The sequence below is a fragment of the Magallana gigas genome, chromosome 1 (genome assembly GCF_963853765.1).
Source record: "Magallana gigas chromosome 1, xbMagGiga1.1, whole genome shotgun sequence".
Lineage (NCBI taxonomy): Eukaryota > Metazoa > Mollusca > Bivalvia > Ostreida > Ostreidae > Magallana > Magallana gigas.
Genome location: NC_088853.1, coordinates 34,206,813 through 34,350,991, shown reverse-complemented (window position 1 = coordinate 34,350,991; position 144,179 = coordinate 34,206,813). Strand labels below are relative to the sequence as shown.

Here is a 144,179-nt window from a genome sequence, read left to right as displayed (position 1 = left end):
AAAATGACTAAGTTCAACTTCCTATCTTGAGAACTGTAGGAGGAGTTATCCGTACAATGAGGATACCCTATATGCAATATTTTGCCAAAAATGACTAAGTTCAAAAGCTGGTATTTTTTTCATAAATTATCGAAAATCAAAATCCTAGCAATATGCACACCTCTGATATATGTACAATTGATCTGCAAAAGAACAACTTCCTATCTTGAGAACTGTAGGAGGAGTTATCCGTACAATGAGGGTACCCTATATGCAATATTTTGCCAAAAAATAACTAAGTTCAAAAGCAGGTATTTTTTTGATAATTTATCGGAAATCAAAATCCTAGCAATATGCACACCTCTGATATATGTACAATTGATCTGCAAAAGAACAACTTCCTATCTTGAGAACTGTAGGAGGAGTTATCCGTACAATGAGGGTTCCCTATATGCAATATTTTGCCAAAAAATGACTAAGTTCAAAAGCTGGTATTTTTTCGATAAATTATCGGATATCAAAATCCTAGCAATATGCACATTTCTGATAAACATGTATGTACAATTGATCTACAAAAGAACAACTTCCTATCTTGAAAACTGTAGGAGGATTTATCCGTACAATGAGGGTACCCTATATGCAATATTTTGCCAAAAAAATGACTAAGTTCAAGAGCAGGTATTTTTTCGATAAATTATCTGAAATCAAATTCCTAGCAATATGCACACCTCTGATATATGTACAATTGATCTGCAAAAGAACAACTTCCTATCTTGAGAACTGTAGGAGGAGTTATCCGTACAATGAGGATACCCATTTGGCAGCCGCCTGCGCGCAATTTTCACCATTTTAATAACCGGATTTTTCCGTTGGAAAACCCGGTTTATAATAGTATTTTCTTTGTTTATTAAATTATTTTTTCATTAAAATGTGAATGTAAACCTCTTTTGAACATATTGTATGAATTCTTCAAATCGATTTGCTTTTAGAATTAATGGGGTATTTTCATTATGAATGATATAAAAAATTTAGACTTCATATTTCAATCTTAATAAAATAACATTTTAGAATTTTTAGTGCTTATTCATTATACAAATCTAAACCAACATAGAAAGCTCAATTTTTAAAAATCTATGTAAAGAGGGTTTTTTTGGGGGGGGAGGGGGGGGGGGGGGAGGGGTGTGGAGGATTTAAGAGTAAAATCTTGACTTTGCGCCTTTAACCAATATAATTATTTTGTTTTTACTGATTTTTTGAAAAATGAAATTTGAATTAATTTTATCAAATACTTTAATTAAAATATTATCCGCAATAAACAAATTTTGATGGAACATTGCTTCAGTATTTGAATGAAATGTGTTTGGAGCTTGTAAATTTTCCAATTTAATTGGTCCTTATTAAAACTATTTCAATTACTATCCAAACATAAGGGTGGTCAAACATCATTAACTGCATTGTGGATTTATGAACTGAAAAGGCAAACACTATTAGTGACACTTAAACACACTTCTGTCTCTTTCAGACAGAAAATATAAACCCTCTCCCTCTCTCTTATGGTCAATCATTAACAAGTGTTAAAATCTGCAAGGAAGCGCAGAGCTCTAACTGATTAACAGATTATATGTTCATGTGAAGCAAAATAAACATTTTAAGTGAAAATGGAATGTCATAAACAAGAGGCCCATGGGCCATATTGCTCACCTAAGTAACAATAGGTATCATTAAATTAACTTAATAAAGTCATAATACAGACCATCTGGACAATGTAGTATAATACATGCATATCTTGTATAATTTCCTCTTGGATATTAGGTTAATTATCATTACTACCTTTTCCTACATCAAAATGTGAACCCGTTCAAAGGCCAAATAATAGTCCAGGCAGCAAACTCTATATATCTTATTAATAACTTGATTTTAAAACATTACTATGCATTTTGGACACATACAATGCGCATGAATTTCCATGAACTACTTTGCTGCGCGATAAAGAAACGGGGACTGAATATATAATGCTTGTTGCAAAATTCAAGGCAGCAACTCTTGAACTTGACGGGCATATTTTTTGTTTTTAGCCGCTTACAAAATGTGGTCGCTCTCTGATGCTTTGTCGACATTAAAAAGCGAGAGAGAGAGAGAAAGAGAGAGAGAGAGAGAGAGAGAGATTTTCAGTCTTTACTACAAAATATGCATAAACACACACCAAAAGAGCCCGACTTTCAGTACTTCAGTACTTTGATTGTAAAATTGGATCCCCAATATGGCCCCATTCTACTCTTCAAGATTTTGATTTGAACAAATTCAATTTCTTTATTTAAAAGTTACAAATTTTGTAGGCAAATTGAGTTTTAGATAAAGATTTTTCCCTAAACATTTGACACCCCCCCCCCCGGACATTGTTTCACCCTTCCAATCTATTGGGGATTATGATTTTAGAAATCTTGAATGAACATTACCTATGGATACTGCTCTCAGAGAAAAAGACTTCTAGAGATTTACTCTATATATATCTCTATGTAAGAGTTTGACCCCCCCCCCCATGTGTCCCCACCCTACCCCCTAGTGGTCATGATTTGAGGAAACTTGAATCTATATAGATACCAGTTTATTTATAGTTTACTACTATGTTGTAATACACGAGGTATCACATTAATATATTGTGGTATCTATTGTATTATGTGGTAGCTGGCAATACTCAGGCTTCCATTGAGTGACTCTCATACAATATATGCATCACAAAATATGTTTATTTTTGCTAACGTCCTGATGTATATTATCAGTAATGTAGTGAATTTTACTTACTTTTCACAATCGATTTATTAATTTCTTAAAACAAATATGTAAATATAAACAATAAATTGCTTTCTTTGATGATTCATGCTGGTTATTAAGTTAGTGATCATTTGCAGAAAAAAATTACATAATCCAGTATTGCAATGTCGCCAGATTCATATTCTGCATGAATCATCAAAGAAAACATTTTAGTGTTAAAATGATCACCCTATGTCTGATAGGTATCATTAACATTTTAATAAGAAATTTAAATAGTCAAAAATAATTGATTTATATACCCTAAATTCACCTTTAAAATTCATCGATAACATTTTTAAGTTATCATGCCTATTTCTGTTTAAGGGATTAACTTGGGCTTTGGATTTCAACTTTTTACAAACTTTTTGGCATTATTTAAGTGTAACGCTCGGAACGCTTGCCTTGTGTTGAGAACAAAACGATGTAAAGTTTATAATTTATTCAACCATAAATAACATGACACAAATACATGTAACAACGCCGTACAAAAAGAAAATCAGACAAGTCTCAACCCTTGGGACGATGGCAAAATCGGTACAATTACCGACACAATACTATATTCTATACGTAAAATCCCCCGACCAAAATAAAACTTAAAGGCTCTCGATAAAATACGAATTAATATCTCCGCTACTAGTGACAACTACTAGTATACAGCGAAAATATTCCCTAACTCTCTATAAATCGAAATAACTAGTACTGAACTAGTAAATATGAATTAAACTAGCACTATCACTAGTAATAATAATTAATTAAACCCTATTACTATAAATGTACTTCAGTCACTTAGATACTGAAATAGTACGCACCTTATAATATGCTGCAAAATTTGTGTGTCCTTCCTGACACACAACAAAAAGGAGAGAGCACCCGTTTTTCAGTGTTCCGGGTATTTATAGAGTGCTAAAAGCAGACGACAAATTACAACCAATAAGATAAGTTAATCCCATCCCGTTAAAAAGATTATCCAATCACAGTTAATCCCCATCCCGTAAGAGAATCTCGGTCTCGTATCAATTAACGTGAAAATATTACAGTACAGTAAATAAGTAAAACAATTTAAAGTTAATTATTAAACATAAAAATAATAACTTTAAGTATTTTATAATCGATATAAACAAGTAAATTAAATTTATCCGCCAAAAGGTACTTCGTTACAAAAATAGAAAACGGAACTATGGGTAATTCCGAGAAAGATGAATAAGAAAAATGGCGGCAACGTAAACAACCAAGGCATGTGTGAGAAAAACAAAGAACTACAGGACGTGCACTGCCGGTAGTTACCAACTACTTTAAGCTGGAAATGACTCCCGATGGGCAAAGGTACTAATAAGAAAGATTATTTATTTATATGAAAATATTTAGGCCCTAAATAACAAATGCAAAATACACAGGTCAAGTGCTACGTCACACTCGTCACCGGAATCATACCGATACACAGGCAAAACACTAAGACATCGAAAGCATTCACACAGAATTAAAATAAACGGAATCAGGGCACTATAATGTTACATTTTGCCCCTCTCTCAGAGTCCAAGTCCCTTTGGACTCAAAAATACACAAAGAAAAGAATAATAACATTGTAGACTGACAATCAACATGTCTACCATATTAAAAAACACAAGTACCTTTTTCACACACAGTAAAGAACTATATATACTGTACTTAAAATAATTATTCCAACTCATATACGGCATTGTTATAACAAAATACACTTGTCATTTATCAATCAGACAATGAAAAATATCATAGATAACCATCTACAATAATGCCAGCACAAAGAAAAGAAAAAGAAGACTTCCAGCAAAGATCAATTATTAAACAATTCAATACTCTTAATACATATTTCTTAACAATGGTTAATATTAATTATTCATACATCAATTAACAATTCTCAATCAAATATACAAGAATGCCACCAATTACACAATCATTCCCCAGCATTTACTTTTATAATGTATTAATAAGTAAAAGATTACAATATTTATCCAAGCTGTATAGTACATAAAAAAAATTCAAGAATGAAAAATACTGGCTCAAAATTAACATAAACAAATACCTACTTAACTTATCATTATATTCAATTACATATCTAATACCTAATGTCTCTTGCTAGATCTATGGAATGGATGGTCAGGCTGGAACAAGTCATCTAACGGGGATCTATGCCATGGCCGCTGCTGGGGCTTGGGGCGAATCGGTCTGGGCACCACGCGCACCACCGACTGAAGCTTCCGAGGAGACCTCCTGAGAGGAGCCGATGACCTCTGCGGACGCGGATTGTAGGGTTCACCCTCTCCTGGACCATCATGGAAGGACCTAGGCGCCTCATCCCTACCCCTCCTCAAGGCTGAAATGGTAGCCTGGTGCTCCTCAATAACTCGCCGCTGCCTCTCCACTTCTCTCTCCAGGCTCTCCGTCTTCTGATTCTTCTTCCTGGCCAGAACCAGAGGTGAGGCACACGGGGAGGTAGAATACTGTATAATGCCCCTCTCTCTAAGGTTGAGTATAGCATCTCTTTCTTCATCTGCTAAGGCTATTGGAACTTTGCGTGGTGGCTGTTTTATTGGCTTACTATCCCCAGTGTCTATTTCATGCTCCATTAAATCTGTTTGACCCAAATCCCAATCGTCCTTAGAGAAAGTCTCTTGATATTGTCTTAAAAATTTTGTGAAGGTTTCCTTTTCAGTCTCACTCAGTAACTGTGAGGAAGCCTCATAAAGCGACATCAAATGGTTTGGAACATCATCAGACCTGGAATCCCTATCACCAGGTAACTCACTGGAACACCTCCGTGTCTCCGTCAGATTGTCGACCTGCTCAACCCGACGCAACACACCAAAGAACTCATCCACAGTACCCACAACTGTATCTGGATGAAGTACCCTAGTCTCGTCAAATGGATTGAGGATGCGAAGGGGAACAGTCATCTTCCCTCTGACATTCACTATAGACGGTGCCATCAATAACGATGTTCTTTCCATTAAATCTTCACTAGGCTCAAACAGTAGGTCGTCACATATATCCTCCTCATGTGCCCTCTGTATAAAGATAGGTATGATTACTTCCGTGTTGCCTGGTATTTCAGACCTCTCCACACACCTGAGAGTAATACCTGCTTGCATACCTCGCTGTATGCACGGAATTTCATGACCTTGAAAGCGTATCACTCCTTTACTGAGTAATATATCAGCTTTTTCTTCGCCTAGGTTCTGTAAAATGTCAACACCAAGTAACATTTCATCCTGGATGTCAGCTACTACAAATTCTTTCTCCAAAGACAAAGTACCAAGCTGTAGACCAAACATTCCTTTCCCATGGACATGAATTGAGGATCCACCAGCTCCCTGCAAACTTGACTTTCCTTTAAGTTTAGGCCTGTTAGTCTCAGCCAGGTTTTTATAAACATTATAAGACAGGATGGTGTGAGATGCACCAGTATTAGCTGTTATGTGAACATCCAGCCCATTTATTTTTCCCTCAATATATACTCCATCAGCATGTGGTAAACGATTTGAAACAAAATAACATTCTTGATGATTTGTTGTTGGGTCTAAACTGTTCGTCTGTCGGTCAGTTTTCTGGATAACCGGCTCTTGACCCTCAGAGACGGCTAATTCCGGTTTAAAGGTTTAGTAGTGGATTTCTGCAGCTCCTGAATCCTAAGGGGACACTCCCTTATAAAGTGGTCTCCACCTTTACAGTAGTAACAACTTCGCTGCATAGGACCATTTGGTACGGTTTGATTGTGGGTCACACCAGTTGAAGGAGTAGAGCTACTTATAACACTTGGCACGGCCGGCTGATTGTTATAGTCCTTGTTTTTGACTAGGGCATCTAGACATTTCTGAATCTCCCCCATTTGTCGCTGTAAGGCCTGTATAGAGTCTTTGGATCGGTGAAAGTTATCTCCCTTGTGAAAAGTGGTATTTCTAACTTTAGGCTTTGCTTTTGATTTCTGAGTTGCCTGTTGGTCATCCGAGCCTGTATCAGTATCAGCTCTAGATTTTGTCTCTCTAGCACATCTCTTTGGGGATGGGTGTCGACCAGCCTCCTCATAATTTGTAACTTGTAACACAGCTTCGTAAATGTCACGAGGATCCTTGACGTACTCAACATGAAACTGAGCATCTCTATCTGCTAAACCATCTAAAAATTTTCTGAGGAGATCCTCATCTCGAGTCTTGGAGTCCCTCTCTGGATGTGCCTTTGTATACAGTCTTTTCAAGTCTGCAGCAAAATCCTCCACCCGCTCACCAGGCTTTTGAACTCGTTTGTTGAATTTAGCAAGGTAGGTTCGTCGTGTTTCAACAGCACGAAATCGATTGGTCAGTTCTTTAGTTAGTTTCTTGTAGCTGTTTCTTGTATCCTTGGAAAGCTGACCAAATACAAAGTCTGCTGCATCATCATGTAACCGAGGGAGCAGTTGATCGAGCTTCTCATCAGTGGACCATTTGTATCTATCTCCTACTTCTTCAAATCTGCAGAACCAGACAGTCCAGTCCTCTTTTCCGGTGTAAGGGGGTATTTTAACTTGGGTGCGATTGCTAGGACGCCTCCGTAGGAGCTCAGGTCTAGACGTGTCGCTGTCGCTACTAACGTTCAGGGGTAAGGGGGCGCTGTCAGAGCTTGCTTGACTCTTTGAGCTTTTGTCGTTTTCTGCCAGTCGCTCCACAGAAGTTTGTAATTGCCGTACTATATCTGTGAGTGCATTCAATGCAGGATGATCTGTCACTCCAACGGATCCGGAAGTAGTTTTAATTGGTACTGGTATTTGTCTCGTATAGTCCTGGCTTGCCATTACAGGTTCAGAACCTGCAAGGGGGATTGTAGGAAAACCAACATGGTCGGGACGTTGTGCAAACTCTGTCATTGAAGCACAAGCCAAATTACCCGCATAACCTGCACATGAACTCACAGGCACTGAACCTGCAAATGAGCCCACAGGTAAATGGTTATTTTGACATCTGATATGCGACCACGTTGTTGTAACAGCACTGCTGGTAACTGTACTTAGGCGAGAAGCAGAATTATAACTTATGGGGGCGAAGCTTTGGTCAGACCACAGGGGTTGGTTTGAGGAGGCAGGCACAAAAGCTGAATTCTGAGTTAGACCTGAAGTGTACGTATTGGTAGGTAACCTAAGCATAGGACCAGTTGTCTGCATCACGGAAGGAAGAGCAGGTGTCATATATGGAGATGAGTTTATTTCTGGGTATGATCCAGTCTGCATGACTCTCGTGTCTGTTAACATTATCTCAGGACGACCTGTACATGAACTCACTGTAAATGGAACAGTATCTGAACTCACAGGTAAAACTGTTGTGTGATGAGCTGGTCTACGTACGCTTATGTGATCACGCTCTGACATAATTGTGCAGGCTTCGGTATCTGGCTGATTAACTGTGCTCACAGCCACTGAGACTGTACTTGAGACGGCATTTGTACATGAAATTGACCCATCGCCCGTAGTATAGGCAGATTTACTCACAAGTACATTACTTGCGTTTGAGTTATCTGGTATACACGTAGGTGCTGACTTTCTTACGTTGAATGATGTTTCCAAATTGTATCCTTGGCTCTCTTGATCGATAGTTTTACATACAGTATCTATTTCTGTTGCAGAATCAACAGGTGAACGAGAAATTCGTGACGCAGATCTGGACTCCTGTAAAGCACGTCTGTTTCGTTTGCTCTTCCGACCAGCCATTTGGATGATTTTAGATTTCTTTGTTTTAACGAATTATTAAATTTATTGTTTCTCAAACACCAAGACAGAGCGTTGTTATGATTCGATCACAGGACCCGTAAACTTTAAACGGATCCCGCCGTGGATGCCAAAATTGTAACGCTCGGAACGCTTGCCTTGTGTTGAGAACAAAACGATGTAAAGTTTATAATTTATTCAACCATAAATAACATGACACAAATACATGTAACAACGCCGTACAAAAAGAAAATCAGACAAGTCTCAACCCTTGGGACGATGGCAAAATCGGTACAATTACCGACACAATACTATATTCTATACGTAAAATCCCCCGACCAAAATAAAACTTAAAGGCTCTCGATAAAATACGAATTAATATCTCCGCTACTAGTGACAACTACTAGTATACAGCGAAAATATTCCCTAACTCTCTATAAATCGAAATAACTAGTACTGAACTAGTAAATATGAATTAAACTAGCACTATCACTAGTAATAATAATTAATTAAACCCTATTACTATAAATGTACTTCAGTCACTTAGATACTGAAATAGTACGCACCTTATAATATGCTGCAAAATTTGTGTGTCCTTCCTGACACACAACAAAAAGGAGAGAGCACCCGTTTTTCAGTGTTCCGGGTATTTATAGAGTGCTAAAAGCAGACGACAAATTACAACCAATAAGATAAGTTAATCCCATCCCGTTAAAAAGATTATCCAATCACAGTTAATCCCCATCCCGTAAGAGAATCTCGGTCTCGTATCAATTAACGTGAAAATATTACAGTACAGTAAATAAGTAAAACAATTTAAAGTTAATTATTAAACATAAAAATAATAACTTTAAGTATTTTATAATCGATATAAACAAGTAAATTAAATTTATCCGCCAAAAGGTACTTCGTTACAAAAATAGAAAACGGAACTATGGGTAATTCCGAGAAAGATGAATAAGAAAAATGGCGGCAACGTAAACAACCAAGGCATGTGTGAGAAAAACAAAGAACTACAGGACGTGCACTGCCGGTAGTTACCAACTACTTTAAGCTGGAAATGACTCCCGATGGGCAAAGGTACTAATAAGAAAGATTATTTATTTATATGAAAATATTTAGGCCCTAAATAACAAATGCAAAATACACAGGTCAAGTGCTACGTCACACTCGTCACCGGAATCATACCGATACACAGGCAAAACACTAAGACATCGAAAGCATTCACACAGAATTAAAATAAACGGAATCAGGGCACTATAATGTTACATAAGTTTTTTTTAATTCTTGTCTTAAAGATTGTTATGTTGTTTTTTGTATTTTATTGGCAAAGTTTCAAAGGCAGTATCTTACAGCGAAAGAGATATTGAAACAATACTGCTTAAGTATTATAGCAATTCTTTATGGCACAAATATGTAAGCTTTATAAATGGAGATAATGTAATTTGTGGTTTTAATATGATAAATACTACAAATTAATGAAATATAAATTTTAAAGCAGATTTGATGGAATTTTAGAATTAAATTCATCCAGTCAAGTCATTAAAAAAATTAAGAGGTTCTATTGGTACAACAAGAGGCTCAGAGCCACATCACTCACCTGAGCAACAATAGCCTTATCAGTAATCAAATTAGCATTATAAAATCAAAATCAAATTATCTTGACAATCAAGTACAGTAGATCTTGCTAAAAAAATTAAAAATCCATGGATTTTTATGGTATATACCAAGCCCCTTTTGTTGTTGTACCCGTAAGAAGATTTTTCTCTATTCCTATATAACCCCCCCCCCCCCCCCCCCCACCTTTATCCCTGCTTTCACACAGGTTACTGGTTTTTGGACAGAAAACATTCCCAGAATATGTTTAAAGTTTTCTCTGTATATTCCTATGTAAAAGGTCATCCTCCCTTGTGGCCTCGCCCTTTCCCTGGTGACCATGATTTAAGCAACAAACTTGAATTTACATTATCTGAAGATGCTTCAACTTCAATTTGAGCTTTTCTGGCCTAATAATTTTTGAGAAGAAGATTTTCTCTATATATTCTTATGTAAAAATTCATCCCCATTGTAGCCCCACCCTACCTCGGGAACCATGAATTAAACAATCTTGAATCCACTCTATCTGTGGATCCTTCCACTCAAATTTGAGCTTTTCTGGCCTACTAGTTTTTGAAAAGAAGATTTTTAAACACTTTCTCTTTATATTCCTAAGTAAAAATTCATTCCCCATTGTGCCCCCCCCCCCTTCCCCTGGTGTCCCTGATTATAATAATAAATAATACTTTTATTCATTTCAATTCCTGTTTGAAACAAGATTACTTATGGTATAGTTGTTTACAAATAAATTCAATCCATGTGCGAACTAAAATGCTCGACCAAACCAACTGCATTATCATGTTTATTTATGGCAAAAAAGTCACTAGGTACCTTTATCACTTACATTTATTTTGGAAACTGTACCTGATAACAAATAAATTAACATATCAATTTTTTTTCTCCATCAATCATAGTCTGCAATTAAAATGTAAGCGATAAACTAAAATAATATTTTGTTCTTCTACATTACTTAAAGATATGGATTTCTAGCATGCGATCGACTTGAAAATGACTGAAACAATTCAAATTTTGGGGAAAAAATCTACCTTTTAACATTTTACCCCTGTTCATGAAAATAAAAGTCCCTGCAGTATTTGAACTCGGGACCTGCAGGTTGGTAGACCGATGCAATACCCACTGCGCCACAGATATATAAAACAGCTCACCTGAGCAACAATGGGTGTTTAAAAATACTGTGCCATATGGCCCTCGGTAAAATAACAAAAAAATAAATATTGTAAAGTATTCGAATTTTACACTTATTTTTGCATACACGTAATCTTTGACATTGTACCTTCATGAAATACAGTTTTTACACAGAATAAGAAAATCCTATGCAAGATATAGAACTAAATATTTGGTAGGGGTACACTGTTATATATAACTTCTAATTCCCTGTATTTTCGTTCTGCCCCCCTCCTCCACTTAATAAAGCGATCAAAATATATGAGAGCATAAAGGTACATTTTTTTCCTCAACTACTTACTAGTTATTGTATTTTTTTAAAAATATAATAGCTATTGTATTTTATTAAAAAAATCCTACATATGAAGAAGAAAATTGCACCTCAATGCACTCAATTTGTCAAATTAAAAATATTCAACTATTAATTTGTCTACTCCATTATAATTAAATGAATGTTGTTTACCTCGTGTAAACTCGTGACTTTTATAACTTTACTCACACTTGATTGATGAATACACTGGAATGAAAAATGTTGTCATGTGACATGTTAAAGAGCTATAAAAATCAATGTTACCGTATTGACAGGCACATCACTCAAATTTACTATGGCCCACCCATTATTTTCATCTTTATTCAAAAACTATGGAAACTGTTTTAACGATGTCGTTTTTATTTACTCACACTTCACATTATTCCCTGTATAAAGAGGGGGCTCCAGAGAGTAGTTACATGTATATACAGACGTACATCTTTAGCTATTTATTTATGTTGGTTGCACCAAACATGTACCGGTCAATATAAGAATTTTGAGTTGGGCATGTAAAAATTTGAATGGGCTGGGATAAAATGATGAGTTTACATGCCCGAAGGGCATGTGCTGAAAAAAAATTGTCATGAAGACTGGAATTGTGAGCAAATCTCTGTATCTTGCTTATAATTCGAAGCTTAACACTCAAATATGGTAAGTAAATAGAAATTGTAAACAATTAAACACAAGAAACATGCACTATAACAAATAAAAAACACAATTTATTTTTCAAAATGAATCATATACATGTATATACCTACATATTTCCGTCAGCGATATTAAACTCTATTTAAACTGAATAAACTCGAGAAAACGCTGAGCATCTCAACAAAACATATTGCATTATTCTACCATTACGCAAAAGATGATACCGAATTACCGATAGCCTGATTAAATTGCATTTTAGTTCTTTCTTAAAACATCAGATATTGCTTAATTTGCGCAGGTAAACAGTAAACTGTTTGATTTACCGAAGTCTCTGTTTGATTTGATACGTAAAAATCAGGAAATACAAGCGACAGTTCCCAGGTTAACGCAAAGCATAAATGAAAAGGAAACGAAAATCACAACAAGCTAACACCACGGTCATATGTGAAAACTGTCAACGCATTGAAATATTTAGCCTCAATTTACTTCATAAAATCGGCACCAATGTATTTTGCATGTTTCAAAGATTCCCTTCATACACGAACTGTTGCACAACAAACAAATTCATCATTGTCAGATCGACCCGTTTATCAGATAGTGTCATGGCTGCTTTAAACAAAGAACCTCGTTTTAGAATTATGGAATGCAAGGTGTCCAGGTAGCGTAGTGGACAATGCACTCACTTTTCACTGCTGCGACCCGAGTTCGATCCCCGTGATCGACAGAGGTAGTATGTGATAGGGTATGGCGGTCGCCAGCTTGGACACGTGGGTTCTCTCCGGGTACTCCGGCTTCTTCCCACACCAATGACCCCCCTCGCGCTAACATCCGTGCCAACAAGAGATATTAATATAAGTTGTAGAACTTGTTTATCAATCGTTGTAAAATAAATAAAGTTCAGTTTTTTTTTTAATTATGGAATACGAGTCTTGGTAAAATGGGTAAGCAAACCCGGGCCGGGGCAAAATAAAAGCCGGGGCAGATTGGCAATTGTCAATTCCAATTATGCATTATTTTGCAGCAATATTTACAGTGAGTACAAATATACTGGTCAGTAAATATTTTGAAATTTTAATGAGATTGGCAGATTAATAACTATCAATCTTTTGTTTTTCCCTGGCCTGGTCATGCCTACCCATTTTACCAAGACTCATGGATGCTATAAATTGCTTGAAACATGCCTTTTCTTTCTTATTATTTTCGTAATAACTCAGTTTTGAAACAGAATTAACCCATAATTTTTGCAATTTATATTTTCCTTCCCATAAGGATTATTCATGCTAAATCACATTGTATTTGCCTCAGTAGTTCTTGAGAAGAAGATTTTTTAAAATGCACCCCCCCCTTTTTTTTTACTACAGTTTTGAGGTTTTCTCCGCTTTCAATGAAAATTTTTCTTTCATTTCTGCAATTAATATTCATCTTTCCATAAGAATGCTTTGAGCCTAATTTGGTTGAATTTGGTTAACTGGTTTCAGAGAAGAATTTCAAAATGTGAAAAGTTTACAGACGGACAGACAGACAGACGGACGACAGACAAAATGTGATCAGAATAGCTCACTTGAGCTTTCAGCTCAGGTGTGCTAAAAATTAGCGATATAAACTTTTTCACAATGTGCTAAAATTGGTATGTTGATGTATTGTCATGAAAAGTAGAAGTTGGGGTGTCGAGTCATTTAAAAACAATTATAAAATGGCAATGTAACATCAATTTTAACTGTTTAGTTTTTCCCAAATCAGCTGCATTTGTATTTATCGTCTCCATTTAATCCACCATTACAGACGCTATTAATAGATGTAGCATGATTAAGACCTCCAAGTCAACATCACAAATTACTTATCATAATCAAAGTACTCTTAAAATAAGTTGAAATGTTATTTATGCATGTGTGCATTTTATAGACTAGTGTATTTAATACGGCCAAATATGGAATAATTTCTGAACTGTGATTTTCCATGGAGAAAATGGTGTGGTGATTGCCAATCTCCTCATTTCATAATAATTTTCTAAGGAACTTATTGGTATAGAAGTTTATGTCAATTTACTTGCCTCTAAATTTCATTTCAATATCTTTGCTAGTCCCAAAATCTAGATAAGCATGACTTGGATACATGTTAAAAATTCATTTAATGAACAACATGTAATTATAATCAGGGCAATTGTAAAGTCTCCCAAACAAACAAGCCATCATTGGGGGTAGGGAGCACCAACATGGGTCAAACTTTACAGAAAATCAAAGGCCTGAAGGGCGCATCGCATTGAAGATAGCTAAAACATCAGTACAAGTTGTTAAATATCGCCATTCTACATGGGGAAGGTGGGGTGCTTTTCCTCATTCAGTCTGACATCGTCTTATTCGTTTTATTAAGTGATAAAATATGAAATCTGTTCCTAGCTATAGGAAGACAGCCACTTACTCTCATTTTAATATAAATATTTTATATACGAAATTATTACTTTTTTAACCTCCGATATTCGAACAATTAACGTCGCCGCTTTTAAATTTTAAATGCGATATACATACGATAGGGACCGAGGACCAGTCAACCCATGAGATAATTTGCATAAGAACAGTTCGTACAACTGTTCTTATGCAAATTATCACATCGGTAGACTGGTCCTCTGTCCCCATCGTACGTATATCGCATTGCAGGGATTGCCTGTTTATCTCATCTGTGTATTAATCTTTGTTTGTTCTTTCATTGATGTTGATGTTTTTCAATGTGTAAAGGAGATATCTGTTGTAATGATTTGTTGATATTTTTAAAACGAATACCGAAAATATGTTCCTGGTTGAAAATACGTAACAATCAGAACAACACTATATATTTATTGGCACATTGATACTTGAGTTCTATGATGCCGCTTGTGTATAAGCCGAGAGAAGTGAGCTGACAGCAATGAGGTTATATCGCTGATAGCGATGCGCCTCAAAAAGAGTAATACTTAAATATTTTCATTTGAGAAACTTTATGAGGTTCCAAAGGAGTCATTCACTGTATATCACGTGAACCGACATGACCAAAGGAACAAGAATAAACATGGTTTAAGGGTGCGGATCTCAAATGTTTTCAAGATATTTGGAAATTGTCTGTTCAACAGGTGTCAGGACTACCCCCGGGCCCACGACCTAGATACCATTTGATGCCTCTTAACACTAGGACTAAGAATATATATGGTTTAGGGGTGGGGATCTCAACCTTTTTCAAAATATTTGGGCACTTCCTGTTTAAGGGGGGTCAGGACTATCCCCGAGGCCTATGACCAACATACCATTTGATGCCCCTTAACACAAAGAACAATAATATATATGGTTTAGGGGTGGGGATATCAACCGTTTTCAAAATATTTGGGCACTTCCTGTTTGAGGGGGTCAGGACTACCCCTGGAGCCCATGACCTACATACCATTTGATGCCCCTTATCACAAAGAACAAGAATATATATGGTAAAGGGGTGGGGATCCCAACCGTTTTCAAGATATTTTGGCATTTCTAATTCCTGGGGGTTGGGATGACCCCAGGAGCAAGATCTAATAAACTCCATATATTGCCTATAACAGTCAGTATTTGATTCTGAAAACCCTAAGTAATTATCTCTGTCCGTTTTCAAGTTATAACCATTTACAATAAAGTCTACAATTTTTCCCATAAGGTTCTATATCAGACCCAACACCCTTTTGACCCCCCCCCCCCTGAAAGTGGTTGTCCAACCTTAAATGAGAAAAATTAAACCAGGGTGTACAACTACATATGCCGGCTTATCATACCCTAGAGTTTTAATTTGTACAATCCCGATCAAGAGTAACTCAATTGCATTGCAATTTGATGTCAGGATCCAAATTCAAAATAACTAAACGATAAACTTATAACAATAAACTTATCACAAAACTTATTTTTCTTTTTAAAATGTTGGAGATTTCTTTACATAAAATTGCACTTGTCCAGTCGGACAAGGGGCCAGCAAAATTCACTTGTCCGTATATTTTTTTAACTGGTACCACAGAAGCGTTAATGTCGAGCCCTGTAAACCCTGGTTTTTCTCAATACCGTTTTTGTCAAAGTTGAAAATAAAACAGTAAAATGTTGAAATAAAATATTTTTCCTACCTACATACCCTGTTTTTTTAAAAGCTGGAAAAGGAAACGCACTATTAATTTCCTTTAGCCTAACTGAGTTCAGCAGGTAACATTTTTTTCATTTATTATTAAAAATCAAAATCCAAGTAATATGCACATTTCCAATAGATGTACAATTGATCTGCAAAGCATCAACTTCTTATCTTTAAAATGTTGGGGGAATTATCTGTAAAAAGGGGTACCCAACATGTATATGAATTATAAATGGCCAAGTTCAAAAGCTAGTGCTTTTTTCATAAATTACCAATAATTTAAGTTATCTGTACCATAGGGGTACCCTTTTGATAGTCGCCTGCCCGCCATTTACATCATTTCAATAATCTGATTTTGCTGTTGGAAATCAACTTTAAATGTACAATCTTATCAAATAAAAATTACCTATGAATTTGAGTACTCTATATCCATTGTCTCTTCACAGGTAGGGCTTTGGTGTAGTATACAATTTCACACCTCATTTCCTTATTTTATATCATTTTTTACATACTCCCAAAAAAGTGGGGGGGGGGGAACTCAATGATAATTCAATTTTTTATATGTAAATTGTTAAAAAATTGTTGCTGTGAGAAAAAGTGGGGAGGCCAGAACCCCCCCCCCCCCCCCCCCCCCCCCCGATGCTACATGCCTGAAGTAATTGTGTGATCATGAATCAATAACCCAAAATCTAAAAATCTACAAATTTAAGTGCACTAAACTGCTTAATGTTGATTTTTATTTGCATGCTGAAATAAATCATCTATGAAAAAATAAGTGAAATTAACTATTCTAAATAACATTATTATTGCCTATGAAGCATTTTAAAGTTTTATATCTTAATCAAGAGATTATGCTTGACCTAATCATTAAGCATGATTCAAACTTCAGCATAAAAATCGGAACTGGCATCCTACACACCATTTGATCAACAAATAGGCCAACTTTATGCAATGCATTCTATATTTACACGCATAAACCAATATTCGAGACATCAACAATCACTACTAGCATATACGTATCCATTTGCCTCTTAAAAGACCAAGAAGGCTATTTTGTTATCATGTCAGTGTCATTAGCCTATGAAATCAGACCCATGGAACTTTCATGTTTTTAATTTTACTTACGCTGCACACTGATCAAAAAGGTCACGACCTAAATATACACTGGAATCGAGACGTGTATTTCTGCTGATTAATGTTGCTCAATCTTGCCTCTATCTCTTCTGCTTAATATTGATTCGGATACGCTTCTTCTTGACTTCTCAATTCTACGATGCCCAAAAGTGTAAAGTAGCTGCGTAGTTTCTCCAGACCGACGCTATCTTTTCTAAATTAAAGACAATGACATCATTTTTCACTCGGCACACCTCGACTGATTCGTAAATCATCTCATGTAGGTTAGGGAATCGACCGACGTTTGCCGAATGTACTGATCTAACATATTAACTCGCACGATAAATTTTTGATGTATGTTTTACATTAGGTAGCTACAATGTATTTATCCTTCTGCTATTAATATTACCATATATTTTTCAAAAAAATTCATATTGATTTTCATCAAAGTCAAGATCAATAGATTTAAATGAAACAAAGTTGAAGTGATGAAACGCTGCTAGATTTTTCAAAAATTGATAATTTGTCTAATCATAATATTAGAAAACTAGACATAGTGATTGGAAAAAGCAAACTTTTACCATCGCATTATAAAATTTAAAATATTAACTGTACATGAAAATAATATATAGTTATATACATTGCCAATTCATATTAAAAGATAATTAACCGCTGCTTTTTAGTTCAGAATAGCGCTTTGTAACAAAAATTGCTTCATTCAGCAAGAGTTATCTTTCTTTATTATAGACTATTGAAGGTTTTATATGCATGTTTTACATACAGTGCATGGTAAGTTGCCACAGTTTCTAATTTTTCAGATAAGGTTTTCTGTTTTTTAATTTGGATAAGATAATAGTAAAAGGATCCATACATGTAGGTTTAAGAAATGCTTTAAATGTAAACCAGAATATTTTATTAAAACACAAAAAGGGGATCAAATAAATGATCTTCCAGTAATTGATACTAGTATGTTCTCTATAATATAGGGATATATTGTCTTGAATAAAATATTATATTTTTTTATCTTCAATTTTTGTTGTCCCATATCTGTTTTCTCAGAATAGAAAACCCTTATTCAATTTTAAACATTTGAAATGTTATAAGTTTCAAACTAGTACATAAAATTTATTTTTATTTTATTTTTTAAAATTATTCCATATGGGGGAGGGGGGATATTCATGCAGATATTGCCTCATTAAAATTTGATCAATATGATTCGCTTCTTGCAATTTTTTGCAAACGTTTTCTTTACTTTTTGTCCCCCTGCTAAAAGTCGATGTTCAGTTCACTCCGTTCAAATATTCCTTTTCTAAATTTGAATATAAATAAATGAAGCCTTCTAAAATGAATTGGGGCTCAGCACCACCTCCCTTGTTGCTACATGCCTTAATAATTGTGAGTCAATAGAAACGAAGTGAGATTATTTTCTACAGAAGTTATCTCTCTTATCAGAGGGATACTCACCTTAAATTTGATTAATTATTTAGATATATGTGTAAATTAAAAAAAATCTTCATATCCCTCAAATATTTGCAGAACGCAAACATCAAAATGGGAACGCATAATTTTACAGATCAGCTGTTACTGATGTAATACCTGCGTTCAAAGGCTTAAATTGAGCCTAGGTCTATTAAAATAATATGCAAGTCTGTAGCAACGTATTCCTTGTTCAGACCAGGTAATTTGTAAGGCGCTACTTATTTCCTGGGTCTTTAATAAATAATTTAAGTAAATAATACTTTCAAGAGAATTCAAATCTATTAAATTCGCATTGTAAAATTGCCGAAAATACCCCCAACCCCCGGGAAACCGCAAATATTCAAAGGGACTACCCCCATTCTTCTGGATACGTGTTTGATCGTCGGTTTGCTAATTAAAATCCAGTGGATGTGTGTATAGCATCAACTTGTGTTGATAATAAACCTTTCACTAAATAAACAAAACAAAGAAACCCTGGCTACCAATTTTAAATGTCAAAATTAGAGTAAATTATATAACTACTGCCCGTTTGAGAGGCAGTATTTAAAATTGACACCCTCAGAAAGCCATTGTCAACAGAGGCGAAGCGGGGGTTTTCGAGGAGACCCCTTATATACTTTTGACCCCTTAAAACCCTTAAATACGTAACACACGAGAAGATCATTGTATTGCTTGGCTACACAACTGTTAGATGAAAATATTGGCTTATATAACCTGCCACAAAATATTTCCGGCCAAGTAACGAGCTATAGATATTGACTCTAGACACATCTGGGACCGTATTTTGAGGGATCAGCCCCTTTTTCTTCATATCATATGAAAGGTCATTATATATTTCAAGTGCATTTTGTTCTCAAGAAGTGTTTAAATTATTTTACCGTATTTGACTTATCTTTGAAAGAACATTTTAGGGACCGATCCCTTATCTACTTATCGGGACCATTTTAACAGAATTATGAAGGTTGCACATGGTTTATTACATCATTTTGAGCATCTTCTCTTCTATATTGCATTTCAAAATAATTTTCCTTGCTGAGCTATGGGTGATCAGACTTTTGGACTTCTGACCCCCCAAAACCCTTATTAGTTTTATAAAAAGACGACATCAATCAACCAAACTTGTTGTAAATTTATTAAGACCCGACACTCTAGACCACATTATGAGTACACGTTATACACTGATATTGTTATTATGGATGCATAGAGTGTTTCGGCGGTTTTTGTAAGAGTTATGGTTTTAACTCTTAAGGCCCGCCTCATCAGGGGTCTACCTATTATGATTTTCTCATTATTGTAATCGTGATTGAATTATCATTTCGCCGATATTCTTGTGTTTACTGTAGGCGATTATAGGTTCATTGGTAAAAAGTTCTTTGCATATTTCATCATTTTTAAGGACATTCCAGTATTTCAGGATGCGCTTTTTGAGACCCTTCAAGTGTGGGTTGTACTTGGTTATCATGACATTTGGTTGTCGTTGTTTGCATTTTATATCTGTTTTCACCAAGTACTTCTTTCTATTTGTGTTTTCCATTGTACGTACAATGGGATCTATTTCCTTATCAGAGTAACCTCTCTTTGATAGGTGTGTCTTGAAATCCGTTAGAATTGTAGATAGAATGCAAGGATCACTGGTATTCCTTGTATGTCTGATGCATTCGCCTTTTATGAACCCTTTAAAGACAGAAGGACTATGGGTGCTTTTTCTGTGTAGATATTGAAAATTGTTTGTTGGTTTTATATATGATTTAATATCAAGTATGTTATTTTCCTGAAACCTCACGCCTTTGTATATAGTAGTGTCCAGAAAATTGACACTTTTTTCTGAGATTTCATACGTGAATTTCAGGTGTTCGTGACATGTATTGCCGATGTCAAAAAATTCTAAAATTTCATTTTGTGTGCCGTCAAAGGCTATAAAACCATCGTCTCTAAATCGCCCGTGGTAAAGAACTTGATTGGCGAATTTGAATTTTGACATTATATAGTTGGTGATTTGATACATTCTTGTATCTGAAATTTCTGGAGATGGTATTGCACCCATACTGCATCCTATGATTTGTTTAAAGTATTTTCCATTGAACTCAAAGTAATTGTTTTCCAAGACGCATTTCAATAAGAAGATAAGATCTTCGCTCTCTGGATAAGGAATGTCGATTTGTGGTTTGTTTGCGTTTTTGTAAGTTTCATTGACGGCGCTGAGTAATTCGCCGAATTCCATGTTGGTATACATACTAGTTACATCATATGTAATTAGTAACACCTCTGCTGGAAGTTCGAGAGTCTCAATTTTATTGATAAAATCGGCGGTGTCCTTAATATAAGTTGATTGATTTTGTACTATGGGAATGAGAAAGTAATCGCAATATGCGCCGATTTTCCGTGTTGGCGTATCACACTGTGAAATAATCGGGCGGCCAGGTGGTAATTGTCTGATGCTGCATAGGCCGTTTTGAAGGGCATATCGGACTTCATCTTTGATTTTGTGTATTTTAGGGAGCAAGTATAAATGACCGCATTTAAGCGATGGTTTGTTATCGCAGAGATAACGATACGTTTCCTTATCTATTGAGCCCTTAGAGTACATTTGCGTTACTCTATTTTGTATGATATGATGCAAGTTCTGTAGATCTGGTTTATCAACTTGCATGTAATGTTTTGATTTGAGTTGGCGCATGGCCTCTGCAATATATTGGTCTTTGTCCATAATAACAATTGTATTGCTTTTGTCCGCTTTTTTGATAACAATATTGTTATTGTTTTTCAGAGACGTCAGTGCTTCTCTTTCAAGCTTAGACGTATTATTTTGAATTTTCTTGATTGGAATAGATGACAATTCTAATTTAGTTTTGTCGATGTAATCCTCTAATGCATAACATGTGAATGAGGGGTTGTAACCAGAGGGTTTTTTGAATGGGTGAATTGGAAGATTTTCCCCTTTGTCAAAATGATACTTGCATCGGAGTTTTCTAGCAAACTCGTCAAAGTCGTTCAAGATGACTTTTTTAGTGTTGCTGTTTTGTGGAGTCGGTATAAATTTTAAACCTTTACTGAGCACAGAATACTCGTGTTGGTTGACTTTGTACTTTGATAGATTGAGTACATACTTCTGAGAGTTGTTCTCGTTATTTTTGTATGTATTTTTTAATTGTATTAGATTAGATTGGGATCTGCGACAGTTTTTTCTGGTTTTGTTCCGTTTATTAAAACGTCTTGCCATTTTAATAAAGAATACCCAGAAATGTAGTAGATCTTAGTTACTTATGAGAATCAAAGGTTCCGTCTACTAAACGACTGGTCGATGTAGTAGAGGAAAGTAACTGGTTTGTTAAAATCCTTGGGAAGATATTAGTGAAGATAACACGTGGCTTCAAACTACGCCCCGTTTGAAACTGAGGCTAATACATCTAAATAACCACAACCCAACCTTGTGTTAACAATCAGATGATAATGAATAAAAACAAATAATGCAAGTATAATGGTATATTCTGGTATCACATGATATATAAACAATACCGTAGTATTATAATCTTTAACTAACAAAGTAAGTTATTAATTTCATATATGTTCTTGATTATGAGGGTTTAACAGTTCCAATCACAGAGTATTGTGCATCACATTGTCACAAAAACGCTATATTCATTTCGGGTAGAGTGTTTCCAGAAATTTTGATATGATCACCCCGTTGGTCAGAACATTATAAGTGTCAATATGGCCTGCCTCTTAGTTGTTGTCTGCGTGGTCCAGGTCTACGGAAGGGTCTTCCGCGTGGTCTTTTAGACTGGTCCCGCGTTTGGGAGTTAGATTGGGTTGCTGTTGCTAACCTGCTCCTGAATTCCTGGATTTCCGTTATCTGGTCTTGGTTGATTTTGGTTATGTTTTCGTCAAAGCGACGCTTTTCAATTTCAAAATCAACAGTCTGGCGCCTAACTGCTTGGAGAGTTTGATTTCGGATTTGGTTACTCTCCATTTCCTTGGTTTTGATTTCCGCCTCCACATAGTCAAGGACTAATTGGGCTGTTTGTTTATTCTGGGATTCGGCCAAGTCTCGCCAGAATTTTTCAAACTTCTCATTTCCTTCGCCGTCCAAGTTTAACGCACAGTAAGACCGGGTATGAAACCAAGTCGGAAATTTTCCTGTCTGGATTCCATAACGTAAACTTTCCTTCCTCTTTGCTAGGGTCAGGCGGTTTTGAAGTATTTTGCGAATTTCTCCAAGTCCTTCTGAAATTATAGTAGATGAATTATCACTTCCCTCTGGAAGGTTGATCGTCAGATCAAGGTCTGGTATGGCGAATAAGGCTTCCTGGTTTGATGGAACCAAATCATCATCCATTTTGCTTTCATAACTGTTCTGCATTTTACTAATATTAGACTGTTTCTTAAGAGAGAGTCTGTTGAATCTGTGGAACATATTATAGGAATGAGAAGCGTGAAGTTGGTACACTGGCTTATAGTTTGTCGTGAGGAACATATTTTATTGGTGATGACCACTGTAAGCTGGGAAATATCTTTGAAGTACTGTTCATTTGAATAGATGAGCGGATGTGACAATTGTTAGAGAGATGCAAATCGAAGTTTTTGAGTTTGCGGATCTTCAACACTCAAGGTGGTCTGAGGGAGAGACCCTAATAAATCGTAACAAGCTGATCGCTGTCACTGGTAGGCGATACACGGGATGATGCCGGTGGGACATTGTCCCTGATCACAAGTTTTATAAAAAGACGACATCAATCAACCAAACTTGTTGTAAATTTATTAAGACCCGATACTCTAGACCACATTATGAGTACACGTTATACACTGATATTGTTATTATGGATGCATAGAGTGTTTCGGCGGTTTTTGTAAGAGTTATGGTTTTAACTCTTAAGGCCCGCCTCATCAGGGGTCTACCTATTATGATTTTCTCATTATTGTAATCGTGATTGAATTATCATTTCGCCGATATTCTTGTGTTTACTGTAGGCGATTATAGGTTCATTGGTAAAAAGTTCTTTGCATATTTCATCATTTTTAAGGACATTCCAGTATTTCAGGATGCGCTTTTTGAGACCCTTCAAGTGTGGGTTGTACTTGGTTATCATGACATTTGGTTGTCGTTGTTTGCATTTTATATCTGTTTTCACCAAGTACTTCTTTCTATTTGTGTTTTCCATTGTACGTACAATGGGATCTATTTCCTTATCAGAGTAACCTCTCTTTGATAGGTGTGTCTTGAAATCCGTTAGAATTGTAGATAGAATGCAAGGATCACTGGTATTCCTTGTATGTCTGATGCATTCGCCTTTTATGAACCCTTTAAAGACAGAAGGACTATGGGTGCTTTTTCTGTGTAGATATTGAAAATTGTTTGTTGGTTTTATATATGATTTAATATCAAGTATGTTATTTTCCTGAAACCTCACGCCTTTGTATATAGTAGTGTCCAGAAAATTGACACTTTTTTCTGAGATTTCATACGTGAATTTCAGGTGTTCGTGACATGTATTGCCGATGTCAAAAAATTCTAAAATTTCATTTTGTGTGCCGTCAAAGGCTATAAAACCATCGTCTCTAAATCGCCCGTGGTAAAGAACTTGATTGGCGAATTTGAATTTTGACATTATATAGTTGGTGATTTGATACATTCTTGTATCTGAAATTTCTGGAGATGGTATTGCACCCATACTGCATCCTATGATTTGTTTAAAGTATTTTCCATTGAACTCAAAGTAATTGTTTTCCAAGACGCATTTCAATAAGAAGATAAGATCTTCGCTCTCTGGATAAGGAATGTCGATTTGTGGTTTGTTTGCGTTTTTGTAAGTTTCATTGACGGCGCTGAGTAATTCGCCGAATTCCATGTTGGTATACATACTAGTTACATCATATGTAATTAGTAACACCTCTGCTGGAAGTTCGAGAGTCTCAATTTTATTGATAAAATCGGCGGTGTCCTTAATATAAGTTGATTGATTTTGTACTATGGGAATGAGAAAGTAATCGCAATATGCGCCGATTTTCCGTGTTGGCGTATCACACTGTGAAATAATCGGGCGGCCAGGTGGTAATTGTCTGATGCTGCATAGGCCGTTTTGAAGGGCATATCGGACTTCATCTTTGATTTTGTGTATTTTAGGGAGCAAGTATAAATGACCGCATTTAAGCGATGGTTTGTTATCGCAGAGATAACGATACGTTTCCTTATCTATTGAGCCCTTAGAGTACATTTGCGTTACTCTATTTTGTATGATATGATGCAAGTTCTGTAGATCTGGTTTATCAACTTGCATGTAATGTTTTGATTTGAGTTGGCGCATGGCCTCTGCAATATATTGGTCTTTGTCCATAATAACAATTGTATTGCTTTTGTCCGCTTTTTTGATAACAATATTGTTATTGTTTTTCAGAGACGTCAGTGCTTCTCTTTCAAGCTTAGACGTATTATTTTGAATTTTCTTGATTGGAATAGATGACAATTCTAATTTAGTTTTGTCGATGTAATCCTCTAATGCATAACATGTGAATGAGGGGTTGTAACCAGAGGGTTTTTTGAATGGGTGAATTGGAAGATTTTCCCCTTTGTCAAAATGATACTTGCATCGGAGTTTTCTAGCAAACTCGTCAAAGTCGTTCAAGATGACTTTTTTAGTGTTGCTGTTTTGTGGAGTCGGTATAAATTTTAAACCTTTACTGAGCACAGAATACTCGTGTTGGTTGACTTTGTACTTTGATAGATTGAGTACATACTTCTGAGAGTTGTTCTCGTTATTTTTGTATGTATTTTTAAATTGTATTAGATTAGATTGGGATCTGCGACAGTTTTTTCTGGTTTTGTTCCGTTTATTAAAACGTCTTGCCATTTTAATAAAGAATACCCAGAAATGTAGTAGATCTTAGTTACTTATGAGAATCAAAGGTTCCGTCTACTAAACGACTGGTCGATGTAGTAGAGGAAAGTAACTGGTTTGTTAAAATCCTTGGGAAGATATTAGTGAAGATAACACGTGGCTTCAAACTACGCCCCGTTTGAAACTGAGGCTAATACATCTAAATAACCACAACCCAACCTTGTGTTAACAATCAGATGATAATGAATAAAAACAAATAATGCAAGTATAATGGTATATTCTGGTATCACATGATATATAAACAATACCGTAGTATTATAATCTTTAACTAACAAAGTTAGTTATTAATTTCATATATGTTCTTGATTATGAGGGTTTAACAGTTCCAATCACAGAGTATTGTGCATCACATTGTCACAAAAACGCTATATTCATTTCGGGTAGAGTGTTTCCAGAAATTTTGATATGATCACCCCGTTGGTCAGAACATTATAAGTGTCAATATGGCCTGCCTCTTAGTTGTTGTCTGCGTGGTCCAGGTCTACGGAAGGGTCTTCCGCGTGGTCTTTTAGACTGGTCCCGCGTTTGGGAGTTAGATTGGGTTGCTGTTGCTAACCTGCTCCTGAATTCCTGGATTTCCGTTATCTGGTCTTGGTTGATTTTGGTTATGTTTTCGTCAAAGCGACGCTTTTCAATTTCAAAATCAACAGTCTGGCGCCTAACTGCTTGGAGAGTTTGATTTCGGATTTGGTTACTCTCCATTTCCTTGGTTTTGATTTCCGCCTCCACATAGTCAAGGACTAATTGGGCTGTTTGTTTATTCTGGGATTCGGCCAAGTCTCGCCAGAATTTTTCAAACTTCTCATTTCCTTCGCCGTCCAAGTTTAACGCACAGTAAGACCGGGTATGAAACCAAGTCGGAAATTTTCCTGTCTGGATTCCATAACGTAAACTTTCCTTCCTCTTTGCTAGGGTCAGGCGGTTTTGAAGTATTTTGCGAATTTCTCCAAGTCCTTCTGAAATTATAGTAGATGAATTATCACTTCCCTCTGGAAGGTTGATCGTCAGATCAAGGTCTGGTATGGCGAATAAGGCTTCCTGGTTTGATGGAACCAAATCATCATCCATTTTGCTTTCATAACTGTTCTGCATTTTACTAATATTAGACTGTTTCTTAAGAGAGAGTCTGTTGAATCTGTGGAACATATTATAGGAATGAGAAGCGTGAAGTTGGTACACTGGCTTATAGTTTGTCGTGAGGAACATATTTTATTGGTGATGACCACTGTAAGCTGGGAAATATCTTTGAAGTACTGTTCATTTGAATAGATGAGCGGATGTGACAATTGTTAGAGAGATGCAAATCGAAGTTTTTGAGTTTGCGGATCTTCAACACTCAAGGTGGTCTGAGGGAGAGACCCTAATAAATCGTAACAAGCTGATCGCTGTCACTGGTAGGCGATACACGGGATGATGCCGGTGGGACATTGTCCCTGATCACAAGTTTTATAAAAAGACGACATCAATCAACCAAACTTGTTGTAAATTTATTAAGACCCGACACTCTAGACCACATTATGAGTACACGTTATACACTGATATTGTTATTATGGATGCATAGAGTGTTTCGGCGGTTTTTGTAAGAGTTATGGTTTTAACTCTTAAGGCCCGCCTCATCAGGGGTCTACCTATTATGATTTTCTCATTATTGTAATCGTGATTGAATTATCATTTCGCCGATATTCTTGTGTTTACTGTAGGCGATTATAGGTTCATTGGTAAAAAGTTCTTTGCATATTTCATCATTTTTAAGGACATTCCAGTATTTCAGGATGCGCTTTTTGAGACCCTTCAAGTGTGGGTTGTACTTGGTTATCATGACATTTGGTTGTCGTTGTTTGCATTTTATATCTGTTTTCACCAAGTACTTCTTTCTATTTGTGTTTTCCATTGTACGTACAATGGGATCTATTTCCTTATCAGAGTAACCTCTCTTTGATAGGTGTGTCTTGAAATCCGTTAGAATTGTAGATAGAATGCAAGGATCACTGGTATTCCTTGTATGTCTGATGCATTCGCCTTTTATGAACCCTTTAAAGACAGAAGGACTATGGGTGCTTTTTCTGTGTAGATATTGAAAATTGTTTGTTGGTTTTATATATGATTTAATATCAAGTATGTTATTTTCCTGAAACCTCACGCCTTTGTATATAGTAGTGTCCAGAAAATTGACACTTTTTTCTGAGATTTCATACGTGAATTTCAGGTGTTCGTGACATGTATTGCCGATGTCAAAAAATTCTAAAATTTCATTTTGTGTGCCGTCAAAGGCTATAAAACCATCGTCTCTAAATCGCCCGTGGTAAAGAACTTGATTGGCGAATTTGAATTTTGACATTATATAGTTGGTGATTATCTCGTTGCGAGCAACGAGGAGGTCTTCCGTCTGATTTTAGAAATTGAGATTTATGTTCGATCTTGATTTTGCTATTTAACAGCTATACATGATTCAAAACAGGAAAAGAGGATCTTCATTTTAATTACCAGATACTATTTTGTTTCAGGTGTAAGAGTTTTGTTCAACAAGTGTTTAGAAATTCGTCACCGTTCTTGAGATATCTCAGAAAGAATATTTTAGGGGCCGGACCTTATCTCCTTATTGGGGCCGCTGAACAGAAATTGTAAGGTTGCATGTTATTAGGTACATAATTTTGAGCATCTTTTCTTTTATACTGCATTTCAAAATATTTTTTCTTTTTGAGAGATAGGTTATCAAATTTTTGGACTTTTGACCCCAAAAAATCGGTAATTCCGTAACACATGAGAAAAATCATTATAATGTTAGGCTACATAACTGTTCGATAAACATATTTGCTTCTATAATCTATTAGGAAATACTCCTCGGTAAAGAACTATAGGAAAAAGATTTTAGAGCCCTGTAGGTCCCTAATATTAGGGGCCAGCCCCTTTTGCATGGTATCAAATGAAAGGTCATTTGATTATAAAGACATTTTGTTGAACAAGTGTTCAGAAATTCGTTACCATTCTTGAGATATCTCAGAAAAAATATTTTAGGGGCCGGTCCCTTATCTCCTTATTTGGGCCGCTTAACCAAATTGTTTAGGCTGCATGTAGTTAAGGACATCATTTTGAGCATCTTTTCTTTTATACTGCATTTCAAAATAGTTTTCCTTTTTGAGATATAGGTGAACAACGTTTTGGACTTTTGACCCCTAAAAACCCCTAATTACGTAACATATGAGAAAATCGTTATACTGCTTCGCTTCATAACTGTAAGATAACATATTTGCTTCTATAATTTATTACAAAATATCCCTCAGTTAAGAACTATAGTAAAAGACTTTAGAGCCCTCTAGGTCCCTAACATTAGGGGCCAGTCCCCTTTTCTTGGTATTAAGTGAAAGGTCATTTGATTATAAATACATTTTGTTCAACAAGTGTTCAGAAATTCGTTACCATTCTTGAGACATCTGAGAAAGAATGTTTTAGGGGCCGGTCCCTTATCTCCTTATTGGGGCCGCTGAACCAAATTTTTTTTGGGTTGCATGGTGTTAAGTACATCATTTTGAGCATCTTTTCTTTTATACTGCATATCAAAATATTTTTCCGTTTTGAGATATAGGTGGTCAAAGTTTTGGACTTCTGACCCCTAAAAATCCCTAATTACGTAACATATGAGAAAATCGTTATACTGCCTGGCTTCATAACTGTAAGATAAACATATTTGCTTCTATAATTTATTACAAAATATCCCTCAGTAAAGAACTATAGTAAAAATACTTTAGAGCCCTCTAGGTCCCTAATATTAGGGGCCAGCCCCTTTTTCATGGTATCAAATGAAAGGTCATTTGATTATAAAGACATTTTGTTCAACAAGTGTTCAGAAATTCGTTACCATTCTTGAGATATCTCAGAAAAAATATTTTAGGGGCAGGTCACTTATCTCCTTATTTTGGCCGCTGAACCAAATTGTTTAGGCTGCATGTAGTTAAGGACATCATTTTGAACATATTTTCTTTATACTGCATTTCAAAATAGTTTTCCTTTTTGAGATATAGGTGAACAAAGTTTTGGACTTTTGACCCCTAAAAACCCCTAATTACGTAACATATGAGAAAATCGTTATACTGCTTCGCTTCATAACTGTAAGATAAACATATTTGCTTCTGTAATTTATTACAAAATATCCCTCAGTAAAGAACTATAGTAAAAAGACTTTAGAGCCCTCTAGGTCCCTAACATTAAGGGCCAGCCCCTTTTTTTGGTATCAAATGAAAGGTCATTTGATTATAAAGACATTTTGTTCAACAAGGTTAAGACATTCGTTACCATTCTTGAGACATCTGAGAAAGAATGTTTTAGGGGCCGGTCCCTTATCTCCTTATTGGGGCCGCTGAACCAATTTTTTGGGGTTGCATGGTGTTAAGTACATCATTTTGAGCATCCTTTTTTTTATACTGCATATCAAAATATTTTTCCGTTTTGAGATATAGGTGGTCAAAGTTTTGGACTTCTGACCCCTAAAAACCCCTAATTACGTAACATATGAGAAAATCGTTATACTGCTTGGCTTCATAACTGTAAGATAAACATATTTACTTCTAAAATTTATTACAAAATATCCCTCAGTAAAGAACTATAGTAAAAAGACTTTAGAGCCCTCTAGGTCCCTAATATTAGGGGCCAGCCCCTTTTTCTTGGTATTAAATGAAAGGTCATTTGATTATAAAGATATTTTATTTAACAAGTGTTCAGAAATTCGTTACCATTTTTGAAATACTGAGAAAGAATGTTTTAGGGGCCGGTCCCTTATCTCCTTATTGGGGCCGCTGAACCAAATTTTTTAGGTTGTATGGTGTTAAGGACATCATTTTGAGCATCTTTTCTTTTATACTGCATTTCAAATTAGTTTTCCTTTTTGAGATATAGGTGGTCAAAGTTTTGGACTTTTGACCCCTAAAAACCCCTAATAACTACACATATGAGAAAATCGTTATACTGCTTGGCTTCATAACTGTAAGATAAACATATTTGCTTCTATAATTGATTACAAAATATCCCTCGGTAAAGAGTTATGGGTAAAAGACTTTGGAGCCTTCTGGGTCCCTAATTTGAGGGGCCAGCCCCTTTTTCTTGAAATCAGCAGAAAGGTCTTGTAAATATAAACTTTTTTTACTTACATGTTTTAACAAAATATTTTCCAGAAAAGAGATAAAGAGAGAAAAGCACAAAAATTCACGACGCTTTTTTAATGTCAATTTTCGAGCCATAGCGAGCTTTGGCGCCAGTAGTGCCACACATACAAAACAACAATCATGCAAAACTTCAATCTTTCTTTTACCTACCGTAAAAATTTGAGCTTAATATCTCTTATAGTTTAGGAGAACAACAGAAGACAAAATACCCATATAAAAATTAGAAAAATCTCAATATATCAAAAACGGATGTGACGTCATCAATACAAAAAATTTCCAATCAAGTTCAGAACACTATCTATTACATCCTAAAATTTGATTGAAATCGGCCGAGCCGTTTCTGAGAAATCGCGTGCACAAAAAAAGGGGAAAAAATAATAATAAGAATAGGGAAAAAGAAACAAAGCAATAACAAGAAGGTCTTCCGTTGGAAACGGAAGACCTTAATAATAATAGAATTGAAAAAGAAACATTACAATAATAGAAGGGTCTTCCGCTGAAGACGGAAAACCCTAACTAAACACGATCTCGTTGCGAGCAACGAGGAGGTCTTCCGTCTGATTTTAGAATTTGAGATATATGTTAGATCTTGATTTTGCTAAACATGATTTAGAATAGAAAAACGGGGTCTACATTCTAAGGGCCAGATACTATTTTGTTTCAGGGATAAGAGCTTTGTTCAACAAGTGTTTAGAAATTCGTCACTGTTCTTGAGATATCTGAGAAAAAAAAGTTTTAGGGGACAGTCCCTTACCTCCTTATTGGAGCCGCTGAACGAAATTTTGAAGGTTGCATTTTGTAAAGTACATCATTTTGAGTATCTTCGCAGCACAGTTAAGGCTGTCAATAAACTCCGTTCAGACAAAAAGTACGGGAAATGTGCATTATGACATCACAGTATATTACAAACCTCGAAAGTACTTATTAATCTATTTATTAGTAAAATTAACTTATACTTATCTTTTAATTAAAAACAACAAATGCTATTACTTACAATTTTGATGTCCGTTATATCGTACACAGTGAAAATTAAGCGAGATGTCGTTCTCGCTGTACTACAAAATATGACGTCATATGCTTCAAAATGACGCATTAAGTTAAATCATTGAAGGCTATCGTGCAGTTTTGTAGCGAAGAAAAATAAATGTCATACATTAACGGAAAAGTATAAATGAATATTTTGTTTAAAATTATTATTAGTAGAATGCTACCTATATAGTCTTATTTTCATTTTGTTAAAAGTATGCATCGTATAAAGAAGCCACCTCGGTTTTGTATAAAATATCGTATATCTGAAATATGAGTACCTAAATAAATCACTTAATTGCAAGGGCATACACTTACCTGATCCCGACAAATTTTTACATGTGAATTTGAAATATGCTTTGTAACTTAAAAACTTCTACGATCCTTGTAAAATCTTACAAATTAATTATTTTTTAATGAAATTAACTCTGTGACCTTCAAAATTATTCAACATATGCATTATAAATTACGGTTTCTACTAACAAATATTCTTATCTTAAAAAGTTTGCACCGTTTTTCAAAATCTACGATATAACATCAAGTTATTTCATAATTCAGTTGTGAATTTTGACATGATTATGCCCTTGCAATATTGAATTTTTTAAATGACCTCAAAACCACAAATACATCTGCTTGTACCATGCGACTGCCATATCACGTGACCACTATGAACATAAAATATTGTACTGTTATATATATATATTTTAGAAATATATTGCATTTGAGTGACTGTTATTGATTTTAAAAAGGACATGCCAGTTTACCTAAAGTATACGTGTTTTCATCACAAAAATTTGCCCGTATTTTTATTGACCGCCTTAACTGTACAGCGAAGATTTTAAGAGTGGCTTGGCCCCTAATTTAAGGGTCCAGCCCCTTTTTCTTGAATTCGGTCGGAAGGTCTCACAAATTCTAACATTTTTTGTTATTACACGTATCTAAAATTGTTGGTCATTTTTTAGATACAAATGATTGAATATTTAAGGGGCCAGCCCTCTAGATCCTTAATGGGGACAGATATTGGTGTTTTGATTGATGGAATCGATTAGAATCATCAACGCAAGCATTTTCTCTTTTACAAAGCTTAACAAAATATGTGTCCTTCTCTAGATATGTTGTCTCAAAGTTTAATTACTTTGGCCCCTAAAAATCCCTTATTACGTAATGAATGGGCGTGGCAATGTTTTTTCCTGATAGATATTGTTACGATCAACAACTTTGCTTCTATAATGCATTACGAAATCTTTATCATTTTTAAGTTATCTGTAATAGAGTTAACGAGTGTCTTTGCCCCTAATTTAAGGGGCCAGCCCCTTTTTCTTGAATTTAATCGAACGGTCTTACAAATTCTAACATTTTTTGTTCTTACATCTATTTAAAATTGTTTATCATTTTTGAGATACAAATGTTTGAATATAGTTTTCTAGATCCTTAATGGGGACATACATTGGTGCTTTGATAAATGGAATGGATTAGAATCATCAATGCAAACATTTTCTCTTCTAGAATGCTTAACAAAATATGTCTCCTTCTCTAGATATATTGCGTCCAAGTTTAAGTACTTTGGTCCCTTAAAACCCCTTATTCTGAAATAAATGGGCGTGGCAATAATTTTTCTGATAGATATTGTTACGATCAACAACTTTGCTTCTATAATGCATAAAAAATCTTTATTGTTTTTAAGTTATTTGTAATAGAATTTACGAGTCTCTTGGTCCCTAATTAAAGGGGCCAGCCCCACTTTCTTGATTTCGTTGAAAAGGCCTTAAGAATACAAACATTTTTTGCTCTTACACCCATCTTAAATTGTTGTTCATTTTTGAGATACAAATGTTTGAATATTTTAGGGGCCAGCCCTGTAGATCCCTAATGGGGACAAACATTGGTGTTTTCATAAGTGGAATCGATTTAAATCATAAATTCTAACATTTTCTTCTCTATGATGTCTAACAAAATATTTCTCCTTTTTCTAGATATATTGCGTCAAAGTTTATGTACTTTGGCCCCTAAAAATCCCTAATTACGAAATAAAGGGGCGTGGCAATGATCTTTTTTAATAGATATTGGTATCATCAACAACTTTGCTTCTATAATGGATTACAATATCTTTATCGTTTTTAAGTTATTTGTAATAGAGTTTACGAGTCTCTTGGCACCTAATAAAAGGGGCCAGCCCCTTTTTCTTGATTTCGTTGGAAAGAACTTATAATTATCTACCACTTTTGTTCTATATATCTTAACAAAATTATTTATGCTTAAAATGAGAAAGAAGATAGACAAATCAGCTTGAAAAAGATATTTTACTGTTATATTCAACCTACGTAAACAAAAACAGGGCACGAGCCTTGTTTACATGACAGAGAATTGGATCTGGCTCAAAACTCTACGTCTGACTCTCAAATTTCACATGATTATTAGAAATACATTCCTTAAGCATTGTAAATAATAAAACAGTAAAATTGAATTTGACCAAAATCGTGACCATGCTCCTTTAAATGTACAATTTTAAATATCTAAAAGCAAACAATAATTTGAAATATGTTAAGTCACCGCGCATAGTTCTCGATACTAGTATTGTATTTTAATAAAAATGCGTTTTTTTAACAAGAAATTTGGAGGTAATGTTACTTAGGTCCCAACAGCTAATATAGAATTTAAACGATGTATGGCCTTTTTTCCCCCAAATATATCGCTTTTAAAAGTCTAACGTGTTTTCCGTTTACATGTAAACAGACTGCACAGCTTGTTGATTTGCCTTGAAAAAGAAATATTTTGTATGAAATGTCATTAACTAACGAAAACAAAAAGTATCCTTCCCATTGGTACTTTTTTTTTAAACTGAGCAAAGGGAAATAAAAATAATCAGATTTCGAAAAACTATACTGAATTAATTATATGGACCAACAATTGACTACGTTCCAATTGATTGCTCGATTATGGATGTAATACGTTGCAAGTAAATTTTGATAGCATCATGATAACTGAAGTAAACAGGAACTTTCACAACTTTAACGGACATGCCTTTAGTAACATAAATATGATCTAGGATTGTCCCTCCTTCAGTTGTGGAAAAATCAACTCTTTGTTCAAATCCCTTTGACTGTAGATAACTCGTAATTGGTCCTTTCGATCTGGCATCTTCGTTGAAATCTCCAACTAAAACACACTGAAATCCACGTGCTTGAAAACCAATTATAACATTATGTAGGGCATCTAGAAAAAAGCTAACGTTAATGTTGCCTGGTCTGTATATCACAATTATAATGACGTTCTCTTTGCAAAGCTCTAGTGCCATTGCCTCAATATTCTTTAAGGGAAGTTCATGAACTCTTATATTTTCCTCTTTCCTTTGGAACACACCTATTCCTCCGCCTCTGGCTTGGCTTAATTTACTAAAACTGGTTGATGAATCATCATAACACATTCCTCTTGAAAAGCTGTGAAAGTTGAAGCCTGGAATTTCAAATTCTGACAAATCTTCCTGGTTTCTGAGCCATGTCTCTGTTAAACATATCAGATCTGTATTGGTCAGTCTGTTGTCTGATTTGATGTCTTGTATATGTGCTCTTAGACTTTGTACATTTAGTACAAGAATCGTTTTGCATTCTTCAGTCTGTATTTGTCCAATTTCACCAACTCCGCTTGGTACGAATCTTTGCATGATGCTCAATGATGTTTTAACATCTGGATCAGCGTAAATTTTCTTCTTAAGCTTATCTTCATCTGCGGTCTCTATAAATAACCCATCCTTTGAAGTCACTCTACTAATGGCTACATATGCCTGACCAGCAGCAAAAGTACGATACAAATTGACCACTATCTTGTCTGTTGTCATTCCTTGCACTTTGTGTGCTGTGCATGCCCATGACAGTTTTAGTGGAAATTGGTGTCGAACAACGTTTTTGGTACTCTTTTCCTTGATTTCTTCCTGAATTCTTTGTATAACGATTCTATTTCCGTTTGGGGTCATTGTTCCACGCAGTTTACCGATTTCTTTACTGTCAAATGTCACCCCAACTCCTATAATGTTTTTTCTCTGATCTCCTCCAAACTCAAAGTGCGATACATAACCCATTGCACCATTTACAAGTCCATCTTCGACATTAACATTTCTTGTAAGCATAACCCTTGCATTCACAGCTAAAAGCAGTGAAGATGACAGCCCATCTGTTTTTGTTGCTATCAGTGGTTTTTCACGTAATTTTAACCTTCCCGTTGTCTTGTCTTTCTGGTAATCCTCTGCATCTACCTCTACAAAATCTGCACAGCATGTTTGCAACTTTCCGAGATTGAAATTGTTTACCTCGTCGTTTGTAGAATAAACGTGCAACACGTCGTCTGGACCTTCCCTGATGCAATCTCGCAATACTGTCAGAGCTTCATTCGATATTTGTTCATCAATTGTTCTAACACGCAAATAATTCAAAACGGTAGCAAATTCAACGTCCTCCCTCTGACGCATTATTTCATCTAGCTCAATGATGTTGAAGAAGTCTAACCAGTAGTCAACAGGGTATGTGTCATTTACCCGATACAATCGTTCGTCTTTTCGTTGCTTTACAGGGGGGAGCTGGTAGAAATCACCTACAGCAATGACCGAAATACCACCAAATGGTTGCTTGCATTTTTTAATTTGGACGAGTCGTTCATGTATGTAATACATCAGACGTTTAAAGACCATGGATACTTCATCTATGATCAAGATTTGTACATTTTCTAATTTGGACCTTATTGCATTTAAAGTTTGCTCCTTTAACGGTTCATATGGAATGGGTAATGCTTTATTCAACGAGAAAACGTGGTGAATTGTGCTTCCTCCAATGTTAAATGCAGCCGTTCCAGTGAAAGCAGTTAGAAGAATTGATATGGCGTTGGGTATAGGCAATGTCTTTCCAAGAAGTCTTGAGGCTTCAAAATGAATCGCTTTAATCAAGTGACTTTTTTTCCTGCTCCACCCGTTATAAAAATATGGAATGGTTCTGGATTTTCTTGAAAGATTTTCTTCAGACACCATTCGCGCACTGAATAAAAGACCTCTTTCTGTTTATCATTTAAGCTTTGCAGTAAAAGGAAGCATCTCTTGTCTTGAACTTGAAGCTTCCCTGATGTGATATATAACATTTGAGGAATCTTCTCTTTCAACTTCTTCAGTTACTTCCTTTAGTTTGGTGTCTTTGGAGTCCAATATTGACTTCTGAATTAAACACTCTTCACGCTTCATTTCAGTATCGGGACAAAGACTTGTCCATGCATCTTCAGGCTCACCAATTATTTCAAATAATTCTGCAGCATTTTCAATTGCTTCCTCGTCTTTCGAAAACTGATTTCGATGCTCATTGACTATATCCTTCACTGCTTGCAAATCGGTACCTACTCTGACAAACCCATTGTTATAAAATGACTCATAGAGATCAAAACTTTGTGGTTTCAGTTGCCTTTGATTAATATAAGGCAAAAACAGCTGAAGTATTGATTGAAAATACTTTTCTGGAGCACTTTCAGCATTGAATCGTGGGTATCTTATGACATCTGGTTTACCTCTTGTTCTTTTTTGGATATAACCTTTTCCATTTTGCAATTCGTATACTCCTTCTTTTTCACCCTGTGGAATTTGAGATTTTGCAAGTACCCTGAATTCGGAGCAGAACACTGCAAGACACATCTGATTAAAAAAGTCAGTTTGTGGTCGATTTTCATATCTTTCTACAATATTCGTCATCCAAATGTCTTCCTCGTCTTCATCACCTTCACATTCGTCCGACTGTGATCTTCGTTTTCTTTTCAGTTGTGAAAGCGGTTTGCTTAAGCGAGTTGGATTTTCCCCAACAGGAATAAACACTACTTTCCTTGAGCACTCTTTCATTTTTAAATTGCATACTCTGTACACAGCCTCTTGTGCACTGACTTCTCTGTAGTTTAAATAAGCTGATCCAATTTTCTTTATAGTTTGCTTTGCACTAAGATTTCCTTCAGTTGCCTCAATTTTCGTTTGTTTTAATAACATGCCCATTTCTCGTTCTGATTTCGAGATGTACGAAATAATGTACACAATACAACTAAATGGGTCAAGAACATACTGAATGTCCATGTTGGCATCCCAGCATTTGAGGAGACATTCGTTGTATTGATTTGTCCACATTTCCTTTGGGTCTCTCTTTAAAATAGTTGTTGTTCTTGGTGTTAGTACTCTATGTGCTTTCTCATAATTCTCTTGCGACAAAGATAATTCTGCTAATATCTCTTCAGCTGTTTGAGTTTCGCTATTATCATCAAGAACTTTATTCCACACCTTAAGTAAAGTATCCTTAGCTTGTGATGTGTTCATTTGCAAATTGGTGTCAATACTCTCTGCATCTTCTTCACATTGTTCAGCGATAAAAGTTCTTTCTGATGGAGGTCTTGGAAAGTTAAACCTGCATTCTGTTCCCTTTTTTCGACACGATTTAGTGTGATTTTTGCTATGTTGTTGAACACTTAACGCAGTCTGTCTTAGTTCTTGTTCATCATCTTCGTTTGGTAGGGAACATGACACATACTTGTCAATGAAATCACATACACGTTCCTCGCTATCTTCACCAAATTTTGGTGCGTCTTCAACCCAATATAAGCAATGCATATGTGGGGAACCCCTTTGTTGGAATTCAACTCTTACAAAGTAGTCCACAACACTTCCAATGGGATTAGCCGGTGCCAGAATGACTTCTTTTTGGAATACATGAAATCTGTGTTCAAACATTCTGGCAACCGTTACCGGATTTCTTCTAAGAATTTCACTCTTTTCAGACCAGTCTAAATCAGATGGATTTCTATTGTCATCCTCATGATGCAAAATGCAACCCACTATTTCATTCCATCTGAATTCAGCAGCCGAAAAAGAACAAAACCATGTTGGGATTCCCAATTGTCTCAGCATTGCAAAAAGATCTTTCTGTGTTGTAGACCAGTACGCAGGTGTTCCTCTTATTGGTTGCATGAATCGCAAGGCTTCGTCATTTTTGAGAAGTTTTGAGAGGATGCTTGGATCTTGTAGCATGTCTGATGTCACCAATTTTCCATCGTTACTTTTTGACAAAGACTTGCGTATTGATATCTGTGTTTTCTCTATCACCTGTTTTAATTCGGACATAAATTGCGCAAAAAATATGTAATTCGTGTCCTTTGCAAATCTATTGTCTGTATTCATAAGTCTGTTGTTGAAATATCTAGAAAGTGTTATTCTTTCATCCCTATCTTCATTCCATGAGAATCTGCCAGATGGAAATAAATGTGGGAATGACTTTGCTTCATTTCCTTCTTCTTGCAACATCCTAACAGGGTTTTGTCCTTCACCTGGTGCAATATTATAGACATCATCGAAGTAATGATCAAGGACTTCTTGTGCTATGTCGACAGGCTGTAAGCATGTATCAGATACGACTTCCTGGTTGTGATTTTTCTCAATTTCCGGGATTTCCTGTTCGCATTCATAAGTTTCAAAAGTATCGCTCATCAAACAGTGATCGTCATTGTCAGTCCAATTACTGTTAATAGAAACGTCTTGGTACCATTTATTGTTTTCTTTCAAAAATTCAAGAGCAGCCTTAATGTGTCGTGAACTTACGAACTGGTATTCGAAGTAACCTTTGTATGATAGCTTCCGTTTGAGTTTCACCCTCAGTAACAAATTCTCATTCACGTTCAATGGTAAACTGGTTGTTTTCTTTATATTTGACGGAACGCACACTACAGGTCCGTGCACATTTCTTTGACCACCTTGTGGAAGAGCCATGATTTTCATGAAAGGAATGTGTAAAGCAATGAGGTGTTGTTCTAGGGAATTCAAATCGCTGAGCTCCGGTGGAATTTCCTCAAGTGACATTTTATTGATTGCAGCCTCTTGTGGTATTTTTCCACTCATGATTTTTCTGTGACATGTAAAACACACCCACAAAGTAGATCTGGGACAATAGTCTGTACAAGATTCGCCACACTGGTGAACATATTTGTCATCTATACACTGATCTGCTACATTTCTTGCCTGATGGTTTTCTGTATACATTTCATGTGTACATCCACGAACTTGGTTTTCAAACAGCAAACGATGACAACAACAACATGTGTACTCTGGTCCTTGTTTGATCGTGTTTTTAAACAAATTCACTACTTCACTTTCACCTTTCAGCTTTTCCATCCGTTCTTGTCTTTTCTTTGAAACTTTTTCTTTTTTTAGTCGTTTAGCCTCTAAACTCAAATGATAACTTGTTTTGCTTGCAACTTTAACTTTTTCTCTGTGGTCTTCGTCTAATTTGTATTTTTCTGTACTTCTTTTCTTGACATTTTGTCTATGCATCTCATCTAATTTGTACTTTTGGGTACTCATACGTTTCACGTTCTCTTTGTGTGTGTTATCAGCTTTGTACTTAATTTTGCTTTTGTTTTTCACATCCTGTTTGTGCGACTCATCTGTCTGGTACTTTGCAATGCTTTTTTGCTTCATTTTCATTCTATGTTCGGCATCCAATGCATATTTCTGCACACCTTTCTGTATCAAGTTTGTCCTGTAATGCTCGTCATTCAGATACTTCCCTTTACTGGTTTCTTTTACCTTTGACATAAATGCCTCATTATTATTATACCTCTTTTTTTTCTTAGCAAGCAAATCTTCACTCGGCATTTTAGAGAATATGTTGCGTTTTGCTCTCATTCTTTCTCGATTTCTTACCCTTTTGTTAAATTCAACCTCAAAACTTGGTGCCAAAGGATGGTGCTGTAAATTAGTTGACCTACTCGACACCATTGTCACAACATCATATTGATTCTGATCCTTATGGCGCAAATAAATTGACCCTGATTGTCCAATATCTAAATGTTGATCGACCATTCGCCCAGAAAAAACAACCCACCGATTGTCTGAATATGTATAAATATCCGTCTTCAGCAAATAAGAAAGTCCCAAAATTTCTATTTCAGTTGCCCATGTTCCATTTTCAATCATATGTGTGTTTGAAATATGGTTCTCAACAGAGTCTTCTTCATGTCTTAAAAATGGTCTAAAACGCAATTGGTTCTGAAGTAAATGATGACAAACCGCTGAACGAATAACTTCATGAAAGTCTTGAGATTCTGTCAAACTAAACGAAATTGCCTTAAACAAACAATTTCCATCCTGATCTATATCTTTCACCCCGACTGGCTTTTCCATATTTATTATCTCAGCCGCCACGTCTTCTGAATTGTCAACAAATGAACAAAATATTCCAAATGTCTCGCACAACTGCCGTTTCTTTACACCTGATAGAGGCATAAAATTTAAACTGTTATTTTCACTGCAAACATACTCAATGTCATTATGTATGGAAAATGAGTGTTTGTTGTGGCATTGCAATTTTCTTCTTCATGTACTTCTGTAGCATTTGCATTTTCCATAACACTTACAGACTCTTTGTGTTGCTGCCTTTGAACAGATATTTCCCTACACTGAAATTGTGTTAATGAGCATTGCACTCCAGTAATTTCACATTGCACTGTTTCAGAATACCCCATCGAACTGGCTAAAATCACAATATGATTAAATAATTCATGAATTGTCCTGTACAGAACCCGTGTACTCTTTCCACTTTCACTCATATATCCCTCTGTAGATCTAGAATTGGAATCAAAAGTAAAGTACTCTTCATTTCTCTTCCTTATTAAAAATGTATTTCCGCCAAAACAAACAAAGCATCCATCTGTGTCAGAAAGAGCAATCTGAAGAGCCTCTATAAGTGGATATGCATTGAACTCATCATATTGAGGTTCATTTCTAGATAAATTGATCAAACTAGGCAATGACTCATTTGCTTTGAACTCAAATGTCTGACTGAAACACTCAAAAAACTGAGGTAATTCATGTACCAAAAGGTATCTACTAACAATTGTTGAACTGCGTTGTAAGTAAGTATATAACTCATTTCCTGTAAATAAAACAGTGTTCATGTCTTTTCTATCCCACCATTTACTATCCTTAATCCTTTGAAATGCCACTGCTGCAAGACAGTTTGCTACACACTGCGTTCCAGCATTTTCCCCAAAAATGATGTCTGCTTGATGATAAGACGCTTGAACAGAAAAACATACCTTATTTGTTGTTGACATGCTATTGCTGTTGGTTCCATCATCATTATCATCATCAAATTCATCATCATCATCATCATCACATTCATTTCTCATGTATACAGGATCATTACATAATTTCCTTTCAGAATTCTTTTTAGTTCTCGTCAAGTTTCTGGGTGCATCAATTTGTATCCTGCTGGACTCATCCCCACTAAAGGAGGATGACATACCCAGCTGCGCCTGACCTGCTGAGCCGGACACGTGCACAGTGTCCGGCTCAGGTACCCTCGGTGAGGTACAAACCCACGGTGGGGAGTCAGGGGACGGTGCCATGCCGCCGTTTTGGGCACACAGACGACTTCCCTGAGAAGATGCAGAACTCAGGGCATTTGGATGCATTCTCTCGCGAAGAGAGGCCTGCATCCTGGCCAGGGGTTTTTCTTCCTTCAGAGGAAACCCCATGGAAACCTGCCCCGGATAATAACCGAGGGGAGCTGAGACAGCTCCATCTACTACTTCGCAAGAGGTAGCAGAATTTTCAAGAGTCTGATTTGGTTCGTCTGAAGGGATCTGCTTTTGCTGCCTTGCTTCTCTCATTCTCTGCCTGTATTTAAGGCGACTTGCCCTCTCACTCTTGCCCTTAAGCTTTCTCTTTGGCATCTAAAAAACACAGACAATAAACATTTTAAAATCCTGCAAAAGCTTAAAAGAAGATTATTTTTTAACACAATTTTAATCTAAACATCATTGAAATGGTGGGCATCTTAAAGGGCCCTGCTCAAATAATTGACATTCGTAATCAAAGCAATTTTATAGCATCAATCAGAGCAAGATAAAGCAAGAAATATATCCTATGACCTTCAAATTTGACCTTGCAACTTGATTCAAGGTTACTTTACACCCTTTGCCTAAAAGATCTGATTATCTGATGTATGATTTAAACAGGGCTAAGTGGAAAGTAGTTATGCTATAAAAAAAGAATTTTTGAATTGTTAGATGTGACCTTAACTCTCGACCTGCAAACATCATTCAAAGGCACCACACACTCTTTGATCAATGTCACTGCATACCCTTTATCCTAAGGCAGTTTGTAGTGAAGTATGAGGCAGATTAGGCCAAGGGGAGAGAATATATGCTCCTGACAAGAGATCTCATGAACAGACAGATAAAAGGACATACATATTGATAATTTTTTACCAAATGATGAGTCCCTATTTAATATTCTATACTAGTATTGGTAATAGATAGAGAGCAAAATACATCATGAATATTGTATACAAACAGTGAACCCATTTTGTTTTAAATGGACTTTCATTTCAGTTTTTGTGATTAATTAAAATGATTTCCTTACAGGATCCCCAATGTGGCCCCACCCTTCAGACTATGATTTTAATTAATTTGAATCTACACTATCTTAGGCTGCATTCACTTACAGCTTTTCTAGGCAAATGGCTCGTAGAAGAAGATTTTAAAAGATTTTTCACAACATATTCTGATGTGTAAATTTGTCTCTACCCCCCCCCCCCCTCTCCCCCCCCCCCCCCCATTGTGGCCAAACCCTACCCCCGGGTTCATGATTTCAAAAAACTTGAATCAACCTTACCTGAGGATGCTAATCTACACAAGTTTCAGCTTTTCTGGCCAATCGGTTTCATAAATGACAATTTTTAAAGATTTATATTACATTCCTATGTAAATATTTCAACCCCCCCCCCCTATTGTGGCCTCACCCTACGCCCGGGAATCACAACATGAACAAACTTGAATCAACACTACCTAAGGATGCTTCCACTTCAATATCAGATTTTCTGGTCAATCAATTTTGAGGGGAAAAATTTGAAAGATTTTTCTCTATATATCCCTATGTAAAAATTTGACACCCCCCCCCCCCTCAATTGTGGCCCCACCTTACCAAGGGGATTATGATTTAAATAAAGTTAATCCTACCTATCTGAGGATACTTCCACATAAGTTTCAGCTTTCCTGGCTGTTTGGTTTCTGAGAAAATTTTAAATATTTACATTATATATTCCTACGTAAAAATGTGACTGTTCCCCCTCCCATTGTGGCCCAACCCTTTCCCTGGGCATCATGATTTAAACAAACTTGAATGTACCCTACTTGAGGATGCTTCCACTCAAGTTTCAGCTTTCCTGGCTAAGATTTTTAAAAGTTCCAACAAAATTTTTATAATTTTATTTATATCCTCTTAAAACAGGGCTTAAATCCCTTCAATTTGTGCCAAGTTTGGTTGAAATTGGCCTAGTAGTTCTGGAGAAGAAGTCAAATATGTAAAAAGTTTATAGACGGATGCCGGACAGAAAGTGATCAGTAAAGCTCATTTGAGCCCTTAGCTCAGGTGAGCTAAAAGGGTGCATCACAATTGGTTATGGCGATTTGGATTGTATCACTTCAGCATCAGCAGTGGAGAAAGGTTCTGTTCACTTATGAATCATCATATCTACTCTACAACGCGCAGATGGTTGTTAAAGCATGAAGAATGCTACACTAACTCATGTGTGGTAGAGAGGGACCGCTTTGGAGGATCAACCATAGTGTGGGGAATGACTGTGGGGAGGCATCCCATATGGTCAAAAGATGCCCCCATTGTTGTAATAAATGGAAATCTGAACGCAGTGCAGTACTGTGACCGCATCCTCTCTACAGTTGTGCCCTATGTTTAGCAACTGATCAACTGATGCAACAGCAAGACAACACTCATACCGCATGTCGCTCGAATCTGCAGACTCAAATTATTGATCCCCTTGAATGGCTACCATACATTCCAGATTTATCACCCATTAAGTATTTCTGGGATAAACGTGATAAGCACATTTGCAGTCATTAGCAAGCTCCCCAGAATCTTAAGCGGCCGACTGACACCATCATTGAGGAATGGGACAGACTTCCACAGCATACAAGAGAATATGTGATGCAACGTTACATGTAACATGAGGAGGACATACCTGTTGTTAATTTTTAGCTTTCATGAGTTACGTTACCATACCAATTTTGCACAGATATTTATCCTAATAAAGTGATTTTTTGTCTACAGTTTTCCAAAAATTAATTTCAGAAATTTTGGTAATAATTTTGTATAATGCAGGAGAAAAATGTGGACAACAGCCACACTGGACGATCATTTGAAGACTGATGAGTATAGCTCAATGCCTTAACAATGGCAACAATTCTTTACATGATGAAACTAAAGATAGTATCAATTTGATTATCAGACTCACACCCATGTAAACTAATTGAAGGATAAATCATGTGACTAGAAAACTGGCGCTCAAGAGTTAATTAATCTAATCTATACCATTTCAGAAAATGAAATTACTTTATTAAAGCTGAACATTACTTGTAAGAGGCATTATCTGCCATATTTCTTTTTCGTCTTTGCTATCCCAACAACCCCATATAGGCATTATCTGCCATATTTCTTTTTCGTCTTTGCTATCCCAACAACCCCATATAAGCCACAGACATTTTAACAGTTTAAAACATTCACTGTAAAGGTCCCCCCTGTGTTGACAATCACATTACATCACCATGTAACTTGGTCACAAGGAAATTATTAAACTATACACAATAATTTTGAGCAAGAACAAAATATTAAACAAGAGAGGTTTGTGAAACACTTATGCCCCCCTGCCTTGGAAACATCCACAAAGAAAATGAACGTAAACTGGAATTTTTCTAAGTCCAAGGGCCATAACTCTGTTGAAAATTGCTCGATCGTACCCAATATTGAACTTGACATAGATATTATCATGATAAACCTGTATATCAAATTTCATTTCAATATGTTCATCTTCTGCTAAGAAAATGAGCGGAAACTGCAAAAAACTAGAATTTTTCTACGTCCAAGGGCCATAACTCTGTTGAAAATTGCTCGATCGTACCCAATATTGAACTTGAACTAGATATTATTATGATAAACTTGTATACCAAACTTCATTTCAATATGTTCATCCTCTGCAAAGAAAATGAACGGAAACTGTTGGTGGACCGACCGACAGACCGACAGCAGCAAAGCAATATGCCCTCCCTTCTTCGAAGGAGGGCATAAAAATATATAAGTCAATATAATACATGAAATAAACATGTCATTGACATAAAATGCACAATAAGCAAGGAAATTAAGTGCAAATCTATGACAACATAAGTAATACAGGTCAGCCATGAGGATCAGTGCCTATAATTTTGAGTAGTGTTTTACTTTATCCTATCTTTGATCTATTATTTGACATCAAACATTTATTCCATATTGTAATAAAGTGATTTCATTGCAACATCACATATTGACCTTTAGAGTAATCAAGATGTTGAACTCTTGCTCATCATAAATTTATCAAACTTGAAACCCAGTCTGAGCCCTAAAAATTGTTGACAACTGAGAATCAACCTACATGTAATGTCAAAATATTTGCATATAATTACATGTGTAATAGCATGTATATTTTTTAGGAAAATTTGTTCCCCCATGGTGCTTCCACCCTACTCGTGGGGATTATGATTTGAAAAAAAACATTAATTTACACTACCTGAGGATGCTTTCACAAAAGTTCAAGCTTTTCTGGCTAATTTGTTTTATTTTTTTAAGATTTTTGAAAAATACCCAAAAATTTAAAATAATTCTTAATTAGGCCAAATAAAATTAATATTCAGAATCTCATCCTGATTTGAAAATCAAAGGCCAGAATGGTCACAAAGGTGTCAAGCTGACATTTTTTTCTTTTATATAGAACGATATCAATAATTTGAATATCTGTACTATAATAGTCATATCAAATAATATTAGACTTACAATAGAAAATTATATGAATTATGTTTTCTGCTGCTTTAAAAACAAAATCAGTATATTTTCTTATAAAATAGGTAGTGGTGCTTTTATAATACAATAACTCATCATAATTGCAAAAATCGAAGAAATTTCAAAGTTCAAAAATAATTTTTTTCTTTCTTCTTCGAACAGTCTTTGAACAACTTTCACAAGTTCATAATTTGAATACATTAACAGTGTGTCCCTAATTATAATAATAAAACATACATTTATTTATTTCAATTCCTGTTTGAAACAAGATTTCCTATGGTATGATTGTTTACAAACAAATCCACAACACGTGCTATCTAAAATGCTCGACCAAACCAACTTCATTATCGAGTTTATGTTTTGCAACAAAACTACTAGATATGCTTATCGCTTACATTTATTTTGGATACAGTGCCCGATAATAAATAAATTTACATCTAAAATGTTATTTCTATTGGGCACGGTCTTCAATTAATATGTAAGCAATAAACCAAAATAATATTTAGTGAATCTTTACACTAAGGCCTGATTGTATTCATCCGCCATTTCTTGATTAAGCAAATTTATTCTTATGCAATCAGTTGTCAATAACCAGGGGGGCAAAGTTGGGTTTTTTGTACACAATTAGTTGAATAAATGGAAAAAAATCTTGTAATACGTTTAATACTTTATGGAACTTATTTCTTATGCGCATTTAAAAGGCGGTGCAGAGCATGAATTTTTGGACGATTGCCAATCCAGACGATCGCTAGAAGGCTGCCAAGCATTAGCTCGACGCCTTAAAAATATGGGGTGGGTGGGTATATTTTATTTATTATTTTTTATAAAACACCTTTTTCATTGTTCATGTTCTAGAATTAACAATTCTGTTCTATTCTTTTATTGCTAATGCTAATATGAGTACACAAACCCAATTTAAGTTTTTTTTCCATTTTATTTCAACTTATCTGTTAATGCACAAAGACATTTGTATCCTTATTATAACAATCATGACTAGAATCGAACGGTAATCCACATTCAACATGTTTAGACAGCCATTAAAATGTTTTGAATTGTTTGTATACAGAGCCCAATTTTTTTCCAAATTTTTATTTTTCACACAATTTTTTTTTTCCAATATAATGTAAAATGCATTGAAGCGGGCCATTTTTGAGAAGTGAGTGGGGATGAGAATCTAAAAATTAATTTCATGTGGCCTTATTTCCCCTTTAAATAGGGCCTGACCCTTCTTTTTAACAGACTTGAATCCTCTTCACCCAGTGATGATTTGTGCCAAGTTTGGTTGAAATTGGCTCAGTGGTTCTGCCGAAGGAGTTGAAAATGTGTAAAGTTTGCGACAACGACCATGACAACAGACAAATTTTGGTCAGATCAGCTGACTTGAGCCTTCAGCTCAGGTGAGCAAAGAAGATTCTGAAAAATTTTGGTTATTATATTAGGTACAATTGGTTCTGGGGAACAAAATTAAATTTCTTTATTTTATCTTCACACTTTCTTAGTTATATCTCCCCTTTAAAAAAAAAACTGCAATCCCATCACCACAGGATGTTTTCTGCCAAGTTTGGTTGAAATTAGCACAGTAGTTCTCAAAAGTGCCTAACCTCATTCATGTTATTTTCATGTTTTTCTAATTATTTCCCATTTGAAGGTGAACTGGCCAACTTGAAAGCTATTCCCCTAATGGTGCTTTATACCAAGTTTGATTGAAATTGACCCAATGGTTTGGGAAAATAAAATGAAAATGTTAATACTTTACCATGATGACGGACAACAAACAAATTTTGATCAAAAATGGTCACTTAAGCATTTATCTCAAGTGAGCTAAAAGGCATCAGCTAAAATATTTCTGCAAATATGCATATCTATTCTTTATCAAAAACAAAAACCTAATTCAAAAGGAACACATTTCCCAGAAAAATTATGGAATCAGGAATATGTCCTAGTATATGTTAATATATACACACTGTGTCCTAAATACCTACAAAGTTTCATGCAAATCCTTGCATCAGTTTAAGAGGGTTTGTCGTTACAAACTGTTCATTTTTTTTTCAACATAAAGCCAAAATTTAAGTTCTAAAGGGTTAATATTCCCAGATATATAATGAAATAAAAATTTCCTAGTAATATGCACATCTACACAGTCACTATGTCCTAAATGGGAACTAAGTTTCACGCAATTCTGGGCAGCAGTTTTAGAAGAGTTGCACTAACAGTTTATTGTTAAATTCAATATGGCCAAAACTTTATGTTCATAAGGGACAAAAATTCCCAGAGAAACACAGCTATCTTAAAGGGGCATGATGACAATTTTGGTCAAAATTTATTTTTCTGTTTTTAATGTTTATAATGCATCAGAAATAATACATACTAAGTAATCAACCAAAATTTGACCGTTATTCATTGACATATAAGCGAGATACAGAGCTAACAAATCTTTGTTATGAAAAGTAAACAAGCTTGTCATGTTTTTGTTTCCATTTTGAATTTTCAAAGTTTAGACCTAGCTAAAATGAAGAGTGATTTTTTTACATTGTGCCAAATTATTACCAATTAATAATCATGTTAACAGTGCAGAACTACATGTTCTTCTTTGTTATTCCATTTATGAAGTAGCTGTTTGGTGACACATAAACAGTTATACATAGCTTTAAAACTTTGAGAACTTTGACTGCAATTGCACTGAAAGGGTAACATTTTTCAAGAGTAAATTTTTCATGAATTGTTTTCAGATCAATTAAAAGTTGAAATTATTGCTGCATCTAATTGCGACTTTTTGTACAAATGTCTATTATAATTGAGCAGCTACACTCTGTCCCAAGTTTTTGCTTCCACCATTTTTTGCTTGATTTTTCGATAATAATAAATATCATAATGCTCAAACTATGTTCATCCATTAATACCGAGCACAGCAAGAGGCGGGCAAAAGCGAGGATTAATGGTAACACGTATATATAAGAAAATCAGTGAAAAATGAAAGTTGAATCAGGGGTACTGAGGCCAAAAAAATCTTCTTCCAGCCCTGGGCGCCGCCATATTGGCAGCCATTTTGTATTTAAAAGGTTAGTTCGATCATTGATTGACTGGTAATTATCGATGTTTATTGCCCCTAGATTCGATTAAATAAGTTCCAGTGTTTCAATAGAAGGTGATTTGAATTAAAGAAATTAAAAAGGAAACCAGATAAGTTTCAAAAGTGTTTTAATCAAGAAACACGACTTGTTCTATGTATGTCTTATCAAATTATCAGATGGAAAATAAAATAATTAATGTCAAGGAACTGATCTCTTAGATACTGAATAAGGTACATGTATTCAATTTTATTACTGCGGCATTCATATGAATTAAATTGATGAACAACGAAAGAAGAAATAAAAAAAAATCGAAATCACGTAACTCTCTTCAACTATTTCCGAAGACAAAACTTGAACGTTTTACGTCTGAAATATGACATCATAATGTCGAATGAGCACGCAACGTTTAGTTTAACTTTGATGAATGATTTGAGTACATAGGCACCCATGCAGGAGGATCCTACTGTGTGCGTTTTAAATAGATTTTATTAAACAAAAATCAAAATGCAATGTGTTAAATCTGTGCTCGGTCCAACAATCACCCCGTTTATGCCCAGATTATCTGTTTTGAAACGTCCCCTCTACTGCTTCAGGTTTCAATACACATCCCAAAATAGAAAGTCTACACAGATTTTGTATTGCATCAGCCATTAATAAGCCCAGATGATAACATTGAAAAATTGAGCGAGGTGTCCCAAGTACTTCCCAATGGAGAAAAGATGCATGTACAAATCTCCATAGAAATTTTTCTTTCCTGTAAACTTTTATGAGTGAAAAGGGATAATTTGTCAATGCATAAAGATACCTTGTAACTTTATATTTTGCATTTCATCGATTTCAACTGTACTTCTTTTACAGCTAGGTACATTGTATGTGTATTTTTTTTTAAAAATCATCATAAAGTGATGGACGCAATAACTTGGGACAGTTTATAAATAAACTTACTTAAGGTAGGTTAATAAAGCTATGTAGATAAATATCTACCTAGCTAAATTTATTTGAATTATTGTACACATGGTACTGGACCTGCAGAAAAAATTCAAACCATGGCCATCCAAAATTGTTAGTCTGAAGTCATATAAAACACAATTATTGAAAATTCAGTAAAACATAGAAATTATTAATATTAATTATTATTTATTCATGTTTGCCGTTCCCTGGGAACATAGCGAAAACGAGAGGTCTTGATAGAAAATACAACAGTGTAAAGCATTAACCCCTTCCGCGCCCCGCCAGGTTAATGTCATAAACCAAGGCGCGGGCGTGATTTACTAAATAAATATGTTTTTGCTGCCCTTTTAACATTATGAACATATACAACAAGTAATAAAGAACTCAGTACTCAACAACTTCAAATTCGTAATGTGAATTAAAGTATTTTTAATATGAATTCATCAGACATAAACTGATCCGCTGAAGCCCTTGTATAATACAAAATCGCGGATTCACCGTCACTCAGAAATATATTTGTTTGCTTCACAAATGCATGTACTCTATACTTACACTGAATTCTTGTAGTTTACACACACTCTTTGTTGCTTGATGTGTGCGTTAGTTTCTACTTTGATTAGGTTTGAGAAGGAGTTTTTCTTAGGTTAAATATTGCTCATGCAGCTGCAGCTCCCAGAAGTTTTGCTTTCTTCTTTGTAAACAAATCTAAATATAGATAAGTAACGCTGATTGGCTAATTCTCCGGTGCGCTAGTTTACCCAAATGGCATCCAAACGAACCAAAAATACTGATGTAAATTGTTTTAAAAATAAAATGATAGCATTTAACATTTTTTTAATTAGATCATGTATTCAAATTGTTGTTTGAAAGTGAAAAATAACGATCTTGCCATCAAGTGGTGTGTATGGGTAAAGAAATACATTAATACATAGTACAGAATAGTAGTAATAGCATTGAATGACCGTAACTTTTGGAAATGTTTTAGAAAAATCTTATGTAATAGATCAGGCATGCATAAAGTACATAGTGGCAGCAAGGACCAACGTTACGTTGTTTAACAACGTAGTTATAAAAAAAACTATGAGTATATAACATTAAGATTGATAACTTCAATGGGTTCTTGCTATATATAAAACACGGGACGCAAAACGGAACGGATTGGAAAACGGAATTTTTTAATTCTAATATGATGTTATTTAGCCTACTTGATTTATATTTATGTTAAATATGAGAAATTATATAATTTTGAAATATTTACAAACGGTTAATAATTTGAGTATGTGAGTTAATTTATATATTAATAAAAATTGTATGATTTCCAAAAAATAAATAGTATAAATATATGCATTGATCATTAGTCCAAATTTAAAAATCAAAGGGTGGGGCAGACAATGCCTACAGCTACATGTATCTATTCGCATCATATGAAAGTTGCTCGCATGTTTTAATAATCAATTAACAATTTTGGCAAAAGTAACAACAAATGAACATATATCACCGTAGTTACAAAATGTTACAATCACAATATGGTGATAAATGCAATTAATCCCAGATACACCGAATATTAGAATTAACAACAAGCAAATAAGCATGAAATTTTATTTCCGATAATAAGACTGTTATAACATTTAGTGGCGAGTTTTGTCACAATCTATTAATACAAAGTAAGCCCATACCGGCGGAACCCAAGGAACACTACCCACCTACAGGGGTGACCTCCCCTGGTCACTGGTGCGATAGTACCCCCACAGGCAACTGTGGTGGGAACAGTCCTCTAGGTGCCCACCAGAGTGACTGCCACAACCCAAGGAGGAAATCAAGTTCTGAATCGGGCCCTAACTCTTACCTGCCTCCCCTGGTATAACCCACCTGGGGATAACACACCCCACAGGGGTAGGCCCCCAAAGCTTGCCCTTGGCACCAAGGGTCAAGCCGGTCCTTCATGTACCAATGAAGTGACCCCTGAATCCTCCCCAGCACTGAGGATGGATATCACCCAGAGTTTCGAGACAGACATTAGAGAAATCCTCCTTCGTGGTAAAGCCCGGATTCCGCCAAATGAACTTGTCTCTACGAGTTCACCCGCCACTAAATCGCGATGCACGTGTATGCTTAAACTGTAAAATATTTCACCCACCAAGCCTTACCATATGCATAATTAATGTGAAAGTGCACTTAATAAAGGAATAAAATTGAACATACTAATATTTATTGATCATCTGGGAATACAGTGATGTTTGATGATGAACACACCATGGTTTCATGGCCCCCCTGATGGCTATTGAGGAGTGCTGCATTGCCCAACTCAATAAGATGTGTTCCGTCATAACGGAACAGCTGCTTTTGAGCAAAAGTGATTGTTGGGTGCCTTATGACCAGACCCCCCTCTCGTCTAAGAAATTGCTTTACAGCACGATTTACAGCTTTGCGTGTGGCATCAATCTTACTAGCTGATTTTGCATTGTGCCAGTACAATTGTGGCAACATATCTGACCAAATAATAGTCATACCTGGGACCAACACTTTACAACGTAATAAGGAGCATTTAATAGTATGAATGAGTTCAACTCCGAACAAATTGCCAAGGTCATTTGAACCCAAGTGTACTACCAGGTAATCTGGTGGCGGATTAGACTTTAACTTATTGTCGAAAAGAGGGTAAAAGTCCTTCCATCACATTCCCCTTACTCCAAACCACAAAATGTTGATGTTCTTGTCTTGTAGGGTGAGATGTTTTCCTCCCGGCCGAATACAGGCACTGTGCTGACACTTTCCGGAACATTTTGTGCCGTTTCGGGACGGTTTCATGTTTTGTTTACGTTTAGCCAACGTCAGCCTGGTGGCTCACGACTCGGTCGTCCTATGTATTGCTCAATTGCAACTTGTTTTGTGGCCCCATGGAGTAAGTTTATCATAATATTGTGTGAATGTATGCTCTGCTTAAATTCAGAAATGTTTCAGTGAAATTTTCTAATGTTTACTATTTTTTCGTTGTGATCATGGTGAAGAGGAAATTCGAATGCAAAATGTTGTCAAATCTAAATCTGTAATTGCGAAATTTATTCATCTATTTTGTTATGAGCATATTGTGATTGTTGTTTTTATTTGTTTTTTCAGTTTTTTACCCTTTAATGTCTCATCATTAAATAAACAAGTAAACTGTTTATTCTGAGTTTTTTTGGACCTGGCGAGGCAAGGGTTATATTTAAAAAGTCCATATTCAGGACAGCACAGTAAAAAATCCATCATCACCACAACTAGTTGCGGTTCCATTCCTGATGTTTGACACATTGTGTCCACCGAGCAGAATTACAGGGCAGTGTGATCATCAAAACAGCACCCCTCCATTAGTCAGCTATTTCCTCTTTGCTTATAGACATTAACATTGCAGGCTTCCCACATTATGATTTTTTGTATTGACTTGAAGTACAACATTTAACAGTAGATGTGTGATGTTTGTGTATATTTGACATACTTTTATTGTCAACATTTTGTTAGCAAACTTTTAGGAACATTGTATGTACATTTAACATACATCTAAATCAGATATCATTGCACCATCATTATTATTGCCCATCATTTGCATGTGATTTTATTGGGCATTTATCATGTTACAGTAAGTCAATTTGATAAAACGAAACGGGTTTTTCATGCAGTGTAATTTTTGCATAGTGCATTGTTGAGATATATAAAACGCAGGTTTTTTTTTTGTGATTACATGGGCATATCACAATTGTGGTAACAATTCAGTGATATTTCAAGTACATTTTCAACAAATTTGACTCATGAACTTTGCTGATATTAACAGTTCTATGTATGTTTATGTTGTAAAAACAGTTCTGTGATTAGAATTACACAATGTGCACATTTTTAATATCAACCATGAGTGACCCAATGGAAGAAATTATCAAACAGGAAGAAAATGTTCCTCGCTACCCTAGTCGTCAAAAAACCTTAACAGAGAAGGGAAATTCTTTATACGAATTTTGTGTACAAAAATTGACAACTGCATTTGATCGCATATGGAAAGATATTGAAACAGAAATTTTTGAATTTAACTCAAAGGCCACAGATATTGAACCACATGTGATGCAGCGATATCAAGATGATGTTTCATGTCTCCGTCAGGAATTTGTGGCGTCGTCTGATAATTTGGTGGAATTCCTGATCAGAACAAACACTGCAGAAAGTTCAGCCGAAAGATCAAGACACCTTCAAGTATTTTCTAAGAGGAAGGGTGTTGTGGATCGGTTCCTGGCAGCTATTGCTGATCGCATTCTTCAGACCGCAGATGATATTTCCCAACGTATGGCTTCGGAATCCACGTATACTAGTCGCAGCAGCAAGAAGTCAACATCATCACAGAGCCGATCAGCTATTTTTCTTAAAAAGGAAATAAACGTTGAGAAACAAAGGACTCGCCTAGAATTTTTAAAACATGAACTGACCTTAGAAAAAAGAAAATCTCAGCTCAAAATGGACTTGCGTCTACTTAAACAGGAAAAGGAAACCGCTGTGGCAGAGGCAGAAATGAAAGCTGCAAGAGACCATATAGAGCCATTAGATTTTCATACAGTACTGAAGGAAGAGCATCATTCCCAAATGCCAAAGGAGGATATTATGTCCCATTTCCTGTCATCATTAGAGGGTCAGTCATCAGCAACCTTTGCGCAGTTACCACCACCTAAGTTCATTTCAACTCCCTATGAGCATGGGCCTAAGGTAAAATCCCCTGAACCTCAGATGCCAAGGAAAACAGCTCAACCAAATCGTAACGTAGCTGACTTTACCTCATTTTTGCTTAAAAAGGATCTACTTACCTCAAGGTTTATGTCCTTCACTGATCAACCAGAAGCATTTACAGCTTGGAAAACCAGCTTCCAAGGAATTCTTCGAGAACTACGAGCTTCACCTGGCGAAGAGTTGGATCTTCTCATTAAGTGGCTGGGGACAGAGTCTAAAAAATTTGCCATGACAATGAGAACAGCTAATCCAAAGGATCCTGAGAAGGCAGTTGATTTGATATGGCAACGTCTACAAGAACGTTATGGCAGTCCAGAACTTGTAGAAGCAGCCTTGAAATCAAAACTAGACAGATTTCCATTGGTTTCTATTAATGATGGCAAAAAGCTTTATGACTTAGCGGATCTGTTAACAGAAATTGCTGCAATTAAAGAGGATCCTACCTATGCAACTCTTTTGTCGTACTTCGACTCATCCAGTGGAATCCTACCTGTTGTGAAAAAGTTACCGATGAACCTTCAAGAGAAGTGGATTACAAGAGCTGCAGCCTATAAGAGACACAGTGGACTACCACATCCTCCATTCAAGTTTTTTGTGGAATTCATCGTTGAAATGAGTCAGATAAGAAATGACCCTGGACTTTGTGTACGGGAAAGAAATAAGGAAAACATTCAACGCAGGGTACCGGTAATAAATCGAAAGACAGATGTAGAGGTTGACAGTAGAGAGAGAAGAAAGGAAAGCTTAGACCCATCTAAAAGATGCCCTATTCATCCTAATGACTTTCATGCCTTAAACAAGTGTAGAACCTTTCGCACAAAACCCATGAAGGAACGCACAGACGTGTTAGTGAAACACGGAATTTGCTTCAAGTGTTGCAATTCAGCAGAACATTTTTCTAAGAACTGTTATGAGAAAGTGGCATGTTCTGTATGTGCTAGTAACTCGCATCCTTCAGCATTACACATTGATTATGGCACACCTCAAGGCGGGGAGCAAAAGGAGAATTCAGAGACCAAGAAAACTGTCAACAACAAGTGCGCCCAGATTTGCGGTGTTATTCCTGGAGGTAAATCATGTTCCAAGACAATTCTTGTCAAGGTGTATGAAAGAGAAAATCCAGACAATTTTGTGCGAACATATGCCTTGATTGACGACCAAAGTAATTGCTCCCTAGCAAAGAGTGAATTGTTTGACTTGCTCGGAATCAAGACTTAGACAAAGAACTTTAAATTAGAAACATGTTCTGGTGTCAGGAACATGACCAGCAGGGTTGCCAAAAACCTTTTAGTTACATCATTGGATGACAGTACAACTCATCAATTACCGCCTGTCATAGAGTGTGACGCCGTTCCGGATAATCGTAATGAGATAGCAACACCTGATATAGCTAAACGATTCCCACATCTTGCAAACATTGCTAGTCACATTCCGGAGCTAGACACTCAAGCAAAGATACTGCTTCTTATTGCACGGGATTTGATCATAGCACATCATGTTCTCGATCAGAGAATCAGCCATGATGCTCCATATGCTCAGAGGTTGAGTCTAGGTTGGACAATCATAGGTGAGACATGCTTGAACAAGGCTCATTTACCTGCGACAATATCAGTTAACAAGGTATACCTTCATAATGATGGGAGACCTTCTATCTTGTTGCCTTGTAGCAGCTCACTCACAGTTAAGGCTCCTCCTGTTGACGAAGATGATATGTCTTCCATATTTGAAAGAACACCAAGCCAGGGCCTTCACAGGAAGATAATATATTCCTAGGAATCATGGAAAGTAAGTTCCATCGCAACTCGTTAGGGGAATGGACGGCTCCCCTGCCGTTTAAGCCTGGACGACCCAGACTTCCAAACAATTATTCTCAAGCTATCAAGAGAGCCAGATCTCTCGACACCAATCTTAGGAAGAATCCTACCAAAATGGACCATGCCCTAACCTTTATGGAAGGGATATTGTCTAAAGGGCATGCCGAAGAAGCCCCATCTTTACAATCAGACGATGAGTGTTGGTATTTGCCAATATTTGCCATTTACCACCCAAAGAAGCCAAACAAAATTAGAATAGTCTTTGACTCTTCTGCCTCGTATGAGGGAATTTCGTTGAACTCGGTGCTGCTCTCAGGACCAGACTTAACCAATAACCTACTCGGTGTGCTTCTTCGTTTTCGCAAGGAGAGAACTGCACTAATGGCGGACATTGAACAAATGTTTTATTGTTTCCGTGTGTCCAGAGAACATCAAAATTACTTGCGCTTCCTATGGTACAGGAACAATGACCCATCGGATAGACTTATCGAATATAGAATGACGGTGCATGTTTTCGGTAACACGCCCTCGCCTTCTGTTGCGACATATGGCTTGAGACAATCTGTTGCTGACCATCCGGATCCTGAAATCAGAGAAATAGTACAGAGAAACTTCTATGTTGATGATTTGTTGGTGTCAATGCCGCATGAGAAGCAAACTGTTGAGCTCATCAAGGAGACTCAGAAGGCATTGATGGAAGGCGGGAAGTTGAGATTACACAAAGTAACCTCCAATTCTCAAGAAGTAATGAGTGCATTTGAAGAAGAAGTAAGAGCCAAGGACTTGAAGTGCATTGACTTGAGACTAGATGAGGCACCCTTACAGAAAAGTCTAGGACTTACTTGGGACTTACAGGCGGATTCCTTTAAGGTAGATGTGACTATGGAGTCCAAACCCTTCACGAAACGTCGTATGCTGTCCACGTTAAACAGTCTCTATGATCCCTTTGGATTCATCGGTCCTGTGATACTCAGAGGAAAAATGCTGTTTCGTAAGGCCTTGGATTTGTCATCTGATTGGGATGATCCTCTTACTGAGTTTGAGAATGAATGGAGAAATTGGTGTGATTCACTTCAAGATTTATCTCATATTAGTGTTCCTCGATCTTACACGTCTTCAGGTTTGCAAAACTCTTCTAGAGTAGAAGTTCATGTATTTTGTGATGCCTCCGAGTTGGCCATCTCTGCGGTTGCCTATCTAAAAGTACTGTACACGGAACATGCAGAAACTGGATTCTTGCTTGGAAAATCGAAGTTGGCACCTACACATGGACACACAGTTCCCCGACTGGAACTTTGTGCAGCTGTACTTGCAAGTGAAATTGCTACCATTGTGACAGACAACTTAGACCACAAAGTGGACCATACTCAGTTCTACTCCGACAGTCGCATAGTGTTAGGTTACCTTTACAATACTTCAAGAAGGTTTTATACCTATGTGTCTAACAGAGTACAGAAGATACTTAAGGTTGCTCCAGCCAATCATTGGTCTTATGTGCAGTCAGAAAAGAATCCAGCAGATATTGGATCAAGATCAATTGCTGCAAGAGATCTCCAAGGAAGTAAGTGGATTAAGGGACCTGACAGTCTCCTTAAGACTTAAGACTGCAATGAAGTGTTTCCTTTAGTGGATGCTGAGAATGATAGTAATGTAAGACCACAACTATCAAGCTTAAAGACTGTTACAAAGAAGCCATTTGGAGTAGAACGATTTGATAGATTTTCAACATGGAACTCATTGGTCAATGCCTTGAGCGCACTGAGATATAGAATATTGAAGAAGCATTGAGTTGAGAGTGATAGATTTTCCTCAAGTTTCCGTCGGTTTGCAGAAGTGTTCATTGTTCGGACAATTCAGCAGGAGACCTTTCATCAGGAAATATCATGTCTTCAATCTGGAAGGACCATTTCAAAGGACAGTTCTATTATCAACCTCGACCCTTACCTAGATGATGATTCCATTCTGCGAGTAGGTGGACGACTGCAAGCTGCTGACATAGAACATAACCTTAGGAACCCCTGCATCATCCCTCGTTCGCACATAGGTAGACTCCTCATTAGCCATCATCATGACTTGGTACATCATCAGGGAAGGCACTATACAGAAGGAGCAGTACGAAGTGCGGGTTACTGGATTGTCGGTTGCAAGAACCTAGTGTCCTCTGTCATCTTTAACTGCGTTACATGCCGCAAGTTGCGTGGACGATTAGAACAACAGAAAATGGCAGACCTGCCATCTGTCCGAGTTAGACAGTCTCCACCATTTACCTATGTGGGTGTTGACATGTTTGGTCACTGGGAGATAGTGACCAGGAAGACGCGTGGAGGAAGTGCAAATAGCAAGCGGTGGGCTATAATGTTCACATGCCTCTCTTCCAGAGCTTCCCATATTGAAGTGGTGGAAGATATGTCGTCCTCGGCCTTTATCAATGCCCTTCACCGATTCATATCTATTCGGGGAAAAGTTGCAGAGTTTAGGTCTGATAGGGGCACAAACTTTGTCGGAAGCACGGATGCATTGGGTATTGATGCTGTGAATGTAGAGGACCAACCCCTCAGGAAGTTCTTGAGCAAAAATGGTTGCTGTTGGATATTTAACACTCCATACTCTTCCCATGATGTCCTTGAAACGTTGATGGCAGAGGTTACAGCAATACTCAACAACCGACCATTGGTTCCTGTTTCCACTGACCCTAGCAATCCATTAATACTTACCTCGAATATGCTGCTAACTCAGAAGACAGAAGCTGATCTTCCACCGTTTCATGAACTTGATGTAAGAGACATGTATGTGTCTAGCTGGAAACAGGTACAAGTCCTTGCTCAGCAGTTTTGGAAGCGCTGGCACAATGAGTATCTCCAACTTCTCCAGCAACGACGAAAGTGGACAGATTCTAAGGACAATCTACGGATTGATGATGTTGTTCTTCTTCGAGAGAAAGAAGCTCATCGCAACGATTGGAGTATGGGTGTTATCAATCGAACATTTCCTGATGACGACAGCAAGGTCCGCAAGATAGAAGTTCGCACAAGCAGAGGCGGACAGCTTGTCCATTACGTACGACCAATTACAGAAGTAGTTCTTTTAGTGCCACACCGTTAGACTTTTGTTATTATGAAGTGATTATGTAGTGACTGGCGTCAGGCGGGGAGTGTGCTGACACTTTCCGGAACATTTTGTGCCGTTTCGGGACGGTTTCATGTTTTGTTTACGTTTAGCCAACGTCAGCCTGGTGGCTCACGACTCGGTCGTCCTATGTATTGCTCAATTGCAACTTGATTTTGTGGCCCCATGGAGTAAGTTTATCATAATATTGTGTGAATGTATGCTCTGCTTAAATTCAGAAATGTTTCAGTGAAATTTTCTAATGTTTACTATTTTTCGTTGTGATCATGGTGAAGAGGAAATTCGAATGCAAAATGTTGTCAAATCTAAATCTGTAATTGCGAAATTTATTGTGAAATTTATTCATCTATTTTGTTATGAGCATATTGTGATTGTTGTTTTTATTTGTTTTTTCAGTTTTTTACCCTTTAATGCCTCGTCATTAAATAAACAAGTAAACTGTTTATTGTGAGTTTTTTGGACCTGGCGAGGCAAGGGTTATATTTAAAAAGTCCATATTCAGGACAGCACAGGCACTTCGTGCAGCCCAGTACACAATGGACGATCCCATGACCCATATAACTTTCTTACATCCTGCAAATCTTAGTACATGTATTTGTTAATGTAGGAACAATAGAAAAAATGAACAGTAACAATAAGCTACAAGCAAACTTATTTGTAGCAGTATTAAAACGTAATATATGAAGCATAAGACTCTGACCTCCAGCGCCCCCATTGTTTAATAACTTAATCAGGGATGCCCCTCATTGCTGCCTCTGTTGCAGCCCCAATACGAAACGAATGCGACTTAAATCGTCCAATCTTACCCTTCGTCCAATCTTACCCTCACAGAATTGCAATGATTTGGCAAGTATAGCTGAAAACTGATAACATGTCAGGGGTTTGCCATCAAAATGAACTAAGACCTTGACCTAAACCCTGAGCTTGAACCTGTAAATAATCTACCACTGCCCTAACAGGGCATGCCTGACCTCTAGTTTCTGACAAAAATAGGGTAGAGGAGTGGCCTAGTTGATCAGTCTTTGATTGTCTAATTGTGACTTTCACATGTTTACACCCATAAGCCTCAACAATGGCAATGTCACCAAACTGCAAAGGTCTCAAGTCCCGACTTTTGAGTGATTTGCTGGTTAATTCCCCTACTCTCAAGAATCCAAAAAATGCCAATCAGAATGCTGCCTTAAATAAACAAATTTCATAACAATTAAGACAGACTTTTTCTAAAGCCTGGAGCAGTGTAATCAGGATATTAAGAGTCATCGGGGCCCGGGTATCGTGTGTTGGGTTTTGTCGGGCTGCCCCTTCTAACAATTTAGTGACTATAAATGACTTGGTAATGTCCGTGAGACCATGAATTTTGTACATATATGACAAGCCGGATATATAAGTTCTAATAGATCCAGAGGCTTTCCCTTCTGCAGACATAGAAGCTATAAATTGAATGATATGTTCGAGGGGAGCTGGCCATGAAAGAGGTAACCCATACAAGTACCTTAAACGATTGAAACTATCAGAAGCTGTTTTATATGTTTGCCATGTACTCTCTGCCATAGAAGCCCTTAAGAGTCTACTGGTTTCCTCCGTCAAAACTGCCAAATCTCTGGGGGTAGTTGTGTTGGAGTTGGGTCTGCATATGGAGCCAAAACCCGAAAACGTGGCCACTGACAACGAGAAATAGTCTGCAATTGCATTGTATTTGGTGTATATGTACTCAGCCTTAAATGTAATGTTAAACTTGAGGGTATACAGCACCAATTTCATGACCAAGACATAACCTCAATAGATTTAGATGTTTGTTTACTATGTACACCACTGCCTGGTTGTCAATATGAAATAAGATCTTCTTGTTGGCCAACAAAGGACCCCAAACATGTAATGCAACTACAACTGGAAAGAGCTCTAAATAAGTCATGTCCTGTAGCCTACCTAATTTTTCCCATTGATGCGGCCACCTTCCAAAAGCCCATTTATTGTGAAAAAAAATACCAAAGCCCCCCGACCTACCACCTGCACTATCTGTAAAAAGCTGAATCGTGTCATTTGAAACCTAGAGCCTACCAGGGAAGAGAGTAATACCATTGTACTGATTCAAAAAGTCTAGCCACATTTCTAGGTCTAACTTCATCCAGGAAGAAACTGTTATCTTGGATTTAGCCTGTTTTAAACCAACTGTAGAATCAATCAGTCTACGTATGAAGGCCCTACCTGGTGCAACAACTTGGCATGCAAAATTCAAAAGCCCTATGATAGACTGCAAATCTTGTACATGTAAGGTAACTGTTGGTGTGAGTAAGGTGGTTTGAACTTTGGTCCTCAGTTCGTTTAGTTTGCTTGCAGGTAAGCGCATTTGCATAGCTACAGTGTCAAGTTCAATCCCTAAAAAAGTTAAACAGGTAGTATGCTCAACTGGCTTGTCGTCAGCAATCGGAACACCAAATCTAGCACAAGTGAGGTGAAAAATGTGTAAAGTATGTTTACCTATAGAGTCATCTGACCTCCCTGCAAATAAAAAATCATCCAAGTAATGTATGATGTTTTGACTACCAGATTTCTTGGATGTTAGCCAATGTAAAAATGTACTAAACTTGTTAAATAACGCACATGAAAGCTTTGAACCAAACGGGAAGCATTTGTCGAAATAATATTTGTCACCTAACTTAATACCTAAAAGTCGCCCGGGTAGATAGGTAATAAACGAAATGCACTCTTGAGGTCAGTTTTGGCCAACAAAGTACCCTGCCCCAGTAACTGAATCATCAGTACAGCTTCATCTATGTTACTATATTTAACCTTGCAAATATCTGGGTCAATAAAATAATTAACCGAGTTAAAATCTGGGTAGGATAGGTGATGATATGACAAAAATCCCCGTCCTTCTTAGGTACGAGGCCAACAGGTGAAACTCTAAATGTGGGGAAAGGAATTTCATCCAAAGGACCAGCCATCCTAACCAAGCTACCCTCCTTATCTAACTTTTGCTGCACTATTTGAGGAGCATCCCTAGCTGATTAAAGGTTTTTAGCTTCAAAATAAATTCTATGTCCGGCATACTGTAATGGAAAACCAAATTTGAAACCTTTTATCAATTGGAGTTTGTCATTCTGAAAGGGGTATAAATCTAACTCAATACATAGGTGGTTATAAACGATGGGTGTTGAACCCAGACTTTACATGGGGATGTGCCCGAGAGACTTAGTTTTGCCTCGGGCAATTGGCTTGAGGATGGGGTCCTCCGCAGTGTTCACATCTGTGTCTAAACCTGCAGGGGTTGAATGAGCAGGACCCCCTATTAAAGGCATAGCAGTTTCCGATGGGCCTAGATAGCTTGCTGGTATTTTGACGAGGTTTGAATCCTGCCCCTGCCCCGTAAGAGTTGGACACTGGTTTTGGGTTCAGATCCCTGTGGCATTGCGAAAGGGGTAACTAGGCCCATTATTACCTCCCAACATGTCTCTGTCAGATGAGTGTGTAAGTGACTGTTGTAATTGCCCAGGCGAGATAAACATGACCCACAACTCGACATATACAACCCCCCATGATGATGTTGGATGGCGTTCCATTTTCAATCTAAATTGCTCTTCATATTTGGCCCATCCCAGATGACCCTGCCTACCAGCTGCCAATCGGATGTTATGCATGTATTTAAGCATATCTTGGGCTTTACCTGGAAACTTTTCGAGATAAATGGACATGAAAATTGTGAATGCAGTTGTCCAGGTGTTTATGTTGTTGATAGACTTAAGGTGTTGTTTTTCGATGACAAGTTGACCATTTTTAATCACGAGTTCCCCTGTAATGTGAGGGTCCGTCCGTAAGTCACGAGCCTGTTTTAACAATATTAGTAAGTTAATGTAGGCCCCAGCCCATATCTTTTCGCGGATGGCTAAGGGCACGTGACTTCCTATTGGGTCACCAATGCTCATCTGTGCGGCGGGCCGACTAATCTGCACCTGTTCCCCAGTAATGAGACCCCAAATACACTGATTCTCCACGACAGAGCCTACACTTGACTGATTAAATGCAGAATTTTGAACAGACAATACATCAGGACTAAAATTAATGTTTGTACCTGTGGCTGCGGTGCCCACACTCTGCTACAGACTTTGGTCTGTTGGTAACTGACCCTGAGACTGTCTACTGGAGCATTGGCGATCCGATGACGGCTGTGGAGTGACCTGTGGTGCTGAAGGTACATGATTCAGGCTGACGTTGAGCGTCTCCCCTCCGCTGTTAGGTGTAGGAGCGCATGGTACATCACTTGTCTCGCTCGCAGTCGTTGTGGCCTCGATAACCTTTCGGCTCGGCCTTCGAATTCGTTTCGCCGGGTTCCCCTGTACGTTTTGGTTGCCTTTCTTATGCTTTTTAGGAGGCATTTCGCTAGATGGCGACCGATTAGTTTCCTAACGCTCTGCGATTTTTTAAGCTGCTCGTCTGCCTTGTAACCGTCGTCTGATAAATCAGTATCTATTAGAGGCTTAGTCGTATGAAACAATGTGTATGTGCCAAGATCATAGTCTCAGGGATGTTTGAATTGAACAATGATGCAGAGTTGTCGCACTTGCACAGGAATTAAAAGTATTTATCACAATATGGTGATAAATCCAAAAAAGTTCGACTAACAACTGTCAAGCGTCGACATAATACTTCGAGTTATCAGCTTTACCTAAACCTATAGATAGACAATAATTGACTAACTACATAATAAACTGATGATTAGGGCTTTTCGACTTTCGGTCGAAAAGACCTATTGTTTTCATCTTTTTTAACCGGGTTTTCCAACGGAAAAATCCGGTTATTAAAATGGTGAAAATGGCGGGCGGGCGGGCGGGCGTCTGCCAAAAGGGTACCATCATTGTACGGATAACTCCTCCTACAGTTTTCAAGATAGGAAGTTGTTCTTTTGCAGATCAATTGTACATCTATCAGAGGTGTGCATATTGCTATGATTTTGATTTCTGATAATTTATCGAAAAAATACCAGCTTTTGAACTTAGTCATTTTTCGGCAAAATGTTGCATATAGGGTACCCTCATTGTACGGATAACTCCTCCTACAGTTCTCAAGATAGGAAGTTGTTCTTTTGCAGATCAATTGTACATATATCAGAGGTGTGCATATTGCTAGGATTTTGATTTCTGATAATTAATGGAAAAAATACCAGCTTTTGAACTTAGTCATTTTTTGGCAAAATATTGCATATAGGGTACCCTCATTGTACGGATAACTCCTCCTACAGTTCTCAAGATAGGAAGTTGTTCTTTTGCAGATCAATTGTACATATATCAGAGGTGTGCATATTGCTAGGATTTTGATTTCTGATAATTTATGAAAAAAATACCAGCTTTTGAACTTAGTCATTTTTTGGCAAAATGTTGCATATACATGTAGGGTACTCCATTTCACTGGATAAGGGTTGACATGGATTATGGATACAGTTTACATAAAAGAAAACCCGGTTTGCTGTCACATTGACAGCTTTTCACTTGTTTATTACTATTCTCGACAGAATTTTTGCCAGCGATTTTTTAAAAACGAAAAGACATCGTTTTGAAGGTTTTGAACTTCCGGTTTCGTTACTTCTGGTTTTTACAAGGATATCACTAAAAATTGAATAAAGCGCAATATCTTACTTACATTTTGAGTTAGAGTATTCAAATTTTAGAATAAGATGTATCTTGTCAAGTTGTACAAATTTGTCACCTATAACATTTTTCTATATCTTATCGTTTTTAAGATATTTGACCTCAAACTTGAGAAAAGAGGGATAAAAAAAACCAAAAAAATCAAATGACCTTAGAAATTTAAGAAGACGCCTTCATATTGTTAACGTTGTAGTAGTTAACATACATTTAAAGTCTTAACAAAAATATGTAGTACTTCCGGTTTTATGGGTTGATGAAAATTGTCTATAGGGTTTTCATTAAATTTATACCAAATGTTTATACCACTAATACCTTGGTCAGGTCCGAAAATCAGCATTGGTCGATACTTTTTGTTGGAGTTATGGGACTTTGACCACAATATTGACTCCGTTTTATCCAAAAATTGACCTTGTCAGCGCTCTCATGCCTACAAATTTTGACGGATTTTCATTAAATTTATACCAAATGTTTATACAATACTTTGGTCAAGTTCGAAAATCAGCATTGGTCGAAACCTATGGTTGGAGTTATGGGATTTTGACCACAATAATGACTCCGTTATATTTATATCATCTAAAAGTTTCGTTCATGTTAGATTTGAAAACAAACATGCATCGTATAAATGATTAGCTGACGTTTCCTATCTACTTTTGATCATTAGGTGCCGTAGAACTTTAATGAGAAATACAAATGTAGACACTTTCACAATAACTCCATGCCACCGCTATTGCCCAGATTAATAAAACAGTCTATTTAGTACATTTTACCACTTTTTATTATGACTGCAGTTTAGACACCAATCTGAACTTCTTTTCAGTAATGATAAAAAAAGTAATGTCGGACAGTTTGTGCAAAAGAGAAAACGTAGTACTCATAAGATTGATCATGCATCTGGTTTCTCATCGTCAAGCTTTATCCTGTCAATCATGGCAACGCTGTTATGCAAATCCATCTCGCATCCACGGGCAGAATCATTCAACGACGGATTTTTCTTAGGGTGGAATTTAGGGACAAAGCATTCACTTAGATTTGAGTATGTCTCCAATTTGCATGCTACAAGGTTCTTAAAATTTGACACAAGACTACTCACTATGTCAGTGTTGACATTATTAAATCCTGTGCAAAACATCCTGTTGTGCAAGACCATCCATAGAACAATAACGGCGTTGTTACTAAGCGAGTCACCGTTAAATAAGTTTATATAGTCGCTGACCAGAAAAATATCATTTTCTGCGTGATACAACATGATTTTGAACTTTTTAGGAGAAATGACAATGTTCGGCGTCATGTGATTTGACCTATCTGGATGCCGTTTTCTTTGAATCAATGAGAATACAATGGTCTGAGCTAATGCCTGTTTTAGTACGACGTCTGAAACCTTTTTTTTTACCTCTGTTATCATTTTCGGGGACTCCTCAAAATCTGAAAGTTCAAGATAGAAAGCTAGTCACCATTGTTCTTTAAAAAGAAAGTAAGAAAAAAAATAGAATTTTTCCTTTTATCCAAGACAGTTTAATCAAATATATATGAAATACATACAAATACAAAAATATTTGAATATATTTAGCGGGAACTTATTCAGAATATTTAACATTTGAAAAATTTTGGAACACAATACGTCAATTCTTTTCTGGAAAGCGCTATATTAGTTTTGATTGAAAGAACGGATAACCAAGAACGCGGGCTGACTAAGTAACATCCTTGCGGAAAGTGTAAAGCAAGTTCCTCTTGTATCGCGATAAAAACTTTTGACAACTTGAGTTTTGAAATAAACAAACAATTATGCATGCTCTCGCGTTTTTTTCTTATTACATTTTTATACAGCTGAGAGATTGTTAAATACTGTATTATATATATGCGTTAATTATTGAAGTCAAGATTAAAAGTCCTGGCCGCTCCATTAAATATCCAGCCATTTATTATGATTTAAAGTTAAGGTGTGCTACTCATCAATGTTTTTGTATCAAGAATTTTTTTTATCAGTATATCATTGATATATACAGACAAAACATACTTAATAACGAAAAAAAAGTTCACTTAAATCTTTGGCACAGGTGATCAAAAATCAACATTTATGACAAAAACTCGGACTGTCGTAGAAAAAATATCTCATTTTGAGGACTTATGCATGAAATTTCGGCAGTCTAATGAGAATCTAAACGGCAATTCAGCAATGCTTTTATGTATAATATGCATTATTTGTGTGTTGCTTTCTGTAACGCGCAACTTTTCATCATTTTCTTGCAATTTATAACTTTTACGGTACGAGTGCACCCATAAACTCTTCACTGTGAATTGAAGTGCAAGTCCCGCTACAAATTGTATACAAAACCATAATGACGTTTGTGGTGGATATTCTTAATATGTTCAAGCCTTTCAAAATATCCACATTTACCTTTGCTTTCATCTAATGATTCAAATAGTTCCTCTTCCCCCTCCAAAGCTTTTGCTATTGCTGGTACATCATCAGAAGCTGATTCAGGTGTACTTTGATAAGGTGACGTGAAAACAATATCAATAAATCCATGCCATACTGAATTGGCTCCTGAAAAAAATGAAAGTATACATGTAAATCCTGAATTCTAAGATCCCCATCACTCACCTAGATATATTTTGCTTCATAGGCATACTTAAAGATAATTTTTACCTTCATAGAAGGACTAAGCTACATGTAAACTGTCATTCTTTTATATTTAAATACAAGTTTATAACAATCAGGGTAATTATTTTTAAAGTTGTAAATTTTATTTATGCTTTTAAACAAAAAAATGGTATCTAACGATGTAGCGCAACGGGTGTGAGCGATAACAACTAATCTGTTTATCAAGAGTCGTTCGTGTACCGCTGGTACTTCTACAATTTATAACTTTCCAAATATTTCATTTTATCAACATGTGTCATCATGCTAAATTATATCAAATAAGTTCATTGTACGCTATAACTGTAAATTATATCAAGATGCATAAACAGCATTAATATATTCAAAAAATGAAGCTCATTATAAATGTCATACCCATTCCTGTTGATGAAAAATTAGGTTTTACATTGCATCCACATAAGCAGGGATTCTGATCATGTGAATTGGCATCTACTTTGTAAGATCCACCTGGTGCTAGCTTTTTCAAAAGGTGTTCAGCAAGAGCCACAGTAATACCTGTCTCTGAAGCTTTAAACGTCCCACTCTTCCTCTTCTTGAATACAAAGTTCAAAGACTTTTCATCATTTTCTAAAAAAAAGTTAAAAATGGATGTTGATCTTGAAAAACAGTATGCTTTTTAATTTAATAAGATAAATGTTTCCTTCGTTATAGGAATTAACTCCCAAATTATTTGTTATAACTTTTTTCTAGTTTTTACAATAAGATGTTTCAAGAGGAAAACTCCTGTTACTTTTTCCAGAATAAAAATTGTAAATGTTGACGACAGATATAAGTGATTAGAATTTAAAACAAACTCATTAATTTCATTTCTATTCACATACTTTTCATATCATATGCATAAAACATGAAATAGATATTGTACGAGTATTTAATGTGAACTTCGAATATTATATTTTAAATTTTTTTTAGAATTAATCGTAAATGAACATATATTTATTTAAAGTAAATAAACAAAGGCACCACTTAGCTGACCATCACCTTTCGGCATGAGAATTTGGGGTAGGGTGCATTATTAAGTAATATTCATACAATTGAGAAGGCAAAATCGTTCTGCGACAATTTGGGGTATATGTGATACATAAATACATATTATAAAATAGTAAATGTGACACATGTATTTTAAAATATCGTCTTTAAACCATTATGACTTGATTTCATAAAATTTACTTTCTTCCTTTTTTTCAAGGTGGCCAAGGTGAATGCATTGGAGAGAGACTGTTCTAATAATCTTTTAACAGAATAGTTTTTAATGAATTTTCAGATCAGCTTGGTTCCTTTGTTATATTTATCTGTCATGTCTCAATTATATCGGGGACAGATCAGACGTAATAACGCGTGAATAACGTCAGACATTGTTTTGTGATGTATGAAATATTACCTTTAAAAAAATAAAAAAAAATTGAAAATTGTTCAAAAAATTCAATCATTATCACGCCTTTTTTTAAATGTAATTTAATGTATTGGTTTTTAAAAGTTAAAGTCAAACAAAGTAGAAGGAAGCAAACAAGCGGAAGGCCTTATTATTATTCTGAACAATTTGCGTATTTCTTCTTATTTTCTGCTCTTTTAGTCGCCAACTTTGATCCTTAATATCTCGCTCGTTTGTTCACTGATTGCTTTAAGATGTTCAGATCTGATAACATACCGCACGATGTTGTTTCATATTTTATTTGATGACATTATATATTTGGTTTTGAATTATTCTTCTTTTAAGTAGATTTGTTGATTTATCAGATGGGTTTAGCTTTAACAATGACTGGCCGAGTCTCAAATATGGGCTTGTTTCGTTGTTTAAATGAAAATAAAAGGAGTGGTGTAGGTGTTAAAACATAGGTTAAAAAAAAAACAAAGAAATTCACGCATTTTCCATGGTAGGTTTCTACCTGATAATAGGTTGTTATAAGTTGTATTTCAAAAATTGTGGGTCTTACTGATACCTTTCATTCACAGCTGTTTATACGTTAATTAAATTCAGTTCCTAAAATCACAAAAAGATGACAAATTGTAACTTCTGCGTTTGAGTTATTCCCCTTTTTATCTCACCTGAGCTCAAGTGAGCTATTCTGATCACATTTTGTCAGTCGTTCGTCTGTTCGTCCGTCTGTAAACTGTTTTACATTTTGAACCTTTCTCTATAACCGATTGGCCAATTTATAAAAAAAAATGGTACAAAGCATCCTTATGGTAAGGCGAATATAAAATGCAGGAATGAAATACTGATCTTTTTTCATAGCAGAGAAAACTTTGAATCTGTAAAAAAAAAAAAGGGGGGTGCATTTTTAAAAATCATCTTCTCAAGAACTACTATGTCAAATTCAACGCAATTTAACATACATAATCCTTATGGAAAGACAATAATCATTTGAAAAATAAAAGGGTCAATTTTATTTCCGAATTTCAGTTATTACGAAAAGAATAATTGGAAGGTGTGGGGTTTGATCAATTTATAACTTCGGGTTCGGTATTTCATGTCTCAAAAACCTCTTTGAAGCGGCCATTTTGAACGAATGATAAATGAGTCAATCTGACAAAGATGAGTTTGGTTGTTATGGAACAGATCGCGTGCGAAAGGACTCTTTGAAACATGCAAGACACATTAATGCCGATTTTGTAAAGTAAATTAAGATTAAATATTTCAATGCGTTGACATTTTCATCTTTGACTGTGGTTTTAGCTCGTTTCGTTTTCATGAATTACGGTTTGTAATTTGGGGGAACTATCGCCTGTATTTTGTAAGTTTGACATAGGTATCAGTAACTAAGACAGCTTCGCCTCGCCATATATGATATTGATCATCCCAATGTATTTCCGTAGTGAGTCAGTAACTAACATATATATATATATATATATATATATATATATATATATATATATATATATATATATATATATATATATATATCTCTGTGTGTGTGTGTGTGTGTGTGGCTCCAGAGAAATTGTATTTCACAAACGAATCATAATGAAGCAAACTCTTATGTATATCGACGGCATTTGTCTATTTTAATAAGGATCTACACATCTAGCATTGTACAGTTAAACCTGTTCATAAAGAAGTGTCAGGGGTGGGTCATTTTATTTCATTTTAAATGTAATTCTTTATATCTGTCAAGTTTACTACATGTAATAAAGTCACGGAAAGAAAAATCATTTCGCTGTAAGTATCAATTCATTATAAGCGTGTTCGCTTTCACCATGTGTTATTATTTAAGTTTAAATGTTAACACATCATGGCCAAGGCACCAATTTTGTATTCCGTCACAAGTATGACGAGCTTGTTTCCTGTTTTACTGATACATGTAATTCTAATCAAGTCCGCGAAATCAGACAAATAAAAATGTTTTTCCATTTAGGATTTTAGGGCTGGCTCTTACATTGTTCAATCTTTGCATCCCAATAATGAACATGAATAATGAATTTTCGATGCTTGTACCAACAAAAGATAAGAAGCTTTTATTCATGTACCTTTTGTATGATATCAAAAAAAGAAGCACTAAAGGTCACTAAAAGAAGGAGCCTAGAGACTCGTAAAGAAGTCGGGTATAAATAATTTTAGAATCATTTATGTTTTAAGTGCATTAAAAAAATGTTGATCATACATGTAACAGTATATGTTTGAAAAAAAAATGTAATGACATCTATTTTCTGCGTAATTAGGGATCTTATGGGCTAAAGCCCTCATACGTGGATGTTATGTACATATATTAAGAAAATAATACATATTTAATTAAGCATTGTAAAAGTAAAAAAATGCTTGTATTGATCATAAGGATTTTTGGGCTGTTGTTCAATTGATTGTATCTCAAAAATGATCAATTTATGAAAAAAATAAGGAGACCTTTCGTTGATATCATCAAACAGGGGATGGTCTCTTTTTTTAGGGACCAATGGACCGTAAAGTCTATTAGAAATAGCTTTAACATATTTTGTATTGCGTTAAGGAAAAAGAGTTGCTATTTCTAACGATAACAACAAATGTGTCTGAGGAAATCTTTGCCACGCCCATCTATTACATATATTTAGGAGAATAACATATTTATATACCGCATGTTTTAAAAAAATAAAAACTCTTTGTTGAATATTGTTAAAGGTAATACTAATTTTATACAGTGTCCAAAAGTGGAAGGGGGTTCTGACATATTGTCTTTTCTTATGCCATCAGGAGAAGGGGCTGGCTCATTTTTTAGGAGCCAAGAGACTTGTTAAATCTATTACAAATGACATAAAAACTAACTATATTTTGTAATGCATTATAGAATGCATTTTAAACCATACTTCAGGAATGTAGACTTGTTAAATGCAATGCTGTAATATCGAGTTATCATTTCGAGTTAAAAGATATGATGATCGCTGTGTCTCAGTAAACCATATTTTATTTTGTTGAGATGACTGAACATTTGATGGATAATTTCAGGGGACTTGGGTCCGAATGTGGGTTGTTTGTTATGTTATTACTGTATTGTTGGGTTTTAATCTAACACATGTGCTTAACAAATCAATGTATAATTTAATTTTTCTATTTTGAGGTATTGATGGGAAGCAGGTGTGTCACAGTATACCTTTATTGATATTGTTAATTCTATGCCTAAATCAATACAGAAAATTGATGTCCTTACTCAGAGGTTGTTGTTCTGCAGCATGTGTGCTAATACTTGGCTTATTCATCTTACCTCAAAGATGTAACATAACCGACTTGAAAATATCATGAAGGTTTTTTTTAAAGAAATTGAAATTGTCCATTTGCAAGCTCAGGTCGTACATAAACGGACGATGGCAAACACATTGCATTTGCTTTATTCACCTAAGCAACTACCGTCACAAAAAAACCCTGGTAGATTGTCAACATTTGAGTTGTACATAAGCCAAGAAGCTGGTATTATAATACAGAACAGTCGATCGGCTTAAGAAAGAAAATAGCATCTAGATAACCTTACTTTTTGTTTTGAAAAATTCTCCAAGGCACAAAATAGCATTCTTAGCTGGACCTTCCAGCTTTCCTTTTCCCACATTAACAATTTCATCAAGAAAAGTCATCCCTCTTTTAAACAATTGTGCAAATGAGATAAAGCGTTTTCCTTTCTCGTCTTTGAAAAATTCAAACTCGCAGTCAGCTTTCGAAAATGGGCAACTTGTTAACCCATTGCAAGACTGGAGTTGTACAATATTGAAACGTACAGATTCCCTCAGGTACTTCTCTCCATCCTTGATAATTTGTTTGTCGATATACTTCAAAGCACTCTCTACATCCATTTTCAACAGTTAGTGTGTGTTTGATACGTGGCAATGTTTCATGACAAGACATGAAATCAGTAATGTAAAGGATATATGATGGCTGCACTCATTGACAAAAAAACACCGATTCAGAATTTAAATGCCTCGAGGAACCCAATAATTATTTTAGTGCAGAACTACGTGTACTAGTATTGATTATTGATTTATCGACGTTGTCTCTGCATATGAACATTACACTGCGACGGCTTGTTGTTAACGGGTTTGACTTTAAAGCTTGGGTGTATGAAGGGGGAGGGGGGTTAAGTTAGCTTGTAAAGGTTTTTTCGGACGCAACTATCACCCCCCTCTCCAAATGAAAATTGATACTACGTGTCTGTATTGTGTTATCATTAAATGTACGTGGTTATGTCAACAATGGTACAAGCAAAAATGGTTTATTATATGCCAGACAATCACCAAACAATTGATAAAAAATGACAAACAAAACCATAAGAACTAAGAGTCCTGTGCCCAAGACAAAATTGTCATCCAATCTGAGACTAAATCTACATGTATTGGCTTCATTAGGCTTAGTGCATATTAAGTAATTAAATTAGTATTGATGTCATATCAATTAACTTATATATATACAGTGAGTTCAAGCATATCTTTTACAACATACACCATAGCATAGCATAGCATTGAAATCTCATAGCATAGCATTGGAATCTCATAGCATAGCATTGAAATCTCATACCATAGCATACAATCTCATAGAATCGCATTCGTCATATCATACCATAGCATAGCATACAACATTATTTTAACTCGGTTTTAAATGTTTTTATTTGAAAAAATAAATTTTTACACGATAGATTTGTGGGAATCTTTGGCTTCTTATTATTTCACTTCGAAATGTGTGGAACTCTTCTGTGTATGGAGACGTTTTTGTTCAAATCTCATAGCATACCATAGCATAGGAAACCATATCATTAAGCCTTCATTTACATTTCTCATAGCATAGCATACAAATCTCATAGCATACCATACAAATCTCATAGCATATCAATAAAATCGCATACCATAGCATAGCATTAAATTGTAAAAGATATGCATGAAATGACTGTATAAATAAAAGTTTCCTCGTTTCATATATATATATATATATATATATATATATATATATATATATATATATGCGGTTGTTTATTTTCTGCGGTATTTTGCGGATAAGAAAAATCCGCAAAAATTCAAAACGCAAAATATTCTTTTAAAAAAATCACTAATTTTGACACTATTTAAAATACAACCTATAATATTCAAACGTGATCAGTCCGTTATTATGGGGCTCTGCGTCGTATTTCACACCTAATTATCTCATGTTACCTGTGCGATATCAATTATAGCTGAACAGATATAAGGGCTGTGTGTTTAGTCGAGTATGAAATAAAAATGATCTGAGAAAAGTTCACAAGCAGTATTTAGTAGACTTGTAAAACATTTGAGAGTTAGTTCTCATTCACAGTGAACACGGTAAGAATGTCGATTTTAAGATATGTAAAGCGCGGAAGTATTCTTCCAAAATCTTAACGGACAGTTATCGGCAAGTTTATCCCCTAGATCGATCCAAGAGTGTAGCAAAAGGGTGTCTGAAGTTATGGATAAAACTACAATGCCAAATTCGAGCAAAAAACGTGGTTCATATTCGACCTATTCACCCAGGGACCGAGTCATAATCGGGAAATACGCCGCTGAACATGGACCTGCCGCAGCCATGAGAAATTTCAAAGCCGATTATCCAGAATTAAAAGAGTCCACGACAAGATATTTTAGAGATTCATATAAATCCGAGCTTACAAACAGAAAAAGAAAACTAGATACGATCTCGTTGCGAGCAACGAGTGGGTCTTCCGTCCAATTTTTGAATAGATTAGATTAAACTTATCAATTCAAAGATAAAATCTAAGATCTAAGCGAAAAAAAGTAAGAAAAAAAATTGCGGCACTCGGGGCTAGAACCCAGGTCGCCTCGGCCATGTCCACGACTCTATCGACTGAGTTACTCGGACTCTTGCTTCAGAACTTTGACGCTTAATTTTTTGAGAATGCCTTGATAGATTTAAAAACAAATTACATATTCTAAATCAGTAAGAGAGTCACTATAAGGTGTAAAAATTACAAAGAAAAATATTAAAAAATAAAAAAGTCGAAAAATTCAATTTTTCAAATTTCCTTCCGGTGACGACCGGAAGTGATGGCAGACATTCTTTTGACCGAGGAGCGCCAGAAAAATGATAGATCTATCATCTCTGAAAGTTTCAGCCCTATATCTTTACTCGTTTTTGAGAAACCTGACAGACAAAATTGACTTTAAAAAATCTTTTTTGACGATAACTTCCGAGCGGAAGTGAATTTTGAAAAATTGTCACGGGGGTACAAACTTCAGATGGCGAGGCATCATCAGTGAAAATTTGAAGGAAATCTAATCAGCCATTTCCGAGAAATCGCCTGCACAAAATGTGAAAGGAAAAAAAGAATAATAACTAGATGCAATCTCGTTGCGAGCAACGAGAGGTCTTCCGTTTGAATGCACCTTAAAAAGGCGGTCGAGATAGTTTCTTTTATTTCTCAACACCTTCTAAAATTCTAGTAAGCCTCTCTAAAGATTTCAACAGACATATCTTAATTCTATAACAGGGCGCTATTACTGTGATTTATGATAAAATTCAAACGGAAATTAGTAAAATCCACAATTTTAGAGATAATATTTTCAATCGAAACAAAATTAAGGGAAAAAAAAGAGTCGGCACTCGGAGATTGAACCTGGGTCGTCCGGACAAAAGTGGTACACTCTAACGTGGATAGATTGTAGAACAAAAATACATATTCTCCATTCATTATAGGGTCTGTATGGTAACATGACTGAAAAAATATTTTAAAACAAGGTGAAAAAAAAATGAATTTTGTTTCTTTCAATGACGACCGGAAGTTACGATGGACTTTCGGAGTGTGAAGGACACTGCGGATAAAGAGTAATAATCATCAGTGAAATTTTTAACTTTCTAATTGACATTTTTTGAAAAAAATCGTGATCAAACAAAATCATGAAATCTTTGATACATATATCTCGGGACCGGAAGTGACGATCAAAAAATTTAAATAGACATACTGTGGTTTCATCAATATTCGTTGAATACCAATTTTCGTGGATTTCGTTGTTAAGTTTATCCATGAAATTAAATGTTCACTGAAGTGCAATTTCTACTAACAGTTTGTATTGATAGTGTCATTGGCCACGAATTTACGTATCCTTGAAACTGTGATTTTCACTTTAACCACAAAAATTGATACCCTTGAATATTAATGAAACCACAGTACATGTATATTTATACTGGACAAAAAGCGCTATCATTGTGATTAATAATTTTCATAAAATTAAAACAGAAAATCGATCGTTTCAAAGATAAAATCGTAAATCGCTGAAAATTTGAAAGTTCCATCTTTGGCACTTTTAAATACACATCGGGTGCAACCGGTCAACAGGGGATTCTTACTCATCCTAAGTACTTGATATTGATTTTTATAATGATGTATATAGTATTAACATTAAGTACATAGAGAAGAATGCACCAGGTCGCTATAAACTACATTTGTATTATGTGTGTGAGAGAGAGAGAGAGAGATATTAATTAATCATGTATGTAGTTCTTTGTAAATAATTATAAACTTAAGATTTTAAATAATTATAACCCCCATGGACCCTGCCGTAATGAATTTTTTTTTATTAAAAGTGAAAATTCAGTCATTTTGTTTTAACATTGTATTTCGCCGATCGGTATTTACATCTGTTTAATCCCCTACAGGTGGTCAGTTTTCACACCTTGTCCCAGTCACTCGGTCCTGTGTATATTTTCGTGTTTAACTTCGGAGGTTTTTCTTAATCTAAGACTGACAAAAGACTTGTATCTGTATACATACACAAAAAGGAAAAAGTACACCACCTATAATAAAAATGATTTTTTAGTGTTGACTTCCGATTAGTAAGAAGACAATCATTAAACAATTCATTTTTTCAAATAATTTTAATCCATACTCATTATGCCGAAACTATAAATGAATACATAATTTTTGGACACCTAATGTACATTTATCCACTAGCCACATTACATACGTAGGTCTTTCAGAAAGTTTGGTTGTTCAAGTCGTTACCGTTTTTGAGATCTCTGCAAAATAAGGTTTTTTTGTCTCGGGATAGGAAACGGACAAACGGAAGTGCTCAATGAAAATTAAATTTAATATTGATTGTATACTTGCCTATCGTACATGATTGTATATAGAGCTAACTGAAATTATCAAAGGAAAACAGTTAAACTGATAAACAGCTTATAATTTGTTTGAACTCTTCCGATGTGTACCGGAAGCGATGGTCGACAAAATGAAACCGTTTAAACACATGTTCAATCAAATGTCTATCATCCATGTAAGTTTCGTGTCTTGATCACTTACAGTTTTTAAGATATCTAGGGTACAAAAATTTGCTTTTATAAAGCTACCCGAGATAATTGAGATATCTCACCGGAAGTAGAGTGTTGTTGTTTATTTAACATCGGATAGATGACATATGTAAATATTTATATATATATTTCAATTCTATGTAAAGAATATTTAATGCTTAAAAAATTATTTTCGAAGAGCTTCCGGTGACGACCGGAAGTTACGACGAACAAAACAAAATAGTTTAAACACGGTCTATCATACTATAAAGTCTGGATGTTCAAGTCTTTATCGTTTTAGCGATCTCGATGCGACAAGCTTTTTGTTGCGGGACAGGAAATGGACGACTGAAAATGAACTTTGACAAAATGTAAAGAAAACACCTGGAGATATTATCATTATCTATCATCCCTGAAAATTTAAAGAAAAACTATCCTGTCATATCTGAGAAATCTTGTGGATTTCACCATGCATCGGACACCCTTGGATTTTTATCTTTCAAAGTCCAGATATAAATAAAACTTGTTTCAAAAGTTACAAATTTTACTCTTGCTTAATTATTCGAGAAAATTTAGCGAAATTCTTCAAAAGGTATGAAATAAAGGAAATAAATAAAGTGTTTATATAGCTATTTCACCATGGATCGGACAATACTATAAGCATCGCACAGTTATACGTTAGAGATTAAAAATAAGAAAATTTTCTGGTTTTAATGTGAAAATACAGAGGTTTGGAAAATTAAATTTATTCAATTGGCATTTAGATTTGTTTTAATGTAAATCCTTGAATCTACAGTCAGGAATTAGACTAGTGCTTCTGTTTACAGAAATATGAACCATAGGGGTAATTTATCGTGCCAGCACCTACTGGAACTTTAGATTAAAAAGGCAGTATCTAAAAAACTCGAATTTTGAGTGGTCTGAGGAAAATGCTTTGCATTAATCATTTTTTTTTTAATATTTTAATTTTCTTATATAACTGTCCGATGCATGGCTTCTGTTTACAGAAATATGAACCATAGGGGTTATTTATCGTGCCAGCACCTACTGGAACTTTAGATTAAAAAGGCAGTATCTATAAAACTCGAATTTTGAGTGGTCTGAGGAAAATGCTTTGCATTAATCATTTTTTTAAAAATTTTATTTTATTATAGAACTGTCCGATGCATGGTTAATTTCTGTTCGATCCATGGTGAAATGAATATATGAAGCAAAATTGACTTTAACATTAATTGTTCGAAGACTTATTTTAATCAAATTGTTTTAAAACTAATTCACAATCAAATGCACAACATTCAAATAATGATTTTTGTGTATAATCTTCGTAACTTAATTTTCACTGATGGCGTATTTGACGTCATTTTACGAAGCCTATATGGCTATTTTTTTTGACAATGTGACTGTCAATATAATATATGATGTAGTTCATTGATATACGAAACAGTATAAGAGCGCATGCACATTTATTTGTATATATTTCAACGGTATTTTGAAACGAGCTCTTTTGTTTGCTGGACAAATGGCGCTTTTATTGAACTTTCTGATAAAATTAAAACCATAAATATTTAAAATTCATGATTTCAAAGATGAAATCGTATTAAATCAAAACAGAATTAAAGAAAAAATAACATTCGGCACTCGGGGAGTGAACCCCGGTCGCCTGGACACAACAAGTCCACTACTCAAACGACTGAGCTACGCGGACTCTCGCTTCAGTACTTTGGAGCCCAAAAATCTCGAGAATGCGTGCATCGATTTTAAAACAAAGTAATTAAAGCGTCTCTATCGAATAATAAACAATTTTCAAAACAAAAAAGTTGAAAATTAATGTTTTTGTTTCCTTCCGGCCAGGATAGGTAAAAATGTTGGAAGCATTCCATTTTGCACTGTTTTGTGTAGTACAGTACAGATTTGATTTTTACAGACTACAACAAATCGAACAAAGAACCAGTTTTTCTTTCAAAAGTTTAATGGCAGCTGAACATTAGTTATTCTAGCCTTAACAAAGTAAAGGCAACGGGAATTTGTATTTCACAAAAAAAACCCATAAATTCACAAAATATCTAAAATTATGATTAATGGTAGCTGAACATGAATTATTCTAGCCAAAACAGAGAAAAGGCAAAGGCAAGTTGTATTTCACAAAAAAAAGCCAAAGGCAATTTGTATTTCACAAAAAAGCCAAATGCAATTTGTATTTCACAAAAAATTCACAAAATATCTGAAAATATGATTTTAAGCACTGCTTACTTAAACATTTCGAAATTGAAATGAAAACAAGAAATTAGAAAACAAAAAAACCATCTTGACCATAGTCCATCAAATTATGTCTTCAGGGGACCTAATCCGAACAAAGAACCAGTTTTCTTTTAAATGTTTAATGGTAGCTAAACATTAGTTATTCTAGCCTTAACAAAGTAAAGGCAACAAGAATTTGTATTTCACAACCCCCCCCCCCCCCAGAAATTCACAAAATATCTAATAATATGATTAATGGTAGTTGAACATTAGTTATTCCAGCCTTGACAGAGTAAAGGCAAAGGCAATTTGTATTCCACAAAAAAGTCAAAGGCAATTTGTATTTCACAAAAAATTCACAAAATATCTGAAGATATGATTTTAAGCACTGCTTACTTAAACATTACGAAATTGAAATGAAAACAAGAAATTGAAAAACAAAAAAAACATTTTGACCATAGTCCATCAAATTATGTCTTCAGGAGAGCAAATCCGAATGAAGAACCAGTTTTCTTTCAAAAGTTTAATGGCAGCTGAACATTAGTTATTCTAGCCTTAACAAGAATTCATATTTCACAAAACCCCGCAAGAAATTCACAAAATATCTAATAATATGATTAATGGTAGTTGAACATTAGTTATTCTAGCCTTGACAGAGTAAAGGCAAAGGCAATTCGAATTTCACAAAAAAGTAAAAGGCAATTTGTATTTCACAAAAAATTCACAAAATATCTGAAGATATGATTTTAAGCACTGCTTACTTAAACATTTCAAAATTAAAATTATAACAAGAAATAAGAAAACAAAAAAACATCTTGACCATAGTCCATCAAATTATGTCTTCTGGAGAGCAAACGAAGAACCTGTTTTCTTTGAAAAGCATAATGGTAGCTGAACATTAGTTATTCGAGCCTTAACAAAGGCAACAGGAATTTGTATTTCACAAAAAAACAACCCAGAAATTCACAAAATATCTAAAATTATGATTGATGGTAGCTGAACATTAGTTATTCCAGCCTTAACAGAGAAAGGGCAAAGGCAATTTGTATTTCACAAAAAATTGACCAAAGATTTTAGTGCTTACTTAAAAATTTCAAAATTAAAATGAAAGAGCCAGTCTTCTTTGAAAAGTGTAATGGTAGCTAAACATTTCGTAGTTAAAATGAAAACTAGAAATTAGAAAAAAAAAAATCTTGACCATAGTCCGTCAAAGTATGTCTTGAGGAGAGCAAACTTTTAATCCGTCATGACAATTTATTCCTCTTCAGCAAGTTCAATTGATGATCTATCAATAGAAGGAAAAGAAGTAGACAATTAGAATTTAACTTGAGTCTGTTTTTTTTATAAATAAATGTACAAGTATAATGATGTTGTAACCTTTTAAATAAGGAGTTAAAATGTACTTTTAACTATAGACTTCCCATACATCACCTTAAATGGAAATGAAGCAAAGGATTCTTAAAAGAGTGAGCTGACAATAATTTGTATGTTGAAACTAGATGTGTTGTAACGCCACAAATGCCCCCATAAGCAGCCAAAACTTTAAATGGAAACATTTGTTTGATTCTAAAAGAAGTTAGTATCCCTGAGAATTACTTAATTTTCTTAAGTTCAAAAGGCATATCGGACTAGAACCGATTTCAAACTCAACCTGTATTTTCTATTAAATAACCCCCATATGAAATATCCGTTTTGATATGCATTCCTTCAAAAGGTAGAGAGCGGAAACCGAGAGTTTGTCATTTTTTTCAAAGTTCAAGACGCATAACTCTGTCAAGTCATTGAACCGGAACCACATTCAAAGTTGAACTGTATTTTCTAGAAAATGACTTACATATGAATTATCAGTTTTATATAAGCACCCCTTCAAATGTTAAAGTGGAAACAAAGAATTTCCCTTTTTTTTTTCAATGTTCAAGAGGTATAGGTGTCAAAAATCATTGGATTGGAAAAATTTGAACGCAACCTGTATTTTTTAGTGAAAAAAACCCACATATGAAATATCCTTTAAAATGAGTGGGAAGTGAAAAATGGTCATTTTTTTCTCATTCTTTTGAAAGTTCAAGGACATAACTCTGTCAAAAACCATCGGCCCGAAACTAAATTTGAACTCAATCTGTATATTTCTGCGACACATCTGTCATCCATACATTAAATTTGAGTTGAATGAGTGCAACGGTTGTTGAGATAATGATCAGAATGTGAATTTCTAAATTTCAAGTTTAACTCTGTGAAAAATCATCGGACCAGAACGATATTGGAACACAACCTGTATGTTAATATGACACCGCAATATATTAAATTTGAGTTGAATGTGCCCAAGGGTTGTTGAGGTAATGATCAGAAAGTGAATGATGGAATGACAGAAAGACAGAAAGGGCTGATAGGCATAGGGCGAGGGCATAAAAATGGTTTAAACATGACTTTGTCCTTAAGATCAGGAACAAGTACTATATACGAGTTACTGGTTTATCAAGTTTGATCTACATCAAGCAAAATGTTTTCAATATTTAAAGTAAATGACACTCCTATGTTAATACAAATTCAATTTATTAACACATTAAGATATGTGACCTCAAAACAAAGAAGGGATTTTTACTTTGTAGGAGTTATGTATAAATTTTGATGTCAATCAAGCAAAGAGTTGTAAAGATTTCCATGGGATTACAGTGTACCAGTGTATCAAGTTCGATATATCTATAAAAAGCATATAAAATACTGTAGAAGATGTTTATATCAAAGTACCAAGGACGTCAAAATTTGCTTAAATATATGGATAATTTACTTTACCCTATTGATAATTACTTATTTTTAAGCATTGATTATAAGCTTGGTTTACTGTAAGTGACTTTTTACAAAGGTGGGTTAATAAAAATACTGTGATAGATAGTATTTTGGATTGGTAGTCTTTTAAAACTGTCAGCACTTATGTGTATTTCAACAATTGTAATACTGAAAGATGACTTAATTGAGTTTTTTGAATTTTTACAACTTACATCTCCACAATATTCCTTCCTCTGGTGATAGCTTTCAGCATCATGTTGGGTGAAAATTCACCCAATGGGAATATTGTTTGCATGAGGTGTCCCTCCATCTTCCATAAATGATCCTTCACTAGGATGAATAGCTCATCTCTAAAATAATTCAAATTGTAAACTGTGATAAGTTTTGATTTATTGAATAGAGGTGTTAACAATTTAGGGAAAGAAATTTTTGATAAATTTCACTTGATTTTTTGTTTATTTCGATAAATAGTATGTCACCTTAATTACATTTGATTTATATTGAATGATTAGTTACTAAATATGAAGAAGGGAAGATAACTCTATTAATTGATAAAACTCCCTCCCCTTGAACCCTTTCAAAATGCTTTCACAATATCTTAAAACTGAACATTGCTCGTAAATAGGCACTGTCCGCCATATTTCTATTTAATCAGCGCTATCCCTACAATCCAGAAGGAAACTATCATCAAATAAACAGGTCTTTATTTTCTTGGTTAATATGCAGTCATTTTTTTTAATGCAGACTCAGCGGAAGTAAAGAAGAAGCTTTTTAATCATTGAATTGACTTGACACTATATGACTTTTCTGGCCCTGGAGTCAGAAGCCCTACCTGAAAGGACATCGAATTTATAATTATGGTAGAGGGCTTGCTAGTCTAAAAAATAATGAATTCAGTTTTCCTTACAGATGTGCAAGACATCCATATATATTTGATACAAAACTAAATGAGCATAGAGATGAAGATTTTCTAAGCTTTAATGCATTTTTACTATATGGCCATAGTGGCCCCACCCTAATGCCTGAACTTCTCACCAAGGGGCCATAAATCTCATTATTTTGGTAGAGAGTTTCATGGACATCATAACCATGCATTCAGTGTTTTTCCTCATATGTGTGGGAGAAGTATAGAAGATTTTTGAAAGTTTTGGCTTTTTCGCATACTAGGATTTGGATGTTTCTATGATGCCCTGGAGGTGGTAGAGCCATGAATTTCACATTTTAGATTAATCTTACCATAGAGGTGCTTCACACTAAAATTTGTAGCAATTCGCCTTGTATTGAATGTTATGAGATTACCTACTCATCAAAGCAAGCAGCTTCAATTATGCCATTAACATGTTCTTCTTCATTCAAGACCTGAAAGAGATAGAAAAAGAAATCATTTTGAATTTTGTTTAAACAAAGCTGTTTCTAATGATTGTTGTGAAAGGTTAACACTCATATACACAGAAATAATAATGATATGCATGGATAATTTGGAATTAATTTTTTTAGATGAGGCATCCTATTTAACAATCTTTTAAATCTACAGACATGACCAGGTACAATACATGTCTATGGATGTCATTGTATGACCTTGAAATCTTGAGTAATTTTCAGTGGAAGAAATAGGTGGGTTATTTTTAAGCACGGCCTTTTGTTAAATCCGGCTAATTTTCAAGGTTTTAGGGTATAATTTGGATTTAGCAGTTTGAAATGAAAATGTGAAGTGGACCACAGTAATTTGCAGATATTGTAGATGGGTTTAAATAAATAAGGACATGTATACATTTAAGCTGACTAGTAAGTTTGTAAGATCAGAGTCCTTAATTGATATTGAACTGGTCCCCTTAATCTTTTAATATGTGCATACACTCTTTTCTACAAAGGATCAGCATGAATAATTACAATTGTCCATATGTTTAAATAATATTGTAACTAATAGAGTTCAGTATCATAAAATATAGAATTGCAGCAGAATTCTTAATGATGTAATACTTACCAAATAGTGACCACATCATCATTTTCCAATTCAAAGTTTTTGAAAGCATCTAGTAAATTCTATTCTAATTTTCAATTTTTTGACTAGTTTGTAAAACTTTAGAGGTGCATGACAGGGGATAAGTTTTGAACATTACATGTGGGTAAAATTTTAAATAAGTGGGTAATGTAAGGTTTGAAGTGTTATATGAGGGGTATAAATTGTTGAATATTTATTGCATTCATTTTGTGGTTAGTAGATTTCATGTTAATTTTAAATTTGAATTCCCTCTTATCAAAGGTCTAGCTCTTATTGCAAAGGCATGGTGGAAAAGTCTTTAAAGTTTATGATAAATTCAGACTACCCAAAAACAGGATAATGTCCATATTAAAAAAGATGAAGTATGGTTATACCTCTAGAGTTGTTGAGGGGTTCGAGTTCAAACTTGCACGGTTTAAGTAAAGGTCTAGTGTTAGACAGGAAAGAAGAACTGTTTGGTCAAGTTCACAATCCATGGCCAGGTTGACCATATTCCCCCAAAGTTTTATCTCTATCGATCCCGATTGATCTTTAATTGTGATGATCTTTCTTTTGCTGGTTCCTGTTTCAAGGACACTTGACACCTGTAAAAAGGTAATATCTTTTCCTTTAAAAATTGAATCATCAGATTTACAAGATTAGCTGCGTGTTTAATACACTTTAACAGGAGCATAACAATTTGCATTTTTTTCAAAACATTTTTTTGGTTTGTATAAGTACAGCCAAGCTGAATTTTGATACAGTATTATCATGATAACAGAAAAGTAATAAACAATTAATAATATTACATGGTTACGTAATAAATTAAATATTATGAAATATAAAATACTCATTTAATAATTTTTTCTTTAAATGTTAAAATAATATGGCAGAGTTTCCGAAAACCAGAAAATTCTATCAGTCATTCGGACTGATGACTTAGCATGTTCTGCCAGTCGGAAGCAAATTTTGTAACTACTAAACAAAATATTAAAAGCTTTCAATTATTACTAAAAAAAAATCCAAATTATATAATCTAGAATTAATTTCTGTTCTTTTTCTAAAAAAAAACCGCCAAAATATGCAGTCTTTAATTTATTTTTGCTTTGTTCCTATTGATTACTTTTTTACAATTTATTTTATTCTCTCCTTGTTTTTATTCTGCTCCATGTCAGATATACAAATGAGTATTGTATGTGCCACAAACTCGAGATTGTTAGCCGCTGTACCGGACTGGATAATTTTCATTAAATCTAAACAAACACATGATTTTTCATGATCATAGACAATCGAAAATTAATGGAATCAAAAGTGAGAGTTGATTGATGAAACGGCCATGATTGACCCTTCTCTATTATACGGAACAAGTCCTGCCATTAACCTCGCTACATTTCAACAATTTCCTGCTGTTCTGTTTTACAGTATCTTCATACTTTTCTTTATTCTCAATCCTCGCATAGCTGTTAGCCTCGTACAAACAGAAAAGTGATGAACCGCGATCACGACATAATGCTATATCAGTGTAAGATAAGCGCTTAGAAGAAACTTAAACACTCCCTAAAGCATTTAAGAGATTACTACTAAAAGACAAAAGACAGAAAATTTCCGGATTGTGAAAGTGGAAACTTTCCGGTCACACGGACCGGTAATATATGAAATGTTATCGGACATTTCGATTTTCTATCGGTTTTGCCGGTAGGACCGATAGTTTTCGGAAACTCTGATATGGATCATTCTATACGTATTGTATTTTGAGACTAGTGATGTGATGGTTCATTTTATCTACACTTACTCTTTCAACAGTTCCTTTAATGGACACTCTCTGTCCTTTTTCTTTTGTTTTCACTGCAGCAATTTCTTGGACTGGTGGATTAAGGAATGTTGCAATTTCTGAATCAGCAATTTTAGTGTCCACTGTGTCAAGGACCTTAAAGTTAAATGAGATTTTTATGTAAAGGACTATATTTAGTTCTGTGCCCGCAAACATGATATTCTCAATTTTGAAAGAGTAGTCTAGCTGTAATGAGTAATGTTTGTAGAAGTTTCTAACAAAGTTCAGTTTTAAAGATACACATCTTTATTCCTAGATTTCATGCTCTTTCACATAATTAACAAGAGGCCCATGGGCCACATCGCTCACCTAAGGAACAATAAGTATGATAAAATCAGCTTACATGAGTCATAATACAAACTATCTAGACAGTGTAGTATAATACATGTAGATCTTGTATATAAATAAAACTCAATTTTTCCACTGGATATTCTTATGTTTATTATCTTTAGTCCCTTTTCTAACAGGATGATTTTATAGTAATATCACATGTTGAGCATTGCAGCTCTCAAAAAGATCCTAAACAATTGTTTATATATGGGATATAAACCTACACTGAACCCCTTGTGAGACCCAGTCGTCCAGGAATCATCCAGAACCCATCGTCTAAACAATATTAAATAATCACCTGGCTGATTAGTTTCTGAGAAGAACATTTTTAAAGATTTACTCTTAATATTCCTATGTAAAAATTCCACCCCCAGGAATCATGATTTTTACAACTTTGAATCTACACTACCTGAGGATGCTTCCATAGAAGTTTCAGCTTTCCTGGCTTATCAGTTTCTGAGAAGATGATTTTTAAAGATTTACTCTACATATTCCTATGTAGAAATTTGATCCCCAATTGTGGCCCCTTCCTACCCCTGGGAGGGGGGGGGGTTAAACTACCTGAGAATGCTTCCACACAAGTTTCAGCTTTCCTGGCTGATTAGTTTCTGAGAAGAAGATTTTTAAAGATTTACTCTATATACTCCTATGTAAAAAGTCGACCCCCCCCCCCCCCATTGTGGTCCCACCCTACCCCTGGGGGTCATGAATTTTACGACTCTGAATCTACACTACCTTAGGATGCTTCCACACAAGTTTCAGCTTTCCTGGCCAAATGATTTCTTAGAAGATTTTTAAAGATTTACTCTATATATTCCTAGGTAAAAATTCGACCCACCCATTGTGGGCCAATCCCTACCCTCGGGAGTCATGATTTTCACAACTCTGAATCTAAACTACCTTAGGATGCTTCCACATAACACTACTGGCTCTAAAAACCTTCCCCTGTCACCCCCTGTGTTTTCACTGTCATCCCCTGTGTGCCACTGTACAGAGCCCCTGTATACCCTGTCATCCCCTGTGCGCCCCTGTACACAACCCCTGTGTGCAACTGTAAGCCCCTGTCACCCCCTGTACGCCACTGTCATCCCCTGTAAGCCACTGTATACCCCTGTGCATGCCCTTGACATCCCCTGTACGGTCTTTAACTGCTCGCTAGGTAAATACATAGCTTTAAATTAATTCGGATTTTTAAAATTTTATATTAAGCATTCATGTTTTTGACAGTGCTTGATTTTCTTTTAATTTCATAGAGGGCAGTATTATAACAAAGTTAACGTGAATAATTTTGATTCAACATTGACACAAAATATACCGATTAACCGCTTATTTATTACATGCATTTAAACAAATAACCGTGTTCTGTAATTTGTAAAAAAAGGAATAATAAAAAGTGAAGGAGTGCGTGAAATCTGCAATGTTCTGTGCCACGTAACCTGCTTGAGCTAATGCACATAAAAACACAACATGATCAGCATGTGCAGATAACCACACATCGATCGAAATGATCACTTTTGACTGTTTTGATCAGTGTAATGGTGCATAGAATTAAATAGTCTTTATTAAGTTCATGTAAATCGCTGATAGTTGCTGTCACCATTTGAAGAGAGAGAGAGAGAGAGAGATTTTTTCCGGAAGGGGGGATTAGACAGGTCCATTGACACTTTAAACTTCTTTCAGTGTGCATTTACCAGTTTAGTTATTTATATGCATTATTGTATAGAATCGTCCTCATGCATAAAAAGGAATAATACAGTTATTGAATGATTTCGACTGTATACAATGTACAAATGCCGGTAACGGGGTAACATATATACACACATGCATTATCTTAATGTTCCGATTTTTGGATTAGAAAAATGACATTTATTTAAATTTGATAGGATTTGAAAAATGAAAAATATGAAAGAACATATTACAGTTTTGATTCATATCACTGTGCCAAAAAATGTTCTGAATTTAAAAGCTTGTTTGAAATTCTCAGAACTAAAAAATCGAAATTTTCAATTTCTTGTTTTTTTTTACTTGTGTAACATTGAAGCATTACCGAGCATCCAGACCTGAGGACGTGTGTGTATATACCGGTACAAGTACACGTGTGTCTGTCACCTCATTGTTCCCAATCTCGCTACCGGGCACTGCAAATTGTCAAGGAGGGTTGTGTACAGTAGGCATTATATAATGATCACTTACTGGCCATTCAGATCTTAGGAAGTGTGTGTATACATACATGTACACGTGTGTCTATCACCTCATTGTTCCCAATCTCGCTACCGTGCACTGCAAATTGTCAAGAAGGGCTGAGTACAGTAGCTTTTATATAATCACTGACCGAGTGAGAAAAACTGTAGCTTCAATCAGCTAGTTGGTAATCATGTGTCTTCGAGTTTTTTTTATAAAATGATCTGGTGTAGAATAAAACATTGATGAATTGAAAATCAATTTGACAGCTCTAAGTTAATATTAATAATTGTAGAGAATAGGTTATGGAAATTAATTAGGAGTGCATGTTAACTTATTAGGAAATTAATTCCCGGAAAAAACTTAAAAAACTTATTTAAAAACAATCATTCTCTCTCTCTCTCTCTCTCTCTGTCTCTCTGTCTCTCTCTCTCTCACAGTATCTCCTTAGGCTACATGTATAGAAAACACTAGTTCTACATTTACATGTATGTTGTTTATGATCTGACCAGGGCCTCGGAATGATAAAAAATAGGTAATTAAATTAGGGTGACATGTTTATGTTTATCTATTAGGAAATTAATTCCCGGGTAAATTGTATATAGTTAATGAATTTAATTCAAAATCAATGCAAACTCTCTTTCTCTCTCTCTCTCTCTCTCATGATTAATCAGGTTTTTTTATTTTAATTTCTCAATATCTATATAACCTCCTACATGTATAGAAAACACATTTACATGTTCTGACCTTGTCGGCAGATTTCTGTTCACTGGCAACTTATTAAATTATCTTTGATACATATATCTTCCACTTTGCAGGAAAAAGAGATATGAAAATTAGATTTTAGAAAATAATGAAATTATTTATGAGAACAAATCATCAGTTAACATTCAATTCAAGAGTCCAATAAGCCGGTCAGAATCATATTAAACAAATATAATCTAATAATAAAATAATAAAAATAATTTCTTAGGCAAACTTAAGCTATTAAACCTTTAATTTGCTATTCACGGGATATTAATAAAGGTATAACCAAGAACTTGGTTAAAAAAAAGAAGAAACGTGTACTCTATCATAACATGGCTGAATATAAATTCTACATTCTGACTATTTATTGGATTTAGTACGCTCCTATATGTTTAGATATATACAAAATTAAAAACCATCTGCCGCATTAGTTTTTACTGTGTTGTTTATTACCTAGAATCATATTAATTATAGGTTTAAGATATTCATAAGTTAGGTGTTCATATATCTTATCTTGATTTTAAAAATTAAATAATTCAATCTACATTGTATTTTTATGTCCGTTTTTCAAACATAAGGGAGTAACGATGTTCCCGAACTCTAAAGGACTACATGTACATGCCCTGAGGGCTTTCACACCTAATATAAAAAATAATCCCCGCCATCACCTGAAGTTTACCACCCGTTAAATCTCAAATCTTTAGTTGTTAGCATGATTATTGAAGTATCAATAAATTATCAACTAAAACATGTGATTTCTAAAATTATGATAACAGTGTATCTTGTGATTCGGCGCTGTTGAGTGCAAATATTTACCTATAGCTCAAATTATAACACATGTGATTTCAATAGTTGAATTAAGAAAAAAATATTGAAAAAACAGTCAAAAGCCGTACAGGGGCATGTACAGGGGTATACAGTGGCTTACAGGGGAAGACAGTGGCGTACAGGGGGTGACAGGGGCTTACAGTGGCACACAGGGGTTGTGTACAGGATCGCACAGGGGATGACAGGGTATACAGGGGCTCTGTACAGTGGCACACAGGGGATGTACAGGGGATGGCAGTGAAAACACAGGGGAAGACAGGGGATTTTCATACGGACAGGGGTTTTTAGAGCAAGTAGTGTAAGTTTCAGCTTTCCTAGCAAAATGGTTCTTGAGAAGATTTTTAAAGATTTACTCTATATATTCCTATGTAAAAATTCGACCCACCCATTGTGGGCCAATCCCTACCCTCGGGAGTCATGATTTTCACAATTTTCATTAATTCTTAATTATCTCCCCTTGTAAGAGGGCTTGGTCCTTAATTTTCACAACTTTGACTTCTCTTAGGCTAAGGATGCTTCTTGAGAAGATGTTGAAAATGTAAAAAGTTTACAGACGGACGACAGACAAAATGTGATCTGAATAGCTCACTTGAGCTCTCAGCTCAGGTGAGCTAATAAAAAAATTTCAAGCTATTAAAGAGGTTCGCTCCTTAGGTTTTGGGTAGCCATTTTGGGTCACCTATAGTCTGAAAATTCACTTATCAATTCTAGTAGTATATTTATGTTTTACAATGCCAAAATAAACTATATTGAATAAAATTGTTTTTAAAAAGATACAGTTTTACAGAGTTTAGTAAGGGACTATATTTTGTGGCGGAAGGTTTTCAAGAAGGAAATGAACATTTTTCATAACTCACTAGTTTTAGAGTACTGTTGCTTTAGCTTCCTTATTTTCAGTGCAGACCAAACTTCTAGATAGTTTGGGTATTACGATATATTCATGATGTTCTAAAAAACATATTTAAACAATATTTTGATATTTCTATCGATATATTTTGGCATATTTAGCTTATATTTCATAGAAGTTAAGAAAAATTTGCTTATTTCATGCTATATCTCAAATTTTTGAGATGTGACCCCTACTTGTTTTACTTTTAAATGAGACATTAAATGTATGTCTATTTGTATGCAAAGTTTTTGAAAGATGACATTACTATAATTTTTTTTATTTGCGTTAAAATTTGACATGTAACATCTGTTGTTGTGTTCATTATGTACTGGCCTTTGAAGCCACCAGTAAAGCAAGAATTGTTAAACTTTGACTTAGATTTTACTTTTATAGTCACTACATGTGTTCAACTTCATACTGTATTAAAATCATAACTAAATAATAGTTCAAACTATAAATATTTGTTTGATTTCTTCAAATTATCAATTTCTATGTCAAATTTTAGCAAAAATTTCAGGAAAATTATCTTTTTTGTTTGGGGCCCAATATTTCCAAAAAGTGGCATGTGACATGGGTCAAAAATAAAATAAATGAACATTATAGCTCCCCATCCTTATATCCAAGTGGTTTTCGGATGATTGACATTACTATTATTTCAGGTGCCAGCCTCCTTAAGTGCACATTTTTCTATTATTTTCCTTATACAAATATAGAGCTTTATCATAAACAAGATTCATGGTGCATCTGTACGAGTAGCTTACAAAGATATAATACTGGTAAAAAATTAATATCAGTCTTTTTCATATATTAGATTTACACAGTGTTTTTAAATTGATATAAAATGCAACAAGTGGTTTTTTTCATTTCTTTTTTTTTTTTTTTGGGGGGGGGGGGGTGTAAAAATGATTGAAAACAGTAAATTAATATTAATGCCCATTTGTGATGTAGTTTTATTAGAAAGACATATCTGAACAAGACACACATATATATGTGCATACATTTGACATATAAATATTACATAGACCATGGTGAGCAACCACAGCCAACTACTGACAACTGCCTGGAGTTTTACTTGCTGAGAATGATCCGTTAAGTAGCTACTCAGAATGGATATAAAATTTGGAGAAAGACCATAAGCAGAGCTCTTACTTAATAATATATTAGGTAGCTAACAGTGAAAAGTCTTAGAGAGATCCATCAAAATAGCAGCCACATGTGAATTTTGATGAGGAGGTATTTTCCAATCTTAAAGGAGATGCAGTAGTGTAGTTTGGCATCCACAATCTTTCCTCAATGCACATAGAGCATTATCAAAACAAGAGGCCCATGGCGCCACATCGCTCACCTGAGCAACAATGGCTTTATATGGGTGTTCAAAGGATATTAACTTCCAATTTCCTTTATTTTAGTTCTGCCCCCCCCCCCCACTTTATAAAGCGATCAAAATATTAGAGCATATAGGTAATTTTCTTCTTCAACTTCTTACTAGTTATTGTATTTTATTTTTAAAAAATCCTATATGTGAAAGAAGAAAATTGTACCTTAATGCGTTTGTAATACGATTGTTTACTTTGCGTGAACTCATAGGATGTTTTATATAACCTTACTCACTTGATCGATGAATACACTCAAATGAAAAATAGTGTCATGTGATATGTTATAAAAGAGCTATTATAATCAAGATTATAATAGCATTATAATTATAAGCATAGGCGTCGGAATGGGGTGGGTGGGGGTAACCCCCCTTTTTTTTTTTGCAAAGTTAGACATAGCCATACTTCAAATCTTTTTTCTTTTTTTTTTTTTGCTTGTCAAGATTTCTGATAAGGTCTAGACCCCCCCCCCCTTTTCAATTTGCTTCCGACCCCACTGCAATGTATTGACAGGATTTTACTCCCACCCAGTATTTTCATCTTTATTAAAAAACAACAAATGGCTACAAACCAATATGATTTTCTGTAATATTTTCTTAAGAGTGATAATACATTTATCCCCGTAACAGTAATGTGTCATAACTATGGAAACTGTTTTAAAGCAATCGTTTATATTTGTGTCTGAAAACCATCAAAGTTGGTGTATATTTCATATAATTCATCGTATTAGGAGGGGGCCCAAATATTTCATATAATTCACCGTATTAGGAGGGGGCCAGAGAAAGAAGTTGCAGCAAATTTTCTATAATTTTTCTGTACACGTACTTAACGTTTAGCGAGACATTTCTGGTGATCAATCAAAATTTCAGCGTCAATCGTAAAATTATAAGCATGATACAGAGCTCGTAGTTGTGCTAGGTTTGAGTCAATTTTTTTGTTCACTAGAGTTTATTACATTCAACTTAAGATTTTTAAACTTGGTAACTCCTAATCAGCATTTAAAATGAAGAAATAATAACAAAAGAAGATGAACAAAAGCATGGCCTCAGCTCTGTGTGCAAACAGAAAATTGTGAGCAAAGCTCTGTATCTTGCTTATAATTCGAAAGTAAGTAAATAAAAAATTGTAAACAATTAACAGAAGAAACGGGCACAACAAAGAAAGATCACAATTTATTTTTCATCATATATATACCTATATATTTCTAGCAGTAAAAACAATCTGAAAATGCTGAGCATCTTAACAAAACACGTTGCATTAATCGACCATTACGTAGAGATCGTACCGAATTACCAATGAAATGTATAGTATTTAATAATATGTTGTAAGTGCATCAGATTTTGCTCATTTTGAGCAGATAAACAATCAGCTGTCTGATTTACCGAAGTCTATATTTGATTTGATACGTAAAAATTCCAAAATACAGGCGATAGTTCCCCTCAAGTAACGAAAATGAAACGAGAACCAAAACAAGCTAATACCAATGTCACAAGTTAAAATGTCAACGCATTGAAATATTTAACCTGAATTTATTTCACAAAATCGGCACAAATCGATGTTGCATGTTTCAAATATTCTCTTCGCACGTAAAGTTTTGCACAACCAGCAAATTCATCTTTGTCAGTTTAACCCCTGTGTCACGCGTTCATCATGGCTGCTTCGAACAAATTACTTCCGTTTTCGAGGTATGGAATACCGAACCCATAGTTATAAACTGATTGACAGCTATTATTTCTTTATTATTAGTTACGTAAATTACTCAAATTTGAAACTGAATTAGCCCATAATTTTTGCAATTTATATTTTCCTTTCCATAAGGATTATGTTTGCTAAATTACGTTGAATTTGACTCACTGAAAGGAAGATTTTTTAAAATGCATCCCCTTTTTTACAGTTTCGAGGTTTTCTCCGCTTTGAATATAACCTGGTCTTTTATTTTCGCAATTTAAATTCACCTTCTTATAACGATGCTTTGTGCCAAATTTGGTTGAATTTGGTCAAGTGGTTTTAGAGAAGAAGTTCAAAATGTAAAAAGTTTACAGACGGACAGACGGACGACGGACAACGGGTAATCAGAAAAGCTCACTTGAGCTTTCAGCTCAGGTGAGCTATAAACCATCAAAACTAAATAATGAGAGAATTGTACATGTAAAACTTTTTAAAACTTTCTCTAGACTTAAGTGACCCATAATGTAGTAAACAAGAGGCCAATAGGACTTGACGGTAACCTGAGTAGCATAACCCATACACAAACTTGTCAAGGAGTCTCATATATGCATTTAATTAAGTTTTATTCTGGAATAGAATTTTTTTTAATTTGTAATGACGACCACCTCCCTGCCTGAAATCTTTCAAAAAGGACTATTAAACCGTTTTCAAGATATTCGGGAACTACCTGTTTGAGGGAGGTCAGGACCACCCCCAGGGCCCATGACCTACATACCATATGATGCCCCTTGACACAAGGAACAAGAATATATATGGTTTAGGGGTAGGGATCTCAACCGTTTTCAAGTTATTTGTGCACTTCCTGTTTGAGGGGGGTCAGGACCATCCCCAGGGCCCATGACCTACATACCATTTGATGCCCCATGACACAAGGAACAAGAAAATATATGGTTAAGGGGTGGGGTTCTTAATCGTTTTCAAGTTATTTGTGCACTTCCTGTTTGAGGGGGGTCAGGACCATCCCCGGGGCCCATGACCTACATATCATTTGATGGCCCTTAACACAAGGAACAAGAATATATATGGTTTAGGGGTGGGGATATTAACCGTTTTCAAGATATTCTGGCACTTCCTGTTTGAGGTGGGACAGGACCATCCCCGGGGCTCATGACCTACATACTATTTGATGCCACTTATCACAAGGATATCATATCCATGCCTTTTGTTTTTCACAAATATATACAGGAGTAGAGAAGAAGATTTTCTAAGATTTAATACATTTTTACTATATGGCCATATTGGCCCCACCCAAGTGCCTAAACACCTGTCCCAGGGGTCATAAATTTCACAATTTAGGTAGAAGACATTATGTTCATCATATCCAGGCATTTAGTTTTTCACAAATATATATGGGAGTAGAGAAGACGATTTTCTAAAATATAATACATTTTTACTATATGGCCATTTTGGCCCCACCCTTGAGCCTGAACCCCTGACGCAGGGACCATAAATTTCAGAATTTTGGTAGAGGGCTTCATGGACATCATATCCATGCATTTAGTTTTTAACAAATATCTATGGGAGTAGAGAAGAAGATTTTCTAAGATTTAATACATTTTTACTATATGGACATATTGGCCCCACCCCAGGGCCTAAACCCCTGACCCAGGGGTCATAAATTTCACAATTTTGGTAGAGGGTTTCATGGACATCATAACCATGCATTTAGTTTTTAACAAATACCTATGGGAGTAGAGAAGACGATTTTCTAAGATTTAATACATTTTTACTATATGACCATATTTGCCCCACCATAGAGCCTGAACCCCTGACCCAGGGGCCATGAATTTCACAATTTTGGTAGACGGCTTTATGGACATCATAACCATGCAACCAGTTTTTTCCTCCCATGTGTGGTAGTAGAGAAGAAGATTTTTGAAAATTTGGCTTTTTTTTGCATATTTGGCCCCACCTGTGGCACCCTGGGGGTGGTAGAGCCACCAATTTCACAATTTACATTCCTCTTACCATAGAGATGCTTCACACCAAAAATGGTAACAATTGGCCTTGTAGTTTTTAAGAAGAAGTTAGAAATGTAAATTGTTAAAGCACGACGACGGACGAAAACAGATAGCAATAGGTCACCAGAGTTTACTCAGGTGACCTAAAAAATGTAATTAGAATTGTGTCATTCATGGCCTTTAGATTGAGAAATGAAATTAAGCTTTTAAAAAGTTGGGTGTTAAACTAGCTAGATTTTTATAATGTTTTGAATAGGCCTGATGTGGTTCTTCTCTAAATTAAGCTCTCTGATGTATAAATTTCATTTGGTTATTTATATATGACTGCCGTCATGAGAAAAGGGCCCTTATCTGTTGACGTCACAATGTTCAGAAAACGACGTCAAAGTCGCGGAATTAAAAACACGGTAGTAAATTTTGTCGGCTCCATTTGGCGTGTTATTGAAGAATGAAACTGATTTCAAAATGGATTTGCAGGTAACAAAACATTTATTCAATATAAATTTGATTAGATAAAATTAATAGATTGACATCAAATAACTATTATATAAAGTAAATATATATTTTAGGAGAGAGAGAGAGAGAGAGAGAGAGAGATGCAAGTAAATAATGTTTTAACAGTACATTGTACCTGTATTTATAAAGTACGAATATTATTTTTATGTGGACCCTGAGGTCCACGCAGAAAATATATTAGCGAGGCTAAACCGGATGCTATGGGGAAAATTCAGCCTGCGCATGAGCTAGCCTGGTTCCTGTGCGTAATGGGTAGCTCAGGGAACCAGGCTAGCACACGTTATGCACACAGAAGTTCAAAGGCGCTGTAATTGTAAAATTGTCGGTAAACAGTACAGAAACAAAGTATTCCTTTTAAAGAAATGATTGGCATGTGATATGAACTATCAGTATTATGAAATAAGTTAATGTTTTGCCGAAACTACAACATGCATCAACTAGCATAATTTGCAATGTTTTGTTGTTTTCTGAATACACATGTAACTTAAAATTTACTTTTATAGTAGGCGAGGCTAGAGAACTTCCCGAATAATTTTTTAAGCATTTTAGTATGATTGAATAATTACGTAACTGTATAAAAGTTTTAATCTCAAGAAAAATGCATCAAAATATGACATTTTTAATTTACACAAAGCTGTCACTGCATAGTTAACAAAGTAGTGCGAATCGTAATGTGTGTGCAAATACATGTAGTAGAATTCACCGAATGCCTGATACTATACATGCAAACTTCATTCATAGATAGATCATAATTATTTTAGAAGTATGAACCCTTTAAATTCTGAGATAAAAAGTCAGGGCTATACATACATGTATACGTATTACAGCGTACAAATTTAGTGGTTAAAAGCAGAGGGCTAGAGTCGGTGGAATCTCTAATAATCTTAAGGCTTTCACGTTTTCGTTGGAAACACATGCAAATGGTCCACGTATTGTAGTCCTTTTTTAAAGGACAGCAACTTGTTGATACTCTAAAGTTAGTAAGTGAACATAAATTCAAAAAGGGATTTTGCTTCGTTGTTTTATTACTTTGATTGTTATTGAGGCGATAATCAGCGAGTGTATATATAATATTGCAGGTATCGTCATTCATATCGTTAATTCTTGAGTAAATATTGAGTCACACTCCGACATTTACATGTGCACACGGTTTTAAAAATGCATATTTTAAAAACAGGAGTAAAATTGTACTTTTGTTTTTCATTCCAACTGAAAAAGATGTTTCTAAATTGCAATGTTTACATAGCACGCAATCTATTTTTAAACTGTTTATGGTATCCATAGAGTTGCGGATGCTCTAATAAAAAAAAAGTAACGGTGTAATTAAAGAATCCCGGAAGATAATTGCTCAGTTTAAAAAAACAAGAACATTTCACAAGAACATAATACAAATAAACAATATGTAAATCTAAGATTATGAAATTAATTATCTTTACAGTGCTCGATTCTGAATCTTATGGGTAATAAGAACAAACCTGATTTTAATTTTTTGTTTGGTTCAGGAATTAGATGAGGTAAATTTGGATTTTTTTCCAAGAGCAATAAACACTGTTGAGTCTGATGATGATTACGATGATGATGATAATGAAAACAACGATAATGAACATGTTATGAATGAAACAGAAGAGGAGAGGGTATATAGACTATCGCAAAGTTTTGAATTTTCGCAAAATAATGATCAAGATGGTGATGACAATGATGACGAGGAGGAGGATTCAATTCGCACTGTTAAAGAAAAAGTAAACAGAGGTTGTGGGTGCCATTTTAAATGTTATGAGAAATTTCAGATCAAAGAAATTATCGATCACATTTTCACCATGCGCGAGTTAAATAAAGATGAAAAAGAGATGTACATTATGGGGAAGTTAAAAAGCAAAAGCACAGGTTATGACTTGATCGATAAGAAAAGGCGCCGATACATGTACAATTATGATGATCGTGAAATATGCAAACATGCATTTTTGTTAATCCATGACATTGGTGAAAAAAGATTGAAAAATATAGCACATCATCTTAAGCAAAATGGACCCATTCCAATGTCGCATGGAAACAAGGGAAGAAAACCGAATCATGCCTTGCAATTCGATGATATTAAGAAAGTAGTGAATTTTGTTTTGAGATATGGAGAGGAAAATGGTCTCCCACTGCCTGCCGTGCCTCATGCCAATGATTTTCCGGAAACACCAATTTTACTACCTGCATCGACGACTAAGACAGACATACATTCGATATACAAAACAGCATGTAAAGAGAGGCACGGTAGAGCAGTGGAGCTATCAACATTCAAGGGAATATGGCTGACGTGCACACCCCACATAAAAATAGCATCACCCAGGTCAGACGTGTGTTCGAAATGTGAGAAGCTTCGATGCAAGGTTACGGCTGCAGTGACGGAGGAAGAAAAGTCGCGGGCCTTAGATGAGTTCAAATGTCACATTGAAGTCTCTAAAAGTATTTTCCTTCTTTAATATGTCTTGCTATATAAATCGTTTTCTTTGTTTACATTTATTGCCAATTTCATAATTCTAATTATCGATGTTTTTAATTAGAGAAGAAAAAATGTAAGTATGCTATATACACGTAGGTGAACACATGGTGTATAGAACAAGCGTCCATGCTGCACGGATTGAACAAGAAGAATTTGGACAACGCCCGTTAGGCTATCCGCCATCGTCATCCCCTTTGTATAATGTACATTATACATTTGATTTTGCCCAACAGCTAACAATTCCTCATCATTCACGACAGGAAGGTCCCTTATATTTTACATCCCCCCGTAAAGTTCAGTTGTTTGGAGTTTGCATCGAGGGCTGCAGGGAACAGTACAATTATCTTGTTGACGAGGACCAGACGATTGGCAAGGATGGTACTTCAACCCATGGTCCAAACACAGTCATTACCCTACTACACCATGCTTTGCAGAGCTACGGTTTGGGGAAATGTCTTGTAAAATGCATTGTGACAATTGTGCAGGTGATATGCTGAATATTTTTTTTAATAATCTTTTGTAGTTTTAATTAAATCAAAATTGCCTTTAATGTGTTATTTTTTTTTAAATACTGATCTATTAATATATTTAGGACAGAACAAGAACCGCTATGTGTTGGCCTATCTAGCATGGAGAGTACTCACTGGACTTCACAGAGAAATAACTCTATCAATGCAGATTCCTGGACACACAAAGTGCCTTGTAGATGCAGGATTTTCCTACATTAAAAAATTGTATCGCCGGTTAGAAATTTCTTTATACATAAATAACTTGTACTATGTACATTCGTAATTTTATATGCAACAGACAATCGCATTTTTATTGTGATTTTAGAATCTCAATTTTTTAAAGCTTGCTTTGCTTATAATGTGATAAATGTATTATTTTCTTACGTGGCCATTCATTCTTTCAAAATGTTTAGAATCATGAAGACTAGAATACGTATACGAGTTGTATATAAACACTTGATAGATATGTTGCAGGGCTGACAATGACTCGCTTCAAGACCTAGCGAATGTTGTTCAAAAGTCGGCCAGAGGAAACAATGCCATAGTGGTAAACGACGGATTTTGTTGGTATGACTGGAAGACATTTCTATCGACAGATTTTTCACCACTTTCCGGAATTCGGAAATACCATCATTTCAGGCTATCTGCAATGCAACCAGGGGTTTGTGTTTGTAAAAGAAAAATATACTGACCCAGAAAAAGCTATCAACATTCTTCGAAACGAGGACGCTATTTTTTTCTGCCGCAAATCTCCCACCAATTTTGGAGAAAGGTACACATACTAGTAAACGCTTGGATACAAATTTTATATCTTTTATTTCAACGTAAGAAAAATGAATATTTCTCTTATTTGCTTTTGCAGGTGGTCTTTCTGCTGAAAGGAAGCTGTATTTGTTTAATCAAATAAGGCCATACATTCAAGATCACGCGAAAGACCTAACATGCCCACCTCCTGATGAGGAATGACAATTATTGTATTTGAATTGCACATAATCATGTGTTGCAGTATATATGTACATTACTTCACCGCAGTAGATTTCAAATAAAGATAACGATAGCTCTATTGATGGTGTTAAAATATTCATCAACTATTTTATTTGTTCGGTGTGAGAATATTACATGAATGTACATACATGTATATATCGATAATGTAAAAGTAACGACGTCAAAAACGTTTACTTTTGTGACGTTATAATTTTCATAATATCTATGACGGAGCCGTTTTCGCATCTTCTTAAAATGGCCATAAAATGCTTATTCATCAAGATATTTGAATTTTTCTTGTATTTTTGTACTCAAAAAATGTCAGGGGTCTCGAATGTACAAAAAAGTAATTTTGTAAAATTTTGACCTTAAGGGCCCTTTTCTCGTGACGGCAGTCATATTTTTTTTTAAATTACTGTTAAATAAAATTACAATGGTATAAGGGAAACTTAGGCAGTGACGAGATATCACATTTTATGCAGTTAGCTTAAATTTTGGAAACTGGAATTTCAAAATTACTAAAAACCTTAATTGTGATATTCATACCATGGATGATTCTAGGATCCTTATTTGTCCCTGCTCGTTTTGACTATATCCTCTTATCATGAGGAATTTTTTGTTGGAAGAAGAAAACTTAGCAATGTATCTTGCTGGGATCAAGACTTCATGCAACTGTTTGAATGAAGTTGTTTTTGCTAGGACGTAGGTCACCCCGTATGTTCTTCCTTCATGATTTGATCTTATGTCAACGTCCTCTATCAGGAAAATTTTCTGCATTGCACCTGAGATCTGTAAAACAATATGGAACATGAAATATTATACAGAGACAACTATGTTTGTAAAAAGATTTTAATAATATGAAAGGGTATGTTATATATAATTTTTTTAAAGTACAAAAAAGTTAGAATAGATATTAAAATTTATTTGCATTTATCTGCTTTTTATGCAGATTTTAACACAAGTTCTAAATCAAAAATTGATTTGTCTGATGTACTCCGACTGACCTGTTAAAATTGGCCCGACTGAATCATTTTTTTATCACTAATAGCAGCTCAGTTTTTTGGGGGAAATTATTATATTGATTATATTGGTTTTAAAGTTATGGTTTCGTATGTTATATCCCAATTGCAAAGACGCTTTAATCTATAAAAAATATCGCTTGTAACTTGCAAACATCTATATAACATCGATTAAACAAGATCATGGATGAAGTCATGCTTTGCTTGGGTTGACAGTTTCAACCGCGTGTCGTGCACTGGAAATTTGTAGAAAACTCTTACATTTTAGTTATAATTTAATAACATTTTAAGAATAAAACTATAAAAGCATAGTTAATTCAAAAAAAAAATTCTTACTTCCAGAGATTCCTACCCAAATTTGTTTGTAGCATGTGTACTTACAGTTTATTGGCTTAATTAAGAGGGCTTGATGATTTAGCCATCATTAAACTAAATTAATCTCTGTGTAAAGATATGTGGAATTGGAAGAACTTGTTTGGTTGGAAATTGCAAATGACCCTATGCTTTTAGTTGTTGTTGACAAATGCATATTAATTGCTGATTTTTTACTTTTCAAACATGTATGGAGGGTTAATCGGATATTTTATCTTCAAATATTTAATATTTTATTGAATAAAATAACATCATTTCTAAAGAATTCTAAGCTTTAATTGATAAAATCTTTAAAACAAATAAACCACCAAAAAAAGAAATATCACACAATAATATATTCAAACTGACTGTGAAGGAAAACTGTATTCCTGTAATAATCGTTTATTTTTTTATTTCATCATTTCTTTTTAACTTTATATTATGATTTATTTGTCTAAGTCCTCTATAAAAGTGACATAATAAATTATCATTATTTTCCATGTTTAGCTTCCCTAGACCGACTGAGCCAATTTAAATCAAACCAAACTTGGTAGAAATCTTCCTTATACGCAGAGAAGATTCTAAATTATTAGAATAAAGGGAGTAACCTTTTTTAAAAGGTTGATAATTATGAAACATGGAAAATACAGTGGATGTCTTCTCAAGAACCACCTAACAAGAAATACCAGAAATTGAACCCCCCTCCTATTTCAAATCCCATTGGAGAGGGGGTTCAAAATATTATGGTCGCAATATATTGAACCCCCCTGATGATTTTCATTGCTATTGGATAGGGGGTTTAAAATATTATGGCCGCAATATATTGACCCCCCCCCCCTCCTATTTCAAATCCCATTGGAGGTTCAAAATAATTTGGTCGCAATATATTGAACCTCCCTCCTTCTTTCAATTTCCATTGGAAAGGGGGTTCAAAATATTATGACCGTGATATATTGAACCCCCCCTCTAATTTCCATGGCTATTGAAGAGGGGGTTCAAAATATCATGGCCATAATATTTTGAACCCCCTCTCCAAAGGGAATTGGAATATGGAGGGGGATTCAAAATATTGCGGCCATAATATTTTGAATCCCCTCTCCAATAGCAATGAATATTAGAGGGGTGTTCAATATATCGCAGCCATAATATATTGAACTTCGGCTTTAATATTTTAGGGGGGGGGGGGTTCAATACATTGCAGCAATATTTTGAACCCGGGTTCAATATTTTGCGGGGTTCAAAATATTATATGAGACCGTGACCCCATGAGTGCAGGTTTAAAGTTAAACATAGTAAATATAGAGAGAAATTGTTTAAAAATCTTCTTAAGAACAACAATGCTACAATTAGTGAGATTACTATGCAAATGACCTAAAATAGTGTAGATTCTTAATTGTTGAAGCAGTGACACAAAGATCAATACTGGTACCCCAATAGGCATTCAAATTTCAAAATTTAAATTTTTATTTATATAGAACTTGTTAAAAATAAAATTTGTTGGATTATTAGGCAAGCATTCTAAGAATGGGTACTTTTAGATTCTTAATTGTTAAAACCGTGACCCTCAGACCAATACTGGGTCCCCAAGATGAGTTCAAAGTTCAGCATAGAAAAATATAGGAAAATTGTTTGAAAATCTTCTTCTCAAGAAATACTATGCTATGTTCAGTTACTGTATTAAACTAGGTCACAGTGAGTTCTTTCATGTTCATCTGAAAGGCACCTAGGTACCGGTTAATTGCAGGTAGACACCTCTTGTATATTCCTGGTAGCTCTTGGACCAACATTATCTTTTACATGTAAACACAATGGCTTCTGAGTGAGTGAGTGACCATCACTGGTGCAATTTGATATTTACCTGGCATGACACTTACATCTCCTTGTTTATTGGGAATAGACAACCCTTGTGAATTTGGGGTAGGTCCAATGGACTGTTTGTCTTGATTACACAAGGAATTGAAAGCCAAAAACAGTACTTAGTTTTGAACAAAGCATGCCTTTAAGTTATTAATTTTTGCAGAATTTTTAAATAAGTAGTGTTTAACATTAACATTTAACATTGAAAGACACAAACCGTAGTTACGCACCTGTGGTCACCTCAGCATGTCAGCTACTGTGTAACATTAACTGTACATTTAGTACTTTATAAGTTGCACGAAATTAAGGATACAAGGATAAAGAATAAAAAGTACTGTAAATATCAGCCTAGAGGTATTGATGTACCTAAAAGTTAATGATGTGCATTAAAAAGGAAAAGAGAATGCAAATTAAGACTTGTTGTAAAAAAAAGAAGGTTGGTGTGAATATAAAGGTTTTATACCTCTTGTTTGGGTTAATCAAATTCAATGTATATCTATCTCTCTTTAAGAGGAGAAAGAACAACTGTGTACAAACATAAATTTTGTATTAATTGGTCTTCTAACCATTCAATATGCTATTTAAATGAATTATTGTAAGTTTATAATGTCTTGTATCAAACTAAACAGTCAGAATTAGTATTCTGATTATACTCCTTGTTTATTAACCCCAAAATGCAAAAATTGAGATTTGAAAAAAATATGTTTTGAAAAATGCATAGCTGAGTTTAGAGGCATCTATGCCTGGGTTTAATTAAGGAGACTGGATGGTCAACCAAATTAACGATCAGGTCTACAATTCTTTAAAATAATTTTTTAAGCTATTATATAAACCATTATAGCTTATTCAAGCTATATAGCTAAATTAAGAGATCGTACTGGACCTGATCAACCAGGATAACTTTTCGAACAATACACACAATAACATGCACCATAACATACTCGTTTTTAGAAACAAACAGTTACATTCCTTAGATCATGTAAATATACTACTGAAGGATTGTTTCAAAACAGAGAAACTTAAATTTACATTTTAGAGGAATGTATGTTAGGCTCAAAGGATCATTAAAGAGTAGTTGAAGGAGAAATAGTTAATTGTCAAGTTTTGTGTATCAATTTCAAAAAAAAAAATAGATACTTACAGGGGAACTGAAGGGTCTGGATTTCTTTGGCTCTGTCGGACCTTCCAAATGATCGACGGCAGGACCATCACTATTGCAAGCCATCATGAAACGACGATTTCTTGTAGTTGCTTAATTTACGCACGACACGGCAAAAGAGAATGACAAATGCGCGGGAAACAATACGCATGCGCATTGCATTTGATAGCTGCAGTAAGTCGTTCTTAGGCTTACCTACAAGACATACAGTATATACCAAGTGTTCATCGATCGTTTGCGTTTCAATTTCCTATTTATTCTTCTAATTCATTTCATACTATTGAATGAATTATATTATATGGATGGTGCAATCGTGGGGAGGAGGGAGGGGCGGGGTTCAGTTTTCTGAAACCGATTTCGTGTCAAGATGTTTAAGGACGAATTACTGAGAATGAAAACGTATACTGATGATAATGGACACCATCTATTGTATGTTATAGACCTTTTGTTGTAGTTTTATTTTTCACTTTGAACAAATAGGTCAATGGCTTAGTTTTTAAGTAAATGGTCACTGGGTAATTTTTGGAAAATTAGGAAAAGCCCCTAAAAATTTTGCACTACAAGTGAGATTGTGAAAATATTAAAAACAAAATACATATGTTAGAACAATGTATAAGCGCTGTAGAAGCCACTGTACCATTGATTTGAAATTTAAAAATCTCAAAATCTTAATTATGATTTTTTCTTTGATATTTACGTTTATTCTAATATATGTATAGCATTAACATTAGGTACATGGAGATGAATGCAACAGGTCAAAACGTTTGAAATGGGCGGGAACAAATTGACGCGGACGTCTGAGAAAACACTGGATTGAAACTGTTATTATATGAAGCGTATTTTCAATGCACCTCAGCTTTTTTAATTTGCTATATAAGTTAATACAAAAACATTTTATTTCATCAATAATAGTGATTTTATTTCATCAATAGTAATCGGATCCCCAGCCGAGAGAGATTATACGCAGGGCAAAGCATATTGTCCGATGACTCGTCAAAAGTCTGAAACCAAGTGAGGGCGATTTTGAAACGGGGTTTATTCCCAGAGGAGAATAATTAATTCAAATTCCGATTTAATAAATTAATACATATATTACACCCATATAAAAATGTTCGCTAGGCTAATTTATACGGATATGCACATTCATTGTTTATCTAGCTATAATGAGAGAGAGAGGGAGAGAGAGAGAGAGAGAATTATTGACCCCGCTGCTTAATCACTAATCCCGCTTTTGGGCGAACATGTACATGTTTATAAACTTTTGTAAATTAATATAAACTTTATAAGACTTTGTTTCAACAGCGTATTTCAACGATCAGTGTTTACATCTGTTAATACATAGGCCCAAACACAGATACAAGGGTGGTCAGTTTTCACACCGTATCGCAGTCACCCGGTTGTCAGGGTGTGAGAGAGAGAGAGAGAGAGATTTCATAGTGTTTTATAGTGTTTAGGAAATCAATATATAAGCAACATATGTCAATAAACGCATGTATATATGCATGCGTGTATCTATATAATTATGTGAATAAATAATAATCAGTCCTCCTTTTAAAGCCATGTAGAATATCTTTGGTGTATTGCTAAATGTTGTGTGCATACAATCATGGAGATTGCGGCATTTCTTTGATGCCGGAAAAGCGACCCAGTGAACTCTAATGCGGTCGTACTGCAGGGGCGCTTCGGCGGCATGTCTTTGATGCCGGCGATGCGACGAGCCTCTGAATTAAGCAAACTGCTGACAGAAACGAGAACTATATTTGTACTAAAAAAGCGGTTATTATTTTTATTTATGATAAAAATTAATTGGAAAACAATAAAAACCACCATTTAAAAGATAAAATCGTAAAACAAAACAAAATTAGGGATGAAAAAATAATCGGCACTCGGGGACGGAACCCGGGTCGCCTGGGCACAAGTTCAACACTCTAACGACTGAGCTACGCGGACTCTCGCTTAAGAACTTCTGAGCTCAAAATCTCAGGAATGCTTTGATCGATTTTAAAACGAATTTTATATTCTGAAGTGTTTTAGACGTCTCTATCGAATAAAAACATAAATAAAATTCAAGTTTAAAAAATTGAAAAATTAAGGTTTTTCATTTCCTTCCGGTGACGACCGGAAGTGACGGCGGACGTTCGGATATGCGAAGGGCCGGTCACTCTCTACCTTCTCTGAAAATTTGGAGGTTCTATCTTAAATACTTTTTGAGAAAAATCGTGAACAAGCAAAAACGTTAAATCTTTAATATCTTGGTACCGGAAGTGACGACCAAAAAAAAGCCCTTGTACTTTTCTTACAAATTTTGTCATGAATAAGATCTGAAAATTTCATGAAAATTGGCTGAAGCATTTTTGAGAAAACGTGACAGAAAAAAAAAACAATAAAAACTAGACACGATCTCGTTGCGAGCAACGAGGAGGTCTTCCGTCCGATTTTTAGAAAAGGATATGACCTTGCCTTTTATCTTACTCAACGAAACATATCAGGAAATGCAGATGTGATTTAAAAGAAGGATGGATGAAGGATTATACACCCCGTTGGATCCCTAATTTAAAGGACCAGCCCCATATTTTATTTCATATTAAATAAGAGGTCTTTTGACCTAATAACAGGTCTAATGACCTGTGATAAAAAGATATCGAAGAAAAAAAATAGGGTCTGCCTTTGCGAACGGAAGACCCTAATTGCAATAAGAATGGAAGGGTCTTCCGCTGAAGACGGAAGACCCTAATGATAAAAAACTGTTTTCTAAATCTTAATTGAACAGTGTTTTTCAACTTGTACTACAGTCCAACAACCCTTTTATGTTGAATATTTTAGTTAGAAAATTAAATAAAAAGGAGAGAAAGAAATAGAGAGAAAGAACAAATCTTGGCTCCGGCGTGATTAGAACACATGTCTCAATTTAAACATGGCTGACGCGAAATAATTCCCGAATTTGTCTTTGAATTTGGGGCGTTTCCGCCCGGGGGAGGAGCTGAGTTTTTGTATGAGATGAATAACAACGTGTAAGATGTCTGACTATTCAGGTTTGGTAACAGTGCGAGGTCATTTGAAATAGTGATGCTTGTTTGTGTCAGGAGGGGAGTGAAAAGACCCGAGCTTGATTTTCGTCGTAAATAAATCGGAAATAGAATTTTGGGGTGTGAATCTCGGATTCGGTTAACAACAATTAGGGCAAATCCTAAAACAATGACTGATGCATTTTACCCATGTATTTCAGTATTGAGAATTTTTTTTGGTGTCGTTTACTATTATGTTTGACTGTTTTATTTCAACAGGATTGATAAAATCTTTATAAATGTAGAAATAACGAAATCAGTAACACGTAAATTTATTCGGAAAAAATTTGATGACAGTAATTTCCACAGTTCTAACATTCATAGGTAGTTCACACGCTATCGTAGATACAGACAAAATAGAAAACAAGAAATATACATGCAACAGAAATAGTACGCGGCTGCTTACATCCCATGTACTATGTAAATTTTAAGTCCCCGTACAGGCTATACTCGCCGTTTGGTCTCAGGAATTTCTTCTTAATTGTTCAATCCGCTGCATATTTGGCAGACAATTTCATTAGGATTGAGTAAGGGGCTCGGGAGTTAAAATTTTTTTCTACAGTACACGTCAAGCACGCCAATCGAAACTCAAATGCCAAAAAATCATAACTCTCTTAAAAATGAACGAATATGTCTGGTCATTAGAACAGTAATCTAGAATTGAACTAGGTTGAAAATAAAGGTTCAAGATGAAAGATCTTGTAAAATCAGGCCAGTAAAACTAAATGATTTTGTGAATAGGAAGGAGGGGGGGGGGGGGGGGGGGTCGGTGCGTGTACTGTGTAAATTTAATTTCCACGTATAGGCAATAAGCGTCGTTTAATCTCAGGAATTTCGTCTTAATTCTTCAATCCGCTGCATATTTACCAGACGATAAGAATGTGGTCCGAGGTTTGAAAGATGTAACTATTGATTTTTTTTTTTACATCTGTTTATTCTTAGGCTCAAACACTCATAAACGGGTGGTCATTTTTCAAACCTTGTCGCAGTCACCCGTTCGTTTGTATAGTTACGTGTATAAACTTCGGAGGTTTTTCTTAATCCCAGACAGGCAACAGATTTGTATCAGTAAATAGACATGCACAAAAAAGAAAAGAAAAAAGTACACCATCTGTAATAAAAATGACTTTTTAGCGTTGACTTCCAATCAGTAAAAAGACAATCATTAAACAATGAATTTCAAATTATTTGAATCCATAGACATTATCCCGTAACTTAAAATAAATACATGTATAATTTTTGTACGCAATGTACATTTAGCCTCTATACAATTTACTGCATGTTACTTGTATTAGTTCTTATTCAAATGCTAAAACAGTTGTACTTTAGAGAGAGAGAGAGAGAGAGAGAGAGAGAGAGAGAGAGAGATTTCATAGTGTTTTATAGTGTTCAGGAAATCAATATATAAGCAACCTATGTCAATAAACGCATGTATTCATGCATGCGTTTATCTATATAATTATGTAAATAAATACTAATCAGTCCTCATTTTAAAGCCATGTAGAATAACGTTTATGCATTGCTAAGTAAATGTTGTGTGCATACAGTCAAGGAGATGGCGGCATTTCTTTGATGCCGGCAAAGCGACCCAGTGAACTCTAATGCAGTCGTACTGCAAGGGAGCTTCGGCGGCATGTCTTTGATGCTGGCGATGCAACGAGCGTCTGAATTAAGCCAACTGCTGACAGAAACGAGCTCTATATTTGTACTAAAAAAGCTGTTATTATCTTTATTTATTATAAAAATAAAACGAAAAACAATAAAAACCATCATTTTAAAGATAAAATCATTAAACAAAACAAAATTAGGGAAGAAATATAATCGGCACTTGGGGACGGAACCCGGGTCGCCTGGGCACAAGTCCACCGCTACGCGGACCCTCGCTTCAGAACTTTTGAGCTCAAAATCTCAGGAATGCATGGATCGATTTAAAAACGAATTTCATATTCTGAAGTGTTTTAAGTGTCTCTATCGAATAAAAACATAAAACAAATTCAAGTTTAAAAAATTGAAAAATTAAGGTTTTGCATTTCCTTCCGGTGACGACTGGAAGTGACATCGGACGTTCGGATATGCAAAGGGCACTGCGGCCGTTCCCTCTCTACCATCTCTGAAAATATGAAGGTTATATCTTAAATACTTTTTGAGAAAAATCGTGAACAAGCGAAAACGTAAAATCTTTAATATCTCGGTACCGGAAGTGATGACCTAAAAAAGCTCGTGTAATTTTCTTACAAATTTTGTCATAAATAAGATCTGAAAATTTCATGAAAATCGGCTGAAGCATTTTTGAGAAAACGTGGGAGAAAAAAAAAAGAATAATAATAACTAGACACGACCTCGTTGCGAGCAACGAGGAGGTCTTCCGTCCGCTGAAGACGGAAGACCCTAAATATAAAAGACTGTTTTTGTCTAAATCTTAATTAAAGAGTGTTTTTCAACTTGTACTACAGTCCAACACCCTTTTATGTTGAATATTTTAGTTAGAAAATTAGATGTTTTCATTTTTTAAATTTGCTTCCGGTGACGACCGGAAGTGACGGCCAACATTCTCTTGACCGAGGTAAACGAGGATATAGCTAGATCTATCATCTCTGAAAATTTCAGTTCTCTATCTTTACTCGTTTTTGAGAAACATCGCCGACAAAATTGACTTTTAAAAATCGTAAAACGACGATAACTTCCGACGGGAAGTGAATTTTTGAAAATTATTTCGGCGGAATAAAATTCATATGACTAGGCATCAGCCCTGAAAATTTGAAAGAAATCGAAGGAGTCATCTCCGAGAAATTGCCTGCACAAAATTTGTAGGACAAAAATAGTTGAAAGAAAGATGTCATTGGACGCAGAATTCAAAGCGCAACTTAGATATTATGTTTTGAAATTAGTCTGATGTCATTTAAATTAAATTTAAAATTTTCAAAAAATTTAAAAATCATCCAATCAATTCGACAAATATGTCATTAGACGCAGAATTCGAAGCGCAACTTAGATATCATGTTTGAAAATTATTCTGATGTCATTTAAACACAATTTAATTAAATTTTAATTTTAAAAAAAAAATTAAATTCATCCCATCAATTCGAGAAAGATGTCATTAGACGCAGAATTTAAAGTGCAACCTTAATATTATGTTTAAAAATTAGTCTGATGTCATTTGAACACGATTTAGTTAAATTAAAATTTTCAAAAAATTTAAAAATCATCCAATCAGTTCGACAAAGATGTCATTTGACGCAGAATTGTAAGCGCAACTTAGATATTACGTTTAAAAATTATTCTGATGTCATTTAAACACGATTTAATTAAATTTAAATTTTTTTAAGAATTTTAAAATCATTCAATCATTTCGAAAAAGATGTCATTAGACGCAGAATTTAAAGCGCAAATTAAATATTATGTTTTAAAATTAGTCTGAGGTCATTTTAACGCAATTTAAATGAGTTTTAAACTTTTTAAAAATTTAAAATTCATCCAATCAATTCGAAAAAGATGTCACCAGACGCAGAATTGTAAGCGTCACCTGAATATTATTTTTTGAAATTAGTCTAAGGTCATTTTAACACGATTTCCTTAGATTTAAAATTTTCATAAAATTTAAAAATCATCCAATCAATTAAACAAAGATGTCTTTAGACGCAGAATTGTAATCGCAACTTAGATATCATGTTCAAAAATTTTTCTGATCTCATTTAAACACGATTAAATTAAATTTAAATTTTTAAAAAAAAATTAAATTCATGCAATCAATTCGAGAAAGATGTCATTGGACGCAGAATTCAAAGCGCAACTTAGATATTATGTTAAAAAATTAGTCTGATCTCATTTAAACACGATTTAATTAAATTTAAATTTTTTAAAAATTTTTAAATTCATCCAATCAATTTGAGAAAGATGTCATTGGACGCAGAATTTAATGGTCAACTTAGATTATATGTTTAAGAACTAGTCTGATGTCATTTCAACACGATTTAATTAGATTTTAAATTGTCAAAAAATTTAAAAATCATCCAATCAATTCAACAAAAATGTCATTAGACGCAAAATTGTAAGCGCAACTTAGATATCATGTTTGAAAATTATTCTGATGTCATTTAAACACAATCTAATTAAATTTAAATTTTTAAAAAAAAATTAAATTCATCCAATCAATTCGAGAAAGATGTCATTGGACGCAGAATTCAAAGCGCAACTTAGATATTATGTTAAAAAATTAGTCTGATATCATTTAAACACGATTTAATTAAATTTAAAATTTTCAAAAAAATTAAAAATCATCCAATCAATTCGACAAAGATGTCATTAGACGCAGAATTCAAAGCGCAACTTAGAAATCATGTTAAAGAACTAGTCTGATGTCATTTAAACACGATTTAATTAAATTTAAAATTTAAAAATCATCCAATGAGTTCGACAAAGATGTCATTTGACGCAGAATTGTAAGCGCAACTTAGATATTATGTTTTAAAATTAGTCCGAGGTCATTTTAACGCGATTGAAATGAAATTGAAATTTTTGAAAAATTTAAAAATCATCCAATCATTTCGACAAAAATGTCATTAGACGCGAAATTCTAAGCACAACTTAGATACCATGTTTTAAAATTAGACTGAGGTCATTTTAACGCAATTTAAATGAGTTTAAAATTTTTAAAAAATTTAAAATTCATTCAATTAATTCCAGAAAGATGTCATCAGACGAAGAATTGTAAGCGCAACTTAGATATTATGTTTTAAAATTAGTCTGAGGTCATTTTAATGCAATTTAAATGAGTTTAAATATTTTTAAAAATTTAAAATTCATCCAATCAATTCGAGAAAGATGTCATCACACTTAGAATTGTAAGCGTAACCTAAATATTATGTTTTGAAATTAGTCTGAGGTCATTTAAACACGATTTAATTAAATTTAAAATTTTCAAAAATTTTAAAAATCATCCAATTAATTCGAGAAAGATGTCATTAGAGGCAGAATTGTAAGCACAACTTCAATATTACATATAAAAATTAGTCTCAGGTCAATTTATTAAGATTTAATTAAATTTAAAAATTTTTAAAATTTTTTAATTTATCTAATCAATTCGAAAAAGATGTCATCAGACGCAGAATTGTAAGTGCAACTTGGAAATTATGTTTTAAAATTAGTCTGAGATCATTTTAACACAATTTAATTAAATTTTAAATTTAAAAAAAAATTAAATTTCATCCAATTTATTCGAGAAAGATTTCATTGGACACAAAATTCTAAGCGCAACTTAGATATTATGTTTTTAAATTAGTCTGAGGTCATTTTATTACCATTTATTTAAATTTAAAATTTTCAAAAAATTTAAATTTCATCCCATCTATTTGAAAAAGATTTTATTCGACGCAGAATTAAAGTGCAACTTAGATATTATATTTTAAAATTAGTCTGATGTCATTTAAACACGATTTAATTAAATTTTAAATTTTCAAAAAATTTAAAAATCATCCAATCAATTCAACAAAAATGTCATTAGACGCAAAATTGTAAGCGCAACTTAGATATCATGTTTGAAAATTATTCTGATGTCATTTAAACACAATCTAATCAAATTTAAATTTTAAAAAAAATTAAATTTCATCCAATTTATTCGAGAAAGATTTCATTGGACACAAAATTCTAAGCGCAACTTATATATTATGTTTTAAAATTAGTCTGAGGTCATTTTATTACCATTTAATTAAATTTAAAATCTTCAAAAAATTTAAATTTCATCCCATCTATTTGAAAAAGATTTTATTCGACGCAGAATTAAAGTGCAACTTAGATATTATATTTTAAAATTAGTCTGATGTCATTTAAACACGATTTAATTAAATTTTAAATTTTCAAAAAATTTAAAAATCATCCAATCAATTCAACAAAAATGTCATTAGACGCAAAATTGTAAGCGCAACTTAGATATCATGTTTGAAAATTATTCTGATGTCATTTAAACACAATCTAATCAAATTTAAATTTTAAAAAAAATTAAATTTCATCCAATTTATTCGAGAAAGATTTCATTGGACACAAAATTCTAAGCGCAACTTATATATTATGTTTTAAAATTAGTCTGAGGTCATTTTATTACCATTTAATTAAATTTAAAATCTTCAAAAAATTTAAATTTCATCCCATCTATTTGAAAAAGATTTTATTCGACGCAGAATTAAAGTGCAACTTAGATATTATATTTTAAAATTAGTCTGAGGTCATTATAACACATTTAATATGAGTTTTAAAATTTAGCTTCCCTAGTCGGAATTTCCGGACAATGATTTTCCTCGTGAGGCTAGATATTTATATCATCTATCATTTCTGAAAATTTCAGCTTCCTATCTTTGCTAGTTTTTAAGGAAATGTGTGGACAAAAAGTATTCGTCAAAAACGTGTCCTATATTTTGACCCCAGCTTGCTTCCGTACTCGGAATTTCCAGACAATGATTTTCCTCGTGAGGCTAGATGTTTATGTCATCTATCATTTCTAAAAATTTCAGCTTCCTATCTTTGCTCGTTTTTGAGAAAATGTGTGGACAAGAACTTTTTTAAAAGTGACAAAATGGCGGATAAGTCTGAACCGGAAGTGATTTTTACAAAATAAAAAAAAGCGTATCAGCATTAGAAAATAATAGATCGATGCTGAAAATTTGACAAAAATCAGACCACCCATCTCCGAGAAATCTTCTGCACAAAAATTGTAAAGAAAAAAAAAAAGAATAAAAAACTAGAGCAAAGCTCGTTGCAAAGCAACGAGTGGGTCTTCCGTTAATGTCGGAAGTAAAGCTTGAAGTTCCTGTAAGAAGCAGAGCTCTTAAACCAATAACAAGAGTAACTAAAATAAAAATATGAAAAAAATCGAATATTCCTGGTACGACTTAACAAAATACGAATGATTTTAAGTACGACTTAACAAAAACCTTTCCGATTTTAAGAACGACTGAACAAAAAAAATCCGAATGTGTTCAGGTACGACTTAGCAATTATTTTTGGTACGAGTTAATTTTACTTTGAACATTACGCTATTTTTTAAACCAAAGCCGTGGAATCAAAATTTCCGGAAAAATCAATTTTTAAACCCCGATATCTCTGTAATGCATCGTCCGATTTGAAAACGGTTTTCAGTGTTAGATTCAGCTTAATAAGCTCTACAAAACGCATATTCTTTTTCGATTTAATCAGAAAATTCATTTTTTCGAAAAATTTGTTTCACTTCCGGTTTCGACCGGAAGTGACAAAATACATTTTTTTGGTCAAATGCCATAAGTTAATCCGCAGATTTACAATCACAGATAATTTCAAGTCTTTATAAACAACCGTTTACTAGAAAAGTCCTGGACAAAATCACTTTTTGAAAATTTTTAAAATGACGTAACTAGAAAACGGAAGTGATTTAATGACTGATACTGTAAAAGCTTCAAGGGACAAGAATTTAACATAATCTCTGAAAATTTCTTGCAAATCGGTTGAATAGTTTTTGAGATATAAAGTAAAAAAGAAGTCAGAAGGAAAAACAAGAAGATTAATAATAATAAAAACTAGAGCAAAGCTCGTTGCAAAGCAACGAGTGGGTCTTCCGTTAATGTCGGAAGTAAAGCTAAAAGTTCCTGTAAGAAGCAGAGCTCTTAAACCAATAACAAGAGTAACTAAAATAAAAAGATGAAAAAATCGAATATTCCTGGTACGACTTAACAAAATCCGAATGATTTTAAGTACGACTTAACAAAAACCTTTCCGATTTCAAGAACGAATTAACAAAAAAAATCCGAATGTGTTCAAGTACGACTTAGCAATTATTTTTGGTACGAGTTAATTTTACTTTGAACATTACGCTATTTTTTAAACCAAGGACGCGGAATCAAAATTTCCGGAAAAATCAATTTTTTAACCCCGATATCTCTGTCATGCATCGTCCGAATTGAAAACGGCTTTCAGTGTTAGATTCAGCTTAATAAGCTCTACAAAACACATTTTCATTTTTGATTCGATCAGAAAATTCATTTTTTCGAAAAATTTGTTTCACTTCCGGTTTCGACCGGAAGTGACAAAATACATTTTTTTGGTCAATTGCCATAAGTAAATCCGCAGATTTACAATCACAGAAAATTTCAAGTCTTTATAAACAACCGTTTACGAGAAAAGTCATGGACAAATTCACTTTTTGAAAAATTTTAAAATGACGTAACTAGAAAACGGAAGTGATTTAATGACGGAAACTTTAAAAGCGTCAAGGGACAAGAATTTAACATAATCCCTGAAAATTTCTTGCAAATCGGTCGAATACTTTTTGAGATATAAAGCAAAAAAGAAGTCAGAAGGAAAAACAAGAAGAATAATAATAATAAAACTAGAGCAAAGCTCGTTGCAAAGCAACGAGTGGGTCTTCCGTTAATGTCGGAAGTAAAGCTAGAAGTTCCTGTAAGAAGCAGAGCTCTCAAACCAATAACAATAGTAACTAAAATAAAAAGATGAAAAAATCGAATTATTCCTGGTACGACTTAACAAAATCCGAATGATTTTAAGTACGACTTAACAAAAACCTATTCGAATTCAAGAACGACTTAACAAAAAAAAAACCCGAATGTGTTCAAGTACGACTTAGCAAATAATTTTTAGGTACAAGTTAATTTAACCAAGAACTTGATACCTTTTTCTTAACCAAAAACGCGGAATCCAAATTTCCGGAAAAATCAATTTTTAAAGGCAAATATCTTTGTAATGCATCATCCGATTTTTAAACGGTTTTCAGTGTTAGATTCAGCTTAAAAAGCTCTACAAAACACATATTCGTTTTTGATTCGATCAAAAAATTCAATTTTTTGAAAAATTAAAATCACTTCCGGTTTCTACCGGAAGTGACAAAATAATTTTTTTTGTAAAAATGCCATAAGTAAATCCGCTGATTTACAATCACAGAAAATTTCAAGTCTTTATAAACAACCGTTTACGAGAAAAGTCCTGGACAAAATCACTTTTTGAATTTTTTCAAAATGACGTAACTAGAAAACGGAAGTGACTTTTTTACTGAAAGTTTGAAAGCTTCAAGGGACAAGTATTTAACATAATCCCTGAAAATTTCTTGCAAATCGCTTGAATAGTTTTTGAGATATAAAGCAAAAAAGAAGTCAGAAGGAAAAACAAGAAGAATAATAATAATAAACTAGAGCAAAGCTCGTTGCAAAGCAACGAGTGGGTTTTCCGCTAATGTCGAAAGCAACGCTAGAAGTACGTCTAAGAAGCAGAGTTCTTTATCTAGTAAAAAAGAAACCTATGTACAAAAAGATAAAAAAAAATCGAATGATTCTTGGTACAACTTAACATAATCCGAATGTTTTTAAGTACGACTTAACCAAAAACCCTTAACCATTTCAAGAACGACTTAACAAAAAAAAACAATGTGTTTAAGTACGACTTAACAAATTTGACTTCATTTTAGGTACAAGTTTACTTTACCTTGAACTAACATCTTTTTTCTTAACCCAGAATGCAAAATTAAAATTTATGTAAAAAATCAATTTTGTTTAAAACATAATTCTGAGCAACTTTTCCTCTTCACTGCTTTTCAAAAGGTTGACCTTTCGTACTGTGTGCTCGTTGCGTCATTAATTGTCAGAAACTTATCGATGTTAAGTTTACTTTACTGTACTTCTGTGAATATTTTCTATGTAAAATTACTATGAACCAGACAACACTGAAATGGTGAACATTTCAAAGGGCCCCGCTTATGTTATTTCAGAGAATTCTGCTTTGACCTTGACCTATAACTTGAAATTTTTCCAGCTGGCATAGAACTTTTAATTCAATTTCATTCCCCCTAACATACATGCATTTTTGTTCAATCTGACCAAGATTAAGCATATTTGGAAAATAATCTACTATTTAAAACTAATTTTAAAAAGATCTGCTATGACCTTCACATTGACAGACTTGGTTCAAGGTCACTGCACGCCATTAACCAATAAACTCTGTAAAGGTAAAATATTAGCCAAGTAGGGGCTAAAAGGAGAGCATATCTATGCTCTTAAAATATGGATTTTTGTGTGATCTGATATGACCTTGACTCTTCATCTACAAATATCATTCAAGGTCATTGCATATATTTTGAACAAAGGCATCATGTGGGTAAAGTATGAGGCTGAATGGAGCAAAGGGAGAGAAGATATACTCCGGACAAGGATTTTTAAAAATATAATTCTGATATGACCTTCACAGTTTCTTTTCACTGAAAATAGGTTCAAGGTCACTACACACCCTTTCACCCTTTACTCAAAAGCTCTGCTTATGTGAAGTCTGAGCCAAATAGGGGTTAGTAGAAATTATATATGCTCTCAAAAAAGGATTTTTGCATGATCCGATATGATCTAGAAATTTCATGCAAGGTCACTGCACATCGTTTAACCATAGAGACACTCTGTGAGTATTAGCCAGATTGGACCAAAGGGAAAAAAGATATGCCCCAGACAAGGATTTTATATATATAATTCTGCTATGACCTTAACCTTATACCTAAAAACATGGTTCAAGGTCACTGTAGATCCTTCAACCAAAGGAACCCTGTGGATGAGGTATGAGCCAGATTGGGCCAAGGGGAGAGAAGCTATGCTCCTGTCAAGCCATCTCTGATGGACAGACCGACAAATTGATCACTAGAAGGCGCCCGCATAAACATGCCTTTTTATCTAAAATAGTATCCATGCTATCTGCCCATGGTGAATAGTCATCAAAACCATTCATTAGCAGAATTTGATTTCCCTCCTTTTTAAGGTGGTATAGGACATCTGTCGATATTAATGTGGATTAAAGAACTATATAATTGAAAACTTTTCACCGGTTTAGAATTTTCAAATTTTACAATATTTAACCAAAAAATAGCTTTTAAAAATATTTGAAAAGGTAAAAATTGTAAAAACCCCAGCGGGATTCGAACTCATGACTTACAGGTTCCTAGTAAACCCTCTAACCCACTGTGCTAAGGAGTTAGGTGACCATTTTTGAGAAGAAACTACATGTACTTATATAATTACACTTTATTTTATTGTTTATTTCGATAATTAAAACAATACGTCACAACATGGAAGTGTCCCATATCACCTTAAACTCGGAACACCTCTGACCTAATAAGATCGCCGCATTAAATACAAAGTTTGATTTAACTCTAATTTGTTTATCATCAAGAAATTCTGCATCGCATACAAATAAAGTTTTCTTCTGTATAATGAAATACCAATTAACTGACTATTCGGACAATAGCAAGTTTATTGTCCCATTCAACAGCTACTATTTCCCTTGGCTTTGCCTCATTAAATATTTGCTGTCTTGGGGGACAATAAACTTGCTATTGTCCTCATACCCAGTAAATACTAAATAGGCATATAATATCCCATCCACCTACATTTCATGTTATATAACCTCCCGTTTGTAACCTTCAATTTCACTGTAAAGTCAACATATCTGTCATAGCCGCAAGTTTCGCAATTTATTTCTGCTTCTCATGTACTTAAAATTAGAGGCCTTAATATTGCTTACCAATTCCAACAAGAGACATCCCTCTAACTATTGGTAATCATTAAAATTCATTTCATGAATCTACGCAACAATGATAAATCTTCAAGTACAGTCACTCTCAATTTTACAAAAATATTGACGGTACTTTATCCGAAACTGTTCCTTGTATCTTTAACTTAGTACACTAACATTTTTATGAAAAGACGGTTTGTCTTAGAATATGAAAGCTAATGCAATTCTGAGAAAAAGAATACCACATATTGCCAATTCCATTGAGGTTTAATAAAAATATGGCCATTTAAGTGAACCCACCATTTCCAATTTCCTTTAGTAAACACAGATTTACAGGGCTCTCCATAGTAAAACATCTTTATCTGACCTTTTAGAGGTCAACTTTTGTTCAACCACCTTTAAAAAGAAACCTTATTCAATACAACATATGCCTACATGATATAATCATGATAAAAGCTTCACATCACTTAGAAATACCCTTACATGTATACCCCCCCCCCCCCCAATCTTTTGATTTTCATAAAAAGTCATGGTTTGAAATGTTTTACCTAATTTTATGAAACATGTGGCAATTTCCTTGAGTCATTTCTCACACATATTTGAAAACAATCATCAATGATTCTAAAATGTGATCTTTATTTGTTTATTGTATGATTTGTACCATTTTAATTAACAAATAGACAGCTGTCCTGCTTGTGATTTCTTGTTTTCATGAAAAAAGTAAGCTAACAATCATATTTAGTGAATATCTAATCTATTCTGATTTCTAGTCTTCTTCTAACCATGCTAAAACAGTAAGTTACAACCTACAAGTTAGACATCTGCCTTAAATTAGAATTAAATTCAAACACACCCAGGTAGCTGGAGACAGAGTTGATTTCAATGAAAAATGTTCAAATTTGACATGTTTTTCTACTTTTTTATGCATATATACCTTAGAAAGGTAGAAATAGGTTGTTTCTTGTTCATTTCAAAAGTAATTATCATAGCAGATGTTATTTCAAAGTCAAATGTACATTTACATATCCTACATGTAATCTTAATGCAGACAATTAAATAGGGGGGGGGGTGTTTCAATTATGTAAACACATCTAAATATCTTTATGAAATAAAAAATAAAGGAAACATAATTGTATACTTTTATTGAAAAACAAATTTTCACAGCAATTATGAATTTCTTTAAACAGCCTTAATTTTGTTTTCATAATTTCTTATCAAACACAAACCACAACATGGCATGATGCTTTCTTCAAGTTCCATTATTGTTCATGCATTATCGGATTTAATTTGAATTACCAGTAAATAGTCTGTAGAACACAAGGAATATGCATGTGGATAGAGGTGACAGGTTAATCTCAGGAGCTGACCCACAAGATCAACAGGTACCGGTAAAAGCCATGTGGTAACAAGAGTCTGTTTTGAGCTGAAATAAATAAAAAAAATAATTAGCTGTGTTTACATACATGTACTAGTAATAGCTGTGTTTACATTAACATATGCATAGTATTTCTGTAAAAAATACACTGACCATGCAGTGTAATAAGTATGACATATCCCAATACATGACATAACATTTAGGCAGTACAAGATCAAAAATTTGCATATCAAGTCATAATATAATATTAAAAAATTTTCATAGGTATAAACACTTATCAAATTGAGAAAGAGAGAGAGTTTGAGAGAGAGAGAGTTTATTACCATACTTGTAGTGCAACAGTCAATATTTCAATTCGTAAATTACAAACGAATATTACCCACCGAACAGCGTCAAAGTACATGTACTGGTATTAGCTTCTGGTATACCATTTTTTATCAATTCTACTGTGTATTTTTTGTTTGCAAATAAATTTAGCGAGGGTTTTTGTTTATTTTCTTATAAATTACATGTTTTAAAAACAATACTACGTGTAATAAGCATAAAACATGTATGAGTAAACTTAATGAAGAATTTTTAATAGATTATTTTTCAAAGAATGTGGTACATTACATGTATGTCAATCTTTATAAAACTAGCGTATATTTCGTGCGCCATAAATTGCAAGTTTTTTGTAAATATCATTTACTTGCATGATAGGTATATATGGTCTAACCAAAATTTTCTTCATAAAGCTACAGCTGTATGTACCACATATATGTTTTGTCACAAGTATACATTTTAAAAAAAAATACCCAAATTCCAACAGTTTAAATAAACTCAACTCATTCTCTGATAAGTTCATTGTGTTTTGTGCGTGCATATCTTATTTAGCAGCCAATCAGCGGTAAGCTGAATCCACAAAAAGAAAGTTTGTGTTTTAGGAGTGGGTAAATTGTTTATGCGACACTGTCAAGAAAACCACACCAAATAATAACAAGAAACATAAATATTCACTTAAATGTATTCTGTTGTAAAGTAAAGGTTTTTAACACTTATTGCATATTGCAAAACATGTGATGACCTTAATCATCTGTCATATATCTGATATACATGTATATGTAAAAGATGGGAGAAATAACGACGGAACAAAGTGGGATTCGAACCTGGCCCTCTGAATCTCTAGTCAAGTGCTCTACCAACTGAGCTACATGTATCTGGCACCGGTATTCAAACCAGTCTGACCGTCACATTCCTCCCCCTTAAATGATCTTCACCCTCAAAGATCATCCCTGGCAGGATCGAGTTAACCTGTTAGTTCCAGGGGTTGGTCACAACACCAATATTGTAACAGGATGGGAGAAATAATGAAGGGATTTGAACCTGGGCCCCCTGAATCTCTAGTCAGGTGCTCTACCAACTGAGCTATCTGGCACTGGTATTCAAACCGGTCTGATCGTCACATATATAAAGAATTATTTTAAACAATGTTGTTCAATTAAAAATAACACTCGCAACCTTCAGTTTTTGTCTGTAATTAATCAATATTGGCGTGCGATCAGTTCTCGCCGAGTACCATTTCTCACCAGTGCATTGTTACGTCATTTTATCAACACATAAAATTATATACGAAAATATGATGTAACAGTGCACCAGCGAGAAATGGTCCTCGGCGAGAACTGCTCGCACGCCAGTACTGCCAGTAGTCAGATTAAAAAAAGAGAATAAAAAATTACATTTAAAACATTAACAAGGACAATTTAAGTACACATCATAACTGCTAAACAAGAAAAATTATGTGAACTGGTAGAATGGTAGGCATAGTTCTAACTTGTAACCTACATGTACAAGTACATGTACCGGGTACCCGTTGGTCTGCTATACCTCTTTAATGATACAATGATCGGCATCATAAAGATATTAAAGTCATGTTTTAACTCTGAAGTGAAAAGTATACAATTTTATTTACTTGAAGTTATGTCTACAGGGTATTCATGACTACATTTGGAGTCCTCTGCACAAGAATATATGATATGTTTCTAATTAGACCCTGCTTTGAATTTTGAGTTGAAAATTCACAATCTGTTATTTTTTTAAATAGATAAATTCAGTTACCCTTTCCAGTCCCCCATGAACCTCGAGCGAGTCTAAACACCCATGAAACATGTAAAAGTTACACGTTAGTAAACAAACACCCACACCATAACAAAAACATCTAACAGTGTGCACGTACTTACATGTACATACTAAATTTTAACCAGTTAACAAGAAACTTTAAAACGAGTAAAAGCCTCACCTTCTTCAGTAACATCCACATAAATCACACACTTTAATGTCCATCTTTTCTCCTTTATTACTCGTAGCTTATCAACGGCTGATCGTCGACAGAAGTGTGGCTGTCAGAATTTCCTCGTAAACGATTCACACGAGAAAAATATCCTCCTTAAACAAATATGTAGTATTGTTCCCTGTGCATGTTCATATGTTTCACAGCAAATTGAAAATGCATGTGTACACCGAAAGAATACACAACTTCTCTTCTGCATTACGGCTCTCTCTTTTCTACAATGCCGTTCGTTACTGTTTACATTCGGCGCGCGCGCGCGGGGGTCACAAACAGGGGCGCCCCGACAAATAGTTGCACATAGAACGTTTAAATAATGTGTGTTCATTGAATTCATAAATGATATAGATGAAAAAAAATGAAATTGAATCACAACAATTTATCTAAGACGCAACACAACGTAATGCAGTAAATTCCTGGGCCTTAATGTGGCATTTGTTCGCTTGTGTGTCTATGTAGACATATTAACTCGTTCATGTACGATTCTCACATATTTGTTTTATGAAATTTGAAAAAAAATATAGGACAGAACTTGTTTAATTTGATACCAAATGACATTATTTAATATATTAACAATAACTAAATTAATTTTTTTTCATAAAATGATAACGATTTTTGCTATCAGAAAAATACGTGTATGAGCTGCTGACCCCTAATTATAGGGGCCAGCCCTTTTTTCTTAATTTTAAATGAAAGCTCTCGTTATTTTAAACAACTTTTGTTCTATATGTATTAACAAAATATTTCTAGTTTAAAGGTTATAATACAAAAAGCAACAAAATTTCAGCTCCGAAAAAATCTTAAACTTTGGCGACAAATAGCTCAAAAACTAACAAAGAAATTACCAAAATTTTCATGCCAGCAAAATTATAAAATGTTACCGATAATTTTGCCAAATTTCATGCATCTATCATCTGTAGTTCCCGAGATCAACTCTGGACAAAAGACCCCCCAATTTTCAATTAAAGGGCAATAACTCATAACCGGAAGTGAATTTTAAAAATTTGAAAAAAATGTCTAGAGATATTAATATCATCTACATACCCTGAAAGTTTCATAGCAATCAGACAAAAAATGTTCGAGAAATCTCGTGCACAAAATTTGCGGGAAAAAAAAAATAATAATAAGAAACAGTAGAATAACAGAAGGGTTTTCCGTTGAAAAACGGAAAACCCTAAAAAAAACAATAGAATAACAAGAGGGTCTTCCGTTGAAAACGGAAGACCCTAAAAAAACAATAGAATAACAAGAGGGTCTTCCGTTGAAAACGGAAGACCCTAAAAACAATAGAATAACAAGAGGGTCTTCCGTTGAAAACGGAAGACCCTAAAAAAGTGAAAAAGAAACATTACAATAATAGAAGGGTCTTCCGCTGAAGACGGAAGACCCTAATAGAAGGGTCTTCCGCTGAAGACGGAAGACCCTAATAATAAAAGGGAAAAAGAAACCGAACGAAAACAATAAGGTCTTCCGTTGGAAAACGGAAGACCTTAAGAGGGAATGTCACAAATCATCAAGCTTGGCTATGAAACTTGAAAAAAAAATTTCCCCGTTTTTCTATTCTAAGTTGACCATCTTAATTGTACTAATCGGTTTTTTTGTATATGAATAATTTAAATCACATTTATTAATGATTTTAGAAGTTTCCATGGAAACGGCTTATAATACAAAAATAAACTCATTTTCTATGATTTTCATGTATATTTTATTGGCATTTTCTACTGTTAAACACATTTCAATTTATAAGTAGAATAATGTTACATAAACAAAGTTTCTAAACTAACATACTTTAGAAAAAATAGTTTTGGTTATTGGGTTGCTATGGTAACCAATATTTGAGACATTTTTGAAAATAACCAAATTCTAAAATAGCCCTCTAACATAAAATTGAATATTTCAACTCTGCAACAAAATAGGCAAAAAATGTATATTGCATACAAATGACCAAGAGCATCTTAATCAAAATCATAAATAAAATAGAGAAGCCTTTTTATAAAAATATCAGGAAAATTGTGTTAAAAAATCACATTTTTGCTTCATTTTCATTTTTTCAAATTTTGAATGAAAGAGCTAAATTCATTTGCAGAATGATCTTTTTAGAGGATTAGTCATAATAGAAAGAAAATAACTTGCATAAAAAAAGACAATACAGCTGAAAAAGTCCTTAGCAACCAGTTTTACACCATAGCACCCCCCCCCCCCCTTTTTCAATAAAAATGCAAAAAATTGTTTTTTGTTGCATTCAAACTATTTACAACAAAAAGAAACATGATAAATGATTTAATTGAAAAATAATTTCTCCCTAGCAACCATCTATACAGTTGTATGCCTTAGCAACCAAATCAGTTCCTTAACAACTATATTAAAAAGGAATAGTCAATTCGGCACTTGGTCGACCTGGTTTAAAGCCCGCCCCATGGATACTTATTTTGGTAGACTGATAAATATGTCTCAAATCTGGTCAATGTACATGTAGAGCGTGGGTATTAAGACAGGGGACATCACTCATCAGTCATTTAGCACCATAATTAAGGTCTTTCGTTTCCAACGGAAGACCTTTTTGTTTTCGTACTGTTTATTATTATTTTTTTTTCAAAATTTGTGCACGCGATTTCTCGAAAACTACTCAACCGATCTCAACAATTTTTTCACAAACGATGGGACATTATCTGAATTTTATATGTTTTTGAATTTTTCTGTCGTCATCACTTCCGGTCCGGATTTACGGTCGATTTTGTAATTTTTTGCGACCAATTTTGTGCACAGCTGATCTCAGACACTATTAGAGATATGACTTTGAAATTTTCAGGATAGGTAGACCATGGTTTGAAGTTGTGCACTATATAGTTGTTTTGCACTAGTGGCGCTATTCCTTGGAGCTTGCTTAGGCACGAAAATGTGGTACTCGTGAAAAAAAAATGGTGTAACACTAAAACATTCCAAGTACTTATTGAAATTCTTCTGCTTGCGTGAAGTTATTTGATGTCAATAATCAATAATTTGAGGTACAGTACCGATCAGACCCAACCCAACACGCAATTCAAAACTATTGAAAGATGCTTAAAAAATTTAAAGACACCATACAGTACCAATCAGAGAAAACATAACACCAAAGTAAACCCAAACTAAACCCCGGGTTTACTTTATGGGTTTACATTTTGAAAATTTGAGTCCAATCGGGGTTTACATTAGGTTACTTGAGAATTGCTTTGGAGTCAACTGTACGCACGGAAGTGTGAAGCAGACCCGTCTTTTATCTTACCATCCTACTGCCCCTTGTATATTCTGAATACACATGAAGCATCTGCTTTCAGGGTATACTTCTGATGGGGATTTAGTCTCTGTGTCCACTCTTTAATTTTTTAAACATCTTTCAATATTTTTGAATTGCGTACTATACAAATTATTACACAATAAAAGAGATAAAACCAACAAAAATTATCAATCATTATGCTGACTATCAAATTAATAATTCTACTATACAGTAAAAATGTCAAATGTTTATGCAATATTAAAGCTGCGTTGTTACATTATTAAAAAAAGAAGAAGAAGGGTAATCCATTTTTTTTTCTTTCATGATTGTTTCTTATTTTGGCCAAGTATAACCGATCATTTATCTACTTTGTAGCGTATACGTTGACCTCAAACGTGTATTTAGTGTACTGGGAATTGCATGTTAGATAATGTAAGCTTTATATATATATATATATATATATATATATATATATATATATATATATATATATATATATATATATATATATATATACTCATACATTTCTCTCTGTGAAGACTACATTGTAAAGAAACAATGTTAGATTCTCTTCAATCATGTCACGTGACATACGTGTTATCTTTAAACCGGATGGCGATAAAAATAATGCATAAAAAGACACTAACCCAACTGTCATCACCAACAAAACCCATATCCTCTTAGCAGTACGCAACCTAATGTCTAAGTATTAACTTTATATTAGTGCACTACTCTTTAAAGATTCTCATTTAGAACTTGGTTGAGTGGCAAGAAAATGTTGATGACGTTGGGTCCTGGTCATACAAATTGAAGAAAATAGTTTTAGCAGTAAGTCGAATATTCATTTATTTTCTAACACTTTGTTTAAATTTACAATAGATGTTCAATGTGTAATTTTTTTTGGTCAGACGTTAAAGAGATGAAATGTTATTTTCCTTCCGTTATCATTCGTATTTACATTTGAATGTGCGTTTATGATATAACTATTTGTTATTCTTAATTTACAGACGACATAGGAAACTTATACACTTATACTAGCAGCATTGCGGAAAAAGTTTGATATTCATTTAGTAAAATTGTGTATTGGGACAACACGCAGTACAAGGGTATATTTGTATGTTGTTATTGCTGCATCAGTTTTGTTCTGCATTGGATTAATTGGAAATTCTATCACTGTGTGTTTTGTTGCTGTGTCAAAACAACTTCACACTCCGACATACGTCACAGTTGGATGCTTAGCAGTGTCTGACGTACTCGTCTTCGTGACGCAATATGTTCGTTTTCTACCAGGTCTTTTTGATTTTTTAAGAAAGATGACACAAGAAATTTGATGTATGCAATATTTACTCTTTTTATGTATTCATTTGGCATATTTCCATATGGTATAAATATCATATGTACGTTTTGTTTGCATTGCAAATCCTCTCCGCAGTTTGACTCTGACTTGTAAACGAATTTTGTTGATGTCTTTTGCCGTTTGGATAAGCTCTGCTGTCGTCTCCATCGCATACGGAATTAGTAAAGTGTTATTTCTAATGGGCATAGTATCCTTCGAAACAGTTGTTTTTACTGAGTTGGGGTTTTGCTTGTATATGAGTGGATTGCCATTTATTATTGTAGTTGTATTTAATGTTCGAAAGCTGTATTATCTTTATAACCAAACAGCTTTGGTTCGATGAAACAAAATAGCAAATTCTATGTCGTTGATGTTTTGGATTATTATCGTGATTTTTCTCCTAAGCACAATATATCCTTTGTTTTACGACATCGACTAAGCAGTGTTAAAAGACAGGTCACTTTTAAATAGAAGCTTACACTTAGTTCATAAAATGTATTTCTTTGCATTGCTTGTTAATAGTTGTTTAAATCCATTGGTATATTTCATGTTTCACCCCCTGTTTTGAGACTTCTATCCCAATTAAGAAAATGTTGTAATCATGGCACATATCCATGTACAAGCAATCTTATTTCGGGTCCGTAAGTGAATAAGGTACCATTTAATATCACTTCTCCCCGGTAAATGTGATTTCCGTCATCAAATACAATCGTTTTTGTCCCCCGCCGCAACGCGGAGCGGGGACATAGAAATGCCGGGCGTCCGTCCGTGTGTCCGTGTGTCCGTGTGCCCGTGGGTCCGTGCGTCCGTGTGTCCGTCCGTCACACTTTTTTGTAAACGCTCTCATGCCTACAAATTTTGACGGATTTTCATTAAATTTATACCAAATGTGTATACTACTATTACCTTGGTCAAGTTTGAAAATCAGCATTGGTGGATACTTTTTGTTGAAGTTATGGGACTTTGACCACAATAATGACACCGTTTTATCCAAAAATTGAGAGGTATGTCCAATGCACGATGTTTTATCAATATTGTCGACATCGCAATGCTGACCAATATCGAATAGACATTGTGTTAATAGCATGAAATTGCATTTGCAGCGTACCATTTATATCCTTTGTACATTTTCGAAATTGCAATGTTGACCAACATCGAGTCTACATCGTGTCTACATCGTGTTCATTCTTTCCTGTTTACATCGTCGACATCGTCGATATCGCAATGTTAACCAACATCGAGTCGACATCGTGTCTACATACTGTTCCTTCTTTTCTGTTTACATCGTCGACATTGTCAATATCGCAATGTTGACCAACATCGAGTCGACATCATGTCTACATCGTGTTCCTTCTTTTCTGTTTACATCGTCGACATTGTCGATATTGCAATGTTGACCAACATCAAGTCGACATCGTGTCTATATCGTGTTCCTTCTTTCCTGTTTACATCGTCGACATTGTCGATATTGCAATGTTGACCAACATCGAGTCGACATCGTGTCTACATCGTGTTCCTTCTTTTCCGTTTACATCGTTGACAGATATCGCAATGTTGACCAACATCGAGTCGACATCGTGTCTATATCGTGTTCCTTCTTTCCTGTTTACATCGTCGACATTGTCGATATTGCAATGTTGACCAACATGGAGTCGACATTGTGTCTACATCGTGTTCCTTCTTTTCTGTTTACATCGTCGACATTGTAGATATTGCAATGTTGACCAACATCGAGTTCACATCGTGTCTACATCGTGTTCCTTCTTTCCTGTTAACATCGTCGACATCGCAATGTTGACCAACATCGATTCAGCATCGCAATGTTGATCGGCATCAAGTTAACATTGTGTCTACATCGTCGACGTTGTCAATATCGCAATTATGGCCAACATTGTTATATTCTATCTGTCTTACATTGGACATTTTACCCTGTTGTAATTATTTAACAAACATCGTATAATGTTAGGTAATGATAAATAAAGAAATTATCCAATCTGTAGGTAAGTGATGACGATGTAAACTCGATATCGGTTCAACATTGTCGACGTTGCGATGTCGACGATGTTAACGACAAATAAATATCGGCAATGTTGACAATGTAAAATCGATATCGTATCAATATTGTATACGTCGCGATGTTGACGATATCGAAAAAGAAATATGCATTGGACATGAATGAAAATTGACGTTGTAAGCGCTCTCATGCCTACAAATTTTGACGGATTTTCATTAAATTTATACCAAATGTTTATACCACTATTACCTTGGTCAAGTTTCTAAATCAGCCTTGGTCGATAGACTCCATACTAGTATACTGCTTGACCGGCGGGGGACCCAGGAATTCTATTCTTGTTGTTCTACAAAAAGGCGGTAATATTATAAAATTGTTTGAATATGGGTCTGCCAATTTTATATCTGAATTTAAGTAGTTCTCCATCTGCAACAATTTATGATGAACGACCGGGGATCTAGTTTCGTACGTGTTAAAAAATTGCAATTTACAACGCAATAAAACTAAACATTCGGCTAATTATTGACTGATAAAGCTTATTTAAATTTCAACTTTTTAACACGTACGGACTCGTAGTTTCAAGGTCGTCCATCAATTATTTAGACCAGGAGCTACAGACCTGCAGCTAGAAGTTTTATAGACTAAACAATATATCACAATATATATTTTATTATTGATAATCTATATAACATTAATTTCAACTTAAGCTTGTAGAAAACAAATAATGATGGAGTTCAATTGCATATTTTGTAACTGCAAAATATTATTGTGTGTAGTTTTTAAACGTAATTGCATGTGTTTAAGTTTATTATTTTAAAGTCAGTCACGTTTAAATCTGTCATCTTTAAAATATAAGAAAAAGTCTTCTTTTGTATATTTACCTTAAATGCTTATAATCTTGAGTACTCATTTATAAACGAATATCTTATTTTGATAATGGTTAGCATACTGTAGTTATAATAGCATATATCAGTGTTTGATAAGCCCCATAGTCATTCAATTAACAGAGTGCACAGGAAGATGAAAAGTGTACAAAGAGGATATAGATAATTTGCACTAAAACTTGTAAAATCGATTTTTGATCTTAGACAAAAGAATATAAAATACAACGTCTGTAACGGGTTTCGAACCTGAGATCTTTAGATTTGCCTATCCATTACGCTATCCGTTTTAAGAGGTATGCGATCAAAATTCTTTAGGCAATCAACAGACTGAATGTGATATGTTGCAATACAATACACATCCGCATGGTTTACAGTACCTGCAACGTTATTTTTTACAAGATAAACGATAGGATAGGATTCACACACGATAGGATAGTATTAACGCACGATTGAACAGTATACACGCACGAAAGGATAGGATTAACGCATGATAGAACAGTATACACGCACGATATGATAGGATTTATACACGATAGGAAAGGATAAACGATGTTCATGATAAACGTATGATCGCTTTAAACGATATTTACGAACAAACTGATAAGGGCAGAATTTGAGAGAGAACACGTACAAATAAAGATTTACGTGGAATTTCTTTTTAGTAACAATTGCCGAGTTGTTAATCATCGCTGCGTCATTTATAGAATGTATAAAAATGACCAGTTAATTTTTTTTCAACTAAAATTATGAGTTTTAATCAATAAATTTTCTGTATTGTTAAAAAAATGTTCATTACCGAACACCCTAGCCGATCGCCGCGAATATTTCAGCCCGAGATTAAATCACTCGGAAAATAGCGGATTTAATTATATAAACCCAACTCTTGTATAAAGTAAATATAAAATCTATCATAAGTACTTTTCATTCTGTATAAGAAAATGATGCATTAAAAACGAATTATTACTGACAAGTTAAATAAATATTTAGGCAGATACACATTCTGCGTAAGATTTGTTAAAATTGTTTTCATTACCACACACCCTAGCTGATTGTCGAGAACATTTCAGCCTGAAATCAAATATCATACGGAAAATAACGGGTTCAAAATACAACTCGGGTTTTAATTAAATATAAATTATATCATAAATAAATTTTTTCAGTAAAATATGATGCAACAAAATTATATTGCATAAAAGTTAATAATTACGCAGGTATACACTCTGCGTACGATTTAATATATTCGATATACAGGTAAATATGTTACCTTGTTCCTAAGAACTGCGTTTTTCATTTTCAATGTTAACAGATATGATTTACATGTAATATTGGTTAATTTTGATCTAAAAAATTTAATTTAAAAATTAGTATCCTGACGGAATGTTGGATAGGATTTTACAATTTTTGTTCGATAAATATGCGTATACGGGGCACCGAACGAGTTGCAACTTAGTAATAAATTTACTTGCTTATGAAAAGACACGAAACGATTAACACGATAGGATAAACGGAAGAATTGTTGAAATTAAACGATAAACCTGATAGGATTAACGCACGATAGGATAGGATTAACGCACGATAGAACAGTATACACGCACGATAGGATAGAATTAACGCACGATAGAACAGTATACACGCACGATACGATTGGATTGATACACGATACGATAGGATAGGATTGTAAAAAATAACGTTGCGGGTACTGTAGATCCACCCTGTGTTACCTGAAAAGATATACTTGATTGGAGTGCGCGGTGTATGGGTATACGTTTCATGACTGGTTGACTTTTTTTGATCTAGAAAAATCAATTCTGCTTGTTAACAATGTATGACCGGATTCCGTTGACTAAGTAATAAGCCCGCAAGGTCAGAGTCTAGTCGCAACCAGCTAATTTAAGATGTTAGAAGGCGACCATGACTTTTATGTTAACAACTGATTATTGCACGTTCTCCTTTTATTTTTAACAGAATCTGGTAAAAAAATCGATTGACTGTTGTAAATATGGGGATTACAGGAACGGAAAATGAATTAAGGTCAGTCATGTAGGAAGAAACGGAATGACAAAATATATAAACAAAATTAAAATGAAATTGATGTCGATTAAAGAATTATCTCTCCTAGAACTTCAAGATCCACCGTCACAGGCTGCTTATAAAATGCAAACACAGATTTTAGGTGCGAGTAATCAAAGCGTCAAAAGTTCGTCTCTCGGGATGATGCTTTAATGCCACCGAAGTTGATCATTAATTTTAATTTTCTTCAGTTTTCTTCAATATTATTGTTTATTTCGTTTTAAAAAATTGCAGACATTTAGATTCAGGTACAAGGAACAATTCTGTAGTGTTTAAGAATTTTACTGGAAATATTTGGGGGTTTTTTCAGATGCACAGTCTAAAATGCAGTTTTGACAAAGCAGTAATAGTCAGGTCCAGTACAATCATTAGATTTAGCTACGCAGCTTGAATTACGTACATAGCTTTAATTACCTACCTGAAGTAGGTTTATTAAGCTACTTTATGCAATTTCGCATTTTATGTAAAACAGACAAAAAGTCGCAAGGAACTGTCAATCTATATTTGTATTGTGTAGTTTTATTAAAGCGACCCAGAGCAAAAAAAGTTAAAAAAATCGCTGCTTTTCTATTGTTTGATTAAATGTATAACACCTTGTGTGTGATGAGGCAAAGATAAGTGTGATTCCTTCATATTGTGCTGAATTATTACCAATCAATCATCATGTTAACCAAAACTGTTTTTCTTTATTACACCATTTAGGATATAGCTGTTTGGTAACACATAAACAGTTATACATAGCCCCAAAACTTTTAGAACCTTGACTGCATTTGCGCTAAAAGAGCGTCATTTTTAAGAGTGTTTTTTTATGAATTTTTTTTAGATCAGTTCAAGGTTGCAAATTACTGCTGCACCTTAGTGATTTTTAGTACAAATGCCTATTGAAGACAAAAGTATGATTGAGTAGCTAAATAAACCAACTTAAGGTAGGTAATAAAGCTATGTAGGTAAATCAAACTACATAGCTTAATCTAGTGATTGTACTGGACCTGATAACTTAAAAGCCTGGGTTTGGGTAAAAATAGCAGCCTAACGGTGAAGTGGTGGGATATTTGAATTTTTGGCCACATTCAGATAACATAAGTTAAATTTAAATATCTCGCAAAAAGTTTAATATCTCGCTACTGGCTTATCTTAAGACGAATGCAATAGCAGCAAAGCAACTGACCCACAATCTTGGAAACTGAAATTTGATTTTGTTTGTTTAATTTAGTTTTAGCTCACCTGAGCTGAAATCTCAAGTGAGCTTTTCTGATCACATTTTGTCTGTCGTCCGTCTGTTCGTAAAACTTTTCACATTTTCAATATCTTCTCCAGAGACACTGTGTCAAATTCAACCAAACTTGACATAAAGCACCCCTAGGCAAAGGTAATGTAAAGTTAGGGAAACTAAGGAACACGCCCTTTTTCAAGAGGGAGATAATTAGAAATTATTGAAAATTTTTCAGAAATTTTCAAAATTCTTCTCAAGAACCATTTGGTCAGGAAAGATGAACCTTATGTGAAAGTATCCTCAGGTAGTATAGATTAAGAGTTGTGAAAATCATCACCCCGGGGGCTGGGTGGGGCCACAATGGGGGTCGAATTTCTACCTTGGAATATCTAAAGTAAATCTTTAGGACTTTCTTCTCAGAAACTTAACAGCCAGGAAAGCTGAACCTTATGTGGAAGAATCCTCAAGTAGTGTAGATTCAAAGTTGTGAAATTCACCAGGGGGAAGGGTGTGGCCGCAATAGGGGTCTACTTTTTCCATAGGAATATATACAGTAAAACACGCTTATAACGAAGTGCCAGGGACGGGCGATTTTGCTTCGTTATAAGCGTAATTCGTTATAACCGTCAAGTTAACAACATGTAATAAGTCAAGGGGATTAAAAATCACTTCTTTGTAAGCGCCAATTCACTATAAGCGTGTCCGCTATAACTGTATTTTACGGTAGAGTAAATTTTTTAAAATCTTCTTCAGAGAACCTATCAGCCAGTAAAGATGAAACTTGTGTGGAAGCATTCTCATGTAGGGTAGATTCTAGTTTGTTCAAACTCTGATCCCCGGGGGTAGGGTGGGGCAACAATGGGGGGGTCAAATGTTTACATAGGAATATATAGAATAAATCTTTAAAAATCTTCTTCTCAGAAGCTAATCAGCCATCAAAGATTAAACTGGTGTGGAAGCATCCTCATGTAGTGTAGGTTAAAGTTTGTACAAGTCGTCATCTCGGGAATAGGGTGGGGCCACAAAGGGGGCCGAATTTTTCACGGGAATATATAAAGTAAATCTTTGAAATTCTTCCTCTCAGAAACCAATCAGCAAGAAAATCTAAAACTTTTTTGAAAGCATCCTCAGGTAAAGTAGATTCAAGTTTGTTTAAACCATAATCCGGGCGAAAAGTGTAGGACGAGTTCATCATGCATCGCGGGCAGATGCTTTAGATCGGACATCATTCGTTCAGACAATAAAGTTAAGACTTCAATATGACTGACCATCATAGCAATCATCACCATGTCATCCTTTTCTTCAACCGTTTCTACGAACACAAGCCACATGGTCACAATCACGAGATGTGTTTGGCAAAAAGTGCTACACTCTTTATGGCAAACAATTTAATAGAATCCGAACGAGCATGCTACAGAAATTAAACAAATATAAAACGCAAATCGTCCTTATGATTTTCAAATTTCTATTTAGGAAAGGATTTTAATGGTTTTGTCATTTTCGCTTGTGTAATATAAGTTGTAACCTTTTGGCATCGACCTTCTTCATATACCGGCTTATAACCAGTAAGACACGTGACTTTAACATGTGAGCAATGCAAATAATCAGAAATATGGCCACAGGTTTTATTACAATTCAAATCCACGTTTTCCTTTTTTTAAATTCTGAAGGGAAACAGAACAGGACATCTCATTACGTTATGTGTGTTTTTCTCAATAAAAAGAACATCTCAACCGTAAAAATGTACGGTGACGAAATCAATCGGTGAGCAATCTGCAGTACAGTATTGTACTGTTTTTAATATTTAATTGAGAGATATCGATTGGTTAGATTAGCAGCGTAGTTTTCCGGTCTAGGGACCAATACGATTGCATCAAAGTACATTGTGCTCGAAATCTAAATGACATCAATGTTTGTGTTTTCATTATATCGATGCACAAATAGAGATTTAAGTATTGCAAAAGTTTGTTTTGTGGGTTATACTGTTTCACATGTATTTGTTTGGAGGTTAAACCATTTATTTACATTTTTTTTTATCTATGACATGTATACAGAATTTGATATCTTAACTGGTAGCTGTTTAATTTTGATAGGAGAGGGTATTAACGTAAGTTTCAACATACACATGCAAAAAAAATAAAAACAAAAACAAACAAAAAGCTGTCAATATTTTAAATTTATACAAAACCTAGAAAACCAAGAATTTCAGCATCAAAGGTAAATTTGATTAATTTTTAAATTGAAATTCCAGTTTTAAATACAGAATATTGATAATCATACAGCAAAACGTTTGAAAAATACGTGAGATGAATTTTTATGTAAACAAAGGTAAGTTTACGTTGTTTTAAATACAAAGAAAAATCAACAATTGATGGTTGTAATAGAATGATGTAAAATAATATCACTTTTTCTACAAGGTTTAAACAGTATCATTTGTTTATCAAATATTTATGTAGACGATTTTGCAATGTTCACTATCTGATAATATCGAATTTAACATTTCTGGGTTTTTTTCATACCTTGTATCTATGCCATTAGTAAATATAATTGTTGTTAATGAATAATGTATTATCTCTGGTTCCATTGCATCCGCTTACAGAAAGGGACACAATGAAAGATATTTAATTTCCAATAATGATAAAAAGTAGAAACTCTTGAAAATATCTTTCGTATCGATTATTTCTTAATTATAATCCTTGTCTCCTTGTACATCCTACCCATGAATCATTTCATCCAGTGAACATGTAATTATAAAACAGCTTTCTATATTGGTATAAATGTTTTCTGACGATGCATGGGGTATAAAATTGGGGGGGGGGGCTGTCAATATCATAACATGGCAACAAACATGCTGATGAGTCTATACATTGACCGCAGGAATACAGCTAAAAATTTTGACCTCAGAAGTCAATGAAGTAGACATAAAAAAAGACATATGTTATATAAATAATATTTTAAAACAAGTCTGTCGGAATTTTAAGTTAACTTTAAAATGTGTTCTATTTTAAATAAAAACAGCAATTGGAAGTTTGCAATTAAATGACACTATACTTTGCATAAAACTTCAGAGTTATCATACCCCCGCTCCGAAGGAGAAGGGGTATACTGTTTTACCCTTGAGTGTCTGTCTGTCCGTCTGTCTGTCTGTCCGTCCGTCTGTCTGTCTGTCTGTCTGTCTGTCTGTCTGTCTGTCTGTCTGTCTGTCTGTCTGTCTGTCTGTCTGTCTGTCTGTCTGTCCGTCCGTAACAAAAATTTCTGTCGCATTTATCTCAGCAACTATGTATCGCAGATGCTTGAAATTTTTACACAGTGTTTGTTAAGGCATGCCATATCATGGGATATATTTTTGTACCAATCGGACGTCAACTTCCTGTTAAATGACGACTTTGCTTATTTTTTTACCAACATTTTCAAACAAATTTTCGTTAAAGATTTCTCAGCAACTATTTATCGCAGATGCTTGAAATTTTTACACATTATTTGTATAAGCATGCCATATTGTGGGATATATTTTTGTACCAATCAGACGTCAACTTCCTGTTAAATGACGACTTTGTTTATTTTCAGCAAAAATTTTCAAAGAAATTTTTGTCAAAGAATTTTCAGGAACTGTTTATCGCAGATGCTTGAAATTTTTACACAGTATATGTATAGGCATGCTATATAGTGGGATGTATTTTTGTACCAATCAGACGTCAACTTCCTGTTTAATGAGTACTTTGTTTATTTTTAGCCAAAATTTTCAAACAAATATCCGTCAAAGATTTCTCAGCAACTATATATCGCAGATGATTGAAATTTTAATACAGTATTTGTATAGGCATGCTTTATCGTGGGATGTATTTTTGTACCAATCGAACGTCAACTTCCTGTTAAATGACGACTTTGTTTATTTTAGCCAAAATTTTCAAACAAATTTTCGTCAAAGATTTCTCAGCAGATGCTTGAAATTTTAACACACTATTTGTATAGGCATGCCATATTGTGGGATATATTTCTGTACCAACAGGATGCCAGCTTTCTGTTAAAAGTCGACTTTGCTTATTTTGCATATTCACATCAGAGCGGGGGTATCACTAGTGAGCATTGGCTCACAGATATCTTGTTATTTTTTGAAATGATATGTTTTTAGATGGTTTTTGCAATTTTAATTCCTACTATTTAATAATTGTAGCATTTTGTTACTGAAAAAAGTTGAATTAAAAGATTGAGAGTACAGATGTTCTGAAAGTTGGACCAATTACTAGATGTGTGTATATTAAATTTTATTATCAAGAATGACAAATTGTCCAATTTTAAAATTATATAGCAAGCATTTACTGAGTTTGGATTAAGGATTGGACAATAAAACGACATATTTATTCACAATAATTAACTGGATAATTACTTTAAATAAAAAAAAAAGCTTGCTAATCGCTTTCCAGTACTTTCAGTACTTTGATTATGCCTTGTATCAATGTTACCAAAATATTTTTTTGGATGAATTATTTGTTGGTTTTTCATTTTACATGTCATACTTCATTGTGTAAGAGGAATCTATACAATGGAAGATATTTAATTCCAACTGATAATAAAACAAAAACTGCAAAGAGAGTATCTGAAATCAATAGCATCTGTGTGGTATTTAACATTTGATAAAGAGAAAATGTAGGAAAAGCTAGAGCAAAACTTTTTGCAAAGCAACTAGTGGGTCTTCCGTTAATGTAATAAGTAAAAGTCGGCAGTTCGGGCTTAAAGCAGGATCATGAAATCAATAACTATAAGACGAACAAAAGACAAAAATCCGAATGGTTCTTGGTACGACTAAACAAAAAAACTAATTATTCTAAGTAAGAGTTAACAAAATCCAATTAGTCCTTGGAAGAGTAAAAAAAAGTCCAACCGGTCCTTGGAAATCTGAGTAAGTCCTAGTACAACTCTACAAATTGTTTCTGATACGAGTAACTTTAGTTTAAAATTTTCACTATTTTCTTAACCAAGACCGCGGGAATAAAATTATCCGGAAAAATCGATTTTTTAAACCTCAATATCTTTCAAAAACAGATTTCAGATTGGAATTAAGCACGATTAACTTTAAAACACTGTTTGTGTTTAAAAAGTGTTATAAAACCTTTTAAAATAATCAAGTTCCATGTACTTAGTTTAAAGATAAAACGCTTTAGCCCCATGAAACACCATAATATGTAATAGATGAGTAAGAGTAAGACTGAAGATAACCTCAATATGAACATTTTTGCTTCTTTAATCGATAAAAATGTTTGCTTTCTAAAGAGTTAAAACAAAAAGACTTTATAGCCCTTTGCCCCCTTATTAATGGGATCAGTCCTTTTTTCTTGATATTAAATGAAAGGTCTGATAAATATAAACATATTTTGTTCAACAAGTGTTGAAGAATCAATAACCGTTCTAGAGATATCAGAAAATCAACAAGACTAAAATAAGATGCTTTGAAGTTTGTCGGATTGACCACATGAGAGAGAGAGAGAGAGAGAGAGAGAGAGAGAGAGAGAGAGAGAGAGAGAGAGAGAGAGAGAGAGAGAGAGAGAGAGAGAAGTTGAATGGACTTGTCTTCATGCATCATGCACTGTATGTACATGTTATCATTTAGCATTTTAATGCTCAAATAAATTGTTATCTTGCATGAATTTATTTTCTGTTTATTTATTCCAAATTGCTACTGCACACTTTCTAAGATAACTAATTTTATTTTAATGTAATCATTAGTTTGATATCTTCATCTATTATGGTTGTTTGTCAAAGTAACTTATACTAGTCTAGTTAATTTGTATCTAAAGATATCTAAATATCTTGAATAAATATAATTAAATATATTAATTAGTACAACAGTATACACTGTTAACATGCAAATACTGACATATAGCAATATTATAATATAAAACAACATTGTCCAAGTGAATTGTCCAAAAATAGCAATGATACATGTAAATCAAATGAATTCTTTCACTCTTATGCACTGCTTATTTATTCAAGTATGTACGACATGCTTGAAAGTAAGTCAGCTGAGTAATTTAGAAATACATTTTTAAAAAGAGGAATATACAGTTTAAAAGAGGCACACTGATTCTCATATAAACATGGATTTGATTTGGGAATAGGGTTTAAAAAGGGGAGGGGGGTTCAAAGCATACTCTCCCATGTATATTTTAGCTGCTCATCATACATGGATTAAAAAATGGATTAGTATGACGGATCAAAAAATCGGGGGGGGGGGGGGGGGGTTGTGATGTCTGACTTTTCTGCTAGATTCATTGTGGACTTAGTCTGACTAAATCATTGTTGTATACCAGTCTGTTTATGTTATTTTTTAACCAAAAAAAAAATGGTCATTACTATTTCGGATTTCGGAAGAAACCAATAAATATGATTTAAATTTTGGACTCAATATTCGTATACATAACCGGCAAATTCTAGCTTGTTAATTACTTTTAAGACTTGTTGTTTTCCGTTATCAGTATTTAAATAATTAAGACAATTACTTGTAGAATATTTTTAATCAGAATTCCGGAGACTATAATTCCCGCATTTCATAGAAAAGAACTGTATATATTCTTTCTATGTTTACATTTAATTTAGTTCAAATAAATGTTAAATAATCTATCATTTAAATTGTGTGCATCATCAAATACTGATTCCGACTACCTTGAAGTCACATTTCTATTGGCTATTGACAAAAAAAGAGACGTGTGACCATCCAATGAAAACAAATACACAGAGTTTGATTGACAGGTCCAGCGAGGTGCAGGTCTTACCCGATGTCCGAGTTTACGTGTGCTGGCTATACACAGCCGAATAGTCTAAGTAACTAGTCTTCTTTTTTAATTCGCGTACCTTTCTTGTGTTTGTTAAAAATTAATTCAATTTTTTTAAAGGATAAGTATATCCTTTCTTATATATTCTTTTTCATGAGAATATCTACAAAAGAGGTTTGACAATCACAAACAGTTTAAAGTAATTTAAAACTTTTTTGGTGTAGAAGTACCTTTCAGGGTCTTTATTTATGATATTAGTCAAATTTGGCACCCATAGTTCGCTATTTTTTGAAGTGATTCAGGTACATTAATTTGTTGTGTTATTTTATAGAAAAGTTGACATAAAATATGTTTTTCACCTTTTTATTTGATTTATATGCACTCACTGGCAGTATATGACGTCAGAAGTGACGCTATTTTTATAATTCAATTAAAATCAGTCAAAAATTGACAATTTTCTTATCGTTTTTCGAATTGAAAATATAGAGCGACTCTTCGAACAAGAACAAACTTTCTGTCACGTATAAGTACTGGAGAGATACATCTTTGGTGAAAATAGTTTGTTTGTTCAAGCAATCGCTCAATGTTTTCTTGAAGAAAAACAGCTTGAAAAGAAGCCGTTTAATGCTAAAAATGCGAAAATGGCGGGAAAAGGTAAACATTATGATGTCATATTTTTAAATTGTGGTCACTTAAATCAAAATGAAAATTATGAACAAACTTCAAATGTATATGTGTACAAATAAAACAAAGAATTACAGTAAAATGACGATGTTCATTCAAGGGGACCATTTTAGGCTCAAACTATATATAGTCCTTTGGTGCAAATCGGTTGAATAGTTTTCGAGGAATAAAGCTTTAAAAAGGGACGAAAAAGAATATAAGAAGAATAAAAAAAAATAGAAGGAAACAGTAGAAAAACAAGAGGGTCTTCCTTTGGAAACGGAAGACCCTAAAAAGTGAAAAAGAAACAATAGAATAATAGAATGTCTTCTGCTGAGACGGAAGACCCTAATAATTTAAATTTAAACAAAAAAGCTAATAATCAATGATATTCAAATGGTGATACTATATCTGTAGAGTTACACTGAGTAAATCATCGGTACATTCGTCTATACAACTTTAACGTTTCGTGAGCAATTTACTTCTCCAATGGTATATACTGTGATTTCTTTCGATTCTTCTTTTGATCCATGTATCCATGTATGTAGGTAAGACCTACGAAGTGGTTTTTCATGACTACAGTACGGACACAAACTGAGATAAAATCGTATGATAAATACAGTTTTATGGATTATGTAGAAGATTGTCTTAGAAAGTCACGATGCCAGTCCATTAACTACTACCGGGGAGTCCACCTCTATCACACCAATTTTGAAACAGCACATATGATTCTGCTCTGTATATAGAAAAGCCTTGCTTGATAAACAGCGATGTTGAAGACTGCGACAAGGTAATATTGAGTTCAGTTTCTAGAAGTTGCATTTCTATCAATTTAGGTGACCCTTTATTTCTAATCGTAATTTCATTTTTGTAATTGCCATGATTTGATCTCTCATTTTTTCAGTTCTCGTTGAATTTTGTTTTTTCGAAAGATGAAAAAAAAGTTTTCCTGAATATGAAATTCATTTTTTTTTCTTTTGAGTTAATATCAGATATTAAACATTTTTTTTTTGAATAATAATCAACATATTTGCTTTTGTTAATAACAACAATACTTAAATTGTTCTCAAGCTATAGTATGTGTACTTACTCATTGATATATCATGCGCCGAGGACGCATAAATGAATGATCTGCCTCTTACAGTTTCTGTTAAAAGACGCGTAGCTATTTTAGTCTTTTTTAAATTAGGATACTTTTGTTGAGTACGAAAGCCTATCGAGCTCATTTTCGTAGGTAAAAAAAAATCGCAAATAAACGCGTAACTTTCAATGAATAAGTGTAACGAAAAACTTGTTGAGTTGTACTTTCCACTTGGACTATAACATGTTGAAATAT

The 144,179-nt window shown here is 34.5% G+C and overlaps 4 protein-coding genes and 1 long non-coding RNA gene across 5 annotated transcripts; 2 read left to right on the top strand and 3 right to left on the bottom strand.

Annotated features, from left to right (window-relative positions):
* Positions 1-35,052: 35,052 nt before the first annotated feature.
* LOC105319297 (uncharacterized) lies at positions 35,053-53,727 on the bottom strand. The gene is made up of 5 exons (XM_066085995.1): positions 53,608-53,727; positions 42,106-42,744; positions 37,549-40,594; positions 35,309-36,594; positions 35,053-35,166 (listed from the first exon to the last, which is right to left on the bottom strand). The coding sequence occupies exons 1-5, from the start codon at positions 53,725-53,727 to the stop codon at positions 35,053-35,055; spliced, it is 5,205 nt and encodes a 1,734-aa protein (XP_065942067.1).
* Positions 53,728-57,440: 3,713 nt separating this feature from the next.
* On the top strand, positions 57,441-59,078 carry LOC136275868 (uncharacterized). Its single transcript, XM_066085993.1, has one exon. It carries the CDS (start codon positions 57,441-57,443, stop codon positions 59,076-59,078), a length of 1,638 nt encoding a protein of 545 aa, XP_065942065.1.
* Positions 59,079-66,858: 7,780 nt separating this feature from the next.
* LOC109618874 (uncharacterized) lies at positions 66,859-74,264 on the bottom strand. Its single transcript, XM_066078947.1, has 4 exons — positions 73,838-74,264; positions 69,258-69,470; positions 68,640-68,789; positions 66,859-67,666 (listed from the first exon to the last, which is right to left on the bottom strand). Exons 1-4 carry the CDS (start codon positions 74,151-74,153, stop codon positions 67,128-67,130), a joined length of 1,218 nt encoding a protein of 405 aa, XP_065935019.1. The 5' UTR covers positions 74,154-74,264; the 3' UTR covers positions 66,859-67,127.
* A 13,065-nt stretch (positions 74,265-87,329) lies between these two features.
* LOC136273717 (uncharacterized) lies at positions 87,330-106,504 on the bottom strand. The gene is made up of 3 exons (XR_010711945.1): positions 106,343-106,504; positions 102,521-102,763; positions 87,330-87,536 (listed from the first exon to the last, which is right to left on the bottom strand). It is a non-coding gene; the product is annotated as an uncharacterized lncRNA (long non-coding RNA).
* LOC105328048 (uncharacterized) lies at positions 98,960-102,365 on the top strand. The gene is made up of 4 exons (XM_066078004.1): positions 98,960-100,444; positions 100,578-100,966; positions 101,454-101,553; positions 101,853-102,365. Exons 1-4 carry the CDS (start codon positions 99,604-99,606, stop codon positions 101,954-101,956), a joined length of 1,434 nt encoding a protein of 477 aa, XP_065934076.1. The 5' UTR covers positions 98,960-99,603; the 3' UTR covers positions 101,957-102,365.
* Positions 106,505-144,179: the final 37,675 nt, after the last annotated feature.

Coding starts and splice junctions, on each gene's coding strand:
- LOC105319297 (XM_066085995.1), bottom strand. CDS start 53,727: ATGAAACCGTCCCGAAACGGCACAAAATGTTCCGGAAAGTGTCAGCAC. Junction 42,745..53,607: donor TCAACATTTTGTGGTTTGGA/GTAAGGGGAATG, acceptor TGTGTTTTTTAG/ATGCCAAAGAGAAAGCTTAA. Junction 36,595..37,548: donor TATCCAAAAAAGAACAAGAG/GTAAACCAGATG, acceptor TCATTGCTGTAG/GTGATTTCTACCAGCTCCCC.
- LOC136275868 (XM_066085993.1), top strand. CDS start 57,441: ATGGAAAGTAAGTTCCATCGCAACTCGTTAGGGGAATGGACGGCTCCC.
- LOC109618874 (XM_066078947.1), bottom strand. CDS start 74,153: ATGGATGTAGAGAGTGCTTTGAAGTATATCGACAAACAAATTATCAAG. Junction 69,471..73,837: donor AGAATTTTTCAAAACAAAAA/GTAAGGTTATCT, acceptor ACTTTTTTTTAG/AAAATGATGAAAAGTCTTTG. Junction 67,667..68,639: donor ATCATTAGATGAAAGCAAAG/GTAAATGTGGAT, acceptor TTGAACTTTCAG/ATTTTGAGGAGTCCCCGAAA.
- LOC105328048 (XM_066078004.1), top strand. CDS start 99,604: ATGAATGAAACAGAAGAGGAGAGGGTATATAGACTATCGCAAAGTTTT. Junction 100,445..100,577: donor TCACATTGAAGTCTCTAAAA/GTATTTTCCTTC, acceptor ATATACACGTAG/GTGAACACATGGTGTATAGA. Junction 100,967..101,453: donor GCATTGTGACAATTGTGCAG/GTGATATGCTGA, acceptor AACACTTGATAG/ATATGTTGCAGGGCTGACAA.